General features: G+C 40.4%; 11 protein-coding genes and 1 long non-coding RNA gene across 20 annotated transcripts; 3 read left to right on the forward strand and 9 right to left on the reverse strand.

Annotated features, from left to right (window-relative positions):
- Window positions 1-1645: 1645 nt before the first annotated feature.
- golga5 (golgin A5) lies at window positions 1646-9289 on the reverse strand. Of its 3 annotated transcripts, XM_048975004.1 has the most exons (14): window positions 9106-9289; window positions 8124-8260; window positions 7632-8042; window positions 7033-7227; window positions 6659-6878; window positions 6335-6458; window positions 5925-6128; window positions 5223-5393; window positions 5016-5144; window positions 4379-4477; window positions 3293-3506; window positions 2706-2817; window positions 2242-2305; window positions 1646-2138 (listed from the first exon to the last, which is right to left on the reverse strand). In XM_048975004.1, the coding sequence occupies exons 2-14, from the start codon at window positions 8257-8259 to the stop codon at window positions 2058-2060; spliced, it is 2160 nt and encodes a 719-aa protein (XP_048830961.1). In that variant the 5' UTR covers window position 8260; window positions 9106-9289; the 3' UTR covers window positions 1646-2057. The 3 variants fall into 3 exon arrangements, with proteins under 3 accessions (XP_048830961.1, XP_048830960.1, XP_048830962.1); XM_048975003.1 differs by having other exon boundaries at window positions 7632-8260; XM_048975005.1 differs by lacking the exons at window positions 1646-2138; window positions 2242-2305; window positions 2706-2817 and adding an exon at window positions 2831-3004 and having other exon boundaries at window positions 7632-8260.
- Window positions 9290-12028: 2739 nt separating this feature from the next.
- On the reverse strand, window positions 12029-26270 carry rtf1 (RTF1 homolog, Paf1/RNA polymerase II complex component). Of its 2 annotated transcripts, XR_007382301.1 has the most exons (19): window positions 26093-26270; window positions 23398-23508; window positions 19741-19891; window positions 19375-19579; window positions 18931-19048; window positions 18184-18295; window positions 17667-17808; window positions 16943-17120; window positions 16538-16620; window positions 16373-16460; window positions 16064-16171; window positions 15890-15967; window positions 15516-15637; window positions 14972-15029; window positions 14785-14862; window positions 13768-13866; window positions 13528-13642; window positions 13059-13260; window positions 12029-13020 (listed from the first exon to the last, which is right to left on the reverse strand). XR_007382301.1 is itself a non-coding variant. In XM_048974784.1 (18 exons), the coding sequence occupies exons 1-18, from the start codon at window positions 26174-26176 to the stop codon at window positions 13154-13156; spliced, it is 2037 nt and encodes a 678-aa protein (XP_048830741.1). In that variant the 5' UTR covers window positions 26177-26270; the 3' UTR covers window positions 12029-13153. The 2 variants fall into 2 exon arrangements, 1 of the variants encoding a protein (XP_048830741.1); XM_048974784.1 differs by having other exon boundaries at window positions 12029-13260.
- Window positions 26271-26860: 590 nt separating this feature from the next.
- ndufaf1 (NADH:ubiquinone oxidoreductase complex assembly factor 1) lies at window positions 26861-29042 on the forward strand. Its single transcript, XM_048974207.1, has 6 exons — window positions 26861-26869; window positions 26962-27041; window positions 27506-27914; window positions 27992-28177; window positions 28534-28608; window positions 28767-29042. The coding sequence occupies exons 1-6, from the start codon at window positions 26861-26863 to the stop codon at window positions 28905-28907; spliced, it is 900 nt and encodes a 299-aa protein (XP_048830164.1). The 3' UTR covers window positions 28908-29042.
- Window positions 28654-34180, reverse strand: nusap1 (nucleolar and spindle associated protein 1). The gene is made up of 12 exons (XM_048973884.1): window positions 33915-34180; window positions 33653-33715; window positions 32920-33102; window positions 32601-32751; window positions 32136-32231; window positions 31911-32023; window positions 31570-31617; window positions 31259-31422; window positions 30710-30870; window positions 30123-30242; window positions 29930-30035; window positions 28654-29264 (listed from the first exon to the last, which is right to left on the reverse strand). The coding sequence occupies exons 1-12, from the start codon at window positions 33987-33989 to the stop codon at window positions 29177-29179; spliced, it is 1368 nt and encodes a 455-aa protein (XP_048829841.1). The 5' UTR covers window positions 33990-34180; the 3' UTR covers window positions 28654-29176.
- Window positions 34181-34226: 46 nt separating this feature from the next.
- On the forward strand, window positions 34227-37800 carry oip5 (opa interacting protein 5). Its single transcript, XM_048973885.1, has 5 exons — window positions 34227-34611; window positions 35678-35744; window positions 36242-36364; window positions 37066-37147; window positions 37366-37800. The coding sequence occupies exons 1-5, from the start codon at window positions 34365-34367 to the stop codon at window positions 37447-37449; spliced, it is 603 nt and encodes a 200-aa protein (XP_048829842.1). The 5' UTR covers window positions 34227-34364; the 3' UTR covers window positions 37450-37800.
- A 205-nt stretch (window positions 37801-38005) lies between these two features.
- Window positions 38006-44192, reverse strand: LOC125707030 (uncharacterized). Its single transcript, XR_007382165.1, has 3 exons — window positions 43887-44192; window positions 43155-43261; window positions 38006-42054 (listed from the first exon to the last, which is right to left on the reverse strand). It is a non-coding gene; the product is annotated as an uncharacterized LOC125707030 (long non-coding RNA).
- A 905-nt stretch (window positions 44193-45097) lies between these two features.
- chp1 (calcineurin-like EF-hand protein 1) lies at window positions 45098-52500 on the reverse strand. Of its 3 annotated transcripts, none has more exons than XM_048973887.1 (8): window positions 52482-52500; window positions 51585-51802; window positions 50724-50796; window positions 48983-49063; window positions 48552-48679; window positions 48313-48374; window positions 46653-46775; window positions 45098-46194 (listed from the first exon to the last, which is right to left on the reverse strand). In XM_048973887.1, exons 2-8 carry the CDS (start codon window positions 51649-51651, stop codon window positions 46141-46143), a joined length of 588 nt encoding a protein of 195 aa, XP_048829844.1. In that variant the 5' UTR covers window positions 51652-51802; window positions 52482-52500; the 3' UTR covers window positions 45098-46140. The 3 variants fall into 3 exon arrangements, with proteins under 3 accessions (XP_048829844.1, XP_048829845.1, XP_048829843.1); XM_048973888.1 differs by lacking the exon at window positions 52482-52500 and adding an exon at window positions 52384-52401; XM_048973886.1 differs by lacking the exon at window positions 52482-52500 and adding an exon at window positions 52089-52373.
- Window positions 52501-56695: 4195 nt separating this feature from the next.
- On the reverse strand, window positions 56696-67632 carry lgmn (legumain). 2 transcript variants are annotated; one of them, XM_048973835.1, is made up of 14 exons: window positions 67506-67632; window positions 65060-65215; window positions 64554-64651; window positions 62897-62978; window positions 61749-61831; window positions 61539-61614; window positions 61074-61136; window positions 60519-60585; window positions 59988-60106; window positions 59463-59552; window positions 59164-59373; window positions 58171-58341; window positions 57929-57996; window positions 56696-57457 (listed from the first exon to the last, which is right to left on the reverse strand). In XM_048973835.1, exons 2-14 carry the CDS (start codon window positions 65198-65200, stop codon window positions 57415-57417), a joined length of 1311 nt encoding a protein of 436 aa, XP_048829792.1. In that variant the 5' UTR covers window positions 65201-65215; window positions 67506-67632; the 3' UTR covers window positions 56696-57414. The 2 variants fall into 2 exon arrangements, with proteins under 2 accessions (XP_048829792.1, XP_048829793.1); XM_048973836.1 differs by having other exon boundaries at window positions 59463-59548; window positions 59984-60106.
- A 612-nt stretch (window positions 67633-68244) lies between these two features.
- Window positions 68245-105570, reverse strand: pcnx1 (pecanex 1). 2 transcript variants are annotated; one of them, XM_048973834.1, is made up of 36 exons: window positions 105064-105570; window positions 97264-97478; window positions 95306-95411; window positions 94117-94153; window positions 93310-93396; window positions 91191-92900; window positions 88799-88928; window positions 86225-86412; window positions 85388-85481; window positions 85181-85238; window positions 84888-85102; window positions 83242-83395; window positions 83034-83066; window positions 82378-82549; window positions 80697-80807; window positions 80316-80407; window positions 80033-80142; window positions 79656-79761; window positions 79184-79276; window positions 78826-78976; window positions 78471-78612; window positions 77761-77938; window positions 77545-77653; window positions 76711-76840; window positions 76512-76570; window positions 75748-75963; window positions 75043-75296; window positions 74636-74866; window positions 73735-73835; window positions 72059-72209; window positions 71648-71878; window positions 71066-71340; window positions 70580-70764; window positions 70071-70459; window positions 69576-69716; window positions 68245-69324 (listed from the first exon to the last, which is right to left on the reverse strand). In XM_048973834.1, exons 1-36 carry the CDS (start codon window positions 105214-105216, stop codon window positions 69184-69186), a joined length of 6948 nt encoding a protein of 2315 aa, XP_048829791.1. In that variant the 5' UTR covers window positions 105217-105570; the 3' UTR covers window positions 68245-69183. The 2 variants fall into 2 exon arrangements, with proteins under 2 accessions (XP_048829791.1, XP_048829790.1); XM_048973833.1 differs by having other exon boundaries at window positions 84888-85238.
- Window positions 105571-105639: 69 nt separating this feature from the next.
- Window positions 105640-109207, reverse strand: med6 (mediator complex subunit 6). Its single transcript, XM_048973837.1, has 8 exons — window positions 109159-109207; window positions 108741-108900; window positions 107814-107905; window positions 107590-107672; window positions 107334-107442; window positions 107004-107119; window positions 106733-106760; window positions 105640-106546 (listed from the first exon to the last, which is right to left on the reverse strand). Exons 1-8 carry the CDS (start codon window positions 109178-109180, stop codon window positions 106416-106418), a joined length of 741 nt encoding a protein of 246 aa, XP_048829794.1. The 5' UTR covers window positions 109181-109207; the 3' UTR covers window positions 105640-106415.
- Window positions 109208-112080: 2873 nt separating this feature from the next.
- LOC125708021 (tetratricopeptide repeat protein 9A) lies at window positions 112081-117306 on the forward strand. 2 transcript variants are annotated; one of them, XM_048975486.1, is made up of 3 exons: window positions 112081-112834; window positions 113224-113406; window positions 113582-117306. In XM_048975486.1, exons 1-3 carry the CDS (start codon window positions 112372-112374, stop codon window positions 113614-113616), a joined length of 681 nt encoding a protein of 226 aa, XP_048831443.1. In that variant the 5' UTR covers window positions 112081-112371; the 3' UTR covers window positions 113617-117306. The 2 variants fall into 2 exon arrangements, with proteins under 2 accessions (XP_048831443.1, XP_048831442.1); XM_048975485.1 differs by having other exon boundaries at window positions 112086-112834; window positions 113605-117306.
- Window positions 117307-117797: 491 nt separating this feature from the next.
- Window positions 117798-132503, reverse strand: map3k9 (mitogen-activated protein kinase kinase kinase 9). The gene is made up of 11 exons (XM_048975484.1): window positions 131856-132503; window positions 130005-130418; window positions 127681-127861; window positions 126947-127095; window positions 125226-125401; window positions 124865-125105; window positions 124107-124229; window positions 123704-123797; window positions 123453-123565; window positions 122400-123137; window positions 117798-121726 (listed from the first exon to the last, which is right to left on the reverse strand). The coding sequence occupies exons 1-11, from the start codon at window positions 132259-132261 to the stop codon at window positions 121266-121268; spliced, it is 3096 nt and encodes a 1031-aa protein (XP_048831441.1). The 5' UTR covers window positions 132262-132503; the 3' UTR covers window positions 117798-121265.
- Between the last annotated feature and the right edge of the window lie 709 nt (window positions 132504-133212).

The raw sequence follows: 133212 nt of genomic DNA on the forward strand, positions 1-133212 counted from the left end.
TTGATTTAAATAATTTATTTGACAAACGAAGCGTTTTCTACACCAGAGGTAGAAAATGATCATACAGAGTGTTTTCAAATGGCTTTGTAACTGATTAAAAATATATATTACAGATATATGGCTCAGCCATGGCTTGTTGGAAATCTCAGAAAGAGTACATTTTCATGGTAAAAATGAAAGATTCTGTGTCTTTTTTCAAAGTCAAAGTTCATCCTGTGTACTGGACTTTTAACTACTTTTGGATATGAAAAAAACAGTGAAGGACTTGGAGTAAAAAGTCAATATTTTGTAATGAAATGCACAAAACATTGACAAAGGTATTGGGACACACATCTTAATCATTGAATTCAAATGTTTCATTTAGATCCATTGTCACAGCTGTAGAAAATCAAGCACCTAATCATGTACTCAGGTTTACAAACATTTGTGAAAGAATGGGTCATTCTGAAGAGTTAAGTGAATTCATGTCTGGTAGTGTCATAGGACATCACTTTTGCAGTGTCACTTTGTGAAATTTCTTTTCTGCTAGACATTCCACAATCAACTGTAAGTGGTACTACAAAGTGGAAGCATTTAGGAACGACACAAACTCAGCCACATAAAGTATCAGAGTGGGATCACTGAGTGCTGAGGCACACATGGTGTAAAAGTTGCCAACGCTGTGAAACTCGATAACTGCAGAGTTCCAAGCTTCCTCTAGCCTTAACTCCAGCACAAAAAACTGTGTGCTGGAAGCTTCATGGAGTGGACTTCCATGGCCAAGCGGCTGCACATCACCAAACGCAATGCCAAGCATCAGATGGAGTGGTGTAAATCACACTGCCACTGGACTCTGAAGCATCGGAAATGTGTTCTGTCTGGCAGTCTAATGGACGAGTCTGGGTTTGGCAGATGCCAGGAGAATGTTACTTGCCTGATTGCATTATGCTAACTGTAAAGTTTGGGGGAGGAGGGATTATGGTGTGGGGTTGTTTTTCAGAGGTTGGGCTTGGTCCTTAGTTCCAGTGAAAGGAACTTGTAATGCTTCGGCCTACCAAGCCATTTTGGACAATTCTATTCTTCCAAGGTTGTGGGAACACTATATACCAGTATGACTGTGCTCCAGTTCAGAAGCAAGGTTCATAAAGACATGGCTGGGTGAGTTTGGTATGGAAGAACTTCACTGGCCCACACAGAGCCCTGACCTCAACCCCATCAAACACCTTTGCGATGAACTATAATGGAGATTGTAAGCCGGGCTTTCACATCTAACATCAGTGCCTGACCTAACAAATGCTCTTCTGGATGAATGTCTCTAGAAATTTTTGTCCACACTCCAAAATCTTGTGGAAAGCCTTCCCAGAAGAGTGACAGCTATTATAGCTGGAAAAAGAGGACTAACTATTGATGTCTATGGATTTAGAATGGGACGTCATAAACGTTCCTGTGCGTGTATTGGCCAGGTGTCCCAATACATTTTACCATACAGTGTATATCAGTACAATGAACCCACAAAATCTATAGTGGAAAATGATAAAGGAATTTATCAATCTTTTCAGTACTTTGCATAAAACTCTAAATCAGAATAGTGTCTACCATGAGATAAAATAGGTAGCATCTCTTTAATACAAAATCGGTGTAGTATATAAAAAAATTTCACTGTACAACCTGTTGTCATGTTTATTAAAAGTTACATTTCTTACAGTTAATATAATCTCTACAGGAAGAAACAAAAATTCAATTAAGAAACGACACAGAAAAGACAAACTGAATAAACCGTAACCTTAAACCATAATTTAGACACTTGCATTTGCAATTTAGACTCTTTGCAACTCCAGGGGATACGTGGGGTTAATACTCCCTTTAAGTGTGGATATTTAATCATTCAGAAGGGCAAAGCAAATGGGTGAGAAGAAGAAAAATACCTCACTGTCTTACAGAATGTGCAAACTGCAAAGTACAAGCAATTGCTTCCTTAAAGGAAGGTATAAACCAAGGATCAGAAGCTTGATCAACTCTTAAATGGATTTAATTTACTGGTCCTAAAGGAATCATGTATCCATTTCGATATCCGGGACCTATCTTCTGCCAGGATGGCTATGGTGCATTTCCGGTGTGTATGTCAGTAGAACAATCATCACCCATAGGTGCAGTAGTGCCTGAAAGCCAAGCATTTAGTTTTAAACACTCTTAAATTGTATGATCCTCAGTACAAAATGCATGTATCGTTTAGACAAACAGCCACATTCTAATAGCACTCACCATATAGAGAATTACGAAGACTCTTGCCATTGGGTACCGACGCAAAAATATACCCAATCGAATGCTGGAGGGAGAGGGAAAAACATGATGCTGTGTGTTGCTATAGACTTTACTTTGACCAGGGAAATAGGAAAATAAAAATAATGATAATAACAATAATAAACATACACGCGTGTGTATGTATATGTATGAATGTATGTGTATATGTATGTAAGAGTAATATATATATATATATATATATATATATATATATATATATATATATATATATATATATATATATATGTGTGTGTGTGTGTGTGTGTGTGTGTGTGTGTGTGTGTGTGTGTGTGTGTGTGTGTGTGTGTGTGTGTGTGTGTGTAAACACACACACACACACACACAAACAAAACATATGCACAAACATACATACATAAAGAACATCCAGGCTAGTTAAGTCCTTCAAATAACATATAATAGCTGACCTGAATTTGTCTATCGTGCTGGCTGCCCTGCGCACTTTGCTATACATCCCAGCACTCGGACCTTCAGGATCACTAAAGAGGACGGGCACATTCCTCGCCCGTGCACCTGTGCCTGTTTAACAAAAGCAAACCAGTGACAAGGACTAGGGTAGTGCCATACATGTTACAAGTCAAAAATTCTGAGGGCAGTTAACACTCTACAATTATACTATTTATAGCAAAGGATCCATCCATCTTCCAACTGCTTATGATGGTCAGGGTTACGGGGCTCTGGAGCTCATCTTAGGCTGGGTTACATCCTGGATGGGATGCCAGACCATTTCAGAGCATATTTATGCACACAATCACACACAATCATACTCTTTGGGCAACCGTGAAACACTGATTGGGCTAATTGTCTCGGAACTGCAGGAGGAAATCTACTCAACATGGAAAGAACATACAAACTTCACACACGTAAAGCAGAGATGGGACTCAAACAAAATTCTCCAAAAGGGTTTTTAACTGAAAACGCTAAATTTTCAGCTGTAAACACATCACACGTGTTCATGCTTTCCATCTTGCATGACCTTAGTCAGTCCACTCACCAGGCTTGTCCATGTTGATGCACGGCCCATTGGCTTGACTTCCCTGGATGCTCTTCATCTGCTCCTCCAAACGTTCTAACTGAAACACCAGAGAGCTCTTTTCTGTGCCCAGGGCCTCCAGCATAGTCTGCTTCTGAATCAGTGTTTCTGTCAACTGATGGAGACGACTCTCCAACTCTGCTTGGCTGCTTGTGCTCAGCGTCTTATTGGTAAGCTGATCCATCAAAGAGGAGGGACAAAGTAAGAGAGAAAAAAACAGGCAGCGTATAAAGGGTTAGGGTTACATTATTTTACTCCTACACTTAAATCAATTAAAACTGCAAAAATCTCCACAAATAGCAAGTTCTACAGTAACAGAATTACAATCAGAGGAAAATCTGGCTACAATTCGAAAAGATCTGACTAATTTTGTTAGAAATACCGCCAGGCCGCTGCTGTAGTATCCTGACTATCAAATTATACTACATAATGGATTGCATCCTTCACTAAATACATGACATTTTGGTAATGGAATTACCTCTGCTGTAGAGTTGCCCAAATAGGGAGCTTTCAGTTACAATTTTCTGCTATTAAAGGTGCATTATTGAGCTTTTCCGTTTTTTTCCCCTCCTCCTTTAGTGTGTTATATACCTTTATGTGCATGTCAACGGTCTGCAGAGTCTCAAGGCCCAGAATACACACCAAAGGGAGTAACTCTCACTGCAGAAACCACTGTTCTCTAATCTGCATGAAACGCCTTGTTCGAATTCCAGCCCTTACTTCCGTGACATGGTTAGGTCACCTTGTAACACAATCCTTATTGGCCGCCTACCTGGAAGGATTTGTTTGCAGATTGCAAAACAGGGGCGGAACATGTAGGGTAATCTGACAAATCAGCTGACACTGATCTCATTGGGGGGGGTGGGGCTTAAAGCTCAGACAGAGGATGAATAGGGTACAGAGAAAAATAACGTGCTTTTGGAACACTGAAACATTTAAATCTGTTCTAGCAGCCCCCAAAAATAAAATTATGAACAATGAAAATGAGCATAATAGGGCCTCTTTAAGGATATACCTGAACTGGCAAAATGGGGAACCCAGGCTCACCTGGTTCCTGAGTTTCTGGATCTCCTCTTCACGGTCCTTAATCCGGCTCTGGAGAGTGCTCTTCATGTGGCGGTTCTCCTCTTCCGCATACTGCAGCTCCTGTCACATACACACAGGGTCATAAATCAGAATAAAGTTTATTCCAATAATTTATCATCGTCATCACTGCACTGCACTGCACTGCGCTCTCTACCTGTCCTCCAGCACCACTCCACTGCTCCTACCATCTCTCAAGCCGGAAGGAAAACACGCATCTAGACTGTTCTCTGTCTCAGCACCTAAGTGGTGGAATGAACTTCCCCTAGATGTAAATAGCTAAATAGCTGAGTCACTGAGTATCATCAAAAGACAACTAAAAACCTACCAATTTCGGAAATAATTGGATTAGCACTTCCAGTATTATATTCTTATTTTTTCATTTTAATTAAACTGTATTACTTGCCAACAGAGTTTTTAGACTGATGTTATTCTTAGCCAGTATCAGAATGTATTCATTGATGAAGACTTCAAAGCACTTATGCAAGTCGTTCTGGCTAAGGGCGTCTGCCAAATGCCGTTAATGTAATGTAAATGTAATCATTGCATGAAACATACCGATGTGCAATAAAAACCTTTAATCAGAAAAGCCCCTTCGGACCTGTTTGTAGCGCTCCAGTTCAGCTTCCACCTCCTGCTTGGCCTGAGTTTGGAGGGCATGCTGCTCCTGCAACTCCCTCTGCTGCTCCCTCCAGGACTCAGCCTCCGCCAGGGCCTGCATTTCTACATCCTGGGCACATCATTTCAATCACAGGCGGGATCACAAAGAATAAATGCATCAAATGCAACACGAAAAAGGCCCCCACACCTGCATCTCTGTGCGCAGGGCTTGGATCTGACCCTGCAATCTCTGGATTTCATCCCGTTGCAGCTCTTTCTCATGCCGCAACTCCTCCAGCTCCAGGGCTCCTGTCCCACCACCCTCCAAGACCTCCAGTCCAGCACCTTCCTTCAAACTGCTTATCAGTTTTTCTTTGGACTAAAGTCAGATGAAGAGAAACATTTTATATAAAACTCTGCATGCCATATACACTGTGTATAGTATTTTCCATACTTGTAAAATGTAGTTCCTAATTGTGTACACTAGGCTACCCAATTTCTTATAGTAATATTTCCATCAGTTCCAGAATGTGCACTCTTCTTTGTCCATACATGTCAATTAAATCCATCACAGTTGCACTGCAGTGCTAGAACCATCCTCTAGTCCTGGTCCTGTGAGGCTACAGTGATAAATCATTAGTTGCAAGTTTGCAAACTCCTCAGAATTATCTGGATTTCAGAAGGAATTAGGGCTGCAGCATATCAAATCGCGATGCGTGATATGCAAAATTTAGAAAACACAACAGATTAAATGTGAACTATAGCCAAATGGAACTTATCAAATAAAGTGTGTCTAATAAGATGAGCTGTGTCAACAGAGAAGGATGTACTTTTTGATATGCTAGATAAAGGAAATGAAAGCTAAAGAAAAATGCCCAGCACACAAAATGTCTCCTGAAGGACAAAATACCTGGAGGATGCGCGAGGCCTTATGTTTGTAATCCTGCAGCTCCTGCTTGGCCGATTCAGCGGCTGAGCGTGCACTGCGTAGCTGCTGTTGGACCTCCTCTACCCTGCGCCTATCGTCCCCCACACGTCGCTCGGACGCCGTCACCGTCTCCGCCAGAGTCTGCTTCTCCGCCTCCACTTTTGTTAATCGATCTGCAAATTCGCTCTGAAAAATCCCAAGTGGGTGCAAGTCAGGGAGGCCTGGAGTCACACTTACGTCTCAACTCCCAATTATCCCCCCATGTCTATTATTCTTGTCATACGAAGGGGCATCACAGAAAACAAACAAACCCCGAAGTGAGACCAATGTGAAACAATAAGTATAAAGAGATCAACATTAATGGTCATAGGAAAAATTAGTTTACTTCAAACCTGCAACTGCCGACAGCACTCCTGCTCTCTCTTTAGTGCAGATTCTGAATCCCTTAGCCTTTCTTGTAACGTCTCAAGGGCCTGTGAGTGCATTTTACTGCCCTCTGTGTGGTCCTGTAAGATTCTGTAACAGAGAAGGGGCACCACAAAACCTTTCGTAGAACGCATGACAAATTCATACTGAATTTGTTTGTATTACTCTAATCAAATATCATTATATGCATCTTTCACATTATTCATGACTCATGATGCTTCCTGGAAAAGCATATATGGGAGAGGTAGACCTACAGAGGCATGAATAATTCTAGTGTCCTAGGGATTCACCTGGACCTCTCACACTGCGCTGCCTCAAGTGCCTTGTTGTGGGACAACACCAGCTGGTCCGCTTCTTCAAGTCGGACTTTCAGCACCGCCAGCTGTCCATCCTTTGCAGATAGGGCTTCCTTAAGGTCATCCACCTGTGACATTAATTCTCTGATAGTGCGGTCTGTGCGTGACTGGTCAGAGTTCCGCTTATCTGCATGGGCACGGGCTACGGCCAGCTCTTCAATACAAGTGAAAGGAAACAGATGACAGATTACTTTATGAAGACTGCGTCCTTAACTTAACGATCATACAATCTCCATCTCTGCATGCACGTCAATGTCATATTTAGGAGAGGACACCTTAAACACATGAAATCCCCTTTTAGCACATACCTTCCTGTGAATCTTTGGCTCGCTGTAGGAGCGTAGCCATCTCCTGATTAAGTGACGCCACTTCATTCCGCAGCAGCTGATTCTCCAAACGGAGACTAGACATCACCTGTCCTTGCTGCTCCTCAACAGACACTGGATCTTCTACAGTGGATCCCTGGCGTCCTGCTAGCCCTGAGTCTGAGCTCTCTGGTGTTTCTGTAAGTTTTTTGAGATTTAAGTCATTAAAAATCTCCCTACTATATTTACAATGTCTATGCGCCTACCTAAATTTGACCGTAAGGGCATCATCGTTAAAAGGTGCAGTGTGACAGTGTGAGCACAGCCGGTCATTAGAACACCAAGTAAGCAGCCCCTAACCAACTACGCCATTTGATTTAAAGAAAAAACTAAGAAGTATATGAATCCACAAGAAGAAAAATGTCTCTAAACACATATGAATTTTTAAAAACTTATTTGAAATGCAACACATACAATTGATATCACACAAAAGCGAGACTACAGAAATACAAAGCTATACTGTAATACATGCTGTATTCCATAATTAAATTTTAATAATAAGAAGTGCCATTCTGTGGCCAGGCAACACTCCTTTGTGCTACCTTGGCTGGGGGTCTCGGTTGACCCCTCTTCAGAGATTTTGACACCGTCTGTGCTGGTAGACAGGGAACCAAAGCTGGAGCTTCGAAACAAGCCAGTTTTGGAGTAAGGTAAGGATGGTTCAGATGGAGGTGCAGTGTCAGCACTTGAAGTAGTGGGTGACCCTTCTGCTATTCCTGCTGCTTCGTGTTGCTCCTTCTTGACATTCCTCTTCCTGTTGGATGTGGGGTCAGAGCTGTTCAGGAAGTCGAACAGGACATCATCGTTCATTTCTGCTTTTTTCGGTCGGACGAAGTTGGAGGAGGCCTTAGTGAAGCCGGGACCACTGCTACCAGCAGAGTCAAAGGAGGCAGAAGCTGAATTTGCGGTGCCTGCCAGCAGAGTAGCACTGGATTTTTTGATGTTGCTGGCAGCTGCAGTAATAAAGGCGGGCGTGTCATGGGAGGTGTGGTAACTTTGCTGCTGCTCTGGGACGGCCGGTTTATATGCAGTACCGTAATGGGCCGAATCTGGGGTGTCATAAAAGGTGGCATCTCGACTCTGGTGCTTAGTCAGAGCACTGGCTGCCCCCTGATCCACTTTGTTCAAGAAGTCTTCTGCTTTCCCTGCCAGATCAGCCAGCCAGGACATTCTGCACAAAGCAACAAACACACATGTTGTTAGAGGCACAATCGAATGCATCACAATAACGGATTTTAAACATAGTATTATCGTATCAAAGCTTTATTCATATACTGTCAAAACACCATTTCCCAGCAATGTTTTTCTAATGTTTATCAATAAATCACGTATGTAATTAAAGAAGTCCTTATTCTTCTTCAATTCTTCTTGAACAGAACTGTCAATGGTTTCAAACAACAGCATACAGTTAAAGTAGGGGATAAAAAGTGAAAAATACATTTTATGGTCATGATATTACTGACGGCGTGTGGATCACATATTGGAGGAGCAGGCGAGGAACATAAGTGCATCAACGACATAAAACAAGAAAGAAAAAGACCTGCTATAATTGGTTTCCATCTTAATTTGAAACAGTTTCGAAATAGACATAAGATGGGCAGCAGTATATGCAACACCAGAATGCAGACAAGATCGCTTCAGATTACCGGCGACTGCGTTCGTAAGTTAATTTAAACGGAAAGGCCCAGTTCACATATTTATTAGCTGCAATGCCATTATACAAACATAATTATTCTTCACTACTTCAACGTGTTAATTTACAACACAAATGGTACGCTAGTTATACAAAGATACTGCTTGATCCGCTGTCACGAGCGTTTCTTGGTCGGTACTACACCCATTCAGTGTAAACTTGCATAATCAAAGTGCATGATAAAAGTCTATTTATTATTAACAATATGTTAGTAGGACGAGGCCAGTACTATATCTCTAGACAGTTGCAATGATAAGACATTCGGTGGCCCTCTAAAATGAACTGTCGTCCCTAAAGACTTCGCTACCAATCTAAATATTTACCTTGCGACAATGGTCGTATAAAGTAGAAAAACTATCGGAATCTTTGTCCTTCAAGTGGTGAAAACAAACAGCATCCAGAGTCCGAATTAATTAGCAGTAAGTTTCAGGATTTGCAGTGGCCAGACATTATTCTACCCGCCTCCATTACGATTAACGTAATATTTTCTTGAAGACGTGGACCAGGAACCACAGGAAGGACCCAAAACAGACTGCCCTCTCAAATGCCTGAATCGGGGTGGCGATAGCCGTAGCTAGCAATCGTTAGCATAACCGCTTTAATGGCAGTCGAGAATTAAACGTGTTTGGCCAAAGAATATATGTTACGTTAAAGCGCACGAATATGCTTGTCCTCTTACAGTGATCAGGGACGCCTGCAGCATGTCCCAGGCAGCACTGGCAGCGGGCAGCTAGACCATCGAGGGGTGCATTGCACACTAAGACAATCATACTCTAATTTCGAAACACTGATTAGCTCTTGTATTTGGGATGCGCAAAGAAACACGTGCGACACGGAGAGAACACAGCAATTCCACAAAGAGTGTAGGTGGGATTTGAACCCACAACGGAGAAAGAATAATGTCATTGTGATTTATGTGGTGAAAATCATTTCTCCTGCATAGGAGAGGTACAGCAGGTTCCGAGGTTGTTGAAACTTTGTTTCAGCCATTTTCTTTTGGTAGTGGCAGTATGGCCTGTCTTTTCCCAACAGCTTTTATTTCCTGTATTCTCTTAAATGATTCTCAGCCCTGTTACACATACTTAAGGCCAAAAGTATTACTTTGTTTTTGTATATTTTTTCTAAATTTTGTTCAATCTAATATGTTACACTGTAACACTATCCTCGGGCTGTTTCATATTTGTTAGGGCTGGTTGAAATGACAGATTGCCATGCTTGGCTCTTGATAAGCAGGGACTGTGCTGTAGATCAGTGTTTTTTAACCAAGTCCTTGGGACCCCCAGGCAGCCCACATATTTGCCCCTTTCCAGGTCCCAGCACACCTGAACCAAACCATCAAGCCCTCAAGAACCGAATGCCTGGTACAGCTATGCTAGCGGTCTGGGGCCCTCTGAGGACTGGGTTGAGAAGCATTGCTGTAGATGGTGTCACTATTCAGACAGTAATCTGCAGCTGTGTATTTTAGGGTTGAATTTTTATACATTGCATTGACTAGAATGTCTGTTTAGAGCATACAGTAGGTTCAGTATTTCAAGATTACAGAATGATCAGGTAATGAACTCCAGATATCATGTTAACCTCTGGAAATGCCATAAATTGGATTATGCACAAGGCCACTTGAGAGAAGTCCACTTACTGACCCGAGAGAGGGAGGGCTATTGGCATGCACTCCATATAAATTCTCAGTTGGGATTTTTGATGATGATGATGATGATGAAGTCTACACTGTTACCTTAAATACGATGTTATCCACCTGAGCAAGAAATCCTGCTTTGTGAAACAGGCCCCAGAAGTAAGACTCAAACCTCCAAACTTGTGGGTGTAATGGAATGGGTCTCCTGGTGTGCCACTTCGCACCATGAAAATAACGGTCCCACCTCCCCTCAAGGCACAAGGAAGACACGCATCTCGGCTCTTCTCTGTCCTGGCACCTAATTGGTGGAATGAACTCCCCCTAGATGTCCGAACAGCTGAATCCTTGTCTGTCTTCAAGCGACGACTCAAAACTTTTCTTTTTCAGAAATACCTGACGTAGAACTTCTATATTCTTACTCGACTCTTTTTCTGGTGTGTGTTTATAAAAAAAAAAAAAAAAAAAAAAAAAAAAAATTCTGCACTACTCAATGGAGTTCTCAGAGATAGTATTCATAGCTTGGGTCCTTATTGAGCTAGCATCGGAAATTCATTGCAGAGTCTCAAAGCACTTATGTAAGTCGCTCTGGCTAAGGGCGTCTGCCAAATCCTGTAAATGTAAATGTAACTGTGTCCGTCTTTTATTTGGTTTGAGTATATTTTAATAATAATGGATACTTTATTGATCCTCATGGGGAAAATCTTGTTTACTCCTCCCCCAACTTCTTCACTAAGTGAAAGTTAGTTACAAAGGGCAGCCACCCGTGGCAGAAGCCCAGGCAGCTGGGGGTTAAGGGCCTTGCTGAAGGACCCACAGATGTGTTCAGGCTCAAACTGGTGATCTTCAACTCATAAGCCCAGAAGCTCAGCCACTGAGCCACATGCTACCCCGAAGAGAAAGTTAGTTTATACACAAATTCTCTCTAGTGGCAATTCTTGCAGCTTGTGAATTTACATAATGTAATCTCTCCAGAAGAGTCCATCTTCCAACCACTTATCCTGGTCAGGCTTGTCTGAGCCTAACCCCCTGGACAGGAAGCCTATATATCACAGCGCACCGACAACCTCTGTAAATTGTTCTTAGAGATTCCTTTGAACTGCAAGAGGAAATGCATACAACACTGGGAGAAGATACCTACTCCACACACGGAGGTAGAATTTGAATCCCCAACCCTTGAGTTGAGGCAACAGCGCCACCTACTTTGTCACCCCACTCATGCACAAACACTTCACAACTGCTTCCAGAATTAATGCAATAAGCAGATTTTCCTAAGCCAAACTTGCCATTTGAGTGCCACTGTATACACTTTGAATCCATACAGATCTTCCAGTATGACGTGTTAACCATCGGTTGGATTTACCAGTCATCTGAAGGGTCACCAGATATCACAACCACAGGAAAAGCGAGATGCTCCATTTGTCGTAAACCTTGTTTCAATGGCGAGTGACTGAAAAATATACAATGACCTTTGTAAAGTATACGTGTGTCGTATTGACGTGCAGAATAATGGCACAGGGTCAATTCTGGGACATTTTGCAGGTAGGTATGTAAAGTAAAATGTATGCTGATGATGATTCTGGGTGTTACTATAATTGAGACACCTTGAAACAAAATATATGAAACAGTGACTCTTTATTGTGTAGCACCCACTCCAAATTGCATATTTACATGGCATGCCACATCAATACAAGAATTTACTAAGTACACATTCATTAACACACAGCCTCTTCTCACATAAACAATAAGGTAAGAAAAACAAATTAGGGCCTGGAATCTGGAGACGAAAGAAACCCCGTTATACATTCCGAAACCACCTCATGAAAAATAAAAATTCCCAGATAATGAAATTATTTTTCAAGTTGTTTTGTGTTACGTCATATTCCTTGTCTCTTGTCTTGTTCCATTGAAAAGCCTAACTTTTTTTTCCCCCACCAGCATGTCCCAAACGAAATATGTATACATGTCGGACGGTTTTTTGACAAGAGCAGGGCTGCCTAGTTACATAATGGAAGGTGGTGCAAAAAATAAGGAGGAAAAAAAAGAAAATAAATAAAAATCAAAAACTGGATGGTACATACAAATTTTGTTCAATGTCCATGCTAGTAAGGTCTGCAAAGTTTAAATACTCCAAGCCATCCAGATTTTTTATTATTTTTTAAAAAAAAAAAAGAAGTTCTTTTTACAAATCAGTCCACCAGAGTAATGTCCTTTTCAGAAAAACGAAAAGCCAACCGTAAAACTGGGAGGAGCCAAAGGGGGAAATATATATGTATATTCTCATATGACAAAAACGAATAACAAAAAAAAGTATAACTCTGCACATAAAGAAAATAATGACTAGACAATTTGCCTCAAAAGGAATCCTTTACAAGAAAAAGAAAATGTATAGCTCCTTCCTGTGGATTTTGGGATTGAAACATGCATGCACACACACACACACACACACACACACACATTCATTCTCTCTCTGTCTGTCTGACACACACACACACACACACACACACATTCATTCTCTCTCTGTCTGTCTGTCTGTCTGACACACACACACACACACACACACATTCATTCTCTGTCTGTCTGTCTCACACACACACACACACACACACACACACACACACACACACACACACACGCACACACACGCACACACACACACACACACACACGGGGAGAGCCAAAGCTTCAGGTTCCCCACTATTAACTGACACATGCAAGGAGAACTTAGGAGGCGAAGACGCTCAAATAAGGCCTCTCCTCTTCTTGTAATCCTCCAGGTTGAGTGATCGGCGAGGGGCACCGTCCTTTACAGGCAGGGCGTTGGAGCTCACAGACAGAGACTTGGCTTCTAAATTTAAACACAGCACAGGAAAGAAACTTCATCATGCATGTTCTCTAGTTACAATAAGGGAATAGACAAACATTTACCAAAATACAGAGAAGTCAAATTTTAGCTCGAGTCAAACTCATGTTTTGTTGGAAACTGAAAACATGACAACTTTCAACAACCTTAACCATCAATAAATAAATACATAAATATCACACATCTGTCAATATTGAAGTGTAGCACTACTGCAAAGTGAGCATCGCTGCAAGATTAAGGATTTTAGCTGACCTGCATTGGGAACCTGAAGGTCAATTTTGACATCAAAGTCGTGTACTTTGAAGAGATCCTCCGACAGGTCACTGGTCGTCTTGGCGATGTCTTTGTCTTTCTGGCCTGGCTGTCCCTGTAAATATACACAGTGGACATGTACTATGGGATACATTTCCCCTTTACTTTGTATGGATGTCTGCCTTCATGCAATACATACTCTGATCACACAAGTTTCGTCTCGATAGCTCTCTCGCCTACCTGTATATTCTTCTCCACAGTATTGTCTTGCCCTGAACCGGAACCATATTTCTGATTCAGGTGAGCAAGGATAGCAGCATGGACTGAAGGGTCTCTGGCCTGAAAACGATGCACAAGAAATTTAGTATATAACTGAATATTTACTACCAGGTATATCATCTGGAAAGATAAAAAAAATGTTCAAATTTTGCTGTTTTGCCCCCACACAAATTTGGAATCACAGTATACCAGCACTCAAAAAAGGGTATTCATTACAGAGTATTTACAAATAACTTGTTGTCCTATGCAACAACTTGCATAGAATGCATGTGAAAAACTAGCAGCGACCAAGGAGTCTACAGTTCCCATGCATTAATACCGCAAATCATTCCAGTGCCCAAGAAAACTGGACAAGTTAAATGACTTCCGATAGTCTTATGATTTGGGTCGTCTTATATTTGAGTCGATACGGTACTTAAAAAATATCCTCATTACTAAAAAAAAATGTATTATATGCTCCATACCAATTAATGTAATCAAAAGAACAACAAGTACAATATCACAATCTGGTTTAAATGGAAACAAATTGCAGGTTAATTGCGAAATGTAGTCTTCTTCAATACACTATGCTTAAGAATAGCTGTAATTCAGTTAAATTTAGCATAATATATCACAATCATCATCTTTGTACAGACAGTTAATTTTGTGCATGCATCTGCTACAGGGGAATCAGCATAAATAAATCAAGCGCTACAAATCTCATCTTTCCCTCTGTCACAACATTATAGGGCCCTGAACTAACACTGCCTCTCTTTCTCTATTCAAAACAATTACTAGTTAATTACTTGAACAAATTACCATGCTATAGAGAGTGTCATTGCTCAAGAATGAGAAAATCACCTATACACTGGAAAATGCACTAATATCACAACAAATCTGCTATTAGTAACCAAGCAAAACTATTTCCCCATGGGGATCAATAAGGAGCCATTATTGCCACAGCAAAAAAAAATATATATATATATATCGAATCCTTACATTGGACACCATGGTTGGCTTGCACTGTCGTCGGGTAAATGGATCCATTTGCTGGTTCTTGGAGTTCTGCCCTTCTGCCTGATGGGAAAGAGAATCCCAGCTTGCATTCCCGTCACCATTTCCCTTTGAGCAGCCGCAAACGCAGGACCATATTCACAGATGTTACATGAATGTAAAAATGAGTTACCACTAGGGCCTTCTCAGACTCCACGATGTTCCAACTTCGATTCCTCTGATTGATGTAGCTGGTGAAAGCAAAAAAAAGGGTCACACCGAACATAAGGACATAAGAAAAGTCAATAATACTGAGAGTACTTAGTTTAGGGGAAACCATTTACAGCCTAACTTATTACTAAGTTATTAGTAAGTCAATTCTAATTAGGGTGTAACGAATAACATTAGGGCAGGGAATTCTTAGTTTGGTTAGTCAAAACTTGTTAATGCTTGCTGACTGGTTTTAGTCACATTAACCACCAGGGTCAGATTAAGAGAGAAAAATAAACTTGTTTTGCATGAATTTCATTAGCATTCATTTGCTGAAGTCACTTGTGCATTATGCAGCTATACAAATATTTCTCAAGAGTCTGAATGCTACGACTTCTGGTCTCCTTCATATCAAATTACTTTTTGTACAGACTACAGTGTTCTCAAGGTAGAAGGCGAGTATTAAGGATAATCCTTTACTATTGAGGCTGGAAAGCTTTCAACTGAATTCATGGTGGGCAGTTCACCTGATGGCAGAAATGTTTTTCGTCCTCTGCCGGTCCAGCGCCTCAGCCCGTTCCTCAAGCTCATTAAGCTGGTCCTGAATCTGTTTGACCCGCTCCCCATCTCCACTTTCCTCTGCCATGGCCTGATAGGGCATTAAAAGATATCCATCTCCATGAAACACGAACGCACTCAAGGGATTTACCACTCTGCCAACCACTGTAATAAAAGTATACATGTGTCAGGCATTTCAGGTTACAGGTATGTGTTCGTTTCCTGTCCTCATTTTATTACTCAAGAAATACAATATATGACAAAATCTACTTCTGCATTACGCGTTTAAGTAAAATGACAAATATAGCCACACACATGGGGAGGGCCTGTTCAGCAATAGTACCTTTTCTTTAAGAAGCTGAGTTTTCTTCATGGCGTAGTTAGGTGGAGCTTTTCGGAACCGGTCCTTCTCCTTCACAATCTGTAAAGTCACGTTAAATGAAATGTATGAAGTCAAACATCGCCTTTAAGAGAACAACGACTTCACTGTATTCCAAAAACATAAGGGTGGACTTGCATCTTCTATGTCTTTGTCATTGAATTTGTAGTTGACCGCTTCTTTAATTGCTTGCTCCTTTTTGGTGATTTCGTCTAAAGTCGGAACTTGCATTCCTGCAAGTATCATCTGGAAATAGCCAAAAAATTTAATCAAGACTAGCAATTTGTGGTCATCAGTACAGGCAGGACACTTGGCAAAATTGTCAATTTCGCTAAATTGTCAAATTTATCCACTACAGCTCACCCCACTCCCCTCGCCTCCCCATTCCCAAGTTCCCCTTCTTAACATTCTGCAAGACATAAAGGTCAGCCTCTGAAAAGGACTCACCGCCTCCTTCCACTTCATGAACTCATTGTCCGTGAACTCCTGGTTAGAGACGAACTCTAGCCGGAAAACCCGCGTGTCATTCCCGTGCCTGTGACAGAAACAGCGAATGTAACCCACCTTAAAACTTCAGAACACGAAAAGCTTAAATGAATGAAATGCACTCACCGTAACTGTAAACCTTTGTTTGTTCTAGTTGAGCCCAGCTGATAAACTTTTGCTGTTTCAACAACATCAACAATTTCAGCAACCTTGGCAAAAAAAGAAAAAAATAAGCAAAGATTAAAAAAAAAATTAAAGTATATATATGATCATTCCCATCAAAAGATATTGCATGACAGTTCTCTTGAAAGTAAGAGGAAAAGTTGTGCACTGGATATTTTAACACTGCACTATCGTTTGAAATACCAGTTCTCACATTAGCCAATCACCATCATTACAGGCAAACTGCAACTCCTCACATTTATGATCACTTTGCGATTACGGTCCAGACAGACACACTGCTTCTGTTTCGCGTTCTCATTTCCATAGGACCGTAACCGCTAACTGTAACCACACGGCCAGGCTGCTCACTCTGTAGACCGGTTTGCTGCTGCTGTTGCCGATTCCGATCCTGACGAAGCACCCGGTCACAGTCTTTGCGAAGAAGGGCATGTGGCACCACCGTTCCAGCTTGTGCCGGGACAAGCGGATTCGGTTCAGCTCATCGGGCAGCGACACAGGCTGCGACTTCGGTGGGGTCTCTTCCTTCCTAAACCACACCAGGAACAGGTTCAACATGATGTAATACATCTGTAAAATTAAATATTTATTTTATATACGGGAGAAAAATCTTCCCATTGGCTCAACTAGTCTGCAGTGTGTTGGCACCTGCCCAGGGTTGGTTCCCACCTGTCCCTGTTGTTCCTGTGATAGGCTACAGGCCCCCCGCAACCCAGGTGGGGATTAAACAGTTACGATAATGGATGGATGGATGGATGGATGGCTCAACTAGTCAAGTAAGCTTCCTATTGATCAGATCTATCCAGGTTTCAGTTAAAATCAGACCTATTCTGCAGGCAGATTTAACACAAGGAGCTACACAAAAACAACTGAGAACTGCATAATACAGTTCCTTTTAAATGGATAAATAGCAACCCGTAGGTGGAAAAGAGCTTTACTTGTCATATTTTGACCTTCGACGCATTTCGATTAAAATGTTGCTATATTATTCATATAAATAGCACTGCTCACTACCAAATCATTCCTAAAACGCTATGCCAAGAGGCTGAACGACCCAGCAAAGTATAAAACTTACTCTTCCTCTTCATCGTAAGATGAGGATCGAGTGCTGCGGTCACTTTTCACAGAGGATTTATCGTCGTCCTCCTCCTCCTCCTCCTCATCATCAGAGTAGACCTCACTGGTTTTCAGAGGCTGACGCTTGGCCAGGAGTTCAGCTGTTGAGAGGGAAAAGATCAAGATAACTCACTGGATCTACCAAATGCAGAAAACAGTGATCCTCAAATCCCGGTCTGGGAGGGCCAGACAGCAACACAGTTTGCAGATTTCCCTGCTCGAACAAACTTACTAAACCTGGTAATGGGACGGTGAGCTGAATAAGGTGCGTTTCAGTAGGGAAATCTGCAAACCGTGGTGCAGACTGACCCTCCAGGACCAGAACTGGGCAACCCTGAGATACGGCGATGTGTTTTTGTCTGTGTGACGATAGGCTGCAAACACAGCGATGCAGGGAAAGTTCATAAGCGGTATGGGAAGCTGCAGGTTCCCTTTTCTTTTGTGAAGAGTGAGGTGTGTATGTGTCACACTTGCACCTGTTCTGTTTTTCTTTTTCTCTCGCTCTGCTTTCAGCTCCTCCATCGCTTGAGACTTCTTGTCCAGCTTCTCATCTCTTTTAGACCGCCTCTCCTTATTGTGAGACATGACCTGGACCCATTAAAAAGAAATTAAGCCCACAATCGGGTGTCGGTACAGTACAGCATTCAACATAAAGGGCGGCTCTGTAAGAGGCAGATTCCCAAATGTACAAAATACACACTGGCCTCATATTCTTTAATAAAGCCCAAAGGAACTGCTGTTGGGACCGGCAGAGCACTTGTATGTCATTGCAATACACAAGCATAATGATCTGATTTTACACATAATTCTATTACTCAGAGCATACGGCGTGTGAAAAAATATGGCGTCCATTGCTTTCTTGTCGGGTTGATGAATCAGTATGGAATTAAGAACGTCATGATCACATCATATAAAGTTTGTAAATTACTCTAGGTGAAACAAGACAAGACAGACAAGAAAGTATCAAGTAATTCCTGCATGTCTAATGTCCCTTTACGTGAAGAAAGAGAAAGAGAGAAAGAAAGAAAGAAAGGCAAAATATTTTATATTAGAGAGAATAGCATACTAACTGACAGCATATACTATAAAATATCAATAAAATTGATTGAAATAAATTACAGGACACAGAAATGAGCAAAAAATCACGGCCAATGTAAATTACTGCCACAGGGACGAGAGTCGGATGAATATCTCAGACGCCCAGGAGAGACTGTCATACTGACCACCTGAGTGTCCTGGACCTGCGACTGCTTCCTTTTCTCCTGCTCCTCCTCCTGCTTCTTTTTCTTCTCCTCCTTTTCCTTTTTTTTGGCAGTCTTCAGTTTCTTCTTTATCTCAAACCTGACCGCAGTCAATGGTGACAGATGTGACCATCAGCAGGATGTGGGGACACGCGAGTCGCGATGCCACGAATCACAGCCGTCGATAAGCTACGTCTAAATCCTCTGTAACAAGGGAGGAGCTGCCTATACCTATTATTGCAAGAAACGTTTGTACTAGTAAATGCTTACGCACAACCAAGCTATTAATAAATACAAAATACTGTAATGAGCCAGCAAGTAACTCATAGGTGATTGGAGTGGCAATGAATAACAAAATATAAGTTCCTGGATTCAGGTATCGCTAAGCTACATTTAAAAATAAATAAATTAAGGGGTTGCACTCACCTCCTCTTCAGCACCTCCCTCTTCTCAATTCGGTTAAAGAGCTCCTGCTCTCTTTCCTTCTCAGTCATCTGCTCCAGCCTTGCTCGGTCCTCTTCGTCCCCCATCAGGTCGTCGTCGTACCCATCCCGGAACACGTCATCCTCAGAAGAGGAGTCTGAATCTGAACTGGAGGACGAGCTGTTGCTCTCTGAATCAGAGACCTCACCTAGCAGCCCAGACAACCGAGATGGACAAACTTTCATAAATCACAGAGAGGTGTTGGCTGGCCAATAAACACAGAAAAAGAACGTAATTTTTGGAAAACCAAACTTACACCTTTAACATAGCTGATGTTACTTCAGCAACTGCCTGCCACTGTCTGCTCACCTTCCTCGGGGGCCGAGCTCTCGGCCGAGCTGTCTCCATCCGAGCTGCCGGACGAGGCTGCCTTGTTTGTGCGCTTTTTCACGGCTCCCTTCTTCTCGCTTCCCTTCCCGGTCTTCGCCTTCTTCTTGGCCTTGGTACCACCCACAGTCCACTGAGCAAGGAAAAGAGAAAATTGTATACTAATGATAAAAACTAAGAGGGGCGTGGAAACACATCTCATCGTCTTCAAGAACTTCAAGATGAGATTTATTGACCCCAGGGGAGAATTCTGGCATGTTGTATTCAGCAGAGATGACAAGCAAATACAAAGAAATAGCATTAAAAGGTGATACCACTGAAAAGAGCACCTTGCTTTTAGGCGGGTTCTTTAAGTATGGTCTGCTATTGAACATAGGACTCTTCTTCCATTCAAAGTGGCACCCCCATCCCCCAGTACCAGGTCATCTGCCATGACCTAATGGCTATTTGGTCTATTAAAATTTTTTTTAATTGACAGATGACGTGGAGGTTAAAAAATATCATAAATAGGCAATATTTTTCCTGCAAATTCCTCAAAACAAGGACCTTTACAGTAATTAAGTACTTTCAATTGTTGTTAGGTCTCTGTTTTAGAGCCGTTTGCCAAATAGATTTGAGATTGATTGATTGATTGATTTTCTTTCTAAATATTTGGTTTTGAGGGCAATGTCATGAACCGAGAAAGAAAAGTTTGATGGACATAGTGGAGTGGAAGACTTGTATAGCAGCTGCTGTATTTGACGCATTCAACCCTAATACTTCTGTTTGGAATAAAGGAAAAAAATCTATATTAAAAAGCTGTAGTTGTACAGGGAAGGAAGCCTTGTATTTACATTTTGTTTTGACCAGACTCTGCTTTAGTTGTCACTTTAGTTTTAAAGTTTTTTCTCACAAATGGCTTTGACTGACAACTGAATATTAAGCACACTTCATTTGAAATACTGAGAATATAGTGTACTGCTATTCTGCGTAAAAAATGAAATATGGTTTTTAGTCCATACCATCCAGAACCAACATGTACGACACTAAGGGTCAATCTTAGCCGTTGCTGCTGACCGATATTTAAACTTAATCAATATTCAAAGTTAGAAGCACCAAAGCTAAACAGATAAATACTAAAATAATAAAAATGACTGCAACCATTTCCAGCAGTGGAGGATGAGCGATTTCGTTGACTTATTCTCCAAGTAGAACAGGTCTCAGAGATTTAGTCCACAAGAAGGATTTATACGGTCAATAACATTTCTAATCCATTACTAAATCTGGCCTGCAGATCAAGCTTTCATTTTCCAAGCTCAGGAAGTTTCATCACCGTCTCAGGCATTAATTGGGTATCACTATCGGCGATATCAAAGGAAAATTAATTGGTCGTTACCAAAATTTCCATATCAGTGCACCACGAAGTTAACGTCTCTACTGAAAATGGGTCTCAAGAAATTTTAGAAAGATTTTTGAAAAACTGAAAAACAATGGAGAAGAGAAAACTCAGTTATAGCTTTTGATTTTTCAAAAAGTTCATATCAAGCAGATTCACTTAAAACTTCCATATAGCCAGGATTAAGTTATATACATAATTTTACAACAACAAATTCAATCATCCATGGGTGTTCAGCAAGGCAGAGCAGCCACAGTATAGTCTACATGATTGTCATACATACATTCTAAATCATAACTGTAATCATCTAACGATTAGGTCCATGTAAATGAGGGCATTACCACCAGAGCTGCAAGAAGCCTTTACCAGTGCAATCAAGCATGTAAATGAGGGCCTACTCTAGGCCTCACATGTGCTCTCTTCCTGATCAGAAAACAGTAAAGGAATTGAACACAAGTGATTCAACTGTTTAGTACTGAAAATAAATGTGATTGTTGACCACTGCATCCACCAGTTGCAAAGAAGCATTTTCAGGTAACAGTTACATGAACTAAAAGCAGGACACAGAACCCTTCTGCGAAGTTTGATTCGTGCATCATTAAATAACTTGGTTGAATATGCGACCATTTGAGTATGTGCAAGTTAAAATTTCACACTGTCACACCCATGTGAGTGTTTGATAATAAGGATGTTTTGCTCCGGCAGGGGCGCAGCATGAATGAATTGTGATTCAAAGCCTCCCTACCTGCCCGTGGGACATACGTGTGCACTGATGATAAAACATGCAAAATGGCCCCTTTAGCCGTGGTGTTAGTGTGTTTCGAAAACGAAACGGTGTATGGTCGTTTATTTAAATAAATGAAATAAAATAACAAAATGAGAAGAAAAAGGAGGAGGCTGATGGAGAGGAAGAGGCAGAGTGACACAAGCAATGAGAGTTGTTATTAAAGCACATTTCCAGATTAAAATATCTTGCAAGTCTCAAATCTCGAGTCACTGCTAATCTTTCATCAATACAAAACCTAAGGTATGAAATTTATGACATTATGACTATTCATCAGCACGCAAGGTCACTAGTTAACACCAAAAACAGGTGCAATAATCATGTGCCACCACTGGAAAAGTTACTCTGGAGACCTGAATTCGGTTTTTCACTCAGACAAAACAGGTTCATATCATTTGACTTAAGTCATAGAATGTATAAAGAAAGCCATCAGGAACCAAATGTTCCAAAAAGTAATTACGTTTAGCGGAAGCTTTGGAGTCAAAAGGCAGGGTCAGCTCACACGTAGTGCCCCAAAAGCAATAAGTGCTAGGGTGCTGCTCAAAGGTCCAACGATGGCAAGAAATGGTCGGTTATGGGATTTGAACTGATAAACTTTCAATCTCAGACACAAAGTCATGACCCGCAAAGTCACACTACAACCCCCAAGGAAGAGCAAATTGACATTCTTTTAGCAGAGGACAGTCGTAATCCATCAACCTCTAATTCATGGGTCCAGCATGGTTCCACTGTGCCATTCAGCTCTACTTCAAAACCATTAATCACACTAATTACATTCCAGGTTTAAAGTTAGCTATAAAACAATGCCTTAATTTACACTTTATAGCTACAGTCCATGCACAGAGGAACCCTAACAATATTGAAAATAAAAAAAACACAAAAGAAAAACAAAACTGCAACAAGGACACTTCACAGCTGTTTTATGGTCAAGATTCTCAACTTAACATGTGCAAGAGCGGCGGCGGAAACTCCTATTTCCCCCCATGCTCCAAAAACATGCTGAGGCTAATTGGAGTTGCTAAATTGCCCGTAAGTGTGCATGTATGAGTGACTGGTGTGTGAGTGTGCCCTGCGATGGACTGGTCCCCCATCCTGGGTTGATCCCTGCCTCGTGCCCATTGCTTCCGGGATAGGTTCCGGACCCCCCGCGACCCAGTAGGATTAGCGGTTTGGAAAATGTATGGATGGATGTGTAAGAGCAGGTCAGAACAGAAACGTCACAGCATAACTAACTAGTCCTGAAAGAAAAGGAATGGATTTAGACAGCCAGATTATCCAGTGTGGCCAATAAAGGAATGCTCCAACAGCATATGCAAGTGACAAGCACAATCAAGCAGAAGAAAACAAACGCTTGATCAAAGCAAAATCAGAGATCATCACTACTCACCTGAAAAACTAGAAATTAAAGTCGGGTTAACACAACTGAACAGAAAACAGCATTACATTATTTGACAAATGGTAAAGTGGTGATTCCCAATACCTCATCATCACTGTCAGAGGTTTCGGAATCAGTAGAAGCTGTTGGCTTGCTTGCTAGCTCTTCCTGTTCTTCCGAGTCCACCCTCTTCCTCTTAGCCAAAGACAGCAATTCCTGATGGAGAGGAAACCATTCTTAAATTCAATGTACTTAAGGTGTTAAAACGTGGCTTCTGTCAAAGGCTTTACTGGAAAAAAAAAAATGTGCAAATTTAGCAGTTCGTCAATGTGTAACAAGCCCCGTTCAAAAACCTCAATGGAAAAAACATAGAGTGTGAACAGGTTTAGTAAAACTCACATTTTAATCAATAATGTTCATTATCAGAAGAGAAGCCTCGATACAAACAATTTCCTTGGCATCTGACATGTTTGAAATAAAGTTTTGCATAAAGGACTTGGTATATCTTGAAAATTTAAATTAAACTAAATTAAATTAAAGAGTGAACTTCCATATCAGTGACACTTCCAGCAGCACACAGACCTAAGACATTAAAAGCTTTTTTGTTCTCCATCCCAATAACAAAATACAGCCTTCTCTGATGTAACCTATTCTCTGATATTTGTTCAAGCCCATGAAACAGGTAAATTACTAAAGGGCTATGTAATTTAAAAGTTAGTACTTTGGCAGTTAGTAATAGTAAAATAAGCTTTTGCTCAAGGTAATTATTTTCGCTCAAAATCTAGCCCAGTGGTTATCTAAGGCATTGCATACACCAAATGATTTTGCTACTTGCTCCCAGTTACACATTAATTTTGACAATCATATAAAATCCTCAGCATATAGCTTCAGTCTAGACTGTCAGTGGTCACACAGCATGTCGTACAGCAACTTCCTGACACTGTGCCTATGCGTGACATTATTTTTTTTTTAAAGGGTCATTATAAAGTAAACATTAAATTTTTTTTTTACACAAGTTATTGTCGCTCCCAGAAATATTTTGCAAAGATAATACAATATCCCCAAGTTAAATTTCAGTGATTTCTGAAATGGTCTAATAATTAACCAAAATTACAAGTATATCAAACTAAAGTTCAGAAATTGCAGCACTTACACAACACTAACAGGAAAAATGTATTGCTTTTTAAAAGGTAGAAACAGTAAAAAAAAAAAAGCTGAATAAAGATATCTGGGTAGTATTTCTCTGAAAAATAAAAACGCATGCTGTGTAGATCGTAATAAAGGCTTTTTACAGGACTAAACGATTATTAGGCAAGTAACACAATGTTTATATTTGGATGACAAACATCCTACCTTTGTTACTGAATACTTGTAGATCAAAGGCAGGCATTACGGTGTACGGCATCATTTAACATGCAACAGCACAACCAAAAAGTAAAAAAAATGTACCGCTAAGACAAGAGATTACGGTATTCATTTAAAATCTGTCTGCATCGTTTTATGTGGAACAGGCTACTCACATCAACATCTCTCCACTCAAAACATTTGCATAGCCATCTCATTAAATATATAAAGTACACTTTTACAACAAAATATATCTGATTATACATTATAAATACATAAAGGTAAGTGTTCTGACCAACTTAGCTGTCAACAAGATGTCTTACAGTGTCCCATTTAATTCTGGAAGGCACGCCCACAAACCTGAGCTAGCTCTGATAAAAGGGAGCATTAAAAATGCATGCAAGAAATAAAATGTTTAACACGTTCACATACACTTATAACGTTTACAGACATTTAGTAACATGTCGCATGCAGCGTATAATGTTAGTTTTATTTTAAATTTAGTCGTACGTCAGGTTATTTCTATTAGACAGTAAGCAAGGAAAGATTTTAATTTTTTTTAAGACTCAAGTTAACAGATCATTCTGCTGACACGATGAGGTGCCTCGGTTCCACGGTAGCTCATTCTGATTGAGTAGCTGTTATAGTGCGGATACAAAATATGTAACACCAACAGGTGTAAACACAGCAAACTCATTTCTATGGTAATACGTCGAAACATACTGGCTATGGTCCAAAGCAATCTGCAGTCATGTTATAGGTATACAGATCTGAAAACTGTAGCGAAGTGATTAGCAATTTATAACTTGTAATATTAAGACAACCTGCCACAAGAAAAATGCCAGTCATTCCTTGAAGTAATTTTTTTTACATATATGGAAAGGTAACGATACCATTTTGCAATAAACTTAGCTAGACAGCCACCACAACTGATCGCTTTCAGTTTCACAAATTAACTAGCAAGACAACTAGAGAGATCATCGTAGTTTTTAGTCGTGCTTTTTTTTCCTTTTCCTATTATCAAACTGAAAGCCAGTCAAATCAACCAAAAAATCCGGAACATTTTCAAGCAAACGAGTAGCAGCTAGTTGCGAGGGAGCAAACAGTGAACAGTCCACCATAAAGTACCACAGCGGCTCTCCACCGAGTAGTAAACACTCCGCTATAATGCGGCAGTTTGCCATCCAAAGACGCCGTATAGTCCCTTATTTTCCAGGGTTAAAGAACAACGCTATGACGCGCTACATTTAGTTGATGACCTTTCTTCATAAAACGATAAATATATCAGATTCAACGTCTTTAGCAATTAGCCTACTAACGCCAAATTAAGACGACCAGTTCAACCCGATTAGACAGGCCCGTGGCGCGGGTTTTTTTTCTGAACACTCAAAGCACCTTTATTAACATTAAGTCTAATATAAGACCGATCGTGCTGAAAAATTTAACGACTTCTTACCTGATCTAAATTGTCATCACTCGCGCTGTCTTCCGAGTCGGAGTCAATTACGACTCGTCCTTTCCGCTTCTTTACATTCACCATGATTACCTGGGAATACGTTTGGTAAGCACGAGCGAAACAGCGCTAGCCCCACAGCCTTCTACACAAAGACTCTGCGGACTCTCTGAGCATGCGCGAGCATTACGTCACTCCGCTTCTTTATTTTTTTCAATATTCTATGTTTTATTGCTTGCAGCAAACAATGTACGAAATATATACTGCTGCCATCTATGGCTCAGGAGGACGAAATGCAAGTGAGGTGTGCGGCTGTATTTATGCAGTAAGATGTATTGTAATAATAGCTAAAAAATCACCAGCTAAGCAAAAATATATAGACCAAATTGATAAAAAATAATAATACGGAATGGGTTTACATTAGTAGCATTAGCTTACATATACGATAATTCAGGAATGGATTTTTTCCTCTGTTTAAGCCCTTATACATCAGACCTGCATTTTAAAATAATAGGGTTAAAATCTACGAGCAGAAATGCAATAACACTGAAATGTTGCAAAATCAATCTGGAATAATAGCATGGAGGAAAACACTTCCAAAATGTTTTGCTCAAATTTGCAGGCATACGTGCAGATATTTTCCGGATAGAAGGACATTTATTTATTTTAAAATAATTTCAGCGATGCTCTCCCCACTTGACAGAAGTAGCAGAAGAAGCAGGAAAGAGGTAGAAATTGTTGCTCCAGATATATATTTCCAAAAATATCACGATGTATACTGTAAGCTGACAAATATTTAGGTTTACTGAGAAGATTGCAGCGCCATTGCAGTGTTTCAAAAAGCAGTTTTGCGAAATATGTGGAACTAATAGGAACTGAAATTCACTTCAGCATGTTTCCGCCAGCATGAAATATTTGCGGTGTCAACTTCCGCAGTACGCAGAAGTTCATAGTGAGTAGCGAGGTGACCTGTCTTTCGTTTCATTCTACTCAGTTCGTTGTATGTGAAACTAAATAGCAATCACTTTTATTACAGCATTATATGCAATAATAAGGCACTGGCTGAGTCATTATCTATTTATCTTTTGTTGTTGGCTATGTTCATTTAAACAAACGCACGTTCTACCGTTAGTCGTATTGGATATCTTGTTCGGATTGTTGACAGAATTGATCATCACAGAATAACAAGGTGCCTCGATGCGCGCATGATTTCATTGAGTCTGAGTAGCTACCAAATTAAGCTGGGCAAACGGACACATTACGTGCAAGTACAGTACGTTTAGGAATTTATTCTTCTGAATAGTTCTATTCAGGAGGAAAACGCATGGCATTGATTTTGGCCAGGACGATAAAAAATTATAATGGAAAGTGTTTTCTTGCACACTCATTGCTTTCTTGCCCCGTGATATGTTGTAGTCGGACATCGTTTCACGGGGAGTACAGAAGGGCTGGTCAACCTCGGGACAACTCTCCACCATGGAAGAAGATCCGTTTCAGTTTTGCTAAAGGTGTGGAGGGGGTGCAGAAGCATTTTTGGCTATTGAAGGAGGAGATATTGGGCCGCTGGGTGGGACCACAAGGACGGCCACTGAAGGAGCACATGCTGGAACAGACCAGAGTTCAGTGGGATTTCCGGGGCCCTGACAGTCTCAAACAGTGGATTGTCTCGTCGGACCAAGAAATCGGAGGGCGGAGTGAGGTGTACCTGAAACTGAGCAGAAACAACAGCACCTGTCTGGTATATGGTACACTGTGTTCCACTCCCCCGCGGGATGGAGAGACACGGTACAGTGGATATTGCACATTGTGCTCCAAACGGCTCCTGGTAAGTTAACGGACAATGAAATACCTCTCAAATTCTCGTTTTGGTGAGAATTTAATTTAGAATATTTTCTTATGTAGGGTTCATTTGATAGGAAGAAGCATATTGACTGGACGAGTTTTAACACTTTGCACCTTCGTATTCGTGGCGATGGACGACCATGGATGATAAATATTGCAACAGAGACCTACTTCTCACACCAGAAGAATGATATGTACAACTACTTTTTGTATACAAGAGGTGGACCATACTGGCAAGATGTTAAGGTACAAAGAGTTTTTGTCATCTCTTTTTTTTGTGGGGGTGGGAAATACTTTTACAGTAGAAACCAAAGGTGGAAAAACCGAACAAAAATTGATTATTTGGCATTTAATTTATTAATGTAGGTTAGTGTATTTTGTTTCTCAACTGGGCTGTGGGACCATTTTAATTTTTGTGAATTTGAAGTTACTTTTATCGTTGTCAGGGTTCTCTCCCATATATATATATGTTTGTGTATATATATATAGACCGGACTCAAACCGGAACTGATCACAGGCACGAAGGATTAGCCCACTGAGCCACACTGAACACATTGTGTTATGAATCAGAGATTTCACAACTTTGTAAAATTCTTTTTCAGATTCCATTTTCAAAGTTTTTCCTTTCCAGTCGGGGGAGAATACAAGATAATCAGCATCCTATATGGCTGGACAAGGTTGGTATCAATTTTAGCCACAATCAGGTCAAGTTGGACAGCACATTAAATTAGAACCAGAATTTTATTAATGAAGTACAGAGAGAGTACAGTATGTCTGCGTTATGATCCATCCTATTCTTGATTTTTTTTTTCCTTCTCTTTTTTTCCTTTCTTAGGTGAACACAATTGCATTCACCCTGGCTGATAAAGCAGATGGTCCCTTTCAGCTGGAAATTGATTTCATTGGTGTTTGCAATGACCGAGCACACACAGAGGACTTTGCCTATGAATTGTACAAAAGGAACCCAGAGGTTTAAGACACTCAATTGGCTGGCTTTAGACATTTGAGACTACAATTGAACCGATATGGATTTAATCTCTGTTATAATTGATATAAAATAAAGCAAAGAACGTTTTGTGCATAGATGCACAAATAAACATGCAATTGCGAATTGACTTGGCTTATAAAAACTTGCAAAAATATGCAACTACGATAAAAAAGTAACAACTGCGAAGGATACATAAACAAATCTACACAAAGTCATATGTGGTACATATACAAAGTAACTTCCTGGAATTGAGACTCCTAGGTCATGACAAGGCCTCTCCTTGCTCCAAGGACTTTCTCCTTCTTCTGCTTCCTGTCCTCCATTTGTTTTGTGCGACGGTTTTCCCTTAAGATCAAAATGCATGGAGAAGTACATCTTAACTGTATTCATAAGACTTTCATTTCAGACATCACAACCCTTTAAAAGCAGTGTTCCCCAACTCGGTCCTCGGGGACCCCCAGACAGGGAGCTGGGAAGGAGCAAAAATGTGGTCTGTCTGAGGGACTGGGTTACGAAATACCGCTTTACAGTATAACGGAAAATCGAGAGATCGATAGGGGGATACTGATGTTCTTAAAGCTAAATCTTGACCACAGCATAGCTGACGATTACAAAATCGTATAAGCGCTCATATCGTATAAGCACATGCAAGAATCTAAATGCTTAAAAATGTATTAACAGTTGAGGTGGGAATTAGCATAATTCTAAAGAGGCAATAAAAACACAAAACTCAAATTACTACACATTACATTAGACACACACAACATAATCAAGTCAGCTTAGTGTGTGATGACAAGTTAGAAGTAGAGCACCAAGCACTATTCAGCTACGAAAACAAACTTTAAAATTTCATAAATGATTTACATCAAAATATCAGGGAGGTTCAGTCTGATATTTTCCAAGCCAAACAATATGAGGTACGTTATACTTATTTTTATATGAAGCCCAGAATTTTGGGAGAAATTTAAGCACTCAGAGTTATTGGAAATATGGTAGTAATGCGTACTCACCTTGTTTGTACCTGGTGCTGCTTATACTTCTTTTGATGTGACTGAGTTAACTGAGACCTGTTTAGGGCTGTGTTCTCCTGAGTCATCCCAAATGGCTTCAGCTTTCCTAAAAATACGTATTGAATAGCTGAAGTATGCAGTGCAGCACGAACGATAGCCATCCATTTATAATATTGCAGAAATATGATCTTACCTTTGTGTGGTTCGTAGGAAAGGGGCCGGGAGAGGCTAGCCTTCAGATCAAATGTATTCTTCTTAGTCGTGCCAGGAGTAGTGGAAATGCTTGTATTTCCAGTAAAAACAAAAGCGGTCCCTTAAAAAAAAGAGAAAAGAAATTACAGAAATCCCCCAGCCAATTACATAAGCCTTATTAGGTTCTTACAGCCATTGTATAGCTGCCTGCTCCAATACCACTTACATTTATACCATGGCGTTCATTAGAAGCACTGCCTAGCTGCACTTGGTGCCACTTTATAATAATACTAGACTATTTAAAACAAGTTATAATAGTTTCTTTTTTTTATTAATAAGTTACTACCATTTACAAGTGGCAAAAGGAAGCCTCACTGTAAAGTGAAACCCCGCGCTCAGATCTAGCCGATTGACTATGAATATTTGCAGTGTGCTATTTGCCTCACTTGTATGTTACTTTGGACAAAAGTGTCTGCTAAAACTGTAATTTTATATGGGTTTTTTTTTTAATCCAAGTATTATTGTTACATGTTCCAAGGAACACAAATTCTCATGCTATAGTTGTTCTTTCTACCTCCAAAGAATTACCTGGCGTCTTGATATTGCTGGTATTAAGTGCTGGCTTCGTTTCAGGCTTTATCCGTGAAACTGGCCGAGGAGTCAAATTCGAGTCCCCAAACGGAGACATGCGTGCAGGCGTCTTCACCAAGGAACGCTTATGCTCGTTGTCCAGAGTCGTCTGTGAAAATCTGCAGAACAACCAAACATGGTTTCAATTGTTAAACTGCTACAGGCAGTCAGAAAATGACCATTTCGAAATAAAAACAGGCCAACATGGCGTCATGGGCGAGCAACTCCCGTATTATCGTCAAATTGAAGTGGAATCTTCGCAGAACATTTCCACTATCAAGGCAGTCTAACCGTGATCGAAGTTCAGTTGCACTATTTAACAAATAGCTCACACACCCATTAGCATGATATCTTACAAGCTGCCAAAAAGCGAAACTGCCAGGCAAATAAAATGTTAATGAATCGACGGCCACACAATTTTCTGTGATCGGTAGAAATTGGTTTTCATGGTAGAAATTGGTTTTGTAGATGGTATTGAGTTTACTAATAAGGAGGAGGATTATTAACCTGACACTGATCTTTCGCGTGGACAGGACAGTGGGTACGAAGACACCATTATCCTTCGGGGCAGGCCTGCTGGCAGAAGGCTGAGTAATCCGGCGGGTATCAGAGCTAGTTCTCTTCCCCTTAGGCGCTGGACTGAACAGGGAAACGCGGCTTGCAGCTGGTTTCTGGAGAATACACAAACATGGACTACAGTTAGCTAATACTTTAGTTAGGCATTTTCACATTGTCTTCAGAATGCAGTTCTCTGGACATTTATTAATACACCTGTTAACCAGATATATAATAGTCTGTTCAATGTACGATGTACTAACCATAATTCCTTTATCAGCTGATTTTGGAATAGTCTTCTCAGAGATCATCTGGGAGGGAGAAAGAATATATGTGACCCATGTGAACCACGAAACGAGTCTTATGGGTGAAATTCTACCAGTGCGACTTAGGACTCATTTCGTGGCGACGGGTCAGAAATAAGGATAATTGACATCGTAACAATGATCATGCCATTAGGAAGCCTGAAGGCCTAGATAGAGAACAAAGACATTCTGTAGGAGTGCAGACTATATAGTCACCAGGATTTAATACTGACTACACGGCTCCCAAAAACAGTTAAAATATACATGAACAGGCTCAGAAGGAGTCAAGAACAACTTACCTTTAATTCCTTTACAGAAATCTTATATACCTCCATCTGCTTGGCTTTTCTCTGGACATAGGAGTCAATGGATTCCATCTTGTTAAAATGTGCTTCATGGAGTTTCTTGAAGTCTTAAACAGACAATAATACAACTTAAGTAGATTTATGCAGTAGTGAAAAATTCCATAGCATCTTTGATGTAGAGACTGAGCACTTTGTACATTTGTGTTGTAATTTTCTTACTTGGTGTAGTCGGCTTGAGTGCAGGTCTACATTGTCTCTTGAGGAGTCCTTCGTGGCGTGGGATTTTACCAGGTCTCACAGAGTTTTTACCTTCCCCTAAGGAAAAACAGTCACATTAAGATTGTTTGGTTGCTGCATCAAAATTAGATTAAAACAAGCACAAAATATCAAATATCATTTAAGATGTCAAAAGCTTGGCACTTACACAATGCTTAACCTAATCCATACAAAATATAAAACATCAATTTGTAAGTCCCCTTTGTTCAATAGTGTTGCATACTACCTCTGAAAGCAGTATCTGCTTATTCATTGGTGTAGTCTGCTGTAGATTTATGTGGAAATAAGAGACATTGTTTCACAGAAGTACATCCAGAATTCTGGATACAAAGCCTCACTACATTAATCTCTCTCTCTCTCTCTCTCTCTCTCTCTCTCTCTCACATACACACACACAGACACACCAACCTTTCCCAGCTTCTAAGCCATTCTCTGCAGAAGCAATTTGAGATTGCATGTCTCTTTCCTCCACTGACACTGTAGCAGTTGTAGGTATTTCAGGCTGCACTTCAGAAAGCCTCCTCTTTTTCAAGCTCGGTGCATCCATTTTTTCATCCATCTATTAAACAAAGTCAATTAACATGTACACCATGTTTGTGTAGAAAGCTTGCCAGCAGATAGGTTCACAAATTCAGCACACACACACATAAGAATCCAGTAAAAACACAAGAAACTGATTTGAATTCAACTTGAGTATTTCTCATTGTAAAAATAAGGAAATCACTACCTGGTCCAGATTTCCTGCCAAGATCAAGTCACTGTTGGCTCCATCGTCTTTTTCATTTGCTTTCTTATTCTTTGATTTTTTGCCTCTGCCACGATGCTTTGTGACAAATGCACCGCTGTCAATGGATGGTGGGACATCGCTTGGCTCATCAAGCAGAGAATTATCGGCACTAAGTTTATTTCCCTATAACAGAAAACAATCAGCATTCATTTAAATGTAAGAAGGGCAAATGTTAAAATGTGCTTAAAATTAACCACAACTGGCTTTAAGAGCAAGGCTGGACTATTCATCTTCTGTAATCATCTATCTAAACATGAGTCTGAAAAGGCAGCGCATGGCTCTCAGGTGAGTACACAGACATATTTCTCTATCTGTAGGGTTGCCACCTCGAATACTGCGGCAGGTGGAGTAATGATGCAAAAAAAAAAAAAAACACAGACTATTAGTGTTTCTCCAAGTTGCAAACATTACATCACTATGACTGAAAGACAGACAGCAATAGACTAAGTGTGCTTGGTATGGGAGGATCTTGAAATTAGAATGAACTTTATTCATCCCAGGGGGGAAATTCTTATAGTATAATTCAATTACGGAATTAATTCTCTTGATTTTAGTACACAAATATATGAAAGAAATCTGCCATTTAATGTTAAAATTCAAAAGGTGAATTGGTAAAAATCAAACAATAAGCACAAAGTAGATGATATAAAATATCAGACAGCTGTTTACTTACACATTCTACACGATTCTCCTGTTCCTGATAATAGAGTTTCAGCGCTTTCAACAATTTATCAGCCTTAGTGGGGAAAAAGAAAAACGGCTCTAAAATCCACAAACCAAATACTAATGGCATAGACTAATTTAAAAATAACACCGCAGTAAATAAGCAACCTGCGCATTTAAACGGTAAAATATTTCACTGGAAAGCGCTTCGTCTAGATCGCTGAAGTCATATCACAAGTCGTATTCGCTGCACAAATCCATATATAACATACCTTCATATTTGCTTTGAGACCAACATCTTTAGCCAGCTTCTGCAAATCTGCATACTTGAGCGAGCTCAAATCCATATTATATTCTAAATGTTTTAAAATTAGTAAACACAGTTCGAAGCAGCTGCAATAATTCACGTATATCTTTTAAGTTCGTTTTCTACATCGGTTGAAATCATACAGGCGGGTTTTCATTAGACGTTTCAAAATTGTGATCCAAGCCTTTTGATTTGTGGACTCGCCTCTGACGTTTACTCACTCTGGCCAATCGGTGGTCTGTATTAGGGTTTGTTTTCAATAGTACTAAATCTTTTGAGCTGCTATTGGTTCAGCCAATTAGCTTAAGAAATTATAAATGTTACGCTGCATGAGACTTCGAAACTCATAGCGGTCCGGTATAAGAACGAAGTTAGATTGTTGGGCTGTTTGATTTATCTAAGTATCGACGGAAAGATGCTAAAACACTGCAGAAGAGAAACGAGGAATAGTTCTCTGAATTTCATGCATAAATACGGACTGAAGAATGATGAGGATACGACGGACTGTAGAGAACTGTTAACAAGTACCATGAGTAACGTGGAACATGACGTAGATTACGGAAAGGCCGCGGTGCTGCACTGTGGGAAATGCTACACAGTTCTAAGTGATACAGTCGAAGTTTGCGGCGAATACAAGAAGCTGAATTCCGTTATATGTGCTCGTGAGTAGGTTGTCCGTGCATGGCATCGAAGTGACAACTGCCACGTGCAATAAATGTCCTAAATGATTATATTCTATCACTGATGCCCGGTTTCTTACTAAGGTAACCGTAAATAGTGGGTCGAATTCTGTGGTTTTAATGAATGCAAGAACTAAAGAATGTACCGTGGTAGTATTCTCAGGATTAAAATACTTTGGCATGCTGTTTAATTACAAACGGAGGTTTTGGGTTCTTCTGCATAGTGTAGTGTACAGTGAAATACTTGAAAAGAGCAAAACTCGGAGGTACAGCAGCTGACAAAAAAAGGAAAACGGCACAAATGCAGATCGATATTTAGCATTTGTGTAGAGGCGGTGCACGACTCCTGGGATGGGATGGTCGCCGTTTCGTATGAGGGCGGCAGAGTAGTTGCATCGCTGAGCTCTTGAGTAGGACAGGGATTAATGCGCTGGGTGAATGGCTGACCCTTGGACTTCAAGCTTCATTTTCTCCTGTATATGTGCACGTCTCATAGGGGAGCAAAAACTGGGTATTTCGAAAAATAATGAGTTCTTGTGTATCTGTATCGTGATGATCATTAAGAGGTTCATTGGGCATAGCGCCTAAAGAATGAAACGTCAACGCTTTAATTGTACCGGTAATTGTTGTGCTAATATCTTTTGTCGTACAGCCTAAGTGCCTAATTTGTTAATTATGCATAGGAAAATATCAAGATGGTCATTTATAGACAACAGGCAGCAATACCTTTTCAGCTTACCCCCAGTTGTCCATCAGTTTTCCATACCTCTTATCCAGTACATGGACCCATTTTTCAGGAAGCTCGGGACACAAAAAAGGAAATCCGTTCATTTTCAGTTCACTTCTTTATCATTGTCCGGGACAGCAAACTGGATCTCTTAAGATCACTTTAGAGATTAAGCATTCTAGTTACTACTCCTACTTTACTTTAATATGTGCCTTATTAAAGTCATTCAGTCTGGTCAGTGATGAAAACATTTTTGTATTGTTGAAGTCCATGAAACACTTAAATTACATACTTACCTCCCCGTAACATTTGTCTTGACAGGAGTAACCAAACATGTAACGATTAAGGAAGAGCTGGGGTTTCAAGCTCAAGGACCGTTAACTGGATGGTAAGTGCAGAAGTGTCTACAGGTTAACTTGGAACATATGAACAAAAACAGTTAAGAATTATCGCATATTCATTACACACTAAATGTAATTTACTATTTTTGTATTTACCCTCCACCACTACCACCACCAAGGTGAATTATTGAGATCCTGACAGTTTATGATAATAAGAATTGAATTACTGGGGATGAACTTTTTTGAAATTGGATCAGTCTGTGATGATTAATCAATGTCTTGGAACAGTTACGTAACATAAGGATAAATACACAACAAATGCAGCAAGGAACTATTGTTATATGCATTGTGGAGATGTTAATTTCCTTATACTTTTTTACAGAGTAGCACTGACAGTATGGCATAAGACAGTATTCCTTTTAGTTGAGGTTTGTTAAATGGCTATTCCATTAAGTTCTTAAAGGATGTGTGGCAATTGGTAATTCATCATTTTGACCGCAGTGAGATTTCAAACCTGTATCTTACTGTGTCTCCCTCCCTCCAGTACTTACAGTGCTCTTCAGTGTTCTGGCTGTTTTCGCTGCGTGGGAATCATCCTAAATTCCACCACAAAACATTTATCTGCACTTCGTAGCCTTTATCTTTTACAGAAGGAAAACATAAGCTGGTGAGTATTTGTCTTTGTTTTTTGCTGCATAGCTGTAAGCCAAACCCATTTTTAATTTATTAATTTCTGTATGTACTGACATTGAGCTCCCTTATGCTCTGCTGACTGCAGTGTTTGTTGTAGTTGCAGGTGTGTGCGTCTCGTGGTTTCACAAGTGATGAAATTGTAATGTAGCAGACTGCTGCTTGTTTAAAAAAACATGATTCTGGTTATTTACGGCCAATTAACATGGCCTTAATTCCATAGAGAAATAAGCAATTAATGATTCTGGAAAACTAAACAATTGGGACACATTTTCTGACAGGTTTGGGTTCTGTGACTTCTAAGGTTGACTGTCCTTTTGTTTTGGTGGCCCAGTTTGAGAGGCATCTGAGACCATTAAGCTTCCTCGAAAATTGGAATTTGAATGAACTTCATTGATCGCAGAGGGAAATTCTAGTGCAAAAAATATTTCAATCTATTCATGATGTATTACAAATAGCATAGATGACTAAATGTATTCCCTCCATTTCTTATACAAATCAATAAAGAAAATGTGCTGATGAATGCGCAGTACTAATATGAACTTTAATTACTGGAGTTTTTGCCTTCACATTCAAGTCCCAAGCCCCAATGACGTTTATATGAATGGTCTGTCAAAATGATTCATAATCACTGGAGTGATATTTGAAATGTCGACAATTTTTCTCCTTTTTTTATAGCTACAGTTTTAAAACCAGTAGCATGATCAAAGCATCTGATATGACTTTTGAGCCTGGTGCCATAAAAAATTGTCTCGATGAGGTAAGTTGAGCCTAATTAACAAAATGATTCTAAGACTCAAAGTTTTAAAATTTGTCCAGTGGGACTGGAATAATTAATGCCCATTAGGGTGGAGTATGTGTGGTAGCATTATAAAAAATTAGAGATGGGTAATAAAATAATATACAAGCTGGAATAATGGTTAATGTAATGGAGAAGATTTTTTTAGTAATTCCTCCTTTTATCTGATTGCCTTCCAGTTGAAACAAGAATTGGATGGAATTTTGGAGCATATGGTTATTATACAGAGGCAGCTAAAAGGAGCAAACTTCGGCCAAGATTAGACAAAAGAACTTTCACTTGACATTGGCCATTAGTTTTTGTATATTAGCACTTGGGAAACATTAAATTTAGCAGTTGTACCCTGAGCACTTGGCCAATGGCTAGAAAAAGACCTTACAGACTTTAATTCTGTTTTGGCATGAGTTTTAAGGTGTGACATAAAAGTTGTGTGTTTATTGAAACAATATAAATAAAGATTTGTTTAACCACACAAAAACAGCAACTGCCGAGCATATTCAAAGAAAAATCGGTTGACAACTTACCCATGCTTGTGTCCACATTTATATTATTATTAAGCAGTATGAATACTTTCAGTGAAATGGTTTTAATAAATTAGACTCAAGAGTTTTGTATGATGTTGCAATAAATTTTCTGGCTGCTTCTGCAGAACATCTTAGTGTAGTGTAAATAGATAGACTGGTATTGTTGATTTATTACACCATCTTGACGGTGAAGTCTACGCCCTTACATGGCGAGTTGAGAATCACACTTGAAGGGATTGCTCTTGAGTGACGACTAAATGAATAAGGGCAGAACCCAAATAATGAGCCACCACCATTTTGTGCAATTGGCACCATGCTGCTTTTATTGCTAAAATTACTGGGTGCAGAGTTCGCAGTTTTACAAAGCCAGAGAGAGTCTCCACAAAACATGCCCTGTGTCTCCCACGGTCATTTCTGAAATGCATAGTTTACTTATTTACAGCCAACATTTTCAGTAGTCATGGTTTCCCGTTACAGCAGTTAGTGTAAAAATCCCATTTGTAATCCATTATTCAAGTGTAACTTTTAGACCCAAAATCACAATGAAGTTGGCCAATTCACTTCCAAAAGGTAAAAAAACACATTAGGCATTTTATCAACACTGTATTTTAGAATTCTCTTGCATGCTGGTACCGAGTACAAAAATTAAATCCTGTAATTGGCAATGTCCTATGAAATTTTAGGAATTGCAAATGTTCATGAGCCATTTTCTTTTTTGTAAATTTTTTTTTGCAGTTTTATTGACAACAGTTTTTCCTCTAAAAGAAAATGGAAATTTGGCTTCATTTCAGCAGTAACTTTCATTATAATCAGGGCATGATTGGTTGGCCATTGAATTTATTAACCATTTTAATTTGATAAGCAGTAACTTGCACTTAGAGGATTTAAGATTTTAAGTTTTAATGCCTGTTGCACGATTTGTATACTTTCTGATATTTGTGGGGCTATTTCTGCTGATATGGGAATTACAGTACAAGAATCAGTGAATTGCCGATTTTAAATTTGTCATCATTTGGATCCTACAACTAAAAAAATAAGTTGTTATAAAGTGAATTATTGCATGCATTAAAATATATTTGCCTATTTTTCATGCATTAAGTAAGGAGCCATAGCCTTGGACTGTGTAGCATATTTTGTGCATTAATTCTTTTCCTTGTAAGCTATTCTCAACCTTTAGACGTTTTAAAAATGATAAACTTCCAATGAAAGACTAATACGTTGGCTAAAAGACTGAGTACACACGATAACTGCAATATCACTAATAACATTTTAGTTTGGCTAAAATGAACAAACTGCATAAAAACTTATGCTAGTTGTATTCTAATAGCTATTAATCCTAATTTATTAGGGTGAATATATATTTTTTCCCATAACTGAATACCTTTACGCAAAATAAGACCACTATAGACCCTATTGCTTTCAATGACAGCTTGCTAAGCACAATTTAGACTAGAGCATGCAAGATATATATATATATAAGGGTTAAAATAATTCCTTGATACTACAGAATACCATTTGTCATGAAGTTGATATTCCTACTGTCTATAACCTCTCAGCCAAGTGCTTTTCTGAAAGCCGAATGAATAGTAACCACCAAGTCTTTCAGATTTAAACATTACGAATCCATCGTCAGATACCATACTTTGTTTACACTGCATACATTTTCCCTTAATGAAACAAACTTAACTGGTCAGTGGCATAAATGTTTGAAACCGTTGCAAACAAAATCTTAGACTTAATAGCCTTATAATAACCCTTAGCTGGACAATCAGACTAGAACACAGGTCAAAGATAACTCTGACTGGCAAAGTTTAGCACCGGTGGGGGGGAAGGGTGTTTTCTCAGAGCACGGCACCCTTTTCAGACGAGTACATCGAGGTTTATCCATGGAAGCTGGAGTACATGCCGCGGTCCTGCATCGATGGGGCTATGAGATGTGAAATGGAGTGCAGGAACCATTCAGGACAGACAAACAGCATGCGCAGACTAGAGGAGCAACCCATGTCCATGCAGGAGAAATGGATGCCTACATGCCAGGAGGCCAGTCCCCCTTGTTGCTGGGATTGAGGTCTACAACTTTTTAAATATCTACCAGGAGACACCACTTCCCTGGGGCATCCAGACTTTGAAGACACCGTCTTACAACATCATTATTTTTGTTTAACAAGTAAGTTAATGTTAATTCAACGTCTATACTTCATTCAAGTTTAAAAAAAGAAACCGTTCAATAGTTAATATTTTGTGTTAGCATAATTTGGATAGTGTTAACTAAGGCAATCCCTTTTTTAAAGGACAATGGAGGAGTAAGTTTTGTTGGAAAAATTTTTTTTTTCCCAAGTCCTTATAAGGTTTTTTTGTCCTTCATTCTAATTTTAATTAATATACACAAGACAATCTATTTCCGCCCTACAACCATTTCACCATAGCTACAATTAGTCACTACTCAACAGATCCAACACCAATATCATGCATAAACATTATTGCTTCTAATTATCTATTTTATGGCTTAATCTGCAATAGATATTCTATCAAAACATTCTGCATTCCAGAGTTTGAGGTATTTATCTACATTGCAATATATAAACAGGACTGTGGTTTTAACATAACTGTACTCTAAATTCTATGCATAACTGTGTTAATAGTAAACTATTTTGACGATAACTTTTAGTCAAACATTACCATTCTACTAACACCAGAGATGGATCTCTGAATATGTCTGAGACTCCTGTTTCATATTCTAAAACTTTCGCCTGTCTATATCAAAGTCAAACGTTTAAGGGTGTCTTTGGGTGCATATTCATGCCTGTTTTGAAAGGTTTGGGAAAATCCATTTCAATATACAGATTTGCCAATTAAAACCCTTGTGTTTTTAAATAACTATAAATGAACTTTAAGTCTCGGGACACAACTGTATGAAATATACAGATGCAGAGATGTCAAAGAGATTGCACTTCCTAATACAAACAAAAAAAATTACATTTAAAATGATATTGTACAATAGAGAATCCAAAGATTGTATTTCTATTAGCAAGACTACCACATTTGTCAAGGTTTAAGAAACTACAGTGTGGAATTCCTCCTTGAAATCTAGTTTTAGACGGTCAAGAGAATACACACTGCATCCTGGTTAGTACTTTCCTTTATGCAGAGTAGAATCTCTCTTGTCTCATTTTTTTACATTGTGAATAATTGTATGAGTATTTTATTGAGCAAGCATTACTACCTCATGCATGGCCAGTTTTAACACTGGTGCTACGCTCCTGCTAGTAAGCTAATGCACATGGGACTATACATCTTTTAATGGAAGACGTTGGTGATTTTGTTGTTGTCAAACAACTTGTCACTTGTTTCACAATCAAATTTATACATATTTATATTAAAGAAAACATTGCACATTCCCGTTGTAAAGACAGATTAGGGTGCTTCACGTGGAGCTGGTTCAAATATGGATTCATGACACAAAACAAGCACTAAAAAAGTACAAAGCAATGCCTCTCCCTTTATACTGACAATCGCTTTCAACCCAAGACTTTCAAATCATATCTTAACTAATTAACATCAGAATCGTACTACTGAATAAGTGTTGCATATTTAATGCTACACATAGGAATGGAGGTTTATCTGTGGGATACGACTGAAGCAGAATTGAATTTAATATCTACATGGGGGCAACAGCATATTACCTTCTCATATCAATCATGATCAAGGCAAAGTGGTCATGTTATATGAGCTTATTAAAAATATACAAAATTCATATTGAAGATTTTTCCCAGAAAACTTGCTTATGCAAACTAATCTGTTGTCTGCTCTGTATGAACATGATGTGCTATGTACCATATTTTGCATGATTAAGGCATAGAATTAGTGGTACTAGAGAACAATAGCGATATGTTCCTAGTCCCCACCACCAGCCCACGCTGGCTGCTACTGTTCGCCAAAGATAAAATGAATGCATACCTTTTTTGTAGCCTTAATTTTGCACACCCAACCTTCCGCTAAAGGTCACATCAGGTCAGAAACCCATAATATCACAACCGGAGCACATCTGTCCACCAAGAGAGACATGATTTTCACAATTTCAGAATTTGTGAAGCCAAAAATTATGGGGACAGATCCTACAACAGCAAGATTTAGATGGGAAGTACAGCACATACAACTGTATTTTATACATGGTTTTGCTGGTTAACATTAGCTTTAACAGAAAGAAAAAGAATTGTGGTATGTGTACTTGTTGAATAGATGGGGGTTGGCCATCCCAGACATGTCTTGCTCATTCCACCAGGATTTATCAGCCATCTTGCCAGTGACAGGACCACATTCTCTGTGCAGGCTTCCCTAGGTCAGCTGGTAAAGGAACAGGCACCTTATGGGGTCATTCCATTTTTATTCAACAAATGAGCCAATAGTTTTTGCATCACCATTTTTGAATTTGATTAAATTTGCCATGAGAACCAACACCTACATTCCAGAGCTCAGAAATGGTTTTTGTTTTGCTTTTTTTTAAAAAATAATAATAATAATAATAATAAAAACATCCCTTTCAGAAATGGAAAGTCCATTTTCATCAATGTAGGTAGCAAAATATTTTTATTTCAGGATGCTTTTTTATGAGCTGTAACTTTTTTTTTTTACAATTACAGCTACATGGCTCAGCTACAGACCACTGGAAAGCGCAAAAAAAAGTTTCTGCGGTATGGATGAAGTTTCTTTTTTCACAGTCAAAGTTCATCCCACAAACTGTGTTTTTTTCTGCCCTCGGTAATTAAGAAAACACAGTGAAGGGCATGGAGGAATAAGTCAATTTTTAAAAATAAACATACACATGCATGCGTTACTTGTTTATAATATGCTGACCTATTGCTTGGTCCCATTCATTAAGTAAACACCCGAAAATCGAGCAGGTTCTATTTAAATGCTATATCTGAGCCTAAAAAGGCATATGGGGGAGAGAGGGGAATTTTAGTATTCTTTATCCAGGTTAAAAAAAAAAACAAAAAAAACATTCAAAAGCCTCAAAAATTTCCACTCGCATTGCTGAGCCATATAGCTGTAACACTGTTAAAAATAGACAGAACACTTACGGCTCATAAGAAATTCATTGAATTCTGGTCACAATTCACTTTCCACGTGGCAGATCCAAAGAAAATTGGAGCTAACACTAGGGTTGCAAAATTCTGGGAATTTTCCCATTAATTCCTATACAGTCCTGTTAATTCGCCTCGGACGTTTCCAGCTTGGAATATTTCCAAAATTTCCCAGCTTAATGTCCCACAGAAAGTTTCCAGGAATTCTCTGCCACTTCGCAACCTAAGCTAACACATAGTAAAGCTGCAAAACATTAAGCATTACATATATTATTCTGCCTTTTCTAATAGAAAAGAATTAATATGAATATTGACTGATAATTACATTCAAAATACACTCACACTACAGTTGAAACTGACCTCATCTGGTTTCTTCCTGGTCATTGCCTCTAATATTCAGTTGATTAACTTGTTTTCCATGTTGAGACCATCTTGTTTTGGTGCCACACCAGCAAGAATAGTAAATTCTAAAAAAAAAAAACACAACACACTCTTTAGTCGGCTCCAGTTACAGAGAAATACATCATGTCTCCAAAATCTTTTTTTAATTATTATTTTACATCAGAAGCTATCGCACCTCACATAAGCAATTGACTTCCATCTGTTTTCCAAAACTGCTTATACTGTGCGTGCATGCAGTCATCCTGGATACCCAGCGGTAAAAGACACCATAGACAAGATTCCAGTCCATAACAGGGAACATACAAACAGACACAAAATCACAGACCATGGGCAATTTACAAATACTAATTCCACTAAACTGTATTTAGGCTGCGCCAGGAAAATGAACGATACGGGCGCAGAGGTGAAACGGGGAACATACAAACTCTCCGTGCACAGAGCCGGGGGCGGGATAAGCCCACAGCCCCAGAGCTGTAACGCTACAGTGCTGAACTGCCGCATAAGAAGGAAACGTGGTATTATATTAAAAAAAATGAAAAATACATGACTACATTACACTAATGTCATAAAACGAAACCGAAATGATCATATACTGCATATGGTACCTATTTAAGTGACGTTTGTATGCAACCCCTGTGTTTGTTGCAGTCATAAATGAGAAACTATCAAATTAAAGAAGACGTTACCTACCTCAGACTAAGAGAATGTCCTTTAATTGTTTTTTATGTCAGATTTTTTTACGGCAGTTATACTGACAAATAAAAGGCAAAAGCCCGATGTTAAGCAACTCTAAGTACACAAAGGACGGTTTATTTTTCTCAGTTGCTGCTGCGCCGGAATAGCGGGCAGTGCTGGCATTCTCCGCGCGAGTCACGTGACCGCGCCGAACTTACGCGCGCGCTCGTAAACAATGCAGGAGCGCCGCGTTCATCTTAAGGTGCCGCACGGTGGCAGATAAATAAAACACTACAGACAGTAACCGCACTGTCTGGATCTTCTTACCGAAATGTTTTCGCCACTGCGCGCACGTCCACAGAAACCGATTAGGCCTATAATTATTGTTCCGCCGCCTCTCTTTATGGTCTTGGCCTTTTCACCCTTTTTCGCTTGCAATTTGAAACCTTCTCCTCGTTACTCCATTTGCCCCAGCGTATTACATCCTTCTCTACGCCATTTTACGCCCGCATTGTGCTCAGGAAGAGCACTATCACCACTCTGTATGGGGACCTACGGACGTTTTCCGAGTATTCATTGCTCCTCGCAGCCGTCACTCACCACTAAACGCCCGCCCCCAACTCTATCGTATTTTAGTGCGTTGCATGCGGTCACGGGCAAGTACTGTACCTCACAGACTGTTAAATCATCATTTATGAAACGCCATGAGAGCTCAAATAACCTGTACAACCTGTACTGTACAACTTTTTTTATGAATCACTTACTCTTATTCGCATCTTTTTAAAAATTGTATGCATGGTTTAGACAAAATCTCCTACAAACCTTGTTCCCAAGATTAAAGCAGCAATGCGCCTTGAATTCCAACAAAATCAGTTACTACCGAAGGGGAACCCCCCCCTCCACCGTTCGTCAGAATCTGCCGAAGGGAACCCATCACATTTATTTTGGGCTACGGGTCTTATTATAACACAGTTGCATGTTTTCCTTGGAATTTACATTTGTTGTTTTCGTCATAGTCTAATGTGTTTATCATCTATATTTTGTTGCTTGAAAATAATAGGACGACATTTTAATGACTAACTCAGTGAAGAAACACAACAAAAACATATTGATGAAGGGGAAAGAGATGATGTTCTGCAGAACATAAAATAGCCCGCGTGCACACACACACACGCACCTCTAAAGATACCTAAATTAGTACAAATGACAAAAAAGGGAAAACCAGGTTATAACAATGATGGCACTTTTAATTAAATCCAATCCATACATATTTCAATCACTTTTGCTGCACATCTGATATTTTTATTTTGAGGCTTATTGTTATAGTTCATAATCACATTCTGAACTAAAAAGAATACAAAATTATTCACAAAATCAGTACAGTGTAGATAGATCATATTAAACGATTATATTCATCATCTACTTTGTAGGCAATCAGATCACTTTATAACTAGATGATATTTTTGCAACCTAATATACAGGAAAAAAACCCCACACCTCAATAAATGAATGTAATTGGAAGTAACATCTAATTGGAGAATATATAGTGATTGATTGAAAATTGGAATTTCACTTAGGAGAAACAAAAAAATAATTTAAATTTGAGTTCTTGCTTCTATGTTTGCAACAAAGGTATAGCAAGAATGATGTGATCAGAATGGTAGAGCAAGACTGTTTTGTCTGGCTTTGGAATGCAACCATAAATTGATCTATAAAAAAAAAACTATTTTCCATCCATCCGTCCATTCATCCATCCAGCCACCCATTCATCCATCCAATTATCCAGTACAGGGTTGCAGGAAAACAAGAATTACACTATTCATACTATTTATTATGAACTGATAAGTCAATTTAAATAGTAGACTGTTTCAGTCATCAACTTCAGGTGTCATGTCTGTGTAAATATCATCAATAACCCACCTGTCACACGTGATGTTATATGAACACAATTATTGAAATTCATGGGCAAACCACAATGGCAAGATTTAACATTCATATTTACCTTAGACTTCAGATCTGAAATGTGCTTGCAATTTCCCTCTTTGGGGAACTGCAGGTATGACAATGCAAATCATAAAAAGGCACACAACTCCTCCCTTCCTTTTCAGAGTAGTACAAGGCTGACTCACCATCAACAAGCAAATTATAACTTGACATTGACCATAATTTTTTGGTACCAAAGTGAGACTGGTGAGCTCTACTAGTCTAAGGACTTTGAAAATGGGGGACTGGTTTTGCTCTAATTGTAGACTGTAGGAAGCAAATTCCTCTAGTGCAGGAAGCGGATGCTCATCTTCTGCTCTACGTCGACCTTCTCCAAGACCTGAGAAATGCAGAAACACTGTCAATCTACAAGAGATATTGCTACAACATAACTGTGGTCCAAGCATGCACTCATCTACACACACACAAATCACGTTTTAAATCTAAGTATTCAGTACAGCAAAATACTCGCAGCACCTGCAAAAATGGCTGACTGACTCAAGAGCTGTACAAGTTTTACAACAGCGATGCAGTTGTAAAAGCTGCAATTGTTCTGTAAAATTTGACTGTGACTGGAGGAGAAGAAGAAAACAAGTGAAACAGTTATATGATGTGTAAGAAGGTATCTTGACTGGGTACTGCTGTTTTTTACCATGTTATCCGGCCAGTTGATGCTGATCATGAACCCTGAGAGGTGTGCTGTTCCTCCAATTTGTGCTGGGTCTCAAACTAAATTAGGATGGAGAGGACCCCAGTATCCTATATCGCATCAATAAACATCAGAAGGTCCTGACCAACCTTGATAAACTCATTGAATGAGATGGAGTTGTCCCCATTCTGATCAGCCTCTTGTATGGTCCGGTCTGCAATACTGCCCAATTGCTCATCTGAGATGTTAACACCGACCATCATTCTCAACACCTGAAGGAAACGAAAGATAAACGTCTCAAAAACAAAACGGAACAATCAAAACACATGGTCCCAAAGATTACACATCCCCACAATTGAAAGTGGATTTAAAAAAGTAAGAATACTGATTTATGCAATGAGAATTAAAAAAAAGTCTATTTTTAAAATATTGACCGAGATAATATTCAAAGATGTCTCCCACATATGCAAATTATTAAAACAAAAACAATAATTCAGCAAAAATATCATATGCTGTATATAATGAGATTTAAAGCAAAGTAATTTAATAATCAATAGTCTATTAATAAACAATCATACAATATACTACTTTAAGACTCGTCAGTCATATGGAGGTAAACAGGCAAGAGGGAGTGGGTCAACAGGCTTTCTTGTTTTGTATAACAGTGTCTCAGGGCGACTTGAATAAAAAAATATAAGGCTTAAAATCTTATAAAGTCATAACTTGAGAATAAAGTAATTCAAGACAAGGTTAAAAAGGTCAGAATTGCATAAGCACTTTGAGTGGCATGATGATGGACAGAGGATGTAGTAAAACTTAACTTCAGTATAGGTTTCACAAAGAAATTCTTAGTCTTCTGGTACATTGTTATAAATTGCGTCACTCTGAAGAAATATTTCGCAAACTTAGCATGCCTGTTCACTGATCCGAGAAGAATCTAAAGTGATGTGAGGGACGATGGCGATTCCTCCCTCAATCCGCGAGACTAAAATCCCTTTGACTGTATTCTCAAAAGTTATGACTATTCTTGATGTTGTATAATTTATTCTCTAATGATTCATTCTTGAAATCTTATATTTTAATTTATTTTAACCATCAAATGGCATCATAATTTTGATCAAATTGTTTTCAAAAATATAAAATGAAATAACTGGGGTACTAATGCTTTAAGTTTAGACAGGTTTGTATGCATATAAACAGAGACACACACACACCTTGCAGTCCACACTTCAATAAAATGCTGTGTGTATATAACGCAAACTAATCTGGCCGTGTTACATTGATGGATGAGGAAGAAAACATTTTTCAGTAAAGTTTCCCTTTAAAAACAGATTAACAGTCACTACCCCCCCCCCCCCCACACACACACCTTCAGAGAACAGAGAGCTTACCATGCGTTTCAGTTTCCTTAAATCTGACTCCATAATATTTACACCTAACAAGGAGACTTTTTCTTTGAAGGCAAATATACCTAAATTCCTTTTCACTGAGACTGTGGAGATTTAGGAATGTCAAGATATAGGCAAAAAAAAAAGTTTAGGTGTCTCAGCTGACAAAAAAAGCCACTTTAATGCCACTTATAGCTAGACCAGGGGACATATTACACTGTAGTACACAAACAAATTGAAACATACCTAGAAACACCCTCCCCTACTCCTAGCTAACTGGGTGTACACATAAATGTAGCATATTTTGATACTTATTCACAGCATTTTCCATTTAAGCAATAATTCGCATTTTCAGTCATATGAAAAAAATTCTAATTTTCCATATTTTATCAAAACCTTAAGGCGACTTTTACAGACCCACCTGTAGGAGTTCATCCCTGGAGATTTTATCATCCCTGTCCAAGTCGTACAGTCGAAAAGCAACTGTGATGAAAGAAAATTATTCATTAAAAACTCACATCGACACAAAAGTCCAAGTCTCCATAAGGGCCTCCTGTTATCTCTGTAAACGGTAGGGGAGAGAAGATATAGAGAAGAGGGTAAATAGAAAAGAGGAGGAAGAAATAAATCCGGGAGACGGGGAGGAAATGAGAGACTCACAACGCAGCTTGTTATTCCTGCTATTGAGGGGCTCACTGGCAGTGGGATCCTTGTTCTTCTCATTATCCTCAATGGGACGAAAATGCGCCAATGTTCGCATGAACCCCCGGAAGTTCACCTGATCTTCTCTGCACGATACAGGAAAAAAAAAAGTTAGAAAAACATCAAGTAAAACAGTAAATAGGCACAAAGTACATGAAATTGAGGTAATCTTACAAAATACAAATCTGAAACTGTACTGCAAAAAAAACTGACCAATATATAGACATACAAACATACATATTATAGAGCGAGAAAGATACTCGACACACCACAAGATACCCTTTGATTACAGTACAGGTGGCTTGAGCAAAGACAAAGACATAAAGAAGAATTAAGGTTCCTTCTGCAGCCAAAAAGGATCATATTTAGACAGGAAAAAAAGTATTTACCCTTCTGGAAAAAACGCATTAATGATCCGGTCGCCAAGTGGATTAATGGCCAACTCTGGAATCCTCTGAAAGTCCTCCCGGCTAGACATATGCAGAATAGTGAGTTAACGAACATATGATAACTGATAATTACAAAAATACCGGCTACGAGGTGCTTGTGTATGGGGCTAGAGCGAAAACATGGACAGAAAATGGTGCAAACTAACTAAACCAGGTGGCATGTAGTCCCAGGGTAATAAAGAAACCAGTATTTGGCATATGTTGTGGCAACTGAAGATTAATTATTGTTGCCCAAAACAGGGGAAAAGAACAGCTGATTCATCTTTCAAATTCTTCCCAACAAAAACAGGACAATCGTTTCAGTTGTGACTAATGTTTCATACCAGTTTGTGCCTCCAAATATCATTGCTACCAGCCATTTCTTTTCCAGTGTGAAATAAATAGACACAATAACCAAAAGCAATTCAGTTATAAAATGCATTACAAAGTAAATAACTTAATGCATTTGCATTTTACAAATACCAATGGAATATATACACTATACATGTCTGAAGGAGAATTACATAACGGAAAAATAAGAAATTTTTTTCAGTTTCAACAAAATTCTTTGTAGGATTCAGTGTAGTCAATTGTAAAAAAAAAGATGACTTTTAAGTACATGTGAGGATGTACTTAAATTGCTTTTTTATTAATTGCTATATTAATAAAAAAGGAATTTTTTATTAATATAATGTTATACTGTCCAGACGTTAAACTGCAGTTAATGGTATTTTGACGATATTTTCAAAAGCAATGCTATTCTGGCAAGGTATTCCTGAAATTTTGGCAATAAAATTTGTAGAGTGGGGAGGGTAAATTGTGGGAGGCCACCCCCCTCCCAGGCTACTTTTGTGATTTCAAAATACAGAGGTATATTACAAATTTTGTTTTATGATATCCCAGAATACTGAGGTATATCCAAAGTGTACCCTAACAATATCCAAGCCTGCTTTCAAATTTAAAGATTTGTATATTTTGGCACAAAATCTTACTAGCAAAATCTTACTTAACCAACTGAATTTTTTGAATTATACAACTGCTGTGTGCTTTGTTTAAAGTGTAAATTTATAATCAAGGTCAATTACGCAATATTTTAGGAAAAGCAGAATGGTACAATATATCAAGTGTCATGTGTAATTGCTTACAGTACAAACAGATTCAGGCTGCGATGCATACCAAATGCATTCCTCAGACAAGCACACACTAAAACAACAAAAAGTTAAAAGGATTCATTATGACGGGGGTCAAAAGCACATAGTGAATAGTTATAATAAACACTGTGCTTTTGCTCTGAGCAGGTCATGACACTGATATACAACCTATCATCATACAACACAGGTACTTTCGGTGTCTGACTACAGGGAAGGATTCAGACAGAATGCCTTACATTTATTTTGGGTTTTTATTGTGCATTTCAGATTAAGTACTTACACCAAATCACTTGTTAGTATCAGACTCACAGATGTTCGTAAAAACAAAGGATAAAATGTCCATATACCCAGTTTAGGCTATTCGAATACCTGTTAATTTTTAAATTAGTTCAAGTAAAATGCCTTTGGTTAAACATCAGCATTAAGATATTCTTTTACCTCATCGTCAGCATTAACTCATCTTGCATACGCTTCAGCAATGGGTTACAAAATACCACCATGTTCCATGTGCAGATATAGCACCTGGTCTCGATACTGGAAAAGGTGAGTACCTGAGCGTGCCGTTCTCGCCTTTATCTAGGCTGGTGAAGCGACTGTATAGCCGGGTGATCTGACTGTGAGAAACTGCAGTTACAAGAACATGAACAAAGAACATTAGTAAAATTACTAGCAAGATCTTCACAGTAAATGTGCACATTTATTCTGCATATCTCTGTATACATTGCTAATACATTCTGATAAATGAAACAACATGTTTTCTAATTGTAGACAGAAGACTGGCTGGTTATGTGCCACCCTATAAGCAAACTGGCCAGTCAAGAGTACAGTGGCTTTGAAGATAATTACAGAAAAAAATACTGTAGTGGCCACAAGCATAACAAAACTGTAGAAATGCCCGTTTTTACGTTCTAAATTTCAATGGCCATTATGTTAAATAAAACCCTGTCATAATACAGGACCCAAGGGCAATAAGGCATTGAATTAACCAGAACAAGAAGCAATGCAGTAACTATTGAAATTCATTCTAATACCACTGCTGTGACAAACATACAGGTCAACTCAAACTAAATCCAGCGACAAACGTTTAATAATTTATATAAACCGACACGTTTAAAAATAAAAGAAAACAGTTTTGTTAAACACTCAAACATCAAACTTGTGCTCCTCATACGAATGATCCTGAATGATCATTAGTCATTTTAATATAACTTGTTCTCATTTCTTAATTTAAATACAAATCAAATAAGACTACTCCCTGAAGTGAATGCATGTGTAGTATATATGGTGGTCTGCATTTAAAAGAGAGCTTGCTTTCTCGATTTGGTGACTTAGCAAAGGATCAACTTAAGGTAGGATATTGCAACGTGCCCTTATGACAGCCGATTTTCATTAAAATGCACGTTGGAACTTACAACCAGTTTCCTTCTTGATTTCTTCAATTTCTTCCTCCCTCAGTAACGTCGACGCTCTGGATCCCATTTTAATGTTCTGTTAGTTGATTCTTTTTTCCGGACAGCGGTCTATCCTAATTCGCCTTTTACCTTTTCTAAGGTTGCCCCGGTGAACCAGTATGGTCTGATAATCGTTTTCCGTAGATTAGTTTACTGACCAGCTTCAAATTTCTCTTGAACTGTGAAAAGAAAATGGATACTCAAAGTGAATACAACGGGTATATTCTTTGTATTTTCACAGTTCTTAGGCTATGAAATCTACGACAGAATCGACCGACTCGGCTATGCAACTGCCGTACTGCCAACCAGCACCTTTCTGCCAGTATGCCTGGGCTGGCTTAAATGACGCGTTATAGTGACGACGCACGGTGCTTAGAGCTGCTGGGGCTCTTCATTAGCTGCGCCCGACATATATCGGGCCCAAAACTTCGCTTTATTTTACATACAACGTAAACTTTTCCGTACCGCAACGCTGCTTGCATATTCATAGCAGATTCTCTTAAAATTTAATTATAAAGTTGCCCTTTCGGGATTAGTCCTCCTGTTGAAATCGGGCAACGCTGGCGCTCTTATTTCTCTGCCTGTATGTGTTCCAGCCCTCCTCAAAAAAGGTAGAAAAAGGCACGAAGGCCTTGATTTTTGGGAGCAATCGAAACTAGAAATACAGTCTGCTTGTGGTGTTTAGTTATCTGGCAAAAGACCCGTTAGTGAGCTCGTGCACTTCTTGGGCCGTTTCTATTATCGTTTTTACTCCCAGTACCGTCAAGAATCTCTTCAGCGTCACGGCGAGCACGTCACGCGGACCAGCGCATCTTTAATTTCTGCAGTGACACAATAAACGTTAATTACGAGCGTTACTTTTCTGGGCTGATTGATTTGAGCCAATCAGTGTGTAGGAACTTTCTGTCTTCCGCGTCATTTTTGGGAAAAAAACGACGCCCGTCGCGTCATTTTATCCCCAAACTCGATCATAAGCCACGCCCCGCAGCTCCCAGGATCGATTTCATTGGCTGCGTCACTTACCACCACGTCCCGTGATATCAGTCAATTTTACTTTTATTTTATCTTGTAGTACTCACCTAGGGATCCCAGTCACCCCAGCAATGGCCTTTCTCTGTGCTGTATTTCGGTGAAACGCTACTGGTGACATGAAGAATTTCTTACCACTGGCAATTCGGATTCTAAATGAAGATAATGTTCAGCACCTGCACAACCAACGTTTTTGACAGCCTACTGTAATATTCGTGGACTTTAGCACGACCTCCACATACTCCCAGTTTTGCACGCCATCGATATTTATGAGTATTATTTGATGTTTGTTAAAAAGTTTAATACGTTATGTTTGTTAAACATATGTGCTATTATCTTAGTCTTGGGTTAAGCGACCGTGCATTTAACCGAGGGAGGAGTGGGGGCATATAATCATGTCCTCACCTTTTGTTTAAAAAGATATAATGCATAATTTTATTAATACATTTTTGTCGTTTTGCATTACGTTAAATTATTTGTCTGTATTTTTCCGTGGTCGTTCATTACTGCATTCTTTAACGATGCTCCCAAAATTACCTACTTCTGCGTCCCATGATTTATATTCTATACATGAAGCAGGAAATTATTTAACAAAAACATTATGTTAGTTTAAACTGACAATGCAAACGACGTGGAATTACCCTAACTTTAGGCCACATGATGCATTAGAATTTACTTTGTCGCGTGTGAGTGGTTCATACCAAATATTCAAGAACTGTCACCTTGGCTAAAGATGAGAAACCTGTCGTTAATAAGCTAAATCTCAAGCTTATTATCGGAAACAAATCTAACCTGACCCGTAACTGAAGTACATTAATTCTAAGTAAAAGGAAATTTGTGTTAAAGTTATTAAATAGAACTTGATATACGTTCATATGCATTGTACAACCTGAAACAAGCATTAAGGGAGATAAATCCCGATTAATTATAGAAAATCATGTGACTTACTAATTATTTTTTTATCTATTGACAGCGCTAGTAAACATTTGAAAACAATGAACAGCTCCATTAAGGCCTGGATGTTTCTGAAATGTTCAGTTTTTAGAGTTCGTCAGAGAGGCGAGGTGTGGTTTGGGCGTCTTTCCGCCTTGCCTTTTTATACTTTATTAGTACTTCAGGTATGTGTTACAGCACATAGGATCAGCACACAAGGTTAGAGCATAGAGAAAAAAAGAACAAAAGAAACAATGAATAATGATGCTACAAAAGTTGCAAAAGCAATAATTCTTTACAAATATTGATGGTCTTTATGGCTTTTGTAATTATTATAATAGTAAATAGTTTGGAGGTACTGTTAATTTATTTTAAAAAATAATAAACATAGGTGTTCTGATGCTATATTTGCTTTTATGTATGTGAAATTTTGCCAAAATGATTAGAAGATTTATAAGATAGTATTCTTTCTGGTCAGAATGACAGATATTATAAAATCCAAACAGCATATCCTTTCATGAAAGAGATTTTTTTTTACATATACATCGGCATACAAAATGAGATACACGTCTTTCCAAATCATGAACAAAAGGGCAATTCCAGAACAGACGTAAAGCTGTTTCAACATGGACATTACAAAAATAGCAGTTTGTCTCAATATCTTTCTTCAACTTCTGTAAATAAAGATTGGTTGGGTAACAGCTATGTAGCAATTTATAAGAGACATCTCTAGATTTATTAGAAATGACATATTCTGATGACAAAGACCAAACGTTTTCCGACAAAATATTAAGAACAAACCGTCCGCCGTATGAAATGGCTTTTGGTATAGTGACTGTTCTCTTAACCCAAAGATCTAATTCTCCTTTCGCCTTGTCACCACCTCTTTTGCAGAAAGCGTCCCAATAATAAACGGCTGCAGACTCTCTGCGTCACTCTCAGACCTCTTCCGGTTGGGTTGAGGCATGCGCAAAAAACGAAACATGTACCTAATCGCTTTTAAGTGTAATCTGTTTAACGTGTTTGACAAAAAATGTCCCGCACATCTATTTGTGTACGATGTATGTTTCATAACTGTCAATCTATTCTAAATCTAAACGTTAAAAATATTAATTTAATTTTTGTTTTTACTGTTTAAAGTTGTTGCATGTGTGTAAAAATTCACACAAATACCATTTTATTGATAGCAATTATCTACATTTACTTCTTAGAAGTCTTGCCTAGATATTTATTGATCACTTTTAAACTCTGAAGCATTGTGTATATTAATGTAGTTATAACATTCTCAGTGGTATAATGTTTTGGAGACATATATCACATTATCTATTGCGTTATTCATTCTGGATATATGAAAAACATTTATATCAGGATTGAAATAGTACTGAAACAATATCGTTGCATGATCATTTTATTGTTTTATGTTATTCTCTTTTGCGCATGCGAGGTCCAGAGATTGGCGAATTGTTCTATGCATTTGTGAACCTGAAGGTGCCCGACAGTGACACCTGCAGCCAGACGCTACTGTCGCCACCCGATCTGCTTCCCTTTTGCGACACTGACCGCTCGTATGTATTGCTTTACGACATCACGTAATAGGACGTTTGAGGGGCTCCTGCATTTTTTAAAATCTTTTAATTCCAAGTTGGAGAACATTTGAATCCCCTATCACAGCGTGAAAGTCCATCTTTAAATAAAAAAAAAAAAAACGAAAAGTAAACATGTTAACACTTCTTACAAGTATTCATGCCCCTGTTCAGTACTTAACCGAACCACCTCTCACAGCTATTACAGGCCAGCCTTTTGGATAACTCTCAGTGGACTTTCTTAAAGATTGCCTGTTCCTTCTTGCAAAATTGCTCAAGCTGTGCCAGGCAATTTGGAGAGCAGCGGTGGACAGCAAATTTTTAAGTCATAGATGTAGCATGGAGTTAATGTCAGTTACTGGGCCACTCAAGGACTAATTTTCCTCATTATAAGCCACTGCTTGGTTGCTCTGGCAGCGTGCTTTGACTCATTGTCTTGCTGAAAGACAAACATCATTCTCAGTTCAACCTTTCTAGCAGAGGGCAGCAAGTTTTCCTCCAGAATTTATCTGTATTATGCAGCATTCATTCTGCATCAGTCCTGACTAGATTGCCAAGCCCTGCTGCTGAAAAGCGTCTCCACAAAATGTTGCTACCCCTACATTTTACAGTGAAGGATTGTGCTACCTGGCTGAGGTGCTGCATCAGATCAAAGCCAAAAGTTCCATTTACGTAATATCATCAGAACACAATAGTTTCTGCTACATCTTTGCAAAGTTATCCTTACAAATATTTTTTGCATCTCAGTATTACTTTTTGATAAATTGTTAAAAGGGTTCCTACTAGTCATTTGATTTAGCATGATTTATACTTTTGTAGTCTTAATTTAGTATATTGTATGTTTAGAATCTGATGTAATGTGGAGAGAAATAATTTTCACTAGTACATTGATTTTGTCTGACTACGTGATTCCTGTTGGGCTTTTAAATATGACCCTCTAATGCAACGTTTCACAATCTGGTCCTCGGGGACTCGGAAACGGTCCTCGTTTTTGTTCCCGCTGAGCTTGTCTGGGAAACACTACTCTATTGCAGCAGCTAATAAATTAGCATTTGATTTGAAACCGAAAAAGAACATATTTTATCCTGTGCAGTCTTTGTCCATCAAATGAATTCTGTATGGTGACTTTACACTCTGCTAACTAATTTTGCAGAATTATGATTATTTGCGTTCTTTTGGTATTATTAATGGGGTGTATGTGCACAACCCCACAATCACCTTGCACCCCCTGCTATGCCATCCTATGCCACCTGCTACAGTTCCCCGTCAACCGGCATAAGAAGTCGTATAGATTTACCCATCAGTCAATTCAAGGCTTTACTAAATACTAAATAGAACATTAAATAATGGTAACATTCTTTCTCAATCGTTTGACTGCCAGCTGCAGTGGTTACACATGCTAGCTGACCCAGCACTGTGACTCCCCCCCCACCCCAGGCTTACCATCTCACTGAATCATGCTCACCACAATTTACATTTTTAAAGCCTAAATAAAACTTGATTAACATAATACTCAGAAGAAAAATATTTGGCTTAATATACATTTATTCACACACATTCTGAAGACATCTTTCAATCATTTGTTTTTAAAATTATCTTGCCTCGATTACCATTACTACAGTAATTTATGACACCACCTATAAAAAAATGAAACTCATTCTTAAAAGCATTTCCACATTCCTTAGCAGAAGAATATCAATGACAGCAGTACTGTTACACAGTAAGAGGTCTAGTGGTTATTACACTAAAGGGGTGGTAAACAGTATTTTTTATGAACTTGTGTGTTTCACACATGTACTTACTCTCAATAAGCAATTAATTACACATTTTGCAGCTATTATCTATAAAGTATAACAACTGACACGAAGATGGAAAAATGTCAAAAAAGGTGAACTCGGTTCACACTACCCTTAGTCATGTTTCTCGAATATTGAGAGGGGTTTTTAAAGGCCCAGCAGCCCTCATTGCCGTAGAGGAACACAGATCATCCTACAGCCATGGTTTGTCTTAGAATTAGATTGAGTGTTTGTTTCAAATGACATCTTCTGATTAAACCAGTCCACTTAATATAAAATGGACCTTTAAAATGTCAGTAATACCACCATTTATAATGATTGGAATGCAATAAGGTGCATCACTAATAAAAAAAATTTGTGCAAAGTGCAGGTTTTTCCATAAGCTTTTTGGAGGCACGGCAGATCAAGAACCGGGATTCTTTCTTTCTCTTTTTTTAAAATCAAGGCTGTTTACACTCCGAAACTGCACACATCATTCATGGCTTGCAGAATCCTGAAAGACAAAAGGACAATTTAAATGCATATAGCAACAAAGTAATGACAGCATGGCGAGTCAATGAGAAGCACTGCTGTTTCACACCTCCAGGGCTGGGTCTTTTTTTTTTATTTATTCTTGCCTGAACTTTTGTGTGTGTTGAGTTTGCATGTTTTCCTCATGTCACATGGGTACTCTGGTTTCCTTCCATGGTCCAAAGAAGCACAGTTAAGCTAAATGGTATCTCTAAATGGCCTGTAGTGCGTAACCCTATATGGAATCTTAGCTAGGACATGCACATCTGCCTGCGCCGTGCTGCCCGGGGCATGCACATCTGCCTGCGCCGTGCTGCCCGGGGCATGCACATCTGCCTGCGCCGTGCTGCCCGGGGCATGCACATCTGCCTGCGCCGTGCTGCCCGGTACATGCTCCTACTTCCCATGTGCCCCCATACTAAATACAAAATGCAATGGAAAATAAAGAAGTTACCTTTCATGCGGGTATCTGCTCTCGCACAGATTCACTAAAGCATAGAGTTGTCTCAGGGCATATTCATACTGAAATAAACACATTAGAGCAGTGTATTTTATTTCTCCAAGAGTGTGTTTATAACTATTATAAATGCACAGTATACAAAACAACCATTAATATAGGAGCTATAAATGCCATTAATACCATTAAGACTGGCAAGGGTACAGTCATTAGAAGAGAGAGCAATGAAAGAAGCGTACCTCAGATTTGTGCCAGTTGAAACAACGGGCCTTGTAGTGTTCGACTGCTTTTTGGTAACACTGGAACTGAGTGAGATCTTGCTTGTCATTAAGGATGTCTTGAGACTTCTGTGGGTCACGCGTCACCTTGTTCACCACCTCCTGCATGGTGTTCCTAAGCAAGTCTCTTACCTAGAATGATCAGTTTGTACGATATTTCACACGACAGCCTGACATTTCACTATACATTTTCAAACACGACAGCAGTGTTTATCACCACTCAAACCACGCGGTCGCCTGGCCCCCTGTTGGGGGGCACAGAAACAACATCCATCCGTCTTCTGTCGCTTATGCAGGGCTGGGTTGCAGGGTCAGCAGTCTGAGCAGGCCTGCCCAGACCTCCCTCTCCCCAGCTGCCTCCCGGGCACCACGCACTCCCCTGCGAGCCCCAACCCCACAGCCTTGGCTCCAGGGTGGGGCCCTGGTCACCCTAAACTTGTCTCCATAATCCTAATTCTCCCTATCCCTTCACAGTCAATAACAATGTACATTGTGGTTTTTTTTCCAAGTATTGTCGTATTTCTAATATATTTTATACCTACTGCCAGTGATCATAGTAAGAATAAATAATCTATCTATCTATCTATCTATCTATCTATATATATATATATATATATATATATATATATATATATATATATATATATATATATATATATATATATATATATCATACGCACACACACTTTTTCAGCACACACAACAAAAATACAAAAGTATTTTTCAAAAATCGTCAAACAACCATTAACCAAAAACTGTAACCATTTAGGTAATGAAAACCAAAACCAATGTTATTAAATAACAGGATACGCTGTTGTGTATATGGTTAAACATTTCCCCAGGATTTAAATGATAAAACACTGTGTGCACTGCAACATCTCGAATGGCAAACAAAAGCCAAAGCAGCTCAAAAATGTAGCTTTTTTTGTTTGTTTTTAAAGTCAGACATCTTACCTTTAGGTGTGCATTGATTTCCCTAATGTACTTCCTGGCTAATACTATGTCATTGGAAGCCATTAGTTTCCTCTTCAGAATGGCTAGAGGAACATCTGGGCTTGGAGTCAGGTCAGGTTCAGTCACAGGCGTCAGAGTAACAGGGGTGGCAGGCTGAACGCCGGCTTGGGGGTTACCCTGAAATTCCACCACCTTCATATGGCTTAGAGTCTGTGGGCAGACAGAAGGCAGATCATAGTGATTAGTAAACCCGTGCACGTGGTTCAGAGTAGCATGATATATTGTTGAAGGCTGCTCACTTTATTTCCATACTGCATGACATGACTGGTGTTAGTGTGGCCCTTTACGATCTTAAACTGCTTCTGTAGTGTCTCTTTGGACAGGTCTTCCTGCAAGGTGGGGAAAAAAAAGTTGAAGAATATATTAATGTTGCCGTTCTCTACATAGGCTTACACAACATATCACTGCTCCAACATTTACGCAAAACAATTTTTGAAGTGGATAAAAATATCTGGTTTTTAAAAGTTATACTATCTTTTTGGGGATATTTTTGGGATTATATCAACATATACATTACTGTTTTTATTACTTTTATTTATACAAACATTTTATATAAACTACACCATGCAGACACCTCAGCCTTAACATATCGTAAAATATATCGTAAACATGACTAGCTTTGGCCTGGAGTTAAAGAAATTGATTAAATCTATTTATGCTGATGGAAGAAACCGGTTTGTCCTGGTTTAAACAATCATCAGACCGGTTAAGCATTAGAGGATACACATCAGCATGGACTGTCAAAGTGAACCGAGACCACTTGCCACATCAGAATCCTCCATCCAGTTCACACTGTACCAGTCTCCCAAGTAGGTATCTCTCTTCTCATCATAGTAGCAGGCGTAGGAAGATTCATGGGGGTTGGCAGCTGTCGTGGCATAAACTGGAAGAAAAAAAAAAAAAGGTAATTAAGCATTCTCTCCTCAAGAAACTCCTCCCTCTACTGAATCTGGTTCATGACTTGACGTAGCCTGCAGAGCAGACCTCTGTAGGAGAGACGTCAAATTAGCAACGGCGCAGATATCGGTACAGCTATGAGCGGAGACTTACAACATTCTTCAGACAGTCAGCGTTTTTAACACGTGCAACCGCAACTCAGGCCAAAGCAGCCTGTCTGAATGCTGATCCGGTCAAAGACAGTGTGGCAACACATCATCGTCATCATTGCCTGTGGCAACTATTGGGGCATAGGCCGCTAACGAGATCTCTCCAGGCATCTCAGTCCTCCATTTGCCAACTGATCAATTAATGGTAAATGCAGGACTAAATACCATCTATGGGAAAAAAAAATTCACCTTCAATGTCTGTGGGCAGGTGATTCATCATAGACCCAGACTCACAGGCCTCAATGTAGAACACCATCTAGTTAAAATAAAATAATTAACAATCAACAACAATGACAATAATAGTAAATAACAATACTAAACTAGTAATATTTCCAGCATGCTCATAGGCATCATACCAGGGGTCACCAACAGGAGTCGCCCGTGGACCTGATCTAAAAATAGCATGACTCACCAGAGAGCAGCGTCTAAAATTTAATTTTATCCTGTTTCTTTTATCTTTAATCACATTTGCATTTATATAGATTTGAAAATGACTAAAAAAAGCATTTCAAACATGTTTATTACACATGAAGTTTAGATAAGTTTAGGAGAGTGTTTCAAACTGGTAGCCCTTCATAAGGCTCAGTACCTCTCAGTTTCAAAAAGGTTGGTGACCCCTGCATTATACCAATCACAGATATGCTTCAAACTATATCTTTTAAAAAGTGGAAATTATCAATGGGAAATGGTCTTTTTACGTTGCCAAGTTATACACCACAAATACGGCAATTAAGAAAAAAATACCTTTTTGTACTTCTTGTTCTCATGCATGTAATTGATGGCACTCATGAGGTCACCGACATGGAGCTATAAGATCGTACAGAAGACAAACAAGTGAAGACGCTCACACTTTCACTTCAAGTACAAAGACCATTAAACGCAAACGAAACTGAAACAACACAACCAGTCACAAGACAACATGTGACACACATCATGAGACAATTCTTCCGCTGACCCACATTTTATACATATTAACACCTTCTCAACTAAAGTTTAATTTTTGTAGGCAAACTTTCAAATTTAATACAACAATGAACCCAGACAATTTTATTAAAATTACTTCAGTGTACATTTTATAACAGTAAAGGGTCTTAATTCCAAAGACTATGCTAGGAATGAGACAATACGAAATAACACACAAATCAAAGCTTCTCTCTAGTTGTAGATGTCACATTGATTTCTGGTAATGGAGAAGTGAAGCCTGCTTACATCATCGCTGGGAAAGGCTAGAAGGCCGGGTGCTCCGTGGTCAGTAAAGTACACAAACACATGATCATTCGGACCACTGTGAAAAGAACCAAGAACTTATATGACTTATTTCTCTAACAAAGCATGTTACACATTCGGTAAAAAACGGAGCCCTTTGGTAGTCATCCAGTGAAGATCGCTGCTCAGATAGTGCTTCTTTGCGGAACTTGCCTTTTCAGAACCTTCCCAGAGCCTCCGGTAACTTTTGCTGCATCTCCCGTAAGCACAGCCAGGAAATTGGCTGGGGTCACCGCCTTCAGAAATGCCAGACACATTACAAGTACATGAGTAACACTGAATATGAAACACAAGGGATTTTTAACAGCCCATTATCATCTCTGCAGAAGCTTTCGTGTGATCCATACCTAGCAGGAATGTGAAAAAAAATTCATCACTTAACCGCTACATTTAACTCTCAGAACTTGGCCTCCTCTATGGTGCTGTTTCTTTTGATTTATAGCAAAAACATTTTCTAATATCTACTGCTGTGTTTCGTTACCCGGTTCTCGGGGAACCCCGGAACCCCAGATGTTCTTTACCAGGCCCTTAAATGGTCGCCTGACATCAGCTGAATGGAACTACGAGTCCCCCATCACACACATATCACACACAACAAAACAACAGAAGTTTCTGCTAGACATGAAAGTGATTGGTGCTCATACACCAAACAAGGTCTGACCATCTCCATGGCAAGAGCGATTCGTAAAAGAAACACTCGGCATTTGAAACCAACCGAAGTCTCTGTACACCCGCCTCAATTTACGAAACAAATCAGACAAATGATTTGGTGGAAACAGCATTCTAAACATATCTTATGTGATACAATTTTGTGCACCGCAGATTCAAAATGGAAACACATATAAACCATGCAATCGAAATATCACTCTGTGCTTTGTATGAGTAATTTCACTGGAAATTCCTGGCATGTGGTACAAGATAGAGGTGAGAGTGGTGATGAGGGAAATACAGCAGGCCTGAAAGATTTCTTCTCTGATTTTGGTCACCTCTTTTTTTAAAGTGTAGTAAATCAAAAAAAGGAATTCGGAAATTGAATAGCTGTGCTGAAGTTTTCAAGGAAATAATTCAGATACCAAACACTAGTTCCTTTACCTGTGAGCCAGGTGTGAAGCCTCTGACCAATCAGAATCAGTAAATTATTATTGAACTAGCTACCTGGGAGAACTGAAAACAAGGCCTGGATTTGAAATCGAGGTGCAGGGGCTGGATGTACAGCCACACAACATGTGTGAGTGAGAGAGAGAGGTAATATATAAAAACATTTAAAGAATCCACAGCGGACAAGTTAGTCAGGCGCTCACCTCGCCAATGTAGTCCTTTGGAACTCCTCCGTACACATCAGTCCCATTGGGTCTGTTGATCACCACTCCAGGGGTTGGGTTTCTGTAAATGCAGTATCAAAACTATCAAAACAAAATCCTCAAATATAAGAATTAATATTGATTTTTTGAAACCAGGGTGTGTTAGCCAACAGTATAAATTTGAAACATCCATCCGAACACCTGAGTGTTTATCAATAGTAAAGCTGGTGCCTATTCAGAATTTCCTGACTAGGATCTAACACCACATGCAGGGGTTTGAACCCACAACCACCTCTCCACAAAACCCAGTTTTAAATCAGTTTAAACAATGTGGATCTCAGCAGAGCATTAAAATATTAAAATGACAAATAATAAGTATAAAATTGTATACTTGGAAAATTGTGGGGATTCCCCATTAGATTTAAAAATTATGCATTTAATTTCATAGGCCATTTTAATATCTAGATTTGTCGATAGTTTAAGATAAGTTTGAAGTTAAGTTTGAAGTTTCGATATTGTATGAGCCTGCTCAATCTGCTTCCATGGCTAGTTCAAAAGACGTCATTGTCTTCAACTGCTATCAAAAGTACATGGGGAAAAAACAGATACACCAGGCAGAAACTGTGCAAGCATCTTTACTGATCGTGCAGTTAAATGCTTTTTAGAATTATAGTAACATTGACTTCATTTTTTACCACAGCAGTTTTTCCATGTGGTCTAAACTACATTTCATAACAGCTATATATAGCTGAATCTAGCAATAACAACACTCAGAAAGATCTTTGTCTTTATATGAGGACTAAAGCGGCATATCACTTCATCTTCATGAGGTGACATGCCTGCGAATCTGTCATTAATCCCTGTCACTGGATTTAAGGAAGTAAACGTAAAGTGTCGGGTGATACTGTGAAAAACAAGTTAACTAGTTTTGCCTACTTAAAACATTTTAAATATAGCAGAGGCATTTGGTACTTTGTGACGGGTTTAGTATGTATTAAATATTGGCTACTTCTGCATTGTTACTGATATGTGCACCCTTAGTACCCTTAGAACATGTGTCTTTTTACCCATTAATTGCATTGGTGCACAATATAAGAAATGTCTTTGCTATGAATAAATTTCTAAGTCTTTTTTTTAAACAGTCAACTCATTTTTATAGTAACACTACGTGACAGGTTACAAATAATACAGCATTATGCTATTACTTCTGTATTAATTAACTACAAACTAAGTCTTAGTTACATACTGATCTCATGTTAATTCATCATTAACAAATCATGACGTTTTATCTCAAGCAGTTACTGTATGTTATTATAGCTGTTAATTCCGTAAACCTTTGTGAACTGAAGGAACAAGTCATGTGTAACACAAGTGACATACTGATCTAATGTTTGTTCATCAATGAACTGACCCATCTTACCTTTTTAATAGCAACTGTATTTGTTCATGAATTGTTCATAATTCATACTTCAGTAGTAACTGAGTTACTAAATTTTTGTGCCCCGTCAAGTAAAGTGTTACCATGTCTATTTATACAACAACTTCAGCCTTTCAGTACACCTCACTCACAGGAATGCAACTGTTACATTGTTTCCTCCTCTTGTAGAAATTTTATAAATTAGTAAGTATGACACAGTATGTTTGATAAAGTACTCACGCTTCATTCTGTGCTAGGTCATCATACATCATTACGACAATCTGCTCATCTGGAATGCCATTCTTATGGACAATTTGATATGCATGGCACACATCTGCCTGTACATAAACACACAGAGGCAAGTTAATATGCTATTCATCAAAACCCTCAAAAAGAACTTTCAATATTAAATTGTCATTTCTCCCATAGCTAAAAAAAATGTGGTTAGGTGAACTGGCCACTAAACTGCCCATTTTCTATGTGTGTGTCCTACAGTGCAATGCAGCAAAGATGAATGAGCTTAACTGCATGTTTCTGGACTATGGAAGGGTAGCCATGCAGCAGGGAAAACATACAAACGCCATACACACAGAGCAGAGGCGCAATTCAATCCCCCTGGAGGTGTGAGGCAACTGTTCTACTCACTGAGCAACTGTGCCACTCATTAAGCATTTACTATGGTCTCAAAAACTGGCCAGTCGGATCACATCTTTGGAAAGCAGGAGCTTGACCAAGAGCCTTCTCACCTGATGTCTGTAGTTGTACCAGCCGTTGGAGCCTGCCACAATTAAGACCCAGTTCTTCCCATCGTGAGACTGTTGTGCCGAGCCCACGTTCACAGTTAGTGCCAGGGCAAAGCCCAGGACAGCTGCAGCAGGTGCCAGCATGTTTCAAGTTAGCTCCTAAGAGAAGAAGAAAAAAGAATCCATTGGAATTTTCATGAATGATATTAAATCAGGTGACTAATAACAGGTTCTGGGGGGTTAGGACTCATAAGCAGAAGGTCGTTGGTTCAAATCCTGTGGCTGGCAGAGGAATTTCACCATTGGGCCTTTGAGCAAATCCCTTAACCCCAACTGCTCCAGGCACTGGCTGACCCTCCTCTCACTTAAACATCGCTTTGGAAAATAGCTTCTGCTAAATAAATGTCATGTGACGGTTGGTAGCATAGAGGCTACGGATACTGAAACACCTACTACGTGGGTTTCAGTTACAGCCAAGTTTATCTTGAGGTCTTTTGACTTGAATTGCTTCTGAAAAATCCATCTTATCGCTTATCCTATGCAGGGTCATGGGGGGTCTGGAGCCTGTTCCAGAGGCCACAGGTGGAAGGCAGGGAACAACCCAGGATGGGGCACCAATCCATTACAGGCCACACTCACACAGACGCACCTATGGGCAAGTTGGGGGGGGAGGGGGGACTGGAGTACCCAGAGGAAACCCCCCCAATGACATGAGGTGGACATGTGGAGACACGAACCCGGGTCCCAGAGGTGTGAGGCAACAGTGCTAACCACCGCACCACCATGCCGCCCTGCTGCTAAAACATCGATTTGTAAAAATCTGTCAAAAGCGTTGAGCTAAACACTAAAACAACTATTGTTGTTTATAACAACAATTAAGTTATTTCCTGAAATTAACTGTCAATATAACATGTAATCATAAGGCAGCACTTTGGAAACTAGCATGTTACATCCATGTCTTCCAATCATAACACCCTTGAATGGATGCCAGTCCATCATAGGGAAAACAAACAAACTACAGACAATTTCGAAACATGAAACGGGAAGTAATCTGAGGAAAGCCATGTGACATGGGGAGAAAATGCAAACTTCCCCACAGACGGAGTAACAATGGGAGTCGAATCCCTCGCCCTTGGGGCATTGCCAACAGCTGAGCTACTGCTCCAGAAAAAAATCCTGGCCTTGCACTCTGAACACATGACTTGCTTTACTTGCCACTGTACAATGACAATAAAGGCATTTTATTCTATATTTAATTTAAATTAGATGATCCTACCACCTACACTAAAATTACAAAACAGGGCTGCCGCTTTTGGTCAGCTGACTGGCGTCAGATTTTCAATTCGAGAGAAGTCTGCACATGCATTTACCTGTATGTAACAGTTTTAATAAATAGTCTATAGGGTTTGCAAACTGCCCCCAACCGCGTCTTATGTAGCTAGTTTTAGGTTTATAACGGGATAATATAGATTTCTTGCGTGGGCGTGAGAGTCACGCCAGATGCGTAAGAGCTGGCAACCCTGGGTAAACCTGCAGCAAATTCGTCTCAGATGTTAGGTTACCAGAGGCTGTACTGCGGAACATTACCAGTGCAACCAAACTGAAAGATCAGCAGTCCAAAAACTTTAGCTCTATTTAAGGATATGAACCACGAGCGTAAGTAATATCTTACCATGGTTAAACACACTGTCATCATTGTTTATTGCTTAAAGGTGCAATGCGGAAACGGAAAACAGGTGCCTCGATAAGATCAGGGATCGCCAGTCTGTTTGTGGCAAAATGTTTTGTTGAAAAAAAAGCTATAAATGTTGCTTTTTTCAAATACCATGTCAGTGGTAAAAATCAAAATGTCCGTCAGAATTCGCCATGGAGCTAAACTCTGGATACAACGGTTCTTCCTCCGGGGTTATAATACTGTACATATCTAGAGGGAAAACCCTAAACATACATACACTGAGTATGTTTCTGCTCCGTGTCCACAGTGACGCATTACATAGAATATACTTCAATAGTCTTCCATCCATATTCCTCTCGCTTTACAAAGTTACACACTGCAGTCACGAAAAAAAAAATCAGTGTATACAGTCAACACGCTGCAAGAAATCCCATGTTATGCGATTTAGGATCAAAAGACAGTGCATCGTTGCGGTGTACGCCTGTAAATCCTAACAAAAGTGCACGTATGTATATGACAATAATATTCTGTATATATGAAATATGCGGAATTCATACTCATGTCAATAATTACGACCACCCCCCATTTTCAGTCGATAAATCGGATTTCTATTTGCAGCCGCGGTCATGCGCCGGCCTTCCATCGAGTGAGGTCTAGCTACATCAAAAGAAATGCCTCCTATGCGAATTCATATTTGAGTAGGAGTTTGAAAATAATATATTAAAATTTCTAATCTGTTTCAACAAGAAATATAACCAATAAATGTAGTCTTACCTTTCTTAGCGTTTATTTTTTGGAAGTGAGGGCAGATTATCGGGACCGTATTTAATAACAGGAGGAGCTGCATGACGTCAGAGTGCCGATCCACTAACCCGAAGGCGGGACCTCGCGTGACTCCTGTCACGTGGATTTAGCCACTTCGTACGAAATTACTCTGTATGTTTATCATAGTCTGAACGGTTAGCCCCCCTGCCCCCTCAATTCATTGTAGCGGCATACTGAAAACCTTGAGCTAGTCGAACTGTTATGTGCGTTTTTCCCAATTATTTACACAGCAATTGTATCGACCATAAGAGATACTCGAAAATAAACATCTTGTAGTGTTTGCGCAGTCTTGACAACCCGGTAGAATGGTGGGAAAGTATATACAGTAATTCAAGCGTGCGAACAAAACAAGGAGCGAAACTCTTTGCACCAAAAAAAAGCTGACGATGCTGGCGAATTGTACAGACTCGTTACACCAATAACACGTGTCACAAGTGAAAATGCCGCAGAACACTGACGATCGAAGGTTGCCCATGTGACTTTTAGTCAGCCACGTTAATTCCTCGTGATTTTTTTGATGATTCCAGGGGCGTTGTCAGGATCTCAAGACGTGCGGAGCTTAACCCAGAGACCACTTGACCAACCTGACTGTGGATTTATGGATAACGTATGTACTGTAAATGATTCCAAAACATACTCAATATTGTTCAAAGAAATCGACTGTGCGAAACAGACAGGACAGCAGCAGTAAATCAGAACACTTTTATTCTTCTCCACTTATAAAAGAACTAAATTGGAAAACAGTCCACCAAAATTTGGGCTTGCTGTTCTGACCGATGATCCTCGATACATTTTTACCTTTGTCTCGTTAATGAAATAAATGTAACAAAATGTAAATATGTTCACGGTAATAAATATTCAATTTTTACAATGAATTTTATATGTATATTAATATATACTTATATGATAAAAACTTTAAGTTAAATAAAAACTCCATACACAGAAAAATGGCAGACTAATAAACGATGATTGCATGTGTTCATTCCCAAGGCATCAGTAAACCACAGATTCGAGTTAAATTCTGTCCGTAATAAATAGAGATGTTACTTCAAAACTGTAGTGCATTGCTGTAAATAATAAAAACACAATAAGTAAAATTATAGTGCAAATTCTCTCCCAATGGTTTTTTGCAACTTTAAAATAAAATCGGAATGACAATGAAAGCAAATGAAACTGTTTTAATTGACAGCACCTGCATTCATTTACCTGATCTACTACCAGTTTCCTCTTGAAAATCACAGGGTGGCAAAAAGTAAGAAAACAAGCTTGCTGACATTGTAGCTGATTTGTGACCATTTTTTTGGCAAGTGATCTGTGAAAACCCCAGTTTTTTTTTTCTTTTTTCCATTTTTTGGTTTTTCTGCCATGATAGTTACAGAACTAACTCTGTGAGTCAGTCATTGTCATCATGAAATGCATAGAAATCAGCAATGGTCAACATAAAATCGAACATGTTTAACAAAAGTCTATCATGCAGCATATTTGCACAACGCAGAGCAGAGCAGATTTGTAACATCTACTTGCAATTTTCCCTGCTTCCCGTACCCTTTGGAAATCTGAAAGGAGGGTGCATTCGCAGGAGTCCTGCTAATTGCTATCTAGTTACACCCTCGTTATTTAAGCCAGGTTAGACTTCGGCACCCAGCTCAATGACCCCGGTCTCTATGATTGGTACCAGCTTGTCCTCCACCTGTACCAGCAGGATGGTCTTGTCAATATGGGATCGACTACTCAGGTCTCTGCTACAAGGCACCCATCGGTGAATCACCTGAGGCAGACAGGCATGTTGACAGGGGGAAAAAAACAAAGATAAAAAAATCATTAGATCTGTAGGTTACTGGGCTGAAAAATAGTCAAATTAAACCCTTTGCTTGTAGCACAACACCATGTTCCAGTAAAAGTGAATGCTAGAGAAGTTCCTCTGTTTCAGATTAACTGGAGTAATTTTGTTTATAAAAGATAAAGGAAATTACATTTTTTGAAGTTTTACTATTTATTACGCTACAGTTATTAACTCACATGTCCCTCCATGCCCTCCTGGGGACTCCAGTCTCTCCAGCAGCTGCGGCCAGCTTTTAGACGCAGAGACTCATCAGGCCACTGTAATTCCTTGCGTTTTGACATGTTAATGGTCTCCAGAACCTGACTAATGTCCACAATCTGAATGAACGAGAGCACAGATGTTGTTAAACACCACAGGAAGTCATTGCAGGAAGTTTACAATCTTTAATTGTAATGGCCGTTTTCTTCATTTCTGTAAACTGGGGAATTCCCCTGGCATTTCATCGTGTTTTCTTTAGAAGTCGTCTCTGCCAAACAAGGCAGCTTTCAGGTAAATTACGTAAATACATGTAGGATTTTTGTTCCATAAGATTCCCAATGACCTTTTCTATTGGGAATAAAATCAGAATCCAAGAATGCATAACATTTAAAATCTAAACATGACAAAATAGGTATTTACATCCTCCCGATTCCTGATTATTAACCATGTCTGGTCTACATGGAGCATCTCACCTGCACCCTGTACGAGATATCATCCCTGCGTACAGTGGACAGTGTCAAATGGTGGTGGCCGGTGGGATCGGGGGCGCAGAGCACATCACTGCCCAGCAGGCCCACCAAAGTGTGCCGCTTGCACGGCGGTATGCTATGGCTAGAAAGGGAGGCTGAGGGTCCAGCGACGTCCGGGCCCAAGCGCAGCTGCAGAGAGGTGGGCAGCGTGCGCAGCGACAGCTGGCTAGTGGATGAGCGACGGCACGGCTCCAGGCCAGTGGCGGAGGTGCGGAGGGACGAATGGCGACTGCTACTGTAGCGGTACGATGACGACTGGCTCGCCACAGAGGCCCGTGCTGGTGAGTGACGTACCAGGCCTGACTGCACAGACTGAGAACTCTGACTCGTACCTGCAGGTGGAATAACAGTATATTTAGGCTAATTATTAATTGAACGGGAAAAGATATGAGCTACAGGGAACTTTAAACCATATTCATGTATCGACTCAACGAGAGTGTGGCGCTTCTTACCCAGAGAGTGCGGCTGGTATGGATGGGTGACTGCAGGCCCGGGCACAGCAGACTGAGAGACAGAACTCTGCTGGGAGTCACTCACCCCTGTCCCATTTCCACTCGTACAGGATATGCCTGTATTGGCATCCAAATCCTCAATATTCCCACCGCTGTTACACCCGGCGCCACAGCCCTTGCGTAGCCTGAGATAGACAGAAATTGTCACGTTATACACAGACCTTTGAATGGCATAGGAACTATGGTGAGAGAAACCGATTTCCGTTACTGGAAAAATATCTTTAAAAGTCCAAGCAGTCGAACTGGACAGGTTCAAAATGAAAATATTGGAATTTTAAGTGCATATTTTTAATATAAGCTTCATATTTTTAAGTCATAGGAATCGTATTTAACATGGTAGTGTAAATGTTTTCCAATACGCCCCGAACCCTAAAATACACAGTTATATCCACAAGGCCTAGCAAAACACCCAAACTATGCACACACCTGTGCCAGGTGCTGACGATGAAACTGCGAATGTTTCCGATGCTGATTGGGCCTCCAAGAATGTGGCCAAGCTGACTGTGAGAGTTGCAATATGAGGTGGTGAGCGGTGAAACATAGATTGGGTAACCAATGGGCTGGTCACAAGACGAGTTGATCATGTTACGAAGTGCTTGCTTTGCATTCTGGATACTGCCACGTTCTGGGTTCCGATTCCGCAAAAAGACAAGCTCTTGTTGCTGCCCTGCCCATAACCCACGCACACACTCTTTGTTAACCTACAGTGACAATCATAAGGCAGATTAGTTATTCCCACGTTAAGCAATGCTTTAAATTTCACAACCATATTCCAGCACTGCAATGTACCATTTATATGAAAATAATAAAACACAAAATATTAAAAAGGCTATACGGGTGATCAAATAACCTTAACAGGCAATATAGACCTATACATTAATTTATCATGATTTACAATTTCCGAATTTTGAAATTGGTGACTTATTTATGTCAAATACTCCTCTATACCTGTGACCCATTTATTCTTCTAGATACCAATTACTTTACTTGAGTAATATAAACACAAACCTTGATGACACGGAAGCTGAGGTAACGGCGGTTAAGCATGATAATCTTGTACTCATTCGTGCCCTCATCGAGAACATGGCGCAAGGCAAGGAGGGAAGGGGAGTTGGAGAGGACGGCACTCCGCCAGGCAGGGTCGCCCTCGTGGGCAATGACCAGGTTTTGCTGGTGGGTGGAAACAGCCTCATACAGAACTGCTGGCTCATCATACTCATCTGGGGATGTGAAGTGGTCCTGAAATATTACAGCATGGACAGAAAGGTATGATATGAAAAATTAGGAATTCAAAAGGACAAAAACAAAGGTGTGTGTCTGTGTGCAGCAGCTACAATCTTTCACAATGGTGGCCCCACTCATAATGTGAAAAAGTAAAAGGGAGGCACAACAGGGCCTGTTCTGCAGCCAAAGCTTCACCTGATGGAGTTTGAGCGACATTCGGATTCCTGGGACAACGACTTTCCTCAAAAGTTCCATGTCAGCGAAGATCCACTCATCCCGAACTGAGGAGATGCGAAAATCTCCCTTGAAGAGGGCATGAAGTCCATACAGGAAGGACTCCAGGTTACTAGAGAAAACAAAAAGACAAATCGAGAGCTCAGAAAGAAGCTCTAGCTCACAAATGAAGCAGAAATCAATACAAATCACATTTATCTGTTTTAATATCAAAGAGATAGGAACTATAATGTCACATTGGGTAGCACTGATACGTCACACCTTTATGGCTGGGGACTGAATTCCCACCACAACTTACGGCATGTAGTGTGTGTGTGCATGTGTGTGCAGTCGGGCAAACTGTCATCTTTAAATTGCCCATAGCGTGTGATGTCATCACAGCTATACTACATACTGCTCTCACCAACACCGAGACATATGATGTGGTTGCCGTTCATTGACAGCTCCGTATTTAACACCATCATGCCCTAACAAATTTACAGCCGGCTCTGTGATCTGGGTCTTAGCCAGCCCGTCTGTGCATGATTTTTTAACCAACCGCCCCCTGACAGTGAGACTGAACCCCCACCCCCATTCAGCCACCCCCACACTCAGCACCAGTGCAGCTCAGAGCCATGTACTCAGCCCTGTCCTCTATATCCTCTACATTTTCAACTATGTTGTAGCCTGTCTCACAAACACCACTGCGAAGTTTGCGTTTGACGGCAGTGGTGGGGCTCATCGCAGATGGCGTCAGCCCACAGAGACGAGGTACGCAGGCTGTTGACGTGGCATTTGGAGGAACAATCTGGTAACTAAAAAGAGCTCAATATTGACTTCAGGAGAAGATGCAATGAACCCATTCCCATCCAAAAGGTGCCATATTCAAATTACCGGGGACCCACATCCTGGAAGATCTCTCAGGGTCCAGCAACACCAGAGCACCGGCTAAAAAGCCCAGCAGATGCTGTACCTCCTAAGCACACTAAGGAAAGTCAACTTGAACCTGCAGCTACTGTTGAATGTCTAGTATCGCTCTGTTGAAAACATTTTAACTTGCACTGTCACCACCTGGTTTGGAAACTGTTCACTGGCAGACAAAAGGGCTTTGCAGCAAATGCAGTGGATGCGGTTGCCCATTCCCTTTAAGACGCCTACAACGCTCATCGTCTTCGCAGGCCCGCGAACATCCTCTGTGATGCGTCGTATCCAAATTACAGGATGTGATTTTTACCCCAATGTGGTGACCAGGCTACAGCAGGCGCCAAAGCACCCTCACACATAACCCCCAAGCACCGGTCCGCCACATACTATTTACCACATTTGTACTTTGGCACGTACTGGCTATTCTGTGCATATTGTTCGCATATGACAGGTCTTGTGTTTCTTTGCGCTGCTGGGTGTGTTGCTAGCTTAAGTCGTGCAGACTTGTGCACTGAGACCAACAAAGAACTGAACTGAATGACTGCATGTGTGTGACCATAAGCTGACTGGTATCCTATCTAGAGGGAGTTCCTCTACTTTGTGCCCTACGTTGCCTAGAAAACACTATACTCAATGCCAGCCTATTACTCTTTACTAAGCAAGCAGTTTTTAGATGGATAGCCAGACCATCAAAAAGGAGTTAGGACAAGGACATGAGTAGAACCACGACTGACCTGGACATATGGTGCGAAGCAGTTCCCAGTGCCCTCCGTCCCAGTACACACAGTCCATAGCACAATGTCACCAGCGCAGAATCTTTCTCGCTGTCCAGAGGCTATGGAAAGAGATAGATTGGTGGCTGTAGTATGGAGAAACAGCAATGAACACTGCAACTACTATGAGGTCAGTTCACCCCTGTTCACTGGGGGAGAACACTGGTCTCATTGTTATTCCACATATAAACAAACTGTTGGTGCAAAAGGTTTTAGCTACAGTGCTCCTAGATTATGGAACAGTCTGCCAGAATATGCACAAGATGTTGAAATCGTTCTTAGTTTATAAATCTTGTCGGAAGACTAATTAAATTAGTTCCACATACCCACAACTTTAAAGCAGCATTTCTCAATCCAGTCCTCAGGGCCCCCCAGATGCTCCACGTTTTTGCTCTCTCCCAATTCCCAGAGAGTTGGGAGGGAGTAAAAACCTGGACTGTCTGGGGGGCCCACAAGGACTGGATTGAGAAACACTGCATTAAACCAACAGTGACCATGGCTGCCGATGCTGATGTACATGCCCTTATGTTCCACTGGGTTTGTCCATCAAAGTGTCTGTGCCTGTTCTGACCATCAGCGCCTTTTATTCTATGGAGTCAGGACCATCTGAGCTGGAGCTCTGTTTTAGTCCCATTAAAGTGTAACATCATGGACAATCTACCAGGTTACAAAGATCTGCAGGGAAAACTGGCCCATTGAAGGACTTTCACTACATTTTATGTATCGATGATGCTTTAATAAAGGCATTGCCTTTGTATTCTAGGATTTCGGCACACGCAGGGGCACTTACAGTGGTTGGTTCTTTTCTTTATTATTACTCTAGCATAATTGCACCTCATTACTCCACAGGAAAGCACCTTACCTTCTGTCGCCGTGAGTTGCAGTACTGTATCCAACCGAGATAGACCCCACAGAAGCTGTCCCTGGATATGCCTGCCAAACGATGGTCATAGTCTTCATCAATGTTTGGGTTAAAGGTTGGGTCCAGGTCCACATAGTTCCGCTCACTGCAGCTGCGCAAGCCGTCTCGCATGGTCTCGTTAGCCAGCCACTCTTCCAATTTGGCTGAGGCTATCACATAGTAGATAATCCCCTAAATTAAAGTAGAGCCAGAAGGTCATTACATGCGATCCTGTGCTACAGACAAAATGTAACAATGTAACAATGTCATGTGCAAAAATCTAAATCTCTGAGCTGGCCAGTTGTCGGTTATTCACCAATATCCATTAGAGGTCACATTACTCTCATTCCCATTTAATGCTCCCTCACCTTGACGTAGTATGAGGTGAGTATGCGGCGCAGGTCGAACACCTGCAGCATGGAGGCTGCGCTGTTATCAGTGATGCTATAGCCCTCCAGCACATACTTCGTAACCAGCACCTCCCAGGCAAGCCAGCGCTGCCCGAAAGCAGCATTGAAGGACAGCATGTGGGGCAGGTGTCCAGGCTCGCAGCAGCAGCAGGTCTCATCCTCCTCCACCCCCTCTGTGATGGCCTCCACCTCCCTTTGCTGACAGTACGTCCCTAGGATGGCAAAGCATTATGGGATTGCAGAAAATCAGAACGCTGTCGTGAGGGCCAAATTCAATGAAAACTGTTCATAACAATGTGTGAATATGGTAAATTTGTGATTTTGATCGGATCGAGGAAAGTATTTGAAAGTATGGCTGGTTTAGATACTGCCACTACAAATGTCCAACTATATGTTTATCTACACTATTGTTCAGACTAGGGTTTTTATAAAAAAAACAAAAAACAAACTGATAATTATCTATCTACTCTGGGAACACATACTTGCAAGACTGAGGATCTTTCCAGATTAGTTGAAATACATACACTTAGACTGATTAATAAGATAAAATGGGTAAAATGCTATTCTATATAAATTCCATATAATATCCTTTGATATTCCTGTTGTTTTTTTAATACCACAAATGTGCTTCCACCATTATGAAACTTGTGTGCCGATTCTTACCTCTAAACTCAAGCCCACGCAGCTGGAATGTGACCAGACCATTCCCAATCTCCACCAAGTGCACCAGTGCATTGAGGTAGTCAGAAGCCAGGATGAAGCAGTCGCCTGTGCTGTAGTTGCCCCAGCGGCCCAGAAGTAGGTCACCACAGAGGCTGTGCTGTAAGGAGCGGGTCAGGTGCTCGTAGAAAATGGAGTTCAAGTTGTTGTCGTCAGAACCTAAGAAAAATAAATCATAGTGTGGCAAGAGGAGTGTGTGAGAACATAGACCGGAAGCAGATAATCCATTATTTAAATTGTGTTTTTGTACATTACTTGGAGCAGCAAACTGTAACAAGTGACAAAAGGAACATATTGACTGAGGGTGAAATAAACAGGAATATATGACATCATGCCAATACCAAAACCACCAAACAATGTGCAGCCCAGTGAATATCACTTCTAAGAAAACTGAACGTTTTTGAGGGGGTAAAAGACCTGTTTCTTATTCAAGGTATACAAGCAAATTCCCTCTGAAATAGGGTACATCAGTGGTACTGCATTCCCCTCCAAAATAGGATCAGCTAACATTCAATGGCGCTGGAGAAGTTGGGGTTAAGGATCTTGTCAAGGGTTCAACAATTACTTTCACGGCTGCGGGATTCGAATCCACATCCATCTGGTCACACGCACAAATCCCTATTCAGTTAAGCATTTGATTAACAAAATGACACAAAGTCACCATTATCCTATAGACTATTCCAGAAAATGTTATGATGTTATGCAACCTGGGTTCCTGTCCAGCTGGGAGGCCAATCTGGTGTTGGAATGATCAACTCTCTTCGTGCTGCAGAAGACAACAGAAGACAGAAAATAAAACATCTCCTATGTATTTTTTCCATCACTCTACAAACTTATTTGTCAAAAGAAAAATATCACCTGTATCTTAAAACACACAGATGTTATGGAAGAAAAGTAGAGTCATACTTGTAGTCCCTCTCCCAGAACTTGACAGGACGGACATAGGAGGTGATGAAGATGGCACTACCAAGAAAGGGGTTGAGTGGTGTGGAGAAAACTGCAGACACTATTGCCTGGACAAATAGCATGGCAGAGTCTAGTGTGGACAGGAGTCAAGAACAAATACTGGACATTACATGCCAATGAATTATACATCATGAAATACATTAAAGAGGCCCTATTTTGCGTATTCGTGCATAATTCTATTTTTGGGTTCTACTAGAATAGATTTACATGCTTCGATCTTCCAAAAACACATTTTTTCCCTTCATACTGTACATCTCTATTCACTGTCCATAACTCTGTCTGAAACAGTCGGTTAGAGCTTTAAACTCTATCCCAGATGAGCCCAGTGTGCCGATTGGTCAGCCTGCCCAACTAATCAGCTTGTCCCACAAGTTCCCCACTTCTTGCAGTTTGCACACAGATCCTCGCAAGAAGGGGGCCAATAAAGATTGTGTTACGAGGTGACCTCACCACGTAAGTGAGGACTGGAATTCCAACGAGGCGTTTCAGGCAGATTAGAGGAGAGTGGTTTCCGTGGTGAGAGTTACTCCCTTTGCCGTGTACTTTGGGCCTTAAGACTTTGCGGACTGCTTACATGCACATTAAGCTATATAACACCCTAAAGGGGTAAACCAGAAAAAATGCATAATAGGGCCCCTTTTATTGTTATTCAGTTGGGACTGATTTAGAGGATTTTCGCCATGAAACTTCTACCCATAAATATTTTCAGTCGAGAATTTTCACACTATGACAATTATGACAAGTAAGCGTTACAACCACAATGCAAAAGGATACGAGGAACGGCAAACGGCTGGGCAAAAGCATGAAAGGCAGAGCCCCAGGTGATCTGCCAGGGAGCAATGTAGGTGTAGACAAAACGCAGCTTGTAGAACAACTCCCACAGCTGCGATACAAAGAAGGCATCGTTAGCGCTACGTACAAAACAGGATTCACAAATCACGAGCCTCACTTCAATTATTACAAAAGGATAACCGCAGTTAGATCCCTTACCTTGCTGAAGACGATGGACATGAAGAAGAGGTTGAGCAACGGGGTTTCTGAGAGGTTACGGTAATCGAAGTTGAAGAAGAGAAAGGTGAAGAGCACCGTTACGTACTGATAGGTGGGGCTGCTGAAGGAAGAGCGGAGCAGCTTAAGACCAGCTACCGTGATCATCAGAGCGCCCATCCTGAGAGAGTGGGGAAGGGAGGTTGTAACAAATATTACAATACAGTCATCCCCCCATATCTGTAGGTGGTATGTTCCAAGACCTACCACGGACAGCCTAAATCGCAGATAATAGCAGACCATCCATGGAACCCCATATATACGCGATTTTCAAGTATGGCAATTGATAATGGTAAGACTTTACCAACATTAAATATAGTAAAATAAAGTACACTGTACATTATAACACAATACTGTACTATCTGGACCCAACCAAATAAAAGGCATTCTGACCTTTTTGCCTAATTTTTAAGAGAAAGAAAAAAACGCACCAAGGGATGAAGGAGCAATGAAAATCATACTTTTTATACCCCTCAAAAGACAAAGGAACAATGAAAAAAAAATACTGTTACAATTTGTTTTCGGACCGTGGTAAACTGTGGATAATTGAAACCGCAGTTACCAGAACTGTGCATATGAGGAGACTGCTGAACATGGTTCAGGAGGACTTTCAGAAAAGAGAGAAAGACTAGCAGATATACAAGAGCACTCACTCTATGTCAAGCTTTTTGGGACTAGCGAAATCCTGAGCACTTCTGGTTAATTCATTCAGGATGACCAGTGGATAGAGGACATTCTTTTCTGCGAATAGCAACCAAACGTGCAGTTTTTCAAACCACATTACATGAGCCGCTCCTGGGGACAGAGAGGAAAGGGGCAGGAAAAAATGTTTAGTCATGTCACTAGTAAGACATTTTTAAACAAAACCTTTAGACAATAAAAAGAGGACTATGGTCAGACTGTACCTCATAATTACATTGGATTGTGTCATAAAATAAAAAGAGTCGACATTGAAAATTACAGTACAAAACTTCCCGTGATGTTCTCTGTTCTCTTTGGTCTACTTACCTCTGACCTCAAACTGGTAGTACTCCTTGGTCTTGAGTAGAGGATGGGAGAAACAGTACCAAGGCAACTGCTTGCGAACTTGGGGTAGGAGGTAATGGGTCAGCAATCCCACTGCCCCCACCAGTGTGTGCAACACGTATCTTAGAATTGGCTTAGGGTCAAGGAAAAAAAATAAAATAAACGCACATTACAAATATCCAACTGTGTTCTTCTATCACTAAAAGATTAATATAGTAAATAATAATAATAATTATTATTATTACTACAATAATAAGTGACACACAGTCTAGACCAAGCCAGAAAAAGTTAGATTACACCATATTCTATACACACCTCCAATGAACAGACCCCCCCCTACCTGCAACGCAATGAACACGGTGCTGACATGGATGGCAAAGTACAAAACGGAGATGACTATGCACACGATCAAGTCCGACTGTAGCCGCTCATTCTGCAAATGAGAAGGGAATGTGAAAAAAGTCAAAAGTGAGAACAAAATATTCCCATCATCAATATCAACAACACCCAGTGACAAACATTCCATTAATGGAGTAGGACTGTATTAAGCCCATTGTTTTGGCTCAAACACTTTCCCATTCAGAAAAAAAAGTTAAGTACTGGTGATTCTGGTCCATTCCCAGTTCACAATTATAAATCAGTGTATGGCCAATGGTATCCTTCTCAGTTAAGGTTATACCCCAGATCCCAAAGTCCAATGGTTGAAACACACATCTATAGTTACAAAGCAGACTAACTGTACATGTGTTCATTTGTATGCAAATGTGTGTATATGAGAAAGAGGACGTAATCTTGAAGATAATGCTACTTACAACAGAATTCCTAAGTTTTTCGGGCAGGGGGTCGTGCACCTCAGCGAGGGGATCCTCTGGGTTTTTTTCTTTTATATTAGGAAAAATCTTGGATTGGACCAATGAGCTAAGGAGAGAGGGCTTGTCAGCTAAGCAGACACCATAACAGAAATATTAAACTTCTCTTTTTAATTTTTAGAATTACCACTGGTAGTAAGGCCTCAATGAAGACTTGTGTATATAACGCTGAAAGTGTGGGATGTGATGCTTAAAAGGTACTAAATTTAGCAAATTACTGTCACAGCAGGAGTTAGGAGGAATTACCACCAATCGTAGGAGATTTTACAGTAAAGCACTGATGCAATCAAGTGTTTTCAGGGGTTTACAAATGTGCTTACATGAGGACAGATGGATCACTGCTCTGTCGACTTAAATGGTAGGACACAGCCACCAAAAGGCCACAGAACACAGAAAACAGCACAGGGATGTGCTGGGGATCCCAAGATTCCTGTGACGTGCACAGAGATCACAGTTACTTTGTGAAAACGCACAACAAGACAGGCACAATTATTTAAAAACCTCTCGTGTCCAACTGCATCAGCTGCTCAGAGTAGGTCTCTGCGGATTTTATTGTAAGTGTATCCGAGCCAGCACTGCACAGTATGCAGTGAGAAGCCTCACCTTTAGGGCACCGTAGCAAAGTCCATACAAGAGGGCTACAGTGACAATACTGCGTATTATGCCGTAGAGTGCAGATGGTAAGCTGGTGGAAGCTGGGGGGAAAACACCGTAGGTCAGCAAAGTTACATGAGCAAAAAAATAACTTCGGCCACAACAGTGAAGACTATTAAAACAGCGAAAATCACTGCAAGTGCACAACAGAACAGCTTAAATTCCAAATTAAATTACAAAGCAATATTTCAGAAAACAATGTCTTCAATGATAAATCATAAAAGCCATTGAGTTAGAGGTTTTTTTTACGACCAACTAAGAATATACCAACAATTCTGAAGTTTCAGTGAACTCCAAGACTGGGCCAAAAAACCGGAAAGAGACAATTACCATTTCCTCCGAACACGTGGATGTCAAGCTGTTCAGACAGGTACATGACAAAGGTGTTGACCTGCGGCAGCAGCCCCACAAAGAACACGACGGGGAAACACAGAGTAAACACTGCAACAGAGTGATCAGAGATAGGTTATTACACGGAAACCCAAGAGCAAAGCACTGAGAGAAAGATCACACTCAGATACAAATGCAGAAAACAACACGCGTCATACTCCAGATCAATAGAAAGAAAAGGAAATGTAACTTAATGTACATTTAATAAGTTTAAGAGACACCGGATTTGGAGCTGGTAGGAAGAGCAGCAGCGCATTCCTCAGACAGCCCTGTCATTTGGTCTGCCTATCTAAGCCGTCCTACATGACAATCTGCAGAATCTCTCCCCAGGTATTTACTTGTATTCCTTTCTGTAAGGTTTAACATCCCTGATTGAAAACGTCATGTATTTTCTGTGTGTGTGTGTGTCATATTATATATATATATATATATATATATATATATATATATATATATATATATATATATATATATATATATATATATATATATATATATATATATATATATATATATATATATATATATATATATATATAAAAACAGCGAAAATCTGTAAAAAAAATATATATATATATATATATTCTCTCTTTTGCATTATGATCATAATATGAAAGAAAGAACTGCAGCAGATACATTAATGGTAACTTTGTACCACAGATATTCAAACTGTGGGGGGGGGGGCGCCAAGGAAATACAGGGGGACGGACGGGACAAAATAGCCACCTATTCAATATGATGTGAACACATCATTCTGCAGTGACTTATATACAGTTAGATGAAGCAGGACAAATTCTAGCAATCCCGCGCTGAATTTCAAGCAATGCTTTGCGTACACATATACACACATATACACACACACACGTCTGATTCCAATTACCACCCGCAATGTGCAATATTAAAACAGGATCTCTGAAAGATGTACTGTAAGACTTCCTTGTTCTGACATCATGGCATTTGTGAGGTGCCAGTTTTGAAAGGATATTAATTGATTAAAATGTGTATGTATGTATTTACACAGTGCTTGAAGGGTGAGAAATGGTGCTGAAACTCCCCTGATTCACACTGGTGTGTTTATCGGCCGGTATCAACAAATAATTATGTATGACTACGATTAATACCTCGAACGTGCAATAATAAAATATGATCTCTGAAAGATGTTAATTTAATGTTAGATTTCCTTGCTCCAACATAACGGTAGAGCATAAAGCTGGCTGTTCTCGCTTCGACTGGTCAGTCATCATCTTGTTCTTCCAAAGCAAACAGCCAATCACAGGATTGTAAGTGACCAATCAACAAAGTGGAGAAATCAGGCACTTTTCCCGCCTCCAAAGTCTCAAAACTCAACATGTCGAGTGCGAGGGTGTTGGGGAGACGCAAACGCGCAGTGAGGACGGCTTTTCATATGCAGTGAGGAGCATATGCGTGTGTGGCTTTTATGCGCACGAGTTTTGCGACTGATTAAACGGCACAGCGAATGCTGCTTCAATGTCCGCAGTGCCGGCGCAGGGAATGCAACAGACGTGGAATTCCCTTCAGAATGGACTTTCATAATCAGGAATCACTAAGGTGAGGAAGGATGAGTGAAGCATCGACTAGAAAGTTAAGGGAAGAACATCACCTATGACCAAATCCCGAGCCGAGGCCAGCAGCAGAGAGCTGGTCAGTGCCACGCCATAGATGGAGACGTCCCCGGAGCTGCTCCGCCCACTGCCGTAGTCTAGAGCCCAGATGAGCCCACAACACAGGCAGAAGTAGACGGGTCGGCTGTAAGCGATGATCCGGTTATGACCCTATAAGGGAGCACAAGGTCAACATCTTAAAAATATCCACTTCGGAAAACAAATATGAGACATGAGAAAGCCTAGGTGTCACATAGAATTCCACAACGACTTCAAATAAGCAGCAACCTTAATTTAGTTGGTACCACATGACTTTGACTTAGGTAGGTAACTTAAGCAAAATTCCTGTATGCTCTATTGTTGCAATTCTGTTTGGATTTAAAGCCATCAAATACTTAACCAATACTAGTCTCGTTTACCATCTGGCAACAATCAAAAGCACAGGTGACAAGGACAGAAACAGGTTGATGATCATAGTTTGATCAAACATAGAAACAATGACCATTCTAATCTATATAGGCAGTAAGCCCATGCCACTGGGGTACGTGAATGTGCACATGGACCATACATGTGCTTTTTTTCTCCATCTCTGTGATATTTAGCCTTTATTGGTCTTTTGCTTATAAGAATGATATGTAAAGGTATATGTACATACATGTCGAGGGGAAGAGGAGTCTGGCTGGACACTCTGAAAGAATACAAGAGAGAGTTAGACTGAATTGTGGAGGCAAAGCAATTAAGTGGGATTATGTCCACTGGCTGGCATAAATCTTTAATGAATGCATGTTTAATTCTCTAATAAAAACATACAAAAAACAAATTTGCATTGTACAGAGTGGGCACATTTTAGAGGACACACTCACCTTTAGGAGAGAATACTGGCAGCTGGCAATGACCAGGCAAAACTGGAACACCCAAATGTCAGTGAAGAAGCCGTGTACAAGCAGGATGGAACCCAGAAAGGCCACTAGAACCGCCAGCAGCACCGCCAGCACATTCTCAAGAACCTCCCGGTTCCTGATAGGCACAAAAAAAGCAGAAAGGACAGAAAACGTCAGGTGATCCAGTCTCTATTACTTCACCATTTATCCAGGTATCTTCATAAGCCTCCCCATTTGATATATTCTTCTGCGGTTCCTACAATGTGGAAACATTTACTCAAATATTTTGACAATTCATGTTTTATTGAACATTTCTAAACATAAATCTTTGTTAGAGTTTTATTGCATTCCGAACTCTGAAAAGCTCCGTCTTAATCATCACTTCTCTAGCCGTAGGCTGATGGACACTGCAAGTAAACTACAGATGGTTACAGACTAATGGTTTCATCCCTGGTTCTTGGTTAGTGAAAGCGACAGAAGAGGAGATTTTAGGGACAGAAGGCACTGGTAATCCTGTGACGACAATTCAGATGAGGACACCATAGCTGTGCCATTCGGCAAATGGAAAAAAAAAAAAAAATTACAACCAACATTGAAGGTAGTCTAAATGTAAAAGGGTTGGATAGCCAGCTGAGTGCAGAGACCTAAATGGACACATACGGAAGAAGCTGCAAGTTTACGACTGCAGAGAGGAAGATAAAGCAAAAGTGGCTCCTGGAATCATATCACATGGCTAAACTGATACTAGACTCGGTTGGCACAAATAAGGTAAGGCACCACAATATGCAACAACATCAATATGCAGGTCTATCAGAAAAAAAACTAATCCAGGCTTTAGGCTGAGACTCTTGGGCCATCCCAAAGATCATAAAGGACGTATGTGGAAATTTCCAGTTAAAAACACTAAAATCCCATGTGATACCCAACGCAAGTCATTAAAAAAAATGCTTATTTTACATGTTATAAATGTCTGATTGGTCTCAGAGGTCTATTTCGCTTCAAACACTCAAAGTTCATGTAATACAACAGAAAGCGGAACCTTAGTATCAAATTAACATTCCAGATTCAGTGCTTCTGGTACTTTTAGGTACCACAGTGCTGGGTTATTCTGGGATGTCGCATACCAAGCAAAAGTGATTTTATTATTATTTTTTTTTTTAAGAAAGACGTTTCGTTAGAGCAAACACTGGTCTTCCCAGTTTAAATATTTAAAAATAAGCTATACTTTATTTCGCAGTTTGAAGTACTTCGATACATGCACACGAAATATGTTGTAACTGGGTATGAAAAGTAGAAAAATGCTTCAAGGATTATTAACTAATAAAATCCAGTTTAGATTTGATTCACATATATTATGCAAGAGGGGTTTTCTGATGTTTAGGCTTAATGTAGAGCTTACATAACTTCTCTGGCCCTTGCTGTACAGATAAAAAGCTTAAAGGGTATTAGCAGAAATCTTTATATCCCCAATATTGCCAATTGCCAATAACATTGCCAAAAAATAGTTTAAAAACGACGCACCCACTGTACTCCTGCTTTGAGCCTGGACTGCAGGAAAAAAAATGTTTGACTAATTCTGACTTTACATTGTCGTGGAAAAGTGTGATTTATCTTATTTGCACTCTCACCTGTCAAAGAGCGCTAACAGAGTTAGCCGGTCAAAGTGCAGTCCTACCCACAGGTAGGGGAACAGCCAGAAGCGGTAGTACTGCTTGGCTTTGTGTGCTGTCACTGCAGAGGGATCCTCTGAACCCAGCGGGGCATCCTGGAGCTCTGGGCTCAGATCAGCATCCTGCTGTTCCAGTAGCTCCGGGTCCATTGTCAGGAGACGGTTAAGTCGAATCTGGGGAAGAGAGAGCAAGTTAAGGGCCAGTCGTCTGTCGCTGCAGCCACTGTTCCCCACACTCGGCCTAACACTCACCAGGTCATGAGGATAAAAGCGAACTGAGGTAGAACTGGAGAGATGGGAATCTGTGTCCCTAGAAAGAGGAGAGAAAGAAAAAACACACACCAGTTACACCATAACATATGGATATAGTGCATGATTCAATAAATGTCTACTTTATCAGTACAAAGGGGCACAGAATTTTAAACACACACACAAATATCATACTCTGATCCATCTTACCAGATATTGTTAGAGGCTCGTCTGGTTGCAGGTTCAAAGTTTACTAGAGACATATCACAGCCGCCAGCTTCATACAGAGAGGGGGTGAGCTTCCCTGTAACAAAAGCACTGCCTTTCAGCACACTAACAACAACCGCTGACTTCGAAAATGTATAATATTACACATTATCTATTACCATCTATGCCATTTATTTTTACCATCCATTTGTTGGTCCTGTTCAGGGTTGTGGGGGGGTCCAGAGCCTAACCAGAAGGCTACGGATGCAAAAATGGGGAATGACCCAGAACAGGGTGCCAATCCATCGCAGGGCACACTCACACACCATTCACCCATACATGAACATCCACGTGCATTGTGGTAACTCGGCATGTTTACGACCTGCGGGGGGAAACCGGAGCACCCAGCGGAAACCCACGATGACACAGTGAGGACATGCAAACTCCACGCGGAGCTGCGGTGGAGACTGAAACCCTGGTCTGATAGGTGCGAGACTACAGTGCCACCCACTGCACCACCACGCTGCCCTTATTTTTAGCAAACTAAACAAAAAAACCACACAGACCAAAGAGGCGTTACTCATACAAGTCAAACTCATACTTAACAGCAAGTCACAAGTCAATCTGTTTAATTGGAAGAACAAATCTTCCAGGTCTAAATTACATTTCTTCCAGATATTTTTGCAGATGAGATTAATAAATTTGCACTATATACATTTTTTCATCTTTTGCCTCCCTATCCAAACAATCGATTTCTGCACCTTGACTGTGACCACATTAACTAAGCTGTACTTTCCCACGCGTCCCCTTGCACCACGACATCGCTCCTGCTCTACATACCGAAATCATCTTGCAGGCTGGTGGTGCCCACGGTCGAGGCCTTGTCCTGAGAGCTCTCCAGATGCACGCTTCCATTCCTGGCCAGCAGGGAGGCATTTACGCTTAGCACGGTCACCTGGGACGGGGTACGAGAAGGCTGCCCTTTGATAGTCGAAGGCTGGGATGCCTGATTCAGAGCTTCCTGGAGACTGGCAGGGAAAAGGAAAATGAGGGAGAGGGTGTAATAGGAGTGAAGCACAGGGACATAGATGGTGTCATGGGCAAGAGAAGACAACAGGGAGGTGAATATATAGGTTTATGCAAATATGTACAAGGTGGTGGGGGGCAGGGGAAGGGGGCAGATGTTAAATGAAAAACAAATCCAGAAGGACTGGCAAAAGGAAACAACAGAAAATACTATCTAGACAGATTGCAACACAGAAGAGAAACAAGAGAGAGACAGAAGACCAGACAAATATATGCCCAAAGTGTCGCTTGGTTTCCTATACTGCAAGTACAAATGGCTGCAACTGAAGCTCGGGTTGGTCAGCTCACTATAGCTTCTTAAGCGTACAGTCAAATAATGAACCAAAAAGGTAGCCGGAATACCAAAAAGGTGGATGAAGAAATGCCATTTCAAACATCATGTAATCCAAAAGAACATTTTAAATTTCCTTTTCAGTTTCACGGCTACGGAAAGACAGCATTCAAAACAGAACCAATAAGGGCTGTAAGCAACATGCATGCAAGTTTCCAAAAATAGGCACTCATGCGCAAACACACACACAAAGCTCTGCCAAACATTTGCATTCCAGCCGAGTTTCCAGGTAGGCCAAGGGCAAACTACAGCTAAAATGCTGAGACTGCCTGTTTGGAGATGAGAGTTTTCCACAGCTAGTTCTGGTCAAAAATCAAACAAATGGGTGGAGTTTGTAACCTGTGGCAGAAAGGGATGCCGAATTCTATAGGTAGAGGATGAAACACAAGAACGTTGGAGGACAAAAACAAGGTAGGTATCCAGTTGGCAGCGTTTCCCTCACTACACCCTCATTGTCACAGCTACATTCTGTACAGCACAGACGTTCTCTGTGCACCCTCTACATTCTCAGGTAGCACTCTTTTTGCAGGCTGTATGTCTACTTCGCAAACTGAAATGAAAGCAATATTCATATGCAGCACTCAGCTTTACATCGTATCATTTTAATGGGGCCGAAATAAAAATCAGATTTCGATTTTTAAGTTAAATTTTCCAAGTAAATTCATTAAAGATGAATCTCATCAGATTGCTTCATTTTCACAACTGGGTAATGATATTATTAATATTATACTAACACTATATTATACTATTACTCCCCAGTAGCTTGGCCCCCTGATATACACCAATCAGCCATAACATTAAATCCACCTGCCTAATCCGGGGCAGGTCTCCCTTCTGCCACCAAAAACAGCTGCGACCCGTCAAGGCGTGAACTCCAGCAGACCTCTGAAGGTTTCCTGAAGGTACCTGGCACCAATATTTTAGTTGCTGATCCTTTTAAATCCTGCAAGTTGAAAGGTGGGGCCTCCAGAGATTGGACTTGGTTGTCAAGCACATCCTACAGGTGCTCGATTGGATCGAGATCTGGGGATTTTGGAGGTCTAGTCAACCGTTTCATGTCCCTCAAACCACAATTGACAGGTGCCATTGTCACACGTTATTAACTTCATCCATCTGTGCTTTTAATGTCGTGCCTGATCGGTGTACGGTCCTCATTTTCCCAATTGTGTAACTATTTCATTAACATGGTTTACCAATGTTCCAAAATCATATAAGGTTCACAAAGTCACAGATTCAGAGGGTCAAAATGGGAATACTGGCATACAAGCAGGGCAAAACCAGTGCCTACAGCAAAGTGAAGAGCATACAATGCTACACGAATACAAATTCCACCCGACATCAGCGGTTTGTGACAAGGCATCTTTCACAAACACTTATGCTTTATTATGTACTGGGACTAAGGATTCAAATCCAATAGCTTTTTGTTGTGTCACATGTCACTATATTACATATAGACATAAAGGTGTCTGTGTGGCAGCAAGGAAATGCATTTGCATACTTTCTAAGTAAATAGGAAAGCTGAAGTTCGGTAAGCACTGCTATAAATTAACAAGTACAAGTCAACTAAAACAGCTTAGATTACCATCCACAGAGCACTGGGCTGCACATGCAGTAGTGTTGTTTGAAGTCTTCATAAATATGCAAAGTAAACACAGACCTCAGGAAAAAAACTAAATAGGTTTCATTCTGACCCACTTTCTGTGACCCGAGCATCACAGATGAAACACTCAGAATAAAAGTGGATAGTTTCAGGCAGAGGAAGCATGACTGTTATACTCATCATCACTGGTTGGTTTTCTTGACCACAAAGACGATCAATTATGCAAAACGCCATGTGAGTTGGAGGCGTGTGTGAAATTCCATGTCATTCCAATGTAATCCACAGGGAGGCAGTAACAGATATTGGCATAAGAGAGTACGGACAAGTACAATAGGAGGGAAGAGACGTGAGGGCAAACGCTGGTCATCCATCTGCCCCCATCCATCACGAGGCTTACCTGAGAGGCGAGCCGATGAGGGAGGTGGGGGGTGTGGGGTTGCTCCCGGCATTGTGGCGTCGCCGTACTGCCTGACGGCGGAAGGTACTGCGCTCGCGGCGAAATGCGACGGTCTCTTCACTCACTGGGGCTGTCTCAATAAGAAGGGTTCAGTGTGAGGCTAAACAGCACTTTAACCGTTATACTGCAGACAACTCAGGGTGAATTTTACGAAGTGGAAAAAGCAAAACATCTAATCTTTCAAACCTCGAGTAGGGTAATAAGTATCATGGAAATAATCCACACCCAACAATCGCAGATTTTTCACCAGTGCTGCGGACTATTCACATATTTCAAAATGAAACGTATCCAGAAACTGTATGAAAAGTTGAAAACCAAATTAGGTCCTGACTGATTATGAAAAGCAAATGATGTACTGACTGATTACCATCCGGACTTTGACGGCTACCACCTTTGACAGGATGTTCAAAATTAGAACCATAAGGATCTGCAGCGTAATGGCCAAGCTGTTAAGTCATCACAAGGCATAAAGATTCTTAAAAACAAAGATTCCGGAACAAATAAGTGGTGCACCGTTAAACACCAGCACAATAAGTAACAGTGATCAGGAGAATCCGTTTTTCTTTAATTTTCACTTAACTATGTAGTTTGTTCCACATTCCCAGAAGTCATGTTTTATACAACTCTGCAAACAAAAGTAAAATGACTTGCAACATGCAAGCAATGCTGTTACAAATTTCATAGCGTGAACAACCCACCCAACAGAGGGAGATTCTGCTTCTCTGATCACCATATCACCATTATTTAGCTAAAACGTTAAACAACCCTGTATCCTAAAGGTGGCTGTACACTTAACCTAATATCCAGACATATGGAAAATCGTTGAACAACCTGTTGCATACTTAAAGCGATGTCAACGTCAGAATGCTAGAGGGTACAGAATGTTTTCCATGTTGCAGACCCACATACAGAGGGCAAACAAACAAGTGTACGAGTCACTGTAATATTGGAGATAACAGCTTTTAAAATGACAGCTACTATCTTTATTGACAGCAATTATTGGTTTAATAGTAGAAGTGGCACAGACAAGGAAGCCAACAATTTAAACGACATGAACAGTAACATGCTACGGAAAATGTTAAATGGTCCTGACATTTGCTAAATACATATATTAATCAACTCTATTTACAGATACATGCGGTGTGGTGCAAAGCATGCTGGGAACTGCTGCTAACCAACCCCTCTGCACCGCATTTTGTCAGTCAGTCGTGGAAAGTGGGTGGGATTAGAACAAACAAAAATATTTTGCTTTGGGGGCCCTGCACAGACGGTCTGCTGAAACTGATCATAGCAGCGATTACAGCTCATATAATGCATTGCCACAATGACATGAGCTTCAATTTCGTTTGAAGTATACAGCCACCGACACCCCACGGTAACAACATTTCTGTTTACCCATTAGCGGCACACAATAGCCAATCGATGGAAAACAGGAAAAAAAAAACTCAATATATAAATGCCCATTTTTTTATGGACGAAACCATCCAGGAAGGTCAATTTCACCGGAACGTTTCCCTTTAGACAAAAATGGATGTTTTCTATCACATACATGGAGATTAAAATCCTTCTGCTGTGGCTGTAAACTAATTTGAAACAACGAGATACACAATTTTTATTTCTTGATACTATTGGACATCAATCATTTTGACAGTTAAGTTACTACGAAACTGAACTGCATAGTTAAAATTTGTCACAGATCTACATAACATAGGGTAAGTAATTTGCTTAATATGCAAGTCAACTGTCTCAACTTCACTCCAAATGGATTTTCTCAGGCCTTGGAAGGTCACACACACACACACACACACACACACACACACACACACACACACACACACATATATATACACAGAATATGTATATATACACAGAATAGATTTTTTTGCATGAAAGCAAATTTAAAAAAAAAGTTCACAAACATACAAGTTATGCAATCGAAATGTACACTGTACTGAAATGCCTTGATATCTTACAACCATAAAAGTTACCATGAGACAAAGCACTGGACAGAATATTACCAGAAAACTGCTGCTTTAAACCATTTTGAAAAACAATGCAGTCGCTGCCACTTACTGCTGTTATACTGTAATTCTTGGCATCATTTGAATCAAAGCTGGAAATAGCTTTACCCAGAAAGCCGAGAATTTGTGAATATTATGTGCCTCTACTCCAAAGGCAGCAAACAAAGGACACTCCTGCATACAGGATGCAGAAAAAATAATCACAAAACAAACAGGCTGTAAACTGCGAGTTTGGTCGGGGAATAAAACAGGAGCGGGCAGGAAAGGCCGAGTCGGCGTGGCGGATATGCTGGAGCGCACTGCGGACTTACCGCGCGAAGAGCCGGGCACATCCTGGGTCTCGGAAAAGGCGGCGTGGTTGGGGAGGCTGTTCCTAGATCGCGTGACAGACTCCAGCTGCGAGGCTCGACCCAGCAGGCAAACGGCGTCTAAAACCTCACCCTCTTTGGCCTCAAGGTCTGACTTCGAGGTGGTGAGGGGGCGTGTACCAGTGGGGGCGACCAATTGGTTGGGGTCATTAAGGCAAGCGGCCGTACCGCTGTCCAAGCTCAGCACCCTGGCGTGAGTCTTAGCACTGCCTGTGCTTGAGGTACGTCGGGAGGAGCGACGCTTTCCTCCACCCCCAACCCCACCCTCAGGCCCAACGATGCCCTTCACCGAGAGCGATGAGGCAATCGCTTGCTTGGCCTTGAGGGCACTATAACGGCCCTCGGGTGAGTGGCAGGAGTGAGAGGTGGTGCTGGAGGAACTGTCTGTGCTGAAGTGGTGTGTGGAATGCAAACTGGAGGTGCAGCTCAGCTCACTCTGGTCACTGGAGTCGTCTTCTCTGGGGAACATGGCGCTGCGTGGCTTAGCTGTATTCCGCAGCGACATGTAGTCGCGGTGACGGCTGGTGTCAAAGCTGCTGGCACGTTTCTTCCCCATCCGCCGACGGCTGCTCCGCCCCGCCGAGGAGGAGGCCCGGTGGATCAGGTTCACCGACTTGGGCCGTACGTCCTCCTTGTCTTGCTTCTGATCCCGAAGAATCAGGGGAGCAGAGCCGTCGGCGGTTGCCCCGGAGACGGGATCCTCTGTGCAGCTGCAGGGATCAGCTGCCTCTTGGGTGAAAAGAACAATGCTGTCAGACGGCTGTATGGCCATCAGCTCGTTGGCATGAGGGTTCTTGTTAGCCTCCCCAGACAAAAGGCTGCTCAGCCCCCGAGAGCTGCTATCCCGGCTAGGGCACCGGGGGCTGACGCCCTCTCTGGGAGTCCTGCTGTCTGTGGGCGCAGACACGCTGCTGTCCCCGTCCGCTCGCTCCTGTTCATCCCCTGAGAGTGAGAGAAGACTCTCCACGTGTGTGGAGCTGGTCTGTTCGCTGTGAAAGCTGCTGACGGTGCTATTGGTGTCCCGGTCAGTGCCGCTGCAGTAGCTCTCCGAGGAGCCGCTGCTGCGTGTGCTAAGACTGCGTAGGCTGTCCACGCTCCGCTCTCCCCTTAGGGATTTCTCCTTTACCGCTGGTACCCCGTCTGCGCCCCCCTGGTACAGCCCAGGGCCGACGTCCCGGGCCTCACGCGAGTCCGAGCTCGCCAGCGTGTGCGACTGGCAGTGGCCTGTCCCCGAGGTGGAGGCCACAGCCTGCTCCAGCTGGAAGACCTCTTCTCCACCACTATCTCCCTCTGCCTCTCCAGCCTGGGACAGCCTGGAAGCTTCCAGCTCACAGACTGGATCCAGCCCGCCTCTGCGAGGCGGGGGGTACAGGCCGTAGTCAGGCAGTGAAGTGTCAGGGAACGCGGAGCCAGCCGAGCTGGAAGTGCGAGGCAGGCCTCGGGGATGATGCTCTTTTCGGTACGACTGCGAGTGCAGCAGACCGATGGAAGTCTGTTCCGTTTCATACGACTGCGTTGCTTGGTTTGGGATGGGCTCGCTGGCATCCACAGGGTCTCTGGCCAGCTCCGGCGGGCCCAAAGACGTGGAGGGCTGCATGGAGGCGAACGAATCATTGGAGACAAGGCAATACATCTTTGGGTCGGACATCAAGTCTGAAAGGGAAGAAGAACCAGGTGAATATGCCATCTGTTTAAATCCTGAAGTCCCAGAGACTGTAAGCAATACAACAAAACAGGTACATCATTTGTAGGAATAGCTAAGGACTCCCTGGTTCCCCAACAGTTATTAGCCTCTGATTTACCTTTCAATAAAATGCTGATCCACAGAGCTGGAAGAATATACTGATAAAAATATACACAACTGCATAAATGGAAACCAGCCTATTAGAAGCAATAAAAACTATAAAGTCACTTTTTTTTAATAGATATGGAGCCAGGGAAGTCGTGTAGCTTTATTTCACCTTATATTTGGTTAAATTAAGAAGCCAAACTGACTAGATTTAAAAGGGGTAAAATAGTCTACTGATCAATTAATCAAGAAACACAATGAAGAGGTTCTGACCTTGGTCCTGACTTCCATCCTTACACAGGCTGCTGCTCTGAGCGAGACTTAAGCTGATATCATCCGAGGTCTTTCCTACATCTCCCCCTATATAGAAACAAAATTCTTCACGCATCCATCTGTGCTACTTTCTACGGACACCCGACTGTAAACGGATATGCAGGGGATGTGCGGGTGTGTGTATATTTTGCATGTGCCCAAGAAATATTTAAGTTGCAATTACTGCTGAACCCTCATACATATTATATTTAAATTTAAATAGAGTTTCTAAACTTACTGTAATGTAATTTTGTCACTGAGCTCTTTATAAATTTTCCTTGGCTCCTCTGTCACAATATCAGAGCAGTAAAGTGCAAATACATTAATAGATTTTCCATTGAACCACTATCATTAATAGTCTGATGCAGTTGAACTGAGGTTCATTACTGAGGTTCGCTACTATTTGATGCAACAGATTTGAAAACTAAAAAAAAATAATAACCACACCTTTCCTGGGTATTGTGGAGTTAGTGATCCTACTACTCATTAGATGGACATTTTCTTATAGTCCAATTGAACATCACCTTGCAAAATAACATGGTGTTATATTGCATTCTTTTGAGGTCTAGAAAACTGAAGTGCTAACAATGCAATAACAGATTGGAAACAAATTAAGCAACACAAACATCACCCATTAGTGTCCTCGCAGGAGAGTTCATAGGCTGAACATCAAACAAATTAGGTCAAGGCTGCAATTTTTATTTTTCAGTACAGTGTGAAGACTGTGTAAATCAGGGCTAGATTCTATTCTTTGACAGTAGTTCTCACCTTTGGCTGCAGTCATGCCCGCATGAGTGGACACAAGCTAATGCACAGGGAAGAGAAAGCATTAAAATCATGAAGTTGCAAGAAACACAGTAAAGTTTAACCAAATAAAAATCCCTAAAACCAACTACGGATTTTCCTTCTTTGCACAGATGCTATGTTGAGGGTCTGAGGTACAACAGAAAACCAAAATCTGTCAGAGAAAACATAAAATTCCATAACCTTTCCCAGTACCTCTGCAGGGTGTGTCACGACTATATGTGCGAGACATTCTCAGCAAACATCATACCAATGCTTCTGCAACACTGTTGGCAAAGCTCTTCCCGTACTTCCTGTAACTAACGACCTGAACCCAAAAAGCAAGCCTTCAAAACATTAAATATGAATAAGCATCTACATATATGGGGAAATGGCGGTATGATGCACAAATACAGTTCCAGAATGGCCATGAAAACAATCATTTTGGTCAATAAGACACTGGGGGAATGTCCTGATACAGATATGAACTTATTTAATCTTTATTCTGCCATTGGTATATAGGTATATAGGTATGTATAGGTAGGTATAGGTATATGGTATATAGCCAATCCACACACAAGGTGGCAACGTCTCTCAGGACCTAATTAATCTATACAGGGTCTGAAACTGTAAAGTTCTACAATTTTTTCTAGTTATGATATCAGGTATCAAATAACAGGATAATACTGTACAGAAATCCAGACTGAGTAACTGACACTACCAGAACACTGAAAGAAGCAGTTCTCCAAAGCTATGGAGAATCATCTGTTGAAGTTACATGTATTTGGGGGGCAGTGAGTGGGAGAGCGCGAAATATGGCCAGCTTGAGTTACTGGAGGCAAATTTGCACTGACATCAGCCATTATCAAAATGTCACCTATACACTGCGGTGTAATAGTTCAAAAACAGAAGACAAAATGTTAAAGTGTGTTGTCTCTAGTATACATTTTTTATAATTTTTTTTTTAGTTCTAGGCTATAAATCATAGCCTACAACCAGTTGCACTTGCTGGATCACAAAACTTCAAACACAGAAACACCTCCACCACTAGGACCCATACGTCGCTTTCCTGATGTATACTAAAAAAAAATCCTTTAGTGTAAAACAAGCTGAAAATGCATCTGCCTGTTGTCATGGCGACGGCCCTACTTATTGCCCACGTTCAAACCCGCACCTGGTGGCTGGAGTCCATTCCAGCAAAGGAATTTCTGGAGCTGCAATCCACTGGTGGGGTCTCTTCACGAATGAAATCCGCCATCTCGATCCCTCCTCCTGGATCTCTAAAGAAAGCACAGCACACAGGACACTAGGAGCAGCCCAACAACAGCCATATAGACATAAACGTATGACTAATTGGAGGAAAGCCCTTGCAGCTTATATACTTTCACACTGCTGATGTTTGCAGGCAAGACATTCAACCAAATCTGGTCGGTGTTAGAGATGAAGCATCATACTGTTCCATTATGCAAGCCAGTTACAGGTTTTACTATTCTTATGACATAATCAGCATAAGATTAAACTAAGGATGAGGAAAGATGATGCTTTATTGATCCCCAGTGTTAAGCTGTCTCTATGGGTAAGATGAGCAATGTTGGACGGCCATCCTTTTTCATTTTATTTTATTTCACACATCAAGGTCCAATAACAGATACATGAACAATTACAGGTAGAAAACCTCCTATTTGGAAAGGTCTAACCAAATGGGTCCAACTTCCTATTAGCTTGATTATAAATGTCTACAAGGTGTTAATGTCACTTCTTATTCCCTTATTAGACTCTCAAGTGTGTGCAAATGAGTCATAGAGTGTTGCGAAGCTGATAATCAAAAATGTACTTCATTCCAGGTAGAAGGGAAAGAAAAATAGAACAAACATAAAAAGCGATCATGTAAATGTCAATGAGCTTAACAAAACAATGCCTTTTTAAAACTGCTAGTATCCATCATCAATAAGACATATAACCCAGCAACGATTTCTCTGTATGGCCAAGCTACACCCCATGCAACAGATGGATCATCACAAAGTTCCCCATATTCCAAAATAATGGCTCCAAACAAACCATTAAACTAATTCATGAAAAACAAATCAAAACACCCTCCCATGTTACTAGATTTACACATCATCGACCCTTTAAAGGCGCAAAGCAGATTTTCACCCCTTCATCCCACTAAGATTTGTTTTATATCCCACTACGTACAAGTAAATATAGGATAATTTCTAAGTTATAGGATAACCTTATAATACTCAATTTTTTTTGTGAAAGTATTGTGTGTTTTCGGTAAGGCTGAATGAAAAGTTCTATTTGGGCTGTAGTTAATTTATCTACCAAGAGTCTGTCCAATAAACCAGCCATGTTGCCATGAGTTGTGCCAACAGACAAAGTCATGCCAACAAAACACTTGCTTTTGCTCAATTTCATCTCTTTACTAAATACTAAATACTCCCATACAGGAGAAGACTGTCTTCTCATGACCCCTTCTTGTTCGCTTTTCTCTTCATTTTTATTCTCTCTCACAAATGTACCACATGGTCCATCTCTGAGTCCAATTGCGAAAATGAGATTGATTACGACGGATCTGAAGAGGGCATGCAGAGCTCATGCAAATGCTGCTACAGTAAACTTTAGACTGATTTTTTTTTTACATATAGACCAGAAAATGCTGAAAAGGAACCATCAATAAAACTGAAAATCTTTACTACGTTTCAACCCAACTCATTGATGGTCTCAGCCCAGCTTTGGAATGTGAAAACTGCAGATGCCGTGTCGATATTAACATTACGTATCATGCAGGCCTATTACTGAGGGCGGCGTGCTAGCACAGAGGTCAGTGGTTTTGCTGTGCAATGCCACTTTGTGTGTGTGGAGTGTATAGATATTTTATGGGTCTATGCGCATGCATGTGTGTGTACGTCCACATGTGCTTTCAGTGAATGCTTTGGGGGGAAAAAAAAAAATTACGCAGGTTTTCCAGATCTCGGACAGCTGTGCCCCCAGCCCTGTGATGTGGGTCGACAATATATTAGACGTTTACTTCATTAGCTATCAAGTTAAATCTTTAGATGATCTGATTATGAATATAAATCGATAGCAACAGCCTTATTACACTGTGTAAGATGTAACCTTGTCACTTACCCGGGCCCATTGCTATCCTCCTGGCGGATGGTACTGCCATCATTCCCCACGCCAGGGTTGGCTCGGATTCCTTCAGCCTCTACTGCTCTGCTTTCCACAATCTCCCCCTCATCCAGGGCATGATGCAGCCGGTAATTCACAGTCTTTAACAGCAGGAACAGTACTGCGATTACCCCACAATAGATGCCCACAATCACCATAGTGGGAGGAAGGGCCTGCAAGGAGGAATAGTTAGAACCTATTAGAAAGTGACATTGTGCATCCCATCCAGACTACATCCCTGCCTTGTGCATCCCATCCCGACTACATCCCTGCCTTGTGCATCCCATCCAGACTACATCCCTGCCTTGTGCCATATGCTGTCTAGCTTCAGGCCTCTACACCACGCTGACCAGGATAAGCAGGTGGAAGATGAATGTATGTACAAATAAAAATGACATTATACTATGCTTACCTGCTAAAATGCATTGTGTAACAAGTCCATCCCTCAAGAAGGCAAATCAAAAACCCATTCAACAACTGAACTACACAGCAACACCAATTTCATAAGTAATGACCAAGTCAATTTAAACTCTGTGGAAGTTTCTGAATGAAACAATTTCAATTTCAGTATAATGGAATTTTTTTCCCACATCCATCTCCCAATCATTTATCCTGAACAGTGGGATGTGGGGGGTGGACTCCAGGCCTATACCCACGATGGGAAGCCCATCCAACAAGCACAAACACCATCACACAATCATATTCAACAGGCAATATATTTTAACGGCATGTCTTCAGACTTCAGGAGGAAACCTGGACTCAAGGAGAATATTCAAAGGTATAACTTGTACTTATTAAAAGCCATTTATCCTAGACTGTTCAGCTTGTGGGAGTTGTACTTAAACAAAAATGTTCTGAAGGCAGAATGAAAAATGATTGGGTCCATGATTGGATAACCAATCTGATTGGTTGATCCCGGCTCCTCCAGTTTCTTGGATCCATCTGAGCGGTTACCTCTTTCAACCTATCATTTTTCATTCTGCCCTCAGAACATTTTTGTGCAAGTAAAACTCCCATTGCAATGCAGATTATTAACTGTTAACACAATGTGATTAATTTGAAGTTCTCATTTACTAAGATGCCATTTCTTAGCTGGGGGTTGAAGTGTAGAAGTAACATTTTAATATTTCACACCCACTATCATATGCCCTGATCAACCTTTGCTACATGTGAGAGGAGGAAAAGGGATCATATTTCATTCCTGCTGCATAACATCAGTGAGCAAACTGTGTCACTATCAGAAAGCATCCATAGGTTTTCCTAGACATAACAAACCAGCTGACAGATATACTGGCTTAAACAACCAAAACCACACATAGCACTGTATGGAAAAAGCTGAGGATTTGTGGGCTGGACCTAAAAGAAAAGAGGACATGTAGCTATAACATGAAGTCTATACTTCAGGATAAATGCTTAGCACAGCATAGTGTTTCTTTACATGAAAGAATAAGTTACACTCCACGGTTCAAGACGTGATCAGATTATGTGCAAATACAACCATTAAGAGTCTAAAAAAAAAAAAATCCGCGAAACCACATTTCACCAGTTACTTTCCCATGGATGTCAGTTACATCTATTTTTAACCTTAAAGTAGTACAAGGATTACACAGCTGCCAGATAATTTTTAGCAACAATATAATTATGAGTGACTGCATCCGGAAATGTTTGTTGTGAAATATACACCGTGTTCCAAAATACTATGCAAGTGACATTTCAGTAACTCTTCCAGCGAAATAAAAACTTATTGTGATCTTTTTATTTAATCATTTTTCACGCCTCTTTAGATGAAGTGTACCAATATCAGAAAATGTTGCTAATGTGCCAGGTTGTTATCTTAAAGGGAAACAGATTTAAAATAGTTGTTCCACGTTAACAGGCAAGTCACAGTTATCGTTAAATATGGTAAAGAACAAAGACCGTACTGCAGCTGAAGGGTATGAAATAGATGTCGTGCTTTTGGGAAGACACTGCACAATTGATTTGTTATGAAAATTTTACATCACTGAATCGTTTTTTTTTTTTTTTTAAAAAGGGACTTCAGAGTCCAGATGAAGTAAATCAAACAGAGGATCATTAAAGAAAGATTCAGGCAAAGACAGATTTCTGAAATTGTTAGTGTCCCTGAACTTCCAAGAACATACTGATGCAGCAGCATCCTCCAGAGGTTGGGAGCTACATTTCGGCCACCCCTCAAAAGCATGCAATGGGAAGACATACCGATGAGCCCATACATTATTTGCTTCACATGGGGGTGAGGTCATAATGTTGACCATCATGCAAAAAAAGTGCATGTAGAGGTCTGGGAGAGACACATAAAGACAACAATAAATGGACATTCAGTACTCGCAGGTGACAAAGCAATGAAATATTATTCACGCGATTGTCATCTAAATTATCTGCCATTTATGCCACCGTAGCCCTTCGGTTGGTTTGCGCCAAACAGGATAACCTTCCTTCACATTCCAAAATGATGAGCTCTGGCCACCCAACATCCTGTCAGCATTTCATGGCTTTTCCCTCCTTGGACCACTCTCAGTAGGTACTTACCATGCCTGACCATAAACAGCCCACAAGCCTGGCCATTTTGGAAATAATCTGACAGCCTTCTGGCCATAATGATTTGCCCCTTATCAACGTCTCACAAGATCTTTATCCCTGCCCATCACTTCTGCATTCAACATGTCGACTACGTGAACCGAATTCGCTTCACATGGGGGTATACAAACACATTTTTATTCACTGAAATTGACTGAGTTCAACGCTATGCGAGATGGTCCACATGGATGTTCCGGAGGGTTGGTGAATGGCCACCCTACTCCCAAGAGATTAAGCAGTCAACAAGGTGGTGGTGGAATGTTGTTTTGAGTAGGAATAATGGGAAGTGAGATGAGTGGTCCCATTGGGGTCACTGACAACAACATATACCATATGGACAAAAGTATTGAGACTCAACTCTTAATCGCCGAATTCAGGTGTTTCATTCTGACCCATTGCCATGGGTGTATAAAATCAAGCACATAGCCATGCAGTCAGGTTTACAAACATTTGCGAAAGAATGGGTCATTCTGAAGAGCAAAGTGAATTCAAGCACAGTACGGTCATAGAATGCCACCTTTGCAATAAGTCACTTCGTAAAATTTCTTTCCTTCTAGATATTTAACGGTCAACTGTAAGGGGTTTTATTGCAAAGTAGATGCATTTAGGAATATGAAACTCAGCCATGAAGTGGCAGATCACAAAAAGTAAATATTTAATATCAGAGTGGGATCACTGAGTGCTGAGGCACACAGGGCGTAAAAGTCGCCAACTCAACAACTCAACAACTGCAGAGTTCCAAGCTTCCTCTGGCATTAACTCCAGGACAAAACTGTGCGCTGGAAGCTTCATGGAATGGGCTTCCATGGCTGAGCAGCTGCATGCAAGCTGCACATCACCAAGTGCAATGCCATGTGTCAGATTTACACCAGTCTCTCATAACGCCACTGGACTCTGAAGCAGTGTAAATGTGTTCTGTGGAATGACGAATCACGCTTTTCTGTCTGGCAGTGGGATGTCGAGTCTGGGTTTAGTAGATGCCAGAAAAAGGTTACCTACCAAACTCCTTTGTGCCAACTGTAAAGTTTGGTGGAGGAGGGATAATGTATGGGGTTGTTTTTCAGGGGTTGGGCTAGGCCCCTTAGTTCCAGTGAAGGAAACTCTTAATGCTTCAGTATACGAAGACATTTTGGACAATTCTATGATTCAAAATTTGTGGGAATGGTCTGGAGAAGGTCCTTTTCTGTACCAGCATAACTGTGCCCCAGTGCACAAAGCAAGGTCTATAAAGACATGGTTGGGTGAGTTTGGTGTGGAAGAAATTGACTGGCCTGCACAGAGCCCTGACCTCAACCTCATCAAACACCTTTGGGATGAAACGGAACAGAGACTGAGTCAGACCTGCACGTCTGACATGAGTGCCCTTCTGGATGAATGTGGAAAAACTCCCATAGACGCACTCCAAAATCTTGTGGAAAGACTTCCCAGAAGAGTGGCAGCCATTATAGTTGCAAAGAGGGGGACCAACAACATACTGATGCCTAAGGATTTAGAATGGGATGTCATAAAAGTTCCTGTGCGTGTGACGGCCAGGTGCCCCAATACTTTTGTCCGTGTAATGTATGTAAAAGTTCTAACAACACTTCCAGCCTTAGTTAGAAAGGTCATGACTTCCAAAAAAAACGATTTTCATCAAGAAAATGCTCCATCACAGGCTGCTAAGAACATCACCGACTCCTTGGATGCTATGGGCATTTAAAAGGGTGGCTAAACCATGATCTGATCCATCATCCCCTGTCTACAACCCGACTGAAAACTCATGAAGCATTTTTAAAAAGAAAATCTATGAAGGTGACTGGCAGCACTCTTCAAAACAGCAGCTATGGGAGGCAATACTAGCATCTTCTACTAAAACTGAGACAGAAACTATGCATGCGCTCAAGTTCAATAGATGAGAGCTGTCAAAGTAACTGAGGAAGGGCTTGTATATTAACCTGTAACAACTGGTTGCTAACCAGGTCTCTTTAGATTTTTTTTGGAAGAATAATGTTAATGCAACACATACAACTCACTTCTGTTTTGAAAAACATGCAAGTGAAATGCTAAAAATTCAAAAACTTATCTGCATAATAATTTAGAACACTATATTTTGTGCTCGTTTCGGAATATATAAAGCAGTTTAGCATCAGGTATTGTTGCTGCTGTTCACGTTTACATTCAAAAAAGCATTGATGACAACAAAAAGTACCTTAATAAAGTCGACTGTTCTTAGATCAGACTGGAAATAGAATCAGCATAATTAGGAATATTGTGTAAGCTGATTAATATAGCACTTCCTGGATTCAAATATATGATTTGCTTTGCAAATATATGCTTTGCTTGCAGAAAATAAAATGCTGCATGTAAAATCCTTGCCTTGTTTTACTGCTGACTACCATACTACTGGCTATTTGTTCCTTTGGCCCTCAGCTAAAAGATCATCAACTGAACCCAGACGATAAACACTGATGAAAATTGACTAACGTAGTCATTATCTAGTGTCTTTGCACAGCTGCAAGAAATCAACTTGCGAGAACTTTTCTAGACACTAACAATAACTCCACCCAAGACACAACTGTCCAGGCTAGGGATGGGTCGATTCCAACTGCCGATACCAATATAGATTCCGATACATGAGTTCTTGTTACTTTCACACTTTAATATAATAAATTTATATTGATAGTTTATGCATTCATATTTTTGAACTAGTAAATACATATTTAAAAATGTAAAAAAATAGGCTATTAGAAACATACATAACGTACTTCACCACTTCATTTTGTACATGCAATTTTAAGCATTTTTGAGTCACTGCGATTACACCCTCTGAGGGGCAGCAAAACTGAGTGGCAGCATTAGTGTTCAGCTTTAATGCCGCAAAAAACACAACTATAAAGGGAAAGAGCTGTCATGTGATTGATTGTACAAACAGATTTACATGGAGCTCTCTTTTTAGATATTGCCAAAAATTAAACAAGTATCGGATGTGCATCTGTCACATATGGCCAATACCCGATCCGTCAAAAAGGTCTGAATCGGCTCCGATACCGATCCGAATATCAAATCGGTACATCTCAAGTCCAGACAGTAGTGCTGTTTTTTTTCAACAAAATCCTCATTTCTTTGACATTCTGGAGGCGATTCATGTATTCCCATTTAAATATCCAGCAGCGCGGCAGTTATGGCTGTTTCCATACAGGATTCAAAATTATTACTCACAATTTTTTGATACATTTTTTAACACTAACAGCTAATTTTCCATTTTATTTAGGTAACTGATTTAGGAGACTTCCATCTTCCATACAGTTTATCCAATATATGGTTAAGGTGTTTCATTCTTGGGGAGGAATAGGGCACAAAGCTGCCAACACCTCTGTGAGAATGTCAGTGCATTGAAGCACGTTTGCATGCAATGGACTATATTGTTCCATAATTTTGACAGTTTGCTACAGCATGTCACATAGAATTTGACTACAGATGTTTCTTATTACTGAGGCCCTGAAGATATAGATTTGAAATGTCAGCTTAACTTAAAAACAAATTACATATTGTATTTAAGTTAAGCACATTATTTAGTGGGGCGGCATGGTGGTGCAGTGGTTAGCACTGTCGCCTCACACCTCTGGGACCCGGGTTCGAGTCTCCGCCTGGGTCACATGTGTGCGGAGTTTGCATGTTCTCCCCGTGTCGTCGTGGGGTTTCCTCCGGGTACTCCGGTTTCCCCCCACAGTCCAAAAACATGCTGAGGCTAATTGGAGTTGCTGAATTGCCCGTAGGTGTGCATGTGTGAGTGAATGGTGTGTGAGTGTGCCCTGCGATGGGCTGGCCCCCCATCCTGGGTTGTTCCCTGCCTCGTGCCCATTGATTCCGGGATAGGCTCCGGACCCCCCGCGACCCAATAGGATAAGCGGTTTGGAAAATGGATGGATGGATGGATTATTTAGTACCAAGATTTGTGTCAATTTGTTAGCACTGTTGATTGTGAATTCAGAGGGGGAATTTGAAATTAAACCCGCCAGTTAAAATTGTGGTATCTGAGCACGCAGACGAACATAAGCATTTTGAAGAATCAATAGATAAAGCTAAGCTACATTTCTTAAATCCATGATAGCAGAAACAACATAAGATACACCCATCATCAGCATGTCAGATCAAAGTTCTCATGATACAGAAAATAATGATTTATAAGTTACACCAGAGTGATGTTTTTTTTCAAAGCTGAGAAGAGGGGGAGAAACAAGGACATTTTGCTGTAATTTGTCCCCAAGTTAATGATGATAAAGTTAATTAATATTGCTTGATTTAAAAGTATGATACAGCTAATTACTTTGTTGCATCGTTTTGACATGCTGCAGGGGTCAAATTTGAATTCACTCCACACTACAAATTACATGTGCCAGACGTGAAAAAGGGTGCACTATACATTTGCAACTCCAATTTATATGCTGATTGTCTAATTACACCTTGTTGTTCGGCTACTCAGTCCAACACCAAACTACTGCAAATAACACCCGAAGCAGAAACGATGCTGTTATTAACCACATCAAGGCACACAAGTTAATCTGTAACTCACATATATTTCCCCTTCGTTACAAATTATGCCTATATTTGTACCTAGTTAGTCAATAACAGGCACAAAAGAAATTTGGAAAATATCCGTTGGAAAACATCGGTGTTTTAGGCATTACTAGTCTTGCGTTTGACATGCTGCGAACTCCTTTTCTCGGATTTACATATAGTAATATATAACCACACACAACTAAGCGTCGTGGGGGAAACTTCTTAAATGAACAACTCTGGATACATTTTTCAGTAGGGTAATAAAATGCTAATCATACCTTGGCGTTGTCTAAAACGAAATACTAGATTATAGCTAGTCGGTTGAAATTCATTGTACAAAATTGACGACAGTTGATGGACGGTATGGAAATGACAAAGTATAGTTAATAATTAGATGTAATACAGAATTGTGTCACTGAGTCGTAAAAGGGGTCCACTGATCCACAACCGTGTTAATACACAAAACATACGGGAATACAGCTAGCGAGAAATGAGCTTCGTACCCAATTTCCATAAAGGCGACCCGCTAGGCAGGTAATCATTACACGTAAGATAGAAAGGCAGCTTTCTATGTACATCATAGATAAACATAAAACAAGACATTTAAAAAAGATAAACACTCACCATGTAAAGCGTAAAGGGGAAACAGAGTAGGAAGAGCCATATGTAGAGATGTAAGGCATTGACAAATGTATTTTGATGGGGATCGTAATACCAGCCGCCAGTGATAGAAGCCCAAACACCTTGCCTCAAGATCTGAAGCGTTTGAGAACCCATTTTTATCCCGTTAGGATATTTGATAAAGAAAGAGAGGAAGTGACCTCGAAACTAACCGTCTTGAAACATTACGGCCACTGTCCTGTTTTCAGATACTGGCCTGAAAACCTCTACTGCAGCCATCTTTACTATTTGCTAGAAGGCTAATCTCGGTCCTCCACGGAAACGCAAGCTATCCCGCTACGCTCTGCGCGTTTGTTAAGGAACACTAGAAGAGGAAAGGCAGAAGGGATCGGTGTTGGCTGGGTGCAGTTTCGCCCCCATTCGGTAATTGTTATACGCGCTTTTATAAAGAAAATCACTCTCGAGTAAGACAAAAAAGGACGTATTGTTTATGCAAGTGTTTCCTTACATAATGAAAGGCTCAGTGAAATATAAATTAAGACATACCGTGTCGTTCAATAAAAGACCACTGATACCGACCGCTGAGAATCGCGTTTAATATAAAACTTGTTGGGCATACAAAAGTAATCTTGGAAAAAAAATCCTTGCATTGGTCTCATCGACATATTTGTTATAACTATTATACACCTAATCGACGAATAAATTATGTCTAAATTAATGCAGATCACAAGTACATACTAGTCAAATACTTCTGTTCGAGTTATTCATAAAATATAATATACAAATACATAAAATATGCATGTTTACAAAATTAACACTTTTTGAAGAGTTGACTTTTACTCAACGCATACTGATTCAGCTTTAAGAAATTCTGAGATGATGCACATTATTATAAAATTACAATGTGGTTTTGGGTTATTTTGGAAATTATCACCAGTCCCAAAAGTACTTATAGGTTGAGAATTATACATAACTCTTATTTAGGCAGACAATCTTACAGCTTTAAACAAACATTTCTCTCACAATCTCTCACGTTTAAGACATCTCTCAGTTGCCCTGTCCAGTCTACAAATGTAGTTTTCCAAACAACCTGCAATGCAACCATTTTTGGAACAAACGGGTCAACTATTGTGTGTGTATGCCACAAAAAAAAAGAAAGAAAGAAATGTAATTAGAATGAAGAGTGTCATAGAAGTGAGTCAGTCGCTGGAAGGTTCATGTATAACTACTGCATTTGTCCTTGCCTGGCTTGTGAAGAATGGTGATTCAGCACTGACACTGTATACGATAAACAAAACAAAGTCTTTTTCTTGTATGTAGTGTGCAGTACACATGGCCTAAATATTTTTATTGTACTACTGCAACCGTGGCCGTTTCTCTGGTGGAGCTTTGCTGGGGGGTGTGGGGGCAGGAGTCTTGGCTGCTGGCTCTCTTTCCTCCTGCCGTATTGCCTCAGTTGAAGTCTCTGGCTCCTTCTTTACTTCCACTGAGGGAAGGGGGGGGGGAGTGACCATAGAATTAAAGCAGACAGCTTGACTATTAAGCAATGTGCACTCAGCCAAAGTAATGGTTAGCTCTGACAATAAAAACACAGGCACTATCTGTAGTTTTATCTCATGATAGCTGCATGGTAAATACTGTACGAAGCAATAACAACTTAAAAAAAACTCACCTGGAATAGGCTTTTCTCCAGGTTTTGGCTGAATATACAAAATAAAATAATTGATCATATTGAAACATAAAAGAAACATTGCACATGGCATTCTACACCGACTTAAACAGCTGGAGCTCTACAGTAGATACTGTATATTTGCATGTATTGTTAAATACTAGATATCTTTTAACTTAAGCATTTTACTTATTTCTTCCATATTTTTACAATTACTCTCAATCATAAATTAATACAGCACTGATAATAGCAAATCTGTTTCAATTTGTCACACCTGATAGAAGGCTGGGGGAAACTTCTGCCTGAGATCCACAAGCAACGCGTCAACCCTCTGTCTCTGAAACAGAGAGCTTGGCTCCTCTTTCTTTTTGGATTTTGGCTTTGCCTTTTCTGCAAATTTCAATTTACGCATTATTCATGAATATAAGGATATTTAATTCTCTGCTTAGAAACTAAAGATAGCTGAGACATCAATAAATATTCCATGATATCTTTTTTTTCAATTATTTCAACAAATATGTAGTTGTAAAAGCTAGACAGGGAAGTACTCAAGAGAGTCCACCAGTCTGACCTGCACCTAGAAAGGTCTAGTATGAATTCTAACCTCTTTCTTCCTGGTCTTTGAAGTGCCACCAGTACCCTTTGGAAGGGTGGTAACGACAGTAAGACATTGCCTCATCGAAGGCAGACTGGATTCCATGGACAGCAGATAACTTGAGAAAAATCACAAAAACACGACCATCATAAGCACTGTGAACAATGTCTAATTATTGTTTGACTATATTCAAAAATAGATACAAATTAATAAACCAATGAACAACATATTCCTTAACAATGCATAAAATAACAAAACAACTGACCACTCTGGAACCAATTACAGAGCCCAAATCTGGAGCTTGGTAGACTACACCCGCAATGATGTAATAATCAGACAAGGGGGTGACTGCAGGAAAGACAAAGAAAGAGCAAGGAAGAATAATCATAAACATTATTTTATAATACCTCTCATGCTTAAACTGTCAGATACAGATTTATAGATACTCATATATGTGCATACTATCTTAAAGATTTTCATAGATCATACCTTGTGTTGGAGATTGCCTCTGCTGTTTCCTAATTATGTAGAGAATTGGTTCTTGAGCATGAAGTAGAATATATTCCACACCCACCATCTGACTAAAAGACGACATGAACAAAAGCTGCAATGCCTGATGGCAAAATATACAATCCATCTAATTAAAACCTACTCGAAAAACACACTGAATTGTATTGTAAACACTGTATATTGTTACTCTTAATCAGTGCATAATGTATTTGCATTTCAAGCCAGAGAATAAGTAGCACAGCAATCACAACTATCATAAGTACTATGACTGCTGTCAAGTCGACTTCATCACATCATCCATATACAGTGGTGCATGCGGTTCACGAACGCTGTGGTCTACGAACAATTTGGTTCGCGACCAAAGATTCCGTGAAAAAAAAATGCATTGGTTAATGAACAAATTCCTCTTTTTATACTGTCCCAGCATGCCCGCGTGCAATTGTAAATAAAAGGACCACAACAGGCAACCAACGAGCACCGAACGCAAACACACAGACAGGAAACGCAAGGTTCGTGAACCGCAGGCACCACTGTACAGGTATACAGTAGCAAGAAAAAAGTTGCCCCAAAAACCACGGTGCGGCATACAAACAGCAAGTAACAACTGGAGGGTGTCACAATACTCACAAAGGGAAAAATACACAGTGCAGTGTAAAACAGTACACTAAATGCTTACATCATACATGTACACACACAATAATACACAATGCAGCAGCATAAAGGGTGTCTGACAATAAACAAGTAACTGATAATAATAATAATCGTAAGGTCTAGTTTAAGACCGGAGACACGTAAATCTTTAAACTGAGCGTTTACTGATAATAAATTCTTAAATATATAAAATATATTGATAGCTGACTGAACACGTACTATATTTTCCAACATGAAACTACAAAAATAACCTACTTCAGATGATCTAGACTGAGACGTTGCATCTTGACCATCTCGTTGTTGCACGTACGATCGTAGAAGGGGTTACTTCTCTCAGAAAAGTAGTCGAGCACATTTCCCGGATTTAAGATAGGTACCCATCCACTGTCAACCCAGGATATTCCTAAAAGGTTGTCTAGAAAAGAGATACAGAAAATTAATTTTAACCAAAAGCATTAACCAGATTGTAATTCACATAAACATACAACGATAGTCATTTACTTCTTAATAGCTAGCTAGCAAAATAACTAGGCAAGTAGGTTTCATTCAAATGTAAAAAAACATCTCTATAACTGTCAATTTTTGTGGAAAATCAGGAATGACTTTAATTTTATTCATGGAAAACTAGGGAAGCCTTCTAAAACCAAATGAAAGTACGACATAACTACAGTACCTCTTAAATCAACCGCCGCCATCTTGATAATATTACCGATTCGAGCAGCGTCCTTATGTTATGACGTTACGTTACCTTTGTCGAATGAAGATGACGACAATTTTCATTGCACTAGGTAGCTTGTTTTGAGTTGTAGTTCCATTGCTAGGCCAACGTATTGACAAAAGTATGTTTATGAACTTTCGTGCTGCAAACGTATAGATACTACTGCTATTACAAAGTTAAAATGACGGACTTTCATCTTTTCACTTTAATTATTGCTTCATACAGTTATCCAGCAAAAAAATACAGTTATCCAGCAATACTGCTGTCTAAGAAATGGGGATTTTCTTTTAAATTATTACATAATACCTTTGGGTCAATCCTGCAGTCTGATATATATTTTAATTTTGTTCCATCTACTAGTTAGTTTCGTGAATGTGAACAAAACTTTATGTTATTTATATGACCGAGATTTCTGTAAATGTATTTTTATTGCTAAACGTTTTTTAAGAATTTGCCACTTAACTAGTACAGTATCACAGACAGCTTAGGGTCTATCCCAGGGTGCGTAAGGCCAGGCGCATCCAGGATGGGATGTCAGTCTATCACAGTGCACGCTGCAGACAATTTACAGATTCACCTAACTGGATGTTTTTGGCGGGAAGTGGAATACCCAGAAGAAGTTCTTGCAGCTCATGCAGGTACACACACAGATTTAGATTCAAACCCCTTGCTGTGGGTTAAGATAAAATTATTATGAGGCGGGTTAAAAGATGAGCTTCCCCGTGGTACGTTGTGATGACTGAGTCCATTCAACCTAGTTGCTGCTTGTCCTTTTCCTGATTTGCTAATAAGTTTCCAAGCATTATATGCTTTTCCAATGCAACTGGATCTCATAACGTGCCCAAAATGCATGCAAAAAAAAAAATCAGGTTTGAATCAAGAACCTACTTGTTTGTTTTTTATGCAGTCTGTGTTATTCTTACGCATCTTACAAAATTCAAAGGTGCCAATTATCTTCCCTTCCTACGTTTGCACATAGATTTATATTCTGGAAATACCTGTTCTTTGTTCTTAATGTTTCACCAGTATTTTAAAAAATATATTTTGTGATCCTTCATTTTAGCTCCTACAAATGTCTTGAGAAGTTTGGCAGCGGCTCTCTCATTTAATCTGGCAATAAAGTCTTTATGAGCTGAGTTTTGTTGTGGTCCGTTGCCTACACTTGTGTGGCTTTGTCAGTGTAAGTTATTCCCTTAGTTGCATTCTTTGCTTGGTCTTGAGGCAAAGTGTGTGGCGTCTCCTGATTTATTCATGCAAGTTAAACTGCTGCAATCCAAACCTGCTCTGCTTTTGAGTCCACATGGCTAAAGTCATTCTAAGCTTAAATGGTTAATTACTCTTGCTACAACAGCCTGGGTGTGATTCCTAGTTATGGTTCTCAAGACTGAGACAGAATGGACCCGTCAAGGTGTGAACATCTATGTTCTATGTTGATGAGGCGAGGAAGCATCATGGGGTAGATAGAAATGGATGCTCCAGCATATCCGTACTGGCTTGCAGTTCCTCGCTGACTTATGCCAGCAGTCTTTAGAGCTTGACAACTGTAATTTAAATGCACAGAGACATTCCATGTTCCTGCATTTCCAATGATACCCCATGATGGGAATCCTTGTCTTCTGAAGCAATTTGACAGCATCATCTGTAAATGTATTAGGTTTTTACCAAGTGCTCATTGGCTTTTTAGCTTCAGACGACCAAGTCGATGTACATCATCTCATTACACTTGAGACATAGCTATCTAGTAGCAGAAATCTGAAATTTGCTCAGATAACTTCATCGTCACCCAGGAGATGAATGTGTTTAACCGTCAAGTCAGTAAGGGAGAGCCACTCAGCCAGCTTCTCTGGCCTCGCCGGAGTGCCTGTACCATGGTAGACAGTGTTATTGGTCTCCACACACTTTTTGTGGAGAGTAGCTGGAATTTGGTGGCCCTCACTAAATCGTTCTCCTATGGTATCTTGGAAGATGTGAACGATGAGGTGGCAACCAGGAACTTCATTGAGGGCCCTTTATTGACACCTCCATCTGAACGGATAATTGGCTTTGGGAGAGAACATGAAAGGCTCAGCATTAACTCTCTGTGGTCCTGACATTTCCTATACACCACTAAACCTTCCCAGTTCCCTGTTGTAACTAACCTCCTGTCTGGAGCATTTAGGAAAATCCAGAACTTGTCCAGGGATGGGAGTACCACCATCTCACCTGAGTATGTGATGTCTGGGGTCCTTCTTGCAACGCCCTGGGACAATGAACAATATCCTCTTACGGCCTTTATGGCATCTGGTGCTGAAAGCAAGTTTTTAATGGACCATAGGCTAGCCAGGTAGCTCAGGGTCTTCAAACCATCCTGGATCAGCCATGTGCTCTCACTGCCTTGGATGGAAGACCCATGGGCTCTGGTTGAGTCTAACATTTAACTGCTAATTTATGCCCATACAAGGAGGAGGATGAGAAAAGGTGCAGTCCCACTTTATCCATTCAATCAGAGTCCCTACACTCCATAAATAGGCAGCTGGCATACCTGACCAAACCATAGGCAAATCCAATGCCTATTAAATTACAAATAAATTACTTCAATTATAGTAAACGTTTCGTTCAAATGATATCCTTTTTTCGCATTTAACTCTTATGAAATGTATTAAAGGGTTTTGTGATTATATTGTCATATGCAGGATATTGCTAACTTAAAAAAAAAAAAGATAAATGTTTAATCCTTAATGGGCTATGTTGGAAGATAAAGAAGCCCAGTTCGGGAAAACTAAAAGAAACGGACATTGCGGATATATCTATTCGGCTCGTGTAGGCAAAACGTTGTCGTCATATATAGTATGTTCATTTTCTCACTTTAAAGAAATAGGAACAGCGATGACTTGCTAACATGACAGAAATGTAATGTGTTTTTCGTCGCCGAGCAAAGAGGAGAGAATTTTACATGAGCGTAGAAAAAAGGAAAAAAAAAAAAAAAAACATTTTATTTATCGAAGACAATCATGACCAAAGCGGGCACCAGTAGGAAGCGCTGACGGGAAACTACGCTTCGCTACGGGAGAATACTGGGTATGTGGACGACGAAAGAGAAATCGGAGCTTGCGGGGTTCGATTAGAATATTAATATTGTCGTATTCCATGTGTGTTTAAGTACGTATTAAATTGTATGTAAATGATAATATGAGTCAAAGGCAGACCGCGTACGATGGGAATTATAACAGAGCGGAGGGTGGTGGCAGTGTTGGTGGAAGCAGCATCGTCGGCGCGTCCACGCTGCAGCAGTGCATCCATCCTCCCAGTAGCCGGATCAGAGACACTCGCTCCCAGCAGCATGTCCGTCACCACTCCGCCTCCGTCCTCAAGCAGCCGTCGCATAACGAACCTGCAGACTTAGTTAAACGGGCTCTGGATTTCAAGACGCAGGGGACCCAGTGCTACAAGGATAAGAAATACAGAGAGGCGATCGGCAAGTACCATCGGGCGCTGCTTGAGATGAAGGGGTTATGTAGGGTGCTGGGGGATTCCGATGTTAGTTGCAGGTCTCCCTCGTCTGCTCTGAAAACTATGAGCCACTCCGCCTTGACAGATGAAGAAAAGGGCGCAGTAGAGAACGCCGAGCTGGAATGTTACAACAGTCTTGCAGGTAATTGTAGTTATTGTCTGATTTTTATGGAGAACACGTGACACTATCAATAATAGTAGGCTAGTCCAGGTTAAATAGAGTCTTGCATGATTTAATGCAATTTTAAGCATATTAATTACATAATAAGGAATTGAAATATATATAATATAGGTTGCGATTATACTAATTTCGCAAAAATGTGGACAGTTTGAACGATTTTTAATCTTCGATTTTTTAAAAATCGATCGTAATACAGTGATAAAGTAGGGTAGCTGTATTTTTCCAGGGTTAGATTACTTTTTGATCGCATTTTCCATTTTTAACGAAAATGTGATTGGGGTCAGTGTTTTCTGATTCTTGCTTTGCTAATGGACGCATCGTGGCTTTATGTAAGGCATCTTTTGTTGTAGCTTGCTTGTTGCAGATGGAGTTGGTAAACTATGAGCGCGTCAAGGAATACTGTCTGAAGGTCCTTTGCAAGGAAGGGGAGAACTTCAAGGCCTTGTACCGATCTGGGGTGGCTTATTATCACCTGGGAGACTTTAACAAGGCTCTTCACTACCTGAAAGAGTCACATAAACAGCAACCATCTGGTAGGCACCAATTATTTATATTTATATATGAAGCTATTGATGGCAATTTGAAAAATGTTGTTTCCAGGTGTCAATAAGATTAGACAAACAAAGCATGCTTAGCTTTAAAAGAGACGAGGCATTGGCATGAAATTAGTGATCTTTGTTTCCTATGTTCCCGCCTTGCATAAAACAGCTTTTCCTGTTACTGTGCTCCAGACACCAATGTAATCCGCTACATCCAGCTGACAGAGATGAAGATCCGTCGCAGCATCCAGAGAGAAAAAGAGGCCTCATAAGCCAGTCGATGTTTACATAGAAATGCTCTTTTAATGTCGTGTATGGAAATTAGTATTCCTACGTCATTTTATGACTTACTAAAAAAAACACACACACACAAATGCGTCTTTTGTACTTGCCAGTTTTGTGAAAACCTGTTTTGGTTAAATATTGCTTCAGATAAACATAACATTCACATGCAAAAAAAAAAGAAAAATCGAAAAACTTTCTTAGTGTGGCACGGGACACCAGCACTGTTGCAGTACAATAACGCCCCGATCAATACGGGTGAATGTTGCCCTGCACTTCTGCTATGCGCACGCTGTCAGCTATTGGCTTCTCATGACACAGCAGGCTTCTTCAAACGATATAACACGGTTAGACAATAGCACTATGTACTTAATTCCCCCCATAACCTTGTAGGTGCCTAGGCAACAGTATACAAAACCTGGCTGTTTTGCTCACCCAGTAGAATGTGAGTCCGTTTGTGTTATTTGGGTTTACTCACCCAAAATGCACCTCTGTGAAGGTCGAATCAAACTACTGACTATACCAGCAATTCTCAACCCAGTCGTCCAGGACCTCCAGTGACGTTTTTTGCTTCCTCCCAGCTACCTGCCAGACAATCCGCGTTTTAGCTCCTTCCCAGCTCCCAGCAAAAACAAGCACTGTCTGGCGGTCCCTGAGGACCATTTCGACAAACACTGGACTGTGTCATGCACCTTGCTTTGGCTACCAGACTGCTATACACTTTTCAATAGACGTCACTTTCCGAGAGTATATGAGAAGTGATGGTCGGTTGATTTTGTTTATGTCATACGTTACCAGTTTGAGGAATATAGAGCTCTGTCACACAGGAACCGCTTAGTTTTAATACTTTATGATGCGTATGGCTGGATTAAACCTCATCAAGTAGTAATCATCTCATGTATTTTTGTTAATAATCCCCGCTTTGACAGATAAACTTCTCTATGTGTCTATTGTTATGCTACACAATTAAGTATATTTAATATATATATATATTTATATATATATCATTTTTAACTGTGATGCTTCTTTATGTTCATCTTCTGTAACTTATCCAGCACAGGGTTGTGGTTATTAGTCTAATATGGTAAGTGTTGATTTGATGTTGCTACTATTGTGTCAGGTACAATACATGATGTTTTCATTAAAACTTTGTTACACTAACGTAGCTCATGCGGTATGCACTTGAGTACAGATGCCAGTGGTGTGTCAGAAGTTATCTAAATTTAATTCAATTCTGTTATATGCCGTGGACAAGATTTCTTAATTCACATGTTGTTAAAAATTGTTCCAAAGATCTCCAGTGCTGTATTGCACTGGAGCCTTAGGTTGTTGATAGAGATCTCTGTAGTGAAAAGGTCTGTAGGGAGGGGCCATGTTAAATACAGCCCGTTATTACCATCATGATTGTACACTATAGAGCAGTGTTTCCCAACCCAGTCCTCGGGGAATCCTGGACAGTCCACGTTTTTGCTTCCTCTCAGCTCCCAGCGCTCCTGTACCAGGTATTCGGTGTTCCTGATTGGCTGGGAGCTGGGAGGGAGCGAAAACATGAACTGTCCGGGGTTCCCCTGAGGACTGGGTTGGGAAACACTGCTATACTGTATGCTGTATGGTTACCAGTATCCCCGAGTACCAAGTCAGCTTTGGAAGTGGTGCTTTTTCAGTGACTGTAGTTTTGAAGGCACTCAGGAGGCCTGTAGTGGTGACGTCGGTGTTTAAGCTGCCAGATATGGATCGTGGTTTACTAGTCAGTCTCCTGTCTCACATTTAGTCATGAGCTTTGGGTGATGATCAAGAGGACAAAATCATGAGCATTATCAGCCAAAATGAGGTTTCTCTGGCAAGATTGCTGGGCTTAGTCTCTGTGAGGTTTGGGCATCTAATGAGGATGCCACCTGCTTGACTCCCCAGGGAGGTGTTCCAGACATGACCCACTGGGCTGTGACTCCGAGGCAGAATCTAGAAAAGCTCGATAGCTTATATATCCTGGCTGCCTTTGGAAGTCTTGGGGAAAACATGAATGGCAATAGGTGCAGAGAGGTGTCTGAAGGGCTTAGTTTTGTGACTTGGGGGGATGAGCCTGCAGCTGAAGAAGTTCCTCAACTGTAGCAGCTGTCTATTGAGAGGATTCACATCACTTTTCCCTCCCCCAGGATTTCTGCTGAGGAAGGCCACCCTCCTATAATAGTAATGTTTGTTCAGCCTACCAGTCTCCTTCACTGTAATATGCCTTTTACGGTACCACTTTGCAGGACATCCATCATAAAGGGCGTATGAATCGTGTATAGTCAGGTTATTAATTAGGTTGTGACATTTTGTAAATCACTGATATACAATGATAAACTAATTATAACTGTGTTTTTTATTAATGAGTTACTACCATTTATAAGTGGCAAAAGGGAGCCTTATTGTAAAGTGATACAAAATTTTCTAACCTTGTAAGTCATTTGTTAAGGATATTGTGTTAATTTGTTATTTGCATGCATTCAGACTGGCTTTGGTGTACAGGGTGTGGGGCTGGGCGATATAAACGATACTGACTCCTTGTCATATAAAATTTCAACGATAGAATGAGAAGCTTTGATAAACTATCAGTAACGAATATTGTTTGATAGCAAGCAGGGTAAAAGAAGGCGGTGTGGTGGTACTTTGTCGCAGTTTTTATTTATTTGCAACAAACTTGGTGCTATGTACTGTGACCTTTGCGTGAAACTTGTCCCAACTTAAACTGAAAATGCTGCAAACATATTTCACCGCTTGATGCATTGCTTGATGCATTGCTTGATGCATTGCCGCCAAGTGCAACATACCGAATGCAAGTGTTTATGGTCGCAAACTACACACATCAAAACACGTATTCCTTCAGAATGGGACAGGTGACAACTCTGCCAGCAATGTGATCCCCGTCCCCTGGAGAGAGTCAGAAAAACCCAGCAACAAACAGCACTGTCGGCATTTTCTAATGTTACACCTTATGACAAAAGAGTTTATTTTGTATGATTTATTAAAATTAGATTTTGGTTTGTCACCTTTTTCATGCTCGGAATCTGTTTTTGGAGGAATCCGAAGGGAATTTTAAGCAAAAATGGAGCCTTAAAGAAATTATGACTTATATTGTGATAATTATTGATGTTGACTGAAAAAAAAAATTGTGATAAAACATTTTGCCATATTGTCCAGGTCTAATGCGGCGGATCTTCGAATAGGCTTTGTCTCTTTGGAATGGGCGTCGAGAATTAATGGATAATTGCTTTGGTGGAATCAGACCGTTATTGTCCAGATGAAGATGGTTTGAGATTGCAGACAAATGTCTTGGTAATGGTCATCCTATGAACTGTCAATAGTGATATGCCGTTAGCAAATCAGCAGTAGAAAATATGAAGAAAAATGGAATATTTGATCTGGCTGGTGCAGATATAAATGTTTTGGGTGAAGACCTGAATAATCTATGTTTTAAACTAACATACCTGACAGAGACAAAGTAGGTCTTAATTGTGAACTGCAAAATTAATGACTCCAGGAAAGGTCCGATTTACAGTCAAGGGTACAGATTTGGGTACTGACCCTAACCTACGTATGCCCTTGAATCAGTCACTGAGTGTAAAGGTGTGATTGCTGGTTACTGCGTGCTGCGCAGTTAGAAATATCAAAATGTTGTTTTCCCTCATTTAATATTTTCATAGAAAATAAGTCTCAAAAACATGCAAGCAAACAGGGAATCAGAAATGGGACAAATACTTTTACAATCGTAGTAGTAACTGTAGAAATAGACATAGAGGAGGTGGACAGAACAATGAAAACATCTAACAATGTAATAATGTCCAGGACCTTAGAATAGGGTCAGCTTTTGCCTTCAGAATGGTTTCAACCTTTTCTGTGCATGAACATTACTAAACTGAGTGTAGTGGGATATTGGATCATTCTGCAAGAAGAAAAGCTTGTATTCCCTTGAGGTACGAAGGAAGTGGAAATGTGTTTCACACTGTCTACTCCGTTATGTCCCAAAAAGATTCAATGATGTTTAGACCTGGGGTGTTTTTCAATATGCGTACTTGATCGTACTTGTGTGTACCCGTTTTACATCATCTTCCATCGCCGAAGACCAGGTCCAATACTAAGAACAGATGTACAGAGGATGGTTGAAAATCCTCTGATGTCATTCTCGCCTCATCCTATATATCAATGATGCATCGGTTGCATCCTCGCCAAACTAGAACAGCCCCATGATTTACTGTGTTCAAAGTTTATTCTTAGGAGGCAAGTTAGTAAGACTGATCTTGCCGAGATCATAAGTATGATCTTTGTGTTCTTGGTATTGAGAAACACCCACGGTGATTGAAGAGGCCATGGAATGCTTTTTCACTTTGTTCTGGTGTTTGTGAAAATTCTTCTACAGCTGATAAATGCTTCCTAATTGGCATTCAACCTAATATGACTCATTGTTGCAGCTGCCTTTGTAATTGTGATTCATTTACTTTGAAGCACTTTTTCATGTGGTGTTTGCATAATTTTGTCCATCCCCTATACAATGCACACAACTCACTGAAACACATTTAATCAAATTAGGTTTCCACTTACTTCAGTGGAAATATGTTTTAATGTGGCTTTTAATTTAAGTATATTTGATCCAAGAAGAGTACAATGAAGTTAACAAATATACTGCAGCCGCAACAGTAGGTGTAACTGTAACAAGTTCTCCTTAGCAGATCATTTATATGTTAAATTCAGTTTACACTTGGTTCATACATCAAAGATATTTTCCAACAGTATTTGCATTCATAATTCATTTCTTTGCAGAAAATTCAATTCACTTTCATTTACAAAGTGCTTTACAGAATCCTGGGTCCAAGGTTCCCAGAAGGTGGCAAGGAAGAACTCCCCTCAAAGAGAAAACAAGAACCATTTTTTGTATATGATCATTATTTTACATTATAAGGGTGGTGACCACAGATGACATGATGTCCAACTACAGTCAGAGAACAGGCATCTTTTGAAAGTACTTTTAATTATTTTTTTAATTATAAAGAAAGCTGCCTCACTTCAAGGTCCACAGCTATTCCTGGCAAAATGCATTGATGTCTTTAAAATAAGCATCCGGGAAATAAGATTGTTGTGGGATTGTTATCATTAAATGGAAGTAAGGGGTAGGGTTACATAAACTAATATTTGCTTATGCCAGATATTGCAATATATTGTAGATAACAGAGAATGTGAAAGCTGATATGTACTGACCTGTAGATACGAAGATATACATTTACTTATCTATATTGGGTTACCCCGGTTTTGAGTTAGGACCATCATGCGATCCCTTCTGTCTGCACATGCAAAAATAGGCCGTATTTTAAAATCTCACAGAAAAATGTGTCTCCCTCTATTGACTGATATGTAAAGTGTATGATATATAATGCATTAACAAAAATAAACCATACCCTATGATCCATTTAATGCAAACATCACTACTTTTACTCAGACTGAATCTGTTCTTTGAATGTTTATTTAGATTACAATATTCTTCTTCAAACGCTACTTAGCCTACACAATGCAAAACACCAAAGAGAGAATACCAGCCCCTGTCTGCACGTTCACTTTGGATGCATTCTGGAAACCAAGGACAGTAGCAGCTACCTGGAAGACACTATTCCCCATCGCAATAGGAATCCTGCAAATGATAAAAAGAATCTTAAGATTCCAAGAGCGCTGTATTTAACACTTTTCTGACAATATTTTGAATATCCGAACATTTCCATAAAAGTAATCAAATACAGTTTAAAGCAAGTCAGAAAATAAATACAAATATTTCATAAATAAATATTAAACCAGTAAAAAGACACGCCTCCAGGACCTGTTTTCACTGGTCTTTAGACAAGATGCATGCAGAGCTGCAATGTTAAATACTTGAATTTATACAACTTCTACCTACTGAGAAGATATCTACACTTCGACAGACTGGGAAACCTGGCAACTCTAGTCCCCCCCGATGATCAAATTAATCTTGTGATGCAAAACACTTCAACACCTTTCACAACAAAATCTGTGGAGTATTAAAAATGAAAGCAACTTCATATCTTTACAATATAATGATATTAAATGATGTTCCCTTTACCTCAGCCTTCTGAAATTTGAAACTTATTACAGTATTTTAAGTAAGATGCAATGAATCGGTTCTTTGTTCTTAACTCTGCAAGGGCTCAGGTCTACTAATGGTTTACATGAAATCTACAGATTTATCTTTACTCAATAAACTACCCTTTTATAGGTATCTTTAAAAGGGGTGAATACATTCAGAGTTCAGCTGATATGATAACACTGCGTGTGAGGACTGGAGTTTCGGACCCCTGCTCTCAGCCTGTATACAGCTTTTAAAATAAATCTTTGGGATTTTCTAAATTGTATTTTGGGCCACTCGCTGTTTGTTGAAATTCTATACTCTATACCAGGGGTCTCCAACTCCGGTCCTGGAGAGCTACCGTCCAGTAGGTTTTCTATCCTTCCTGGCTTCCGATGTAAACACCAGGAACAGGTGTGGCTCATCAGAGGACGGGAAGGATAGAAACCTACAAGATCCAGGACCGGAGTTGGAGACCCCTGCTCTATTCTAAAGAAATGAGTGTGGAATTCCATACGTATATTTTAACATGCCATTGGTATAGGGGTGTTGCTAGAGATTTTGTGCCCCATGTTGGCATATCATATTGGGGCCCCCAGTCCAGGCAAATCCAGTTTTGTAGGCCCCCTGTCACTCAGGGGTCCTTGGAATCGTCCTAACTTTCCCCCGTCTTATGAAGCCCCTGCATTAGTATATGCAGCAGATCCCCACTGGCTCAATACTCTGTAAAAGTACATTTGCTAAAATGCAGACAAATACAATACACAGGGAACAGTACAGAATACAGAATAAAACTGAAGATCGTATTATAGCAGCTGTGGTAACATTCATATAACGGATCCTGCATTTAAATGTTCTTGCTCATACTAATGACATAAAAGGTAAAATATACCCACATTCATGTGTGTGACATACAGAGCATTGCCAGTGTAATAGAGCTGTGAGGTTTGCAGGCAAAAAACCCCACTTTCCTCATTTCGCTCCAAATCCAAGCACTTAATATGAATCAAGTTTCACGTTCATGGACTAGTTCATGAACCACATTTATGGGAGCTGTTGTACAAACAGAAAAGCTTAACAAACTGGTTAAAGTATTTTCTTTTCCAAATGTCTTGCTCCCAGTAGCTTGTTCTTTAGCGTTTCAGATTTGTGCCTGTTACCCACTGAAACGTCACCAGAACACCAGAAATTAGCACCATACAAACCACAGAAGATGAACATAGGATTGATATTACTTAGGAACAAAAAAAATGATATCTAAGGGGGGAGTCATTCTTGCACCTCTGTTATTAAACAAAGGCGGCAAAATTTCAATTTAACAGTTTGTAGTGTCATAGCATGGTCCATATATGTAAGCTTATGAAGGAACATTCAAAAATATAATGTCCTTTTCCTTCTCTCCTTCCCAAGGTAGGTCATTTTATGAGAAATTGATACAAGCAGGTTCAGAAGGGCTGGGACTGAGTTAGGACCAGTAATCTAACTGGGACCTGTAGGGGGAGCCGTTCGACACATCTTGCTCGGGCATGCAGAGGGGGCGTGTTTCATCTCGCTGCTGGCTCTCGTCTCGTTGGTCAAGCAGACTACTGCACTTCTGTGATAAACATGGCGTTGGGTCTTTCATGGGGGTGGGGAGGACTGTTACAGCCCCTTCAGACCTCAAAGCTGTGGGGGACTCTGCACTATAGGTGTGACTGGGAGACTCTCCAGTGCTGAGTCTACCTCCTCTGTCCTGGCCATCAGTGGAGTCCCCCCGACAGAACTCGAAGCGGGCGCGAGGTAAAGGGCGAGGTCGGGCCAGGAAATCTAAAGTTTTGGGTCTCTCGGGGGGGCAGCGACGACGTGGCGTGGGAGGGAAGACCACATTGGGGTCTGGCAGGCGGGGGACCTCAGCGTCACTGGGCCTTATACCTTTCGTGCTTCCATCTAGAAAGAGTTACAAGCAAAATCAATATGCATCGCCATTACACTAAAGAAACACTAAAGTTACTGTTCATTGACTATCCTCAAGTTTACATTTAACTCATTATTTCAAAAGATCACACAAAACATATGTCTAAAAAATGTAAATGTCCTTAATGACTGCACCAAAGCCTCAAAATACTGCAGATCGAAATATACCGAAATCTCCAAACACACTGAAGACAATATGTTAAAGATTCTTCTGGGATGCGGAAGGATCATATTTAGTTTAGCAAGCTCGTAGATCTATACTGCCTGATATCTAAACATCAATCAGTCATATTATATATAAAAGGATGTGCGTTGATAGAGAATCAGTGTTTTTGACTGTCTGAAGTGTCGTAGTAGCACATTCCCACTTGTTTCAGGTTTTTTTATGACGTCATCAACAGAATCTGTTATTACAGTCAGGGATGCACATAACTGGTACGAAGCACACATTCACCTTTAATAGCGACAAAGGTGTAACGATAGTTGTAACAGCACAAATATGTACATATTTTATGTGCATCTGCATTGATGTGACGGGAAATTGTCATGCATTTTACCCTTTATATGTGAAAAAAATAACACTGTGTTGTTTCTTAACAATTTCTATACAACTAACCTAAATCCAAAAATGCCTACTCATTCTAACCTGCGGTTTCTGGGGTCTCCTCTATAGGCCGTGGTTGATGATTAGTTGCAGGGCATCCTCTCTTGATAGCTCCATCTGATGGAGTTCGGTGCAAACTGTGCAAATCGCTGGGGGTGAAGGGGATGTGCGTTGGGGTGAGTGACTGTCGGGGGTGTCTCTTGAAGCTTTCGAGTTGAGTGTTGACTAGAGGATTGAGTGGGACCGCCTGAGCGAGGCAGGCCTGAGGCTGAGGCGATGCAGGCCTGTAGACCAATAGCTCCTCGCTGTCCGAACGTAACAGGGAGCGGGTGGAGTTACAGTCAGAGACAGAAGACAGGGACAACAACGTGAGGGAGTTTGGAAAGGCCTGATTTTGCAGGGGGGCTGGGGGCTTTAGTGGACTCTCCCAGCGAAACAGCTTCCGCGTAGGGGGACTGGTACTCCTTCGCTGGCCCCCGGCACGGTGAAAGAAACCCTCCCAGCGTGGTTTGCTACTCTCCTCCGGCCTGCCAAGTTCCATAAGGTCAAAGCCCAGCCCCACGGAAGCTAGTACAGCACCACAGCCCAACAGCACCAGATCTGTCCGGCGCGCCCCACTTGGGCTTCGCCTCGCGGAGCAAATGTCGGGGGCTTGGGCCACGATTCCTTGGTCCACATTATTACTGTGTGAAATGTGTCCTTCCCTGTGGAATGGGATGCAAAGATAGGAACTGCCGGAAGATTCCACAGTCTCCGAGGTGAAACAGACGTCTTCATTTTCTGCAAAGAGTACAGATTTCCGATGCTTATAATACGAATATTATCGTACAAATTCAGGACCCAAGCCTTTACAGCTTATTCACTTCTGACCAGTTTAACTCGGATTTGAAAGCAGAAATAAGCAAATAAAGAACTGTTTGCGCATTGATAAAGAGAATAATGTATGACGTAGTATGATACTGGATTTTTTGAATCATGAAACTAATGTACCTAGTTTTAATAAATTTTAACTTAAGTATTATAAATAGCTACATATTAATGTCTATGTACGCATGTAGGTCAGCAGTAGGTTTTGCAGTCTGTGGTAATCCTCACCCATTTCTGCCAAACTGGGAACGCCTGGCACAGCGGGACTATGCCGGGGTGACCTTCGAAGGTTTGGGGCGCTGCTAGACCTCTGCCTGTTGCCCTCTGATGTAGTCTTTTCACTAGTCATACAAGACAGGTGGACAGAGAAGCCGAAGATGTGCAAATTAAAATGAAATAAATGCTAACTGAAGCACCCGACTTGCTCTCCAGGCCTGTAATGGGCGTTTTACGGCTCGCAGTGACAGTGTGTCTCTGACCTCCTCTTCCTTCGTGGGCCTTTCTTCTCGTCATCCTCGTCTGGCTGAAAAACTGAAGTCCGCCCCCTCGCCTTATGAACGCCTGCAGGGGTAACTGTGGAGGACGGCGGCAAAATGTAAGAAAAGAAAAATCGCACGACAAATGGAAAGATGTAGCCCACCGTGCTCATTTACACTATTAAATTAATGCCAAGATATTATATTTTATTACATTCATGAAGATCACTAGAGATGAGTAATCAAGACGTTGAACAAAGGAGACATTTAGCAAAAAAAGCCACACTGTCCTTACAGAAAATCCACACACTACGGATGCTAAATGCTAAGTGGGCCATAAGCAGTATGTGCCCAGAATGCACCATTCCGGCAGCTGCAGAGGAGAGGCGGTTGCCTGGTTACTCACGCTGTATCGCCCGTAGGCGGGGCAGCAGTGGAGGGCTGGTAGGAGGGCTGGAGCTGCTGCTGATTAAACTCCGGCGGTGATCCAATGTGGGTGATGCCTGTACTGTGATTTTATGCTGGAAATCTGAAATCAAGCAAAGACATGTTTATAAACCATGTTAAACTATGTATGCCTTCGATGAATTATTTGCCTTTCGTTTATCTCTGTTGCACAATACTTGCTCTTATTTATCTACTTTTACCTGCTGCTGTTAATCACTGCAAAAACTACTTGCACATTGATTCTACTAATTGTTTTATCACTACACCACTGTTTATTATATTCTGTTCTGTCCTGTGTATTCAATAATTTTTTATTATGTATTTTTACTTGTATTTTTGTACACTTGTTTTATTTCTGTAAAGCACATTGAATGACCGACGCACATGATATTTTGCCATATAAATAAACTTTCCCTGCCTTGCCAATGTAAATATGTATATGCATCATTAAGCCAGTGGTCAAAAGAATACAAACAATAACTGACCTAACAATGTGTAACTGTAATTAAGCGTTCAAGCGATGTTTTTCTAAGGTAAGGTCATGGATGATGCACGCTTCTCTAATAGTGATGTATTAGCTGATAAAGTTCAGCATTAGAGTTTTAAAGTCACTTTCAACAGAAGTAACTATTTAGCCATCAATGCCTGTACTGACATTTCATGCGAATATTTTCAGCATCGGGGACTGACTGAAATGTTGCTGTTTCATGCTCGTACCTGACGGCAAACTTATACGGTTGCCGTCCCTCAGCTTTAGGCGGCTCCGCCGGAATTTGCCCTGCCGACGTTCCACCCGCGGCTTCTCCTGGTACAGCTGGTGGATGATGATATTGAGCTCACGTTCCAGGATGTGAATCTCGCGCTCTGCCAGTTCCTGTTCTCGCTTCCGCAGTGCCTCCTCTTGGTACTTCTGCTGCACTGCGGCTCGGCTCAGCTCCTCCTCCCACGATCGCAACTCCTTGGGGGCCACCGGCGATGTGATATTCAAGCATCACGAGTCAGTGTTTAGTCAAACGCACGACATTCTTTCATGTGTCTAGTTATGTCTGAGCGAGAAATCTTGTTAGGATGTACATGCCTTCTCCTTAGCCCTCAGTTGGTCGAACATCTCCTGGACCTCCAGCTTCCAGTCATCCTGGAGTGAATGGAACGACTCAACAGGCATCTCAAAGAATCCAGATTCCTCAATGGCTGTCAACTGGTCCAGGATACTGGTGAACAGAGGGCGAGCATGGGGGTCTGGATTCCAACAATCTAGAAGGCAAGAGGTTTTATTACAAGAAATTGAGGGTTTAAAGAAAATTCCGACATAATTTTATAATATCATATGTTGCTACTCGTAATTAGTGCGTTAAGAATCAATAACAGGTGTTGGACGATTTATTTGAAAAGGAATCAGTGTCAGTATCATAAGTTGGCAGTTTTGCAAAGAAAGAGGAACCCATGCAGCAGGTGTTGAACTTGAGGTCAGAAGAAAACGTATCATTTGTAGCAAAGAGGACAAAGGGGTCCATACAGCAGAATGATGATTCTGAGCCGAAATCTAAAAACACCTCAGAGTGACTCAGAAAGAACAGCTGAACAGGAGAGCATTGGATTGTTCTTAGGGGGGCGACGACGAATCCAATCCGAATCAATGGAACTTGAAAAAAAAGTAGATGGAACCTTTTGAACATTCAAGAAATAGTGGGGAGGTGATGCAAGCTAACTATGGGATCCAGTAAGTGTTAGGAGATAGTTATCCTTGCCAAAGGTCATTCAACCAAGTTTTATAAATAGAACTGATAAGTTTTATTGTTTTAATGCTGTTGTTTTAGTTATTTAAACCAACTGATATCCAACAGTTTTCTGTTTCAGAAGACTATGTCTACATTTGTTATTCAATAAAAATTATAAGAGAAATGCCTTTTCATGATAATCACAGCGAGAAGATTTCCATGACAACTGGGAGAGTGTGTGCCTTAGTGGGATAAGCCTCTGTGGCTCCCATTGGAAGGTCACTGGTTCAAGCCCCAGCAGAATAGCCACATGTACGAAATATACCCCCCCCCCACAGCAGAAGTGCTGCTGAGTGGCTGACGCTGCCCTGTGACCCCCTCAAGAAAGAGGAAAGAGTAGGAAAGGGGAGAATTTCCCCATGGGGATCAATACAGTATATAATATACATTAAATCTACAGATTATAGTCAATAAGCATCACTATACAATTCAAAGATACATTTTAAAGGTGTATGAAGTACTACACAATCATGACTAGGGTAAAATTTACCATATATTTTATGTGGAATTTCCATTAACAGAGCTAATGTCACAAGTGAAACTGAAAGGTCTATTTAGATAACTCACTGTGTAAACACAGTGTATCCCTCGTAACTGTGAGGTAAGGAGCACGTGCTGATACAACACATTGTCACACCCAGCACACAACGTGGGTGATACCTCAGCAACACACTAGTTCAAACAGAATGGAACAGTGTGAAGTTTTTTTCAGGTGGCTGGAGTGCCGATCCTGAAAGTTGGAGGAGCTGCTTGTAGATTAAGAACATACCCAGGACAAAGCGATGGTAGGTTAAGGATCTTACTCAAGGGCCCAATGGAGTAGAATCACTCCTGACATTCATGGGATTCGACCCAACAACCTTCTGCTTAGTGGCATAGACACCCTAGCCTCAGAGGCACCTCTCCACCCACTTATAACTGTACCACAACAGTGCTAATTGTGCTAATGCGACAAATACTAATAAACAAATAGATGGAGGCAATTTTCCATAATGCATCTAGTGAGTACTATAGAGCATACCCTCCATGAGGCGGGCAAAGGGTTCGGGACAGGTGGAGGGAATGGGCAGTGCCAGTTTGTTCATGGCCACTCCGTACGCCACGGCTAGACCATCGATCCCTCGAAACGGCACTTCGCCAGTTAACAGCTCCCAGAGCAGCACCCCATAACTGAGAAAGAAGGAAAAGAGGAAAGAGACAGAGAAAGAGAGAGAAAAAACATTTAGATATATATATATATAATTTTTGGTCACCCAGACTATTCTCCAAAGAATGAAGGAACCACAACAACAGAGATAAATGTCACGATGAAGGAATTCAAAAAGGTCAGCCGACGAATTCCAGTCGGCCGTGTATTTCTCTGAGACAGACCGTCTACTCCACTGACCATCTGAGAAAAACACACTTATTAATCCCTCATCCATAAATAGTTCAGATAATAGAGTGGCTGCTGTAACTGGAGCACTGTGCATGCCTATAGCTCTGACTACCAATGTGGGTGAAGTCCGTCTTCAGACAGAAATAGCGGAACCCAGATTTTTAATACCTGAAGAGCAGTAATAGCATATTGATGTTTTTGAAAGAGGATAGACAGGAACTATAATTGTGAACTGTAACTGTAAACTGTAATAAATGACAATCAATTGAAGTATGTATTCAAATGAATTCAAGAAATAAACAAAGATGATGCTATCTGAAATTCAAGTGAGTGTCTGAAATTCTGCTCTAATATAATTAGCATGAAGCTGTACCTACCTCCACACGTCGCTGCCCTTGGAGAAGGTGGAGGAGCGGATGACCTCGGGGGCCATCCAAGCGTACGTGCCAGCAGCACTCATCTTCGTGGTGCGGTGCCATTCGCGCGCCAAGCCAAAGTCTGTGATCTTCAAGGTCTTATTGGTCAAGTCATCCTTTTCCACTTTTTCCAGAATCAGTACTGTAACGAACATGGTGAACCAGATCCAGGGGGGGAGGGGTGGAGGTGAGAGGTCATTAGGTAACGGATGATAAAGATTTTCCTGGGGAGTTGGAAGGGCATGGAAATGAAGTGTTCGTAGCAATGTTTGGGATGTTTAGAGCATAACGTCGGGGCGAAATTTAGCGGGATTTTCTGAAAAAATACTGACTACAATTTGTTAACGATATTCTCCCAAGAATGCAGTAGATTTTTAACCCACAAAACACATGGAAAAACAAAAACAAAAAAGCAAACATTTGCAATGCTTATATCATTACAGCAATGCCTTACAGATGATTTGTTGTTATATATAAATTAGGCTGAGGATGAAGTGAGATGGATTTATTTCTTTTCCCAGTACAATCAAACTCATTTTTGGGTAATGCTACAGGCCCATTCAAATTCCTAGTCAAATAATATTAAAACAGCCTCATATCTAGACATGTCTTCCAGGCAAAAATACCCCAAATAAGATTACACCCCCTCCTGCAATCCCCCAATCTTGCCACTTGGTGGCAGGCAATGAGACTGAGTAGATAGGGATTTTGTGTACTGTTGCACCCCTAGCAGTAGGTTTAGCAGGTGATATGCCTCTATAAAGTGGGTAGTCTAACAGCAGAGATGCACTAATCACTACACAATGACAAGTTAGGCAAATAATAAACATAATATTTAATCACCCTGGTAAACCAATAGAATGCAAGAGGCCCATCTATTTACCAATGAGTGTAAAATGTCTGAACGCCAAATACCATGTAATAGGCTTGTGATTTAAAGACTCAAGCATAGCAAACACACTCCAAACACAGGATTACCTCCCAGGATTGTTACAATAGTTCAGAAGATTTTGCAGTGATTGCAGTAGTTGCAGTATTTCAGAAACACAGCACTGCAGACAGCTGCTGCCATAGTTGTAACTGAGGTGTAAATAAATTGAATAAAATGTAAAGGTGTGTCTTTAATGCGCTTGAAACTGAGCAAAATTATTTAACATTTAGTTTCAGCTGCATGCTGTGTTACTTGTTTCGAGAATCTTCATATCATATGCTGTTTAACCTGATTAAGACCTTTTAGATATGACAATTTTTATAAAGACAGGTTAGAAAGGACAGGATGGAAAAGCCACGATGTGTTGGGTGTTGTGCGAGTCACATAACAGTAAATAACTGTGTCTCTCAGAAAGACATATGAATGATTCGAGAATTTGAAAACTGCAATAGTCTCCCTGTTAATGCAGAGCAGGCTAAAACCCTGGCTTCCTTTAAGTCAGAGCTAGATAAGATTTTAACAATTCTATTAGTCAAGTTCTCCCCAAACGAGCCTGATGGGCCAAATGGCCTCCTCTCGTTCGTAAATTTCTTATGTTCTTAACTGTGCTGTGAAAACAACTTACATAATGATATGAATTATTACAATGCTAATGATGAGTGACATCATACATTATTAGCTGAACTGGCTTTATCTTTAAATTGTCCATAGTGTGTGAAGGTTAGGCTGAGAATCTGAAAACTGTGCTGTGGTAACAATCTACATAATGATATTAAGTATTACAGTGCTAGTAATGAGTGACACCATAATATTGCATGATCATACATCGTTAGTTGAATTGTTGCCCTGTTTCCGGGGTGAGATTCCATATTTACCATGTTTGCTATATAGTCCAGGGGTGGGCAATCTTATCCGCAAAGGGCCGGTGTGTGCAGGTTTTTGGGATAACCTTTAGGTCAGCTGTTCAAACCCAGGTGTGAGGACTCTTCAGCCAGTCAGTTTAATTAGTAATCTAATTAGGGAGTTACAGTGAAAACCTGCATACAAAACGGTCCTTTCTGGATAGGATTTCCCACCCCTGGCCTAGTAGGTATGATTCTTCATTATTTACTACTTTCAGCTGTTTTGGAATCAGCAGTTGATTAAATATGTTTTTCTTTGTATGACTTCAAAAGACATTTAATTGGTTAATCTCTTCCCTTTACAAATACTCCTCTGATACCTCCTAAATGTGAATTGCCTGATCTTAAGTAAGCTAAAATATTCCATATAATTATAAAAAAGGGAATGATAAAATGAAAGGGTTCGTTACTGCAGCCTTCAGTGATAAAGAAAAGAATTATCTGTTACTCACTGTTACTGGACTTGAGGTCCCTGTGTATAATTGGGACAATGGCCTGGCAGTGCAGGTAGTTCATAGCCCGGGCGATCTGTACGGCCCAGTCCACCAGTGTGTGGGGGGGGATGCGCTTGCCCGAGAGAGCTCTGTTGAGAGAACCCCCACGAGCAAACTCCATCACGAGGCAGAGGTTGGGCTCCAGCAGGCAAACTCCCACCAAGGCCATGATGTTTGGGTGGTGAAGCATGGCGAACAGCTTGGCTTCCTGGCGCACGCTCTCTACCGTCTGACCGACTTCTTCATCGGGGTCACGCCGGGCCGCCTTTACTGCCACCTCCGTGCCCCTCCATAGTGCTCGGTAGACTTTCCCAAAGCCCCCAACTCCAATGATCTCCTCGAGGGCCAGCTCTGAGAAATCGATTTCCAGCACTACAGCAATGTGACGGGGTCCATGAGGGAGATGTTTGGATGAAAGACAGCAAAGTAGAAGTTAGAAGAAGACAAGGAGAGAAGAGGCAGTAATCTTCCTGTATGTATTGTAAAGGAAAAAGGGAATTGAGCCTGACTACATATACCAGTGTATAATACCACATATACCAGTGTGTATACCACATATACCAGTGTATAATACCACATATACCAGTGTATAATACCACATATACCAGTGTGTATAATACCACATATACCAGTGTATAATACCACATATACCAGTGTGTATAATACCACATATACCAGTGTATAATACCACATATACCAGTGTGTATAATACCACATATACCAGTGTATAATACCACATATACCAGTATAATACCACCTATGTCCATCCTAGTCAAGGACCTTCATTTGCACAGAAACCCCTAAGCGAATGATTCAGGTCCTGAAGTCCTGAAGTTTGACTTGTGTCAGATTCTAGTTCTTGAAAGTCAGCCTAAGAACGTACAGCATGTGAATAGCAAATTGCTTATTAGGCAATTTTTATTATTTAGGCGTACATTTATCAAGAAGCGGGTGACAGCCATAGAAAAAACATGCACTTTATAATGTAATAAGAAAATAAGATCGCCATATATATCCATTTATTAGCAGAAATCAATATATCAGATTGATCTGTTTTGCTTGTTTAAATAAACAAATTAGCTTATTGTCTCACAAGAGATACATTATGAGATGGACTTTCTCATGAAGCTACCATTCAGATCGGTTCTACATAAATACAACTTTGCAAGTATTCAGTTTTTCTTATTTGTTGTAATATGTGAAAATATACCAAATAAGACAATAGACCAATAACAAAAACAATTATTAAAGGTCGCTGATCTTTTTTCCTGTGCAAAGTTTTAAAGCAATATCAAGAAGCACGAAACATAGAAAGACATGGAATAATTCTTCATTTCATTCTCAAAATCGTGTCGTTTATTCTGTCACTATGCATCACGTAAGAAAAGTACTAAAATGTATTAATGTAAAAATCACTGCAAGACTGGTTAGTATAATAACATGCAATTTTTTCATGCAGACAATATTCCTCGTGGTATGGAAAAACGTATAAAATACGATCAACGTCACGAATAAAAAAGTGGGGAAATAAATAAGCTTAATTTTGAAAAAGACACATTTAAACTGGACGATTAGTTAGTGACACACAATTACAGAGGCTTTACGGCCTGCTTGAAGGAATGAACAAAACAGTGTTGGATGAAGGCAGCTAGCTGGATATGAATCAGCGGACAGTTTCGGCGGCGCACCGATGCCACTGCAATGGGCAAAGCGATTATACCTGATGACTTTACGTTTAAAGCATATAGTAATACTGGCAGCTATAAAATCCACAACGTCTGCAAATGTGATGCAATGGTAGCTACTTACGATGCAACGGTGGCATTGATATGTCGGGATAATCCTCCACGGCGGTATCCCGTATCTTTTCAGGGATGCCATTGCCACTGCAAACGTAGTTACTGGGGAAAATCCCCACCCGATCTTCTATCGCCCCTGTCCACCATCCTTCATCACCCGATACTAGTGAATCTTTCGACAGTATTTCCACCACGTCCCCCTTCCGCAGGCTAAGTTCATCGTCCGCACTGGCTTCGTAGTCAAACACAGCCGTGCAGTATCCAGACACCGCTGGTGCTGAAGCCGGGACGGCTGCGATGCCATCCTTCAGGCTCAGCGGTACCTCCGGGGAAGCCTCCTTCTCTGACTTTGGCTGTTGTGCAGTAGAGCCTGTGGTAATCAATCTGTTCTTAAAACTGGATTTGAAAGCATCCATCGAAGCGATCCATAGATGCAGCTCGGATCCCCGTGACGGCGCATACACACCTGGCGCGGGACGCGAGTCAGTCCCCTTATAATAAGGCTGCAGCCGCTACAAGTCAGCAGTGCAATCGGGCATTGCATTCGACAGCAATAGTTATAGTGCAGTTACTGTCTTCTTTCTTGTCCTCGAGTATTGCAATGTGTACTATATAGGAAGCTGGAACGGAAATGTTCAATGTATGAATTGCAGGTTTTTCGTACCACCGGTCTTGCGTAAACGCATCAATCAACGCCCTCAGCAGCAGACCCACCCATTTATTACTGTAAGTGGCTGACGAAGCCCACAAGTGAAGAATTCTTGCGATTTCATAGGAGTATTTCCGTATCATTCACATAAATGCTGCGCCTTGGTCTCTGATTTGGTGGCTACTGACATGGGTACAGAGATGTATGGTCTGGTTGAGAATGAGTTATATACATACAAAGTATTAATAGTAAGTTCAAGTTGCTGTCAAATGTATATATATATATATATATATATATATATATATATATTAGAACAAATAAGCGATGTGTCCAGCTTTGTGTTTATTTGTCATTATTTAGATTTTCTTAGAATTGCCTGGAATGAAAAATATCCATCCATACATATATTAATTCAAATATTCATCTTTCATAACTTATCTAATGCATGGTAATGATATGAAGTTAAGCTTAAACATTTTATTGAAATGTTATCCAATTAAATAACGTATATCACAAGATAAGATTATAATTTCATTACTTACATCTGACTTAATACATTTTGCATTTTAAATGCAATTAACAGTTATCAGTTGTTGTGGAAAATTAAAATAATCAAGCTTTTGCTTTTTCTATCTTTTTCTTTGAAGGTCACACATTTTTGTCACAGTAATCGCAGGGTAATACTGGAGGGCTATATTCATAATTGACCCCACCCTGC

The sequence above is a fragment of the Brienomyrus brachyistius genome, chromosome 14 (assembly GCF_023856365.1).
Source record: "Brienomyrus brachyistius isolate T26 chromosome 14, BBRACH_0.4, whole genome shotgun sequence".
Lineage (NCBI taxonomy): Eukaryota > Metazoa > Chordata > Actinopteri > Osteoglossiformes > Mormyridae > Brienomyrus > Brienomyrus brachyistius.

Coding starts and splice junctions, on each gene's coding strand:
- oip5 (XM_048973885.1), top strand. CDS start 34,365: ATGCTAAAACACTGCAGAAGAGAAACGAGGAATAGTTCTCTGAATTTC. Junction 35,745..36,241: donor CAAGGACCGTTAACTGGATG/GTAAGTGCAGAA, acceptor CCCTCCCTCCAG/TACTTACAGTGCTCTTCAGT. Junction 37,148..37,365: donor TAAAAAATTGTCTCGATGAG/GTAAGTTGAGCC, acceptor ATTGCCTTCCAG/TTGAAACAAGAATTGGATGG.
- golga5 (XM_048975003.1), bottom strand. CDS start 8,259: ATGTCCTGGCTGGCTGATCTGGCAGGGAAAGCAGAAGACTTCTTGAAC. Junction 6,459..6,658: donor GCGCAGTGTGAGAGGTCCAG/GTGAATCCCTAG, acceptor TCTCTGTTACAG/AATCTTACAGGACCACACAG. Junction 4,478..5,015: donor AACTGGAGCGCTACAAACAG/GTCCGAAGGGGC, acceptor TGTATGTGACAG/GAGCTGCAGTATGCGGAAGA.
- lgmn (XM_048973835.1), bottom strand. CDS start 65,200: ATGCTGGCACCTGCTGCAGCTGTCCTGGGCTTTGCCCTGGCACTAACT. Junction 61,832..62,896: donor CAAAGGACTACATTGGCGAG/GTGAGCGCCTGA, acceptor GCATTTCTGAAG/GCGGTGACCCCAGCCAATTT. Junction 57,997..58,170: donor TCAACTGGCACAAATCTGAG/GTACGCTTCTTT, acceptor TGTTTATTTCAG/TATGAATATGCCCTGAGACA.
- map3k9 (XM_048975484.1), bottom strand. CDS start 132,261: ATGGATGCTTTCAAATCCAGTTTTAAGAACAGATTGATTACCACAGGC. Junction 127,096..127,680: donor AAGGGCAGCGACGTGTGGAG/GTAGGTACAGCT, acceptor CTTCTTTCTCAG/TTATGGGGTGCTGCTCTGGG. Junction 125,402..126,946: donor CTTTGCCCGCCTCATGGAGG/GTATGCTCTATA, acceptor CTTGCCTTCTAG/ATTGTTGGAATCCAGACCCC.
- LOC125708021 (XM_048975485.1), top strand. CDS start 112,372: ATGAGTCAAAGGCAGACCGCGTACGATGGGAATTATAACAGAGCGGAG. Junction 112,835..113,223: donor ATGTTACAACAGTCTTGCAG/GTAATTGTAGTT, acceptor CTTTTGTTGTAG/CTTGCTTGTTGCAGATGGAG. Junction 113,407..113,604: donor ACATAAACAGCAACCATCTG/GTAGGCACCAAT, acceptor ACTGTGCTCCAG/ACACCAATGTAATCCGCTAC.
- chp1 (XM_048973887.1), bottom strand. CDS start 51,651: ATGGGATCCAGAGCGTCGACGTTACTGAGGGAGGAAGAAATTGAAGAA. Junction 50,797..51,584: donor AATCAAGAAGGAAACTGGTT/GTAAGTTCCAAC, acceptor TTGTAACTGCAG/TTTCTCACAGTCAGATCACC. Junction 48,375..48,551: donor CAGGAATAACAAGCTGCGTT/GTGAGTCTCTCA, acceptor CTTTCATCACAG/TTGCTTTTCGACTGTACGAC.
- ndufaf1 (XM_048974207.1), top strand. Junction 28,178..28,533: donor CATACTGGCAAGATGTTAAG/GTACAAAGAGTT, acceptor ATTCTTTTTCAG/ATTCCATTTTCAAAGTTTTT. Junction 28,609..28,766: donor ATCCTATATGGCTGGACAAG/GTTGGTATCAAT, acceptor TTCCTTTCTTAG/GTGAACACAATTGCATTCAC.
- nusap1 (XM_048973884.1), bottom strand. CDS start 33,989: ATGGATTTGAGCTCGCTCAAGTATGCAGATTTGCAGAAGCTGGCTAAA. Junction 30,871..31,258: donor ACGCGAAAGATCAGTGTCAG/GTTAATAATCCT, acceptor GTTGTTCTGCAG/ATTTTCACAGACGACTCTGG. Junction 29,265..29,929: donor CAGCACCAGGTACAAACAAG/GTGAGTACGCAT, acceptor TTTGATCTTAAG/GGAAAACCGTCGCACAAAAC.
- med6 (XM_048973837.1), bottom strand. CDS start 109,180: ATGGCGGCGGTTGATTTAAGAG. Junction 107,673..107,813: donor GAGGCAATCTCCAACACAAG/GTATGATCTATG, acceptor TCTTTCCTGCAG/TCACCCCCTTGTCTGATTAT. Junction 106,547..106,732: donor TGGAGAAAAGCCTATTCCAG/GTGAGTTTTTTT, acceptor CCCTTCCCTCAG/TGGAAGTAAAGAAGGAGCCA.
- pcnx1 (XM_048973833.1), bottom strand. CDS start 105,216: ATGGGTTCTCAAACGCTTCAGATCTTGAGGCAAGGTGTTTGGGCTTCT. Junction 80,808..82,377: donor GGCTCGGGATTTGGTCATAG/GTGATGTTCTTC, acceptor ACTCTGTTGCAG/TGTTTACTCTGTGTTTCCCC. Junction 78,977..79,183: donor CCGTGTTCATTGCGTTGCAG/GTAGGGGGGGGT, acceptor CTTGACCCTAAG/CCAATTCTAAGATACGTGTT.
- rtf1 (XM_048974784.1), bottom strand. CDS start 26,176: ATGGTGAATGTAAAGAAGCGGAAAGGACGAGTCGTAATTGACTCCGAC. Junction 19,580..19,740: donor GAGCTCGGCCCCCGAGGAAG/GTGAGCAGACAG, acceptor CTGGGCTGCTAG/GTGAGGTCTCTGATTCAGAG. Junction 17,121..17,666: donor TCTTACGATGAAGAGGAAGA/GTAAGTTTTATA, acceptor GGTGTGGTTTAG/GAAGGAAGAGACCCCACCGA.